Source organism: Chaetodon auriga, chromosome 13, assembly GCF_051107435.1.
Source record: "Chaetodon auriga isolate fChaAug3 chromosome 13, fChaAug3.hap1, whole genome shotgun sequence".
NCBI lineage: Eukaryota > Metazoa > Chordata > Actinopteri > Chaetodontiformes > Chaetodontidae > Chaetodon > Chaetodon auriga.
In genome coordinates, this window is record NC_135086.1 from 6,589,315 (window position 1) to 6,728,124 (window position 138,810).

A 138,810-nucleotide genomic window follows, 5' to 3' on the forward strand; every position below is an offset into this window, starting at 1 on the left:
CTGTGTGTGTGTTTGTAGGATACAGTAGGGAATCTAGGCCTGTTTGAAAGCAGTGAGAATCTGTGTGTATTAAACACAAAGAGCAAGAGTCACTGGCAGAAATTGAGATGTGTGTGTGTGTGTGTGTGTGTGTGTGTGTGTGTGTGTGTGTGTGTGTGTGTGGGTGTGTGGGTGTCTGACGGGCAGACAGCTTGACAGAGCTCATCTGTGGCAGTCGCCCTCCTGTGTGTTATCAACAACGCCCAAACGGGCGCTGCCAATCATCCCACATGCCGACGGGACCACACATCTACCCACCATAGCCATACCAGACAGACACACACACACCAACATACACACACACACACACAAACACAGAAACACCTGGCACCAAGTCTGCAGGAGTGTCTATGTGCACACACTAGAATACACACACGTACCAGTAGGTGATGTGTGATGTTGCGTGCTCGTTCCCGTCACTGTCATCTCTCTCACACACACACACTGGGAGCAGGTGTCACTCACACACACACACACACACACACACACAGCATTCTAACTGTACCCCCTTTAAAATACTCAGCAGCTCCTCCTCAGGCGTTGGCTAATAAGCTCTCTCTCTGCTGCCCTGTCAGCTCCAATCATTAGCTGCAGCACACCTGGACTGATGTCACACTGTATCAAATTATGGCCGACAGATTTCCCCATTATCCCCCTGTTAGACCGTTTTCTTCAAACTGTGCCCACAACTTGAATAATTTCGGAGCCACATTAACATCTTGAAGTAATACAGGCGTAAACATGGAGAGTTTTAATCTGCAGCAAACAAGTGATTATGTAACCCACTGTTAGAATAACTGAACGGGATTTTAAGGTTGCAGCTAATGATTAATTTCACCCTCAGTTAATCTGTTGATTATTTGAATGATTTATCAATTATTGTATGATTTCTATGAAGAAATTCTATAGAATTCTAAATAATTAAATGAAAAATGTAACAGATGCCCTCAAATTGCAAATTGTTCAGGCCAAAGTCCAAAGATCTACAATGAAACTTAAAAAAAAAAAAAGGAGGAAGAATCCAGAACAAACACATTTTTGACTCATTTACTTGATGAATTATTCACACAACTCTGATTGATTTTTGTTGTTCTCTCTTGAAGCGTGTGTGCTTTTATCATAAGATCATGCGAATGTAATTGAAACTATTAAGATGTGAAACTTGGAAAATATTTGAAATGTTAATGAAGTATTTCATTAGAAACTGAACAACATGGGTTAAAAGTATTCTGTCCAGAAATCTGCATGAAGACTGAAAGCAGTTTGTTAAAAGGCTGCAGCGGCGGGTTTGACCAGGAAATAACAAACATCGACCAGCGACGTTAGAAAAGAACCTAAAAATGTCCGATTGTAATGAATAATGTTTAATGAAGGGAGTGACATGTTAGTTTCTTTGGGGCCAAAGAATCTGGCTTCATATTGACCTGAATTCAGTTTTAACCTGATCAAAGACCGAGCGTCTGCTGTGATTAATAAGCCAAAACATTTTGATTTTGTGTCAGCGGCGTAACCCAGAGCAGACTAACAAGCTCTTAGAATGGCCCTGAATATGTTGGCAGGGTCCAGGGGGTCACGTTCACACTGTTCACAAAAGAAAACAAAACTGCAGAGCGAAATGAAACCTGACCAGACGAAGCCCGAAACAATTAGGAGGAATCAGAGTCTGGCCCAAACCCGTCTGGCCCAATCAAATTTGGGCTGAGAATCAAAGGACAGAAGGAAGCACAGAAAGAGACAAAAACAGACAACGGCCGCAGCCAGTTTTCCCAAACTGCTTGTTGACCATCCATCATGGACTTTCTCCTGGTCGCTCGGCCCTGTAGGAAATGAAAGAACTCGTGTTAAGACCTTGAACTCTTCAGCTTGCTGACAGTCTCACAAGTCAGCAGTCACCAGGATGAATCACCGAGAACTCCTGGGTTCGTGCTCTGTCTGTTTAGAGCAGATGAATGGAGCTAAGATCTGGTTTGTGTCCACGTATCTCGGCTGAACTCGCTTCTTAGCTGAGGAAAAACTTTTATTATGGTTGAATTGTCACTGATTGCACTTGGGAATTACACGATTCGTGATATTTACCCTTATTTAGGTCTCTATCGCTAATCAGCTGGAATAATAATGCATATTTAAACATTCAGGCTGGCTTGCTGGCATTTCTAAATCCCTTTTCATTCTCTGGATGTGCTCATCCACTGTGTCCATTGTCAGGCTTTTGTGTTGTGCTCTTACTCCTCGTATTGTTCGGCTATCTATTTGCCAGCGTTCCTTCCAAATCCGCGCGTGTCCCTCGTGGTTTGCCGTATCCTGATCCGCCACAAACACATCTGTCGCACCAAACATCGTTTCCATGACAACCATTATCGAGATAGGCAAGTGCAGCCTGTGCAGAGCGTCAATTAACTGGAAAGGGAAAGATGCACGAGCCTATGGACACACATACTGCCCATGCAAATGTTGCATGCGCGCGCACACTCGTAAATACAGCCAATGACAGCATGGGTCACATTTGCTCAGCGGAGGATGTTATTTTTCCACCAATTCAAACAAAAAACAATGATCAGTTACTCATTAGGCTGTCATTTCATCACCGCTTTTTCTTCATCTCCATTTCTTTCTCTCTCTGTCACACACACACACACACACACACACACACACACACACACACTGACTGATAGCAGTGCATCACTTCCTGGTTAGAGTGTCAAGCTGCCTTATTCAAGTTAATTAGCAAAGTGTAATTCTGTTAGTCTGCAGGCCTAAATACAGAAGGGTCCCTCTCTGTGAATGTGCCATAGAGACGCCATCTGCTGAGACAACAGCAAAATATATTATTTATATTTTTCTGACTTGGTTTTATCTTAAAAAAATAACACTGACACGGAAACAGGGCGTAAGGGTTCATCGAACGGCAACAGCTCATTAAAAGACATTCAGGCGTTTGTTCACAGAAAGCATCAGTGGTTCAGATGGAAGTGTGATGACGAAGCGTGAAAATGAATGTGAATGAGCGCGGGGAAACAGACGACTCCTGCAGGTGTGTGAGCTTCAAGATGTGGTCAATTTGAGAGTAATTTCATCGGCATGTTTTTGGAAACAACCTGCAGAGAAGAGAGGAGGTAGAATTTGGTATGTTATGATTAAAAAAAAACAGGCATATTTTTCTATTTTTATGGACAATCCCCTGATATTTCATCTGTTAGCATCACTGGGTCCAAACTCAGAACTAAGTTAGCCTCAGCTGGAGTTTGTGCTTGGTGCTCGTAAATGTTTCTGATGAGTAAAGCTTCACCTCAGATCTGTTTTGTGCTAACATAACACATCTGGCTTTTATCCAGACACACAGGAGACAACAGGATTTTCATACATGTTAACGTTACAGATATAAAAGCCAGAACGAGTGCATGAGTGTTCTTAACTTGGGCAGTCGTGACAGCAGGAGTTTCATGCTAACAGAGCTTTGTCCTTTGTGATGTCTGTGTTAGAGTTATCACTGCCACTAGCTGCTGTTTCTCACTGGAATATGAGCCGTGTTTGCCAGCCAGGGCTGACAGATGTGTGTCAGAGTGTGGCAGCAGGTCAAAAGAAAAAGTTTTGGAAATCCAAAGTCGAGTTGCTGATTTAAAGCAAGTTACTTTATTTCTAAATACTGAAAACGGTGGGATGTAAGCTACATAGCTCCTACCAGCTGCTGCTCGCACATCCTTGACTGTCAGCTCTTTCATCAAAACTTGTTAAATTTCCCTAAAAGCTCCACACACACGGTCTGCTTGTATCGTTATTTAATGATTGTTTGACGACTGCTGTGACTGGCCGACGCTGTGGTAGCATTATCACAGCTAATAACTGCAGTTTTAACCAGTTTCAACAGCCAATTAAATAGTTTTGCTCTTACCAATTATTCACCAATGGCACAACAAATGACAGCTTTTTTTTTTAAAATTTGTGCAGGGATTTTGGTGTAATTTCCAGCGCAGCTCCATCCCACCTCCACCTGAGCAAAGGTCTAATCAACCCAAATAAGTGACACCTGTGTGGGTGTGCAGAAGGCCAATGGAAAAGTGGGAAAGCAAAGCAAAGGCTGAGTGTATGAAAATGCACTTTTGTGAGACACTGACTCTGAAAGAGACTAATATCGGAACAGGAAACGGAAGGTCGCTCGCTGGGGTAATTGTCCACTCATCCTTACGCAGAGTTCTGTAAACACACATGTTTGCATGGTCGCCAAACGTTTACGTATGCTGCATTTCAATGAAAACCTTCAGAGGCTTTCAGAGGACGAGGACACGAGGGGCAGAGGATGTTAATCATCAGATCCATAAAGGGACGTTCAGAGCGATGGAGGATGAGTCAGTCTGAACTTTAGTTTATTGTCATTTCAGTGCGTGCGAGTCGGCCCGAACTCAGGAAATAGAAGTGTTGTGCTTTGATGGTTCAGCACAAAGAGGAAGTGGATGTGTAGAGTTCGCTCGTTTGTTGAAGACACTGTTGTCGTCCTTGTCATGTGTTTGTTTTTGTGTTTAGATGCCCCAGTTAAAACTCAGCGCTTTGTTCCTCAAACTAATATGAGCCCACACGAGTCTCAAAACAACACTCGTACACGCAGATTTTACATATGCAAATGTGGTTGCCAACACAGCGTTAGTCAGGGATTTCAGAGTTCTTGTAATCACCAAGGGCGATGCATGCAGAGGAGTTTGGAGAGTGTGCGTGAGTGTACAGCTGAAAGAGTTTCAAAGCAGCAGAGAAAAGTCATCCTGTGGACAACCGACAGCGTCAGCTTAATGCTGCACGTTCCCTCCTCATAACGTCTCGTATAAATACATCATAAATGACACCTCACACGTGTTTTCCATTGCATGGTGCAGATCGATCCCAGACAGTCACATAAAGGTGAACAGTAAGTTTGGTGTTTGGTTACTTCATTTGATGTGATGCTTCTGTAGACTTGAGCAGCATTTCCTCCGCTGCACCGTCCATCTCTCAGCCAAGTTACAGCAGGACTTTAAGACTCTATAGTTGTCTAATCTAACACAGTTGCCGTCTTATGGTGCAGCCTGAACCCGGCGTTAACTGATGCACAGTGCTGGAGGATGATTGGCCCCCGATTTTCAGCATTGTTTTTGGCTTTTCACCATTATCAAATATCATAGAGGTTTTTCCGCCACCAGGCAGACATGAATACATTTTCTGTTCAGGTGCTTTGTCAGCTGCTTTGCTTTTGGATTTTGCTGCCAGTCTGATGACTTTGACCTGAAAACAACTATTTTATAATAGTATTTATTTTCTCTGCAAGGCGTAAATTCATAATATTGAGTGTCAACACTTTTCAAAGCATCCTGTCCCGCCATTCACACACATTAAGACAAAATAAAATGCAATTTCCGCTTGGCCGCAGCGCCAATACCATAAAACGACGACAACAACAAATAACCTTTAAAAACTTAAAGAAATTAAAACTCACTTGGCCTGTTGCTGTAATTTGATCACAGAAAATCCAAAATCCTTACAGCGCTAAGCTGCTGGGGAAAGCAAAAGTAATGCATTTCATCAAAACTGAAATTTCATTTCAAAGAAACACAGTATGATGCATATTATGATTTAACGTAACAGAAATTTGCAATGAAGTGTATTTTATCAGGAGTCCGAGCCGACTGTCAGACACATTAACAGAAAGATGAACAAAATGGACAAAAACACCAAGATAAACAAGCCCTCTGCAGGATGCAGACGTTATCTTTTTGCGTGAACTCTGACTGTGATGGGCCAGCCATAAAAAAGAACACTGAAATTGTCAAAAGTGAATAATCTTTTTAATTTAGTCAGTGTGTGTGTAATGGCGAGGAACACACTGAATAGGGCAGAATCAGTGGCATGAATAAAAATGATTGTCTTATTAGAAAAAAGCCAATGTGAGGGCAGTCACCACATTTCCACAAGCCCACACTGCCACATAATGGATCATATTTCACTGACATTCAAAACTATTACCATTACCAACTACTACCGCGTACATGCACGCACATGCATGTATAGCATCATTTTGCCAGTCATACCCAAGCTGATGAAACACATACAGAATAGAAAACAAGTCAGAGTAAAGGATCTGATTGGCAACATGCTGAAATAACACTTATAGTCGGTGACATCTTTAATTAAAAACACTATTTCCTTTATAGTGGATAAATAAAATAAAAACATTTCAGATGCAATAATGTTCGCCGTTTTGCATCATTAAGTAAAAACCAAAGACTGTTCTTAAAGCAATGCCTTCCCCCGTCGATCCTGTCATTCCTGTTACACCTTCACATCCGCAGACACTTTCTTAAAATAACACACTGAAGCTCTCTCTGCAAACAAAATCTGCTAATACGAGAAGGATCAACTGTTCTGCTTCGGCAAAGAGAGATAAACTCTTACTGACTTTTTAATCACGAGCAAAGTCAAACTGAACATTTGAACTCTCGATACATAATTAGAGTAAAAATACAGACTCAAAGTCCATTAGAATGTTGTTTTCATTATTTAGACTGAGGCCAAGAATAAGTTCTTTTGGATTTCTAGTCCATCTCTGCATGCCAGCGTGATCCAGACTGAAACATATTATATCAGATGGAAACAGACATTCGTGGACTCCAGTGGATGAATCCTAATTACTTTGATGATTAGTATGATACTTTATGAGCAAATACCCACAAAACTAATAACATTCCCATCAGCCTCAGGAGTGCAAATAAGCATGTTAGCATGCTGTCTTGCTAAATTTTGATAGTGACCATGATAAATATTATGCCTACTAAACATCAGCGTGTTAGCATTGTCATTATAAAGCACACAGAAAGCAGTTAGCGTGGCTATTGACTATTACTTTTGTTTTCTTATTTACTTCATATGTTTTGCAATTGTGCACAATATGTAATTCATATAATAATAGTAATAATATCCAAGATGGCCGCCGCCGATGGCCGCCTCAGTGCTGTGTTCTCTAGCTTTTATTGTTTTTATTTGTTGGTCGTGTTTTGATCTTATTGTTCAGCCTTTTCTATGTCTCCTTTCTTGTGCAAGTACACTGAGTTCAGTGTTTAAACCAGAGTCCAGTTCCTTGTTTGTGCACACATACTTCGCCAATAACGCCGTTTCCGATTCTAAATATCTCTTTAATCTCATCTCTATCTCTAGCGAGGGGAATAGAAATTTTATGTGTTTTGGGATGTTTGGCTGTTTACAAATGTGTTTTAATGAGACTGAGGTCACACATTTGCAATGGGTCACTAAACTAAACCCTTTAACTCTTCTTAACATGCACACACCCATACACACACACACACACACACACACACACGTCATTCACCTATTCATGCAGTCAGCTTTGTGAATAATATCAATTCTCCATGGGAAACTAATGAGCAGTGGACATGCCCACCGGCCACAGGGGACACAATCCATTCCTTCACACTGGGCGTCCGTCGGAGACTGTGTTGTGTCTGAGTGTGTGGAGCTGTTCGCTCAATGATCTGCCATATGGCCACTGTGTCAGACCCCTCCAGGATTTTTTTTTTTTTTTTTTTTTTTGGAGAGTCACCCTGTGGTCCTGACTCTCTCTGCCCAGACATGGCCCACTCATGCTGGGCCAAGACGGAGAGACAGTGAGCCCCCCGGATGGCAGAGGGAGGGTGGAAATAGAGGGAATGGTCTTTAAAGGAAATAAAGACATTTTAACATTTGGAGAGGATGAGAAACAGAGAATACGGGCTGAACAAGAAAGATGTAGAGATTATCTTTTGATGCCGAAAAAGGAAAAGTCAGTCGGAAAGAGAGGGAGGAGACGTGGATGTCAAAGGAGCCCATAGTGGAGATGGAGACGATGTCAGATGGAGAGAAGAGACAGATTGGGGAAGACACACAGAAGAGAGGGAACTATTCAGTTGCAAAAAAGGGGAGAGAGGAAGAGGAGGAGGAGGAGGAGGAGGAGGAGGGTAAGATGGCACAAACAGAGAAGAAAGAGAAATGACGAGAGAAGGGGAAAAAAGGAGTGAAAGAGAGGAAATGGAGTGAGAGAAAGTGAAGAGGCCAGGTGCAGTGGCAGAGCAGATGGAGGGAAGGAAAGAGGAGGGAGAGAAAGAGTGATGGCGGGGGGGAAAACAGAGAGCAGAGAAGTTAATGTCTCGACTGTTGTGTGATGGGGCGTGTCTGTTCCAATGCCAGGACGCTTTTCTACACATTTAAAGACCCTGTTTCTTTTTTTTTCTTCTTCTCCTCAGTCTTCTCCTCTTTCTCTTTTCAGGCTTCCTCTTTCTTCGCCCTTTGCTTCGATTCTTTGCTCTTTCTCTCGCAGATTCAGTTCACTTCGCTGGCATGACTGTACATCAGGAGAAGGCGCTCTGAACTGCTTACCGAAATGTAACTTTTGAACAAATTTTACATTTTAATATTAATAAATATAAAGAATAAAGAGTTTACACCTTGGGCTACTTCCTGGTTGGACGCAGAAACTTCCTGGTTTATCTGACTCTCAGCAAAGAAAGCAAATAAGTGTATTTAAAAAAAAAAAAAGTATTGTTTTAAGTAATAATCTTTCCATTATCTCAGTGTCCACACACACACACACACACACACACACACACACACGCAGGCATCAGTCCTGGAGACGGTTTGCCGTCACAGAAAGCAGGGTGGAAACAGCATGAACGCTCTCTCTTCTTTTCTGCCACAGGGTCACTGGAGCAGCACGGACATAAACATAATAATCCCTTTGAGCACCGCGGGGGGACAGGACGCCCATATATGGAAGCGAAGAGAAAGGGGGGCGTGGCGGGCGCTGCAGGGCCACGCTGGGGAACTTGACATGGCGGAACGGCTGAATTATACTGGAAGGCCTGAGAAACAGTCGAGCGTCCAGACTGTTGGAGTGGAGTGACTGTCTGTCTAAGGCTGGTACACACACACACACACACACACACACACACACACACACACACACACACACACAATCTGCTTCTCTGTCCCCTTTTCCTCTTCCCATTTCCCCCTCTCCACGCCTCTGTCCTTCACGCCTTTTCTCTCTAAAACACTTATTTTTTTTCAAACCCATCTGTCATCCACGGCCACTTTTACTTCCTTTTATTCTTCCTTTATATTTGACTTCTCTTCTCTCCCTCCAGTCCTCCCACCGTTTCCACCTCCGCGTCCCACACCTGTTAGCTTTCTGTGCCACGTCCAACGTTTTCCACCAGCGTCGGCTAAACACTGAACGAATCACATTTCTCCTGCAAAGACCACCTCCACTGCTATCAGCAGTGTGTTTCAGCCAAATCATAAAAACAAAAAAAAACAAACAAGTCCCAATAAAAACGAACACAGAAAGTGAATTCTTTGGATTATTCTGAGTAACTGTGATGTGAAACTTTTGACGCTTTGAGCAGCATCTGGAGGCTGTTCGACGTCTTCCAGGATCCATTTATTCATATCTGTTTCTCCATCCATTACATACACATCCATATGTGTTTGCACTCATCTGCCTCATGCTGTCATTCTGTTTCTCTGTATTATAAATGTACTGCGTTAGTTCTGGACCCCTCCCCTGTTGCTCTTTCACAGATTTCTTTCACTCTCTCTGTTTTTTCTTATCCGGTTGGAGGGCCTGTGGATAGTGGGTGTCATATGCTTGACACACTGTGAGGCCCGTTGAGGCAAATTTGTAATTTTGGGATATATAAATAAAACTGGCTTGACTCGGCTGAGAGGCCATTTATGAAATACTGAGGAGTGAACCTGTGCTTCCAGTGATAAATCCGCTCATGCAGTTCACGTGACGTTTCTGTCTGAGATGATTTACACATCACAGGTTAACATGCAGCAGTGTTCAACTATCCAGGAGTGGATTAATGGGCGTGTGAAGCCAGCAGAGGGTGTGGAGGGTTGTATGTTCTAAGCACAGAAACTCAGTCATTCTCATTATAGATTACTGCTGGAATAAGTACAGTTGGCTTTGATTAACGTGCCTTTTATCAGAATATCAATCTTCTCCTCTCACTCTTGGGGAAAAAATGGAAATATGTGTAACTTTTGGATTTTTTTTTTAATCAGAGGACAGTTTTCTGGTTAAAATGACTCCCCTTTAGGGAATTCTACCATATACATGTATACGTGCTAAGGTTTACGAATCAAATAATAGTCCAACGCTACTGATACGCTACGTACCTCAATTCATTAAGCAGCTCATCACCAAACTACCAGCTGGCTAGCCAGCTAGTTTATTTGCTAACCTGTGATGTTTTGGCGAGGTTTCCTCCCGAGCACCTTCTGAACACAGGCTTAGTTATGTCAGTGGATTCGCCATCGGTGTCGTCTCTGTAGGCAAAGTAGCCCCACAGTAGACGCCGGGAGCCCGTTTGTTAACGAGTACAGAGTGTGGAGGTATTTAAAGAAATCTCTGCTGTGTGAAGGGGTTTGTAGTTACTGTTAACTCATCTGACCACTGACTTCACAGTTCTCCCTGAGGAAGAACTCCATTCATCCTCCAACCATTTCACCAAAAACATGCTTTTACTGTAAGTCAGCGCAGTAAATATTGTGCAATAAATGGATTCCATGCTCAGTTTACCTTCAGCCTCTGGACTGTTGGATTAAGTTTTACAGTAGAGCAGCAGGACTGAAATCCTGACAGTGTCCTCATTATTTAAAGAACGATCTCGTGTTTCTCTTTAACTTCAAACTCAAATAATTTCTCAAATGGGATGTCTTCTATGGCAGCAGAGTTAGTTTAACTCCCTTACACTCTAAATAGCTTACACTGGCTTTGATCAGAGCCTTCCCTGCTCTGCACTGCAGTGAGTCATTAGCAAAATATAGCACTTAAAAAGCAAAGTCTGGCTGTATTGTTACATGTGGGACTGCCATCTTTTTTTCTGGTGAGGAGCGTGAACAGAGCTTGGAGAGGTGGGTGTGACGGCGGCGCTGCTGATGTGGATTCCTGCTTGTGTAGGATTAAATTTGATCATTAAGACCTTCTGCTCTCTCCATCCTTCTTTTCACTTCTTTTCACCATCACTCTCCTCCCTCTGCTCCTCTGTCCTGAAAGATTTTAAATGTTTAAACAGCGACTGTGGTCAGTCATCAATCACCCTGACACAGATGATTACTGAAGGCGCGCACACACACACACACACACACACACACACACACACACACACACACACACACACACAACCTCAGTCATTACTAAACACCTAATGGACACGCAGCCAGGCACTGGCCTTTAAGCACTATGTCTGTCATGTTCACACACACACACACACACACACACACGCACACACACAGTTATACTCTCCATCACTCAAGCTCATTAGCCTTCTCTTGTGCTTCATCTATCTTTCTCTCTGCTTATTTCTCCCCCTCTTCCATTCATTTCTCTTCCTTGCACAAAAAAACACCTTTTTCTACCTTTTTCCTTCTTCCTGATGACTGGTCTCCATATTTGCCCCCTCCCTCTCCCTTTTTGTCTGTCTCTCTCGCTCTCTTTCTGACACATTTGAGTCTTCATTTCTGTCCAACGGCATCTCCGTCTCCCCCCGCCTCTCCTCCCACCACACATGCAGGGCGTCGTCCTCTGTAATAAATCTTGTTTCCTGTCCGTTGAGGCTGATGCGGCCCGCAGCTCTATGCAGAGTGATAGATGATACAATATTGAGCCATTGTAAAGCTGCGACTGAGATCTAGGGTTCTCATAAGAAAAAGGCCTCCGTAGCCTGTAGGGAGAGAAAGACAGAGAGGAGAGGGAGAGAGGACAGAAGTACGCATGTGAGCAGAGGAAAAGGAGGAGCAGGCAAAAAGAAAATGAGTATTTATACAGAAGTAGAGAAAGGGGAAAAGCAAGGGTGACTGGAGAAAATGAGGCACATTGGTAAGTGTGTTATTATGAATTATTTAGGTGTTTGGCAAATAAAAGCCCCCTGATAATTTATTTCCACTACAAATAATAGACTAATAAATTATTGCAGAGGTAATGACATGCCCTATTGTAAAACTGGTGACGAAGCTTTAATTAAGCATTTGATGTATTTTTCCATTTGAATACATGCTGGCTTAGACCCACCTGACGTGTCACATGCTCGTGTTTTTCCTGAGCTTCGATCCATCCTGCATCTCACAGATGACAAGCAATCCCTGTGAGTTTGATCAGGCTGATAAATGGTGTTTTAAAAAAAGGACAAGACGTCTATACATTTGTGCACAAAGTGCTGCCAGTGTGTGTCACACTGTTTGCTGCAGTGTTTAGACTGATAAATAGAGCCACCTGTGGTTCTCTATTAGGGATAATGACACACACGCAGACACGCACAGGCGCTCGCAGTCCTCCAGAAGCATTTGGAAAAGCAGGGATGTACACACACAGGCTGTCCTCGGCGTAGAAACGACAGCGATGTTCAAATATTTATTATGACTTATGTTTATGCTTCCCTGAGACGCGATCTCTTGTGGTCATGATGTTGTTATTGTGCCGCACAGCCTCTCCGGGAGGAGGTCGGAGTGGATGTCTGGGCGTCTGACTTCGACAGCGTCTCAGCGTTGCTTTCTTTAAAGTACAAAAGCCACCTCACACACACACACACGCACATGCACACGCACACACGCACACACACACAGTAAGCTTTTGTCACCTGCAGCTTCAGTGTGTCCAGTGTTATCTTTTACAGTTTTTGCTTTTCACTTTGGCTAAATTTTAATCTGATGTGATGTAGACTCATTTTTTATCAGAGTAAGCAGGAGTTTTGCTTACCTTGGTGAAAATCAAAGTCTTCCTGTGGTTTGTCAGTGGAAAGCTTTTAATGTGAAGCAGTTTGCATCAGCTGCTCAACGGAGAAATTACAGCTTCGACAGGAAAAGAGAGAAAACAGAGTGACACCTCTTAGATGTTGATAGAAAGAGACTCCACACTGTAGAAGCTGCAGGATGAGGTTTGTAAAAGATGACTGGTTTCAGCCTTTAAGAATTGTGTATAGTCTTTCTCATCACATGCTCGACCACACGTGCTTAGCCAATCAGCTGAGTGTACTATCGCAGCGTGGCTTAGGGCAGACTCGGTCATTGCCCTGCTTCCTGCTCAAGAGTGCTGCACCAGTCCACTGAAAGAGCGGCAGAAATGGGTAATTATGTCTTATAATTCAAGTTCTGTGAACACAGATGAGCCCTCTGAGGCGAAGCCTGCATGCAGCGAGCTTGATAAACGAATAATCGCACGTCACAGACAAAATCCAGCTGAATAACAAACATCGTGTTCAAAACGCACAGCACCATGTCAGCGAAACACTTCCCTGCTGATGTTTCACAGTGAAAAGCCTTCCAGTGAGCCGAACTGTTTGTGCCTTTTGGGGACATGCTGACCACCTTCTGGCCAGTGACATGATTTTATATCATTGAACTGCTTAGGACAAGACGTACTGTACGTGAGGGTAAGTAATGGCTTTCTCTATGTGTTGCTGTTTCTCTTGTTCCCACCTTCCATACAGCCTCAAGAAATACACAAAAACATCAAACTGAACAGATACGTACATGAATCCACGACATACACCCACCACCAGCACATTCCCACGCTTCGTATGCACGAACACACAAACTGAGGCACGTTACAATCTGGATGTTGTACTTGTTGGGATTTTTCCCTGTTGTTGGTTAGTGGACAGGCAGGTGTGTGTGTGTGTGTGTGTGTGTGTGTGTGTGTGTGTGTGTGTGTGTGTGGGATGCATCCAGTCTAATTGTAGTCAGGTGCAACATAACGAGCCAGTAACTCTCCAGGTACATGGCTGCAGTTTTGGACAAGCCTCCCTGTGGTAATTATACTGTGTGTGTGTGTGTGTGTGTGTGTGTGTGTGTGTGTATTTATGAACTATCAATACCAATACACTTTAAGGCTGAATTGATTTACATAGAAAAATAACAAATCTGTCATGGTGACAGTTAGCAAACAGCGGAGTATTTACACATCTAGCAGACACGGAGCAACATGAGCTCTGGTTTCTGTCCACCTGATGAATGTAAGCTGCTGCTGTACTGAGATTCCACCAGGCGTGTCTCTCTGAGACGTCGTAGAGCATGTTGCCTGCCTAATTTGTTGGATATTTGTGCCTCTATCATGTAGTTAAATGCTTTCTTTCTCTTTTTTTGTCTGTTTTAATTGAGTCTGTTGTTGATGTACGATGGTGAGTCTGCACAGGGTGTTTTATTTTGAAGATTTACCAGATTCTCTACACTGTTCCTGCATCTGACTTCCTGTCTGGTTCAATCTGCTCTGTGCAGATTGGTTTAATTTCTGCCCCCTTCTACCTCTGTTTTGGTCTCCCGCAACTGAGGGAAATCTCTGGTTCTGTAGCGGCTAATTGCTCCACTATGTTCACCAGCTAGTTGCTAACTTTGTGTGCGTGCTGTCTGGTCCTGGACCGGTAGTCTGCAGTTGGTTTATCTGAGCTTTCTTGCTGCCCGTGGAGTAGAAGGCGGGACATAAGGTACGAGGGCCAAATTGGTTGAGAGCCACCGAATAAATCAGAATGAGCTTTTATTTACAGCAGCACACTGGGGTTCCTCAGGTTGGAACAGTTGTTGCTCAAAATCACCAGCTGTCACTCACAACTGCATGCTGAGAGGAGACTCGAGGACACACAAACACACATACATACAAGCACACTTGAAGAGGCACAAAATGCACACACACACACACACACACACGCACACACACACACACACACACACACCATGCTGTGCAGGAAGTGTTGGGAGTCCAGTAACCTTCTCTTAACTCAGCAGGAAATGGATGAACCTCCCCTAATCTTTCCCCTCTGTCTATCACCTGGGGATTTACTCTGTTTTAATGTATTTTCTTGCTTCTTTGTGGCTTTTCGCTTTTCAAATCGCCGACCACCAGAAGTGGGAAAAAAAGCTGTTTAGATCCACAATGTAAAAGATACTAAAATCTCCTGCATTCAAAGTAGTTTTCAGTAAAATATGCTTTACTATCAATAGTAAAAATACTCTTTAGTGCATCCTGAGTCCCAAGTGTGATTAGGTTGAACTAATAGAAGCACTTTGTTAGGAAAATATCACGTTTTTGGTTAAATGTTGATAACATGAACACGTCATTCCTCATGCGTCAAATCACTTTTACCTTTTTAGGTATTTAACCTAAATGACGAGCGTCTAAATATAGCCATGAACATGTTAATAATATGTTAATTATTAATGCTACCTCCTTCTCTTTCCCATCTCTTGCAGTGTTCATTCTGTCAGTGACAATCAGTATATATGCAACATGTTTAAATGTCATTTCTCAGGATTAAATTTAATGTTCGTACAGGTCAAAGTTCTCGATGGATTCAGGGCGCATTAGCGATTAGCTTCATTAACAAATTTTGAAATTTGACGGAGCTGAACCAACACTAACTCTATCAGCGAACATTTTGCATAATTCAGTGTTAATTTTAGCTTCATGTAAAGTGAATAAACATGATGCCTCCCAGATAACGCTCGTCTGCCTCAGCAACACATTTTCATATCTGCTCTTGTATTAAATCAGAGATCTACTGAGTGAAATATGACACAGAAGTCCGCAGACGACGTCAGTAATCCATAAAAAATCTGTTTTCTCAGGTAATAAACATTATAATAAACCAGACGGTGACTTCCTGTGATTCATCATGCGACGTGGTGACAGAGGGCCCCTCCACAGGCTGATAATCTGATTCCTGTAACATCTGTAACATCAGTAATGTCAGATGAGATTGTTTTGCACAGCCAAACATGCAGAGGCCATAAAAGATTGTTGTGTTATTGATTCATGCAGAAAATAAATACAACTTGTGGAGGAAATATGATTGCACTTTTTCTTAAAGCATGAAATTGTATATAATATGACAAAAAGAAAGAAAAAAAGACTAAAATATGACTTTAAACAAGCTGCAATTTTCAGTAAATGACATTCTTGCGCACACATAAAGAACAGACACACATATGAACATCTGCAACAAAAACACGTCTCTATATCACGTTAAACACTTTCTGCTTCTAATCCACGACATTTCAGAGGGAGCAGAACACATAAAAATGTACAGCTGAAACGATTACTCAGAAAATTAACTTTTCATGCAAAAACATTTCATGGTTTCAGCCTGCAGTCCTTTACAAAACAGCTCAAAATGAGCTCCATGCATGAGTAAAAATAATCTAGTGATTCAGTACGGCAGTCAATAAACTCTGTATTGAATAGTTTTAATACTTCAAATACATTTTCCTGATTACAGTGTGGTATTAGTACTTTGACTTCAGTAAAGGGCCTGAATACTGCTGGTCAATACACATGCATGGACCCACAAAGGGAGTCATCTGTCACTCTCCATCAGGTGATGAATAATACACCAGTCTGTCAACAATCCAATAAGCACACACTGCCCCGAGCCGCTGGTGAATGCACAACATGGTGAAACACAGAAACACACTCCCAGACACACACAGGACACCACACAAATAGGCACATACAACACACACACACACACACACACACACACACACACACACACACACACACTGAGCTGAGATTGATGTGTTGGAGCTCTGCTCACATGAAGCCATGAGGGCATTATTAGAAAATTAATGATAGAGGACTTCCATCCCTTTGAGAGGTAAAGAGTGCAACACACACACACACACACACACACACACATGAAAAGAGAGGCATTATTAGAAACCCCATGATGACAGACCTGGTTTACATCGTTACTTATTTCCTCACTGGAAGCCTGTTTTTGCCTCTGAAGAGCGTAAAATGTTAAAAAGAGAACAACTGTCACAACAAACATCTACAGACATGTATGCAGATCGACCACGATGCATCTTAGAGTTCATCAGGAGAGAGTTTCAATAATATTCAGGGTTCCCTCGAAGCATCCTCTCATACTGACGCCACGGCAACAAGATGTGTTTTTGGCTGCAGGGTTGCGCAATAAATCTTCAAAGCCACCTGCGAGTGTGTACAGTATGTGCTGAGGATGCGTCATGACTGGTGAATGTTTGTCAGGGTTTTGCATGTGTTTTTTTTTATAGTGTGCACGTATGGGATGTTGTAGCAAAATTGTCACTCAATCACCTGTAATTCTGGGAATTTGTCGTTCATTAGATGGTAGGATTTTAATACTGCTCTGTGGTATTATGTGAGATAAACTGTGTTGTACAGTGTGTGGGGTTAATGACAGCAGCTACAGTTTAGATCAGGCCGTTAAATTTTTTTGTCTGGTCATGTTCATTTTTATTAGCGAAGAATAATTTGCCGAACACTCATGGAGACAGCAGGTTGTTTCTTTTTTCAGACGTCGTCGCTTTTGCCGGCTGAAATGACAAAAACGTCACAGGTGGCAGATAGTATTAGCTGTAGCGGTTTGACATTAACGCCTAAGGTTACCCGCTGAAATGAATGCCGCGAATTGATGCAAAACATTCATCTGTGCGAGTTTAAAATGTTTCAACTTGAGCAAAACTTTCGCGTCACGTACTCTGAGGCTTTATCAATCCACTTCATGGACGCACAGAGATGAGAGGGAAGTGGAGAGAGAGCTGAGGGGAATAATAGACAGACTGGAGTTTATGCTGAGTGCACGGCTCCACTTCTCTTAAAATGCTGCATTTTACTCGATTTTATGCGTTCGATGTACTCTATTTATAGCTTCATTGTATCACTACTATTATCTTTTATTTTCAATCTTATGTTATTCTAAATTCATCCTTACTTTATTCCTTTATATGTTTCTTTATATTCCTTTAATCCTCATGCTGCAAAGCACTTCGAGCTGCAATTCTTCTCCTACTTCTTCTTCTTCTTCTTCTTCTTCTTCTTCAAGTAGAGTTCAGTGGCACTCCCACAGACAAGGTCGGTGCATCCAGTGCTAGCTAGCTTACAGCTAACATCCACAGTTAGCATATTAGCTGTGTGGGTCAAATAAACAGAAGCAGCACAAACCCTCCCAGAGTCAAATTCTCACAAAATGAAACCAGGTGAAAATTAGCTTTGCTTTCTCTCCAAACACACCTTCACATTATGCGGGACCGACAGGAGGCTGAACTCCCACTGGGGCTGAGCTCACCCTAGATACACTGTTGATATGCTTAGTAATTTTGAAAAAAAAAAAAAAAAAAGGACATCTTTAAAGTGTGATTTCACGTAACGCTGAACAGCTCATAGAGTGAGAGGTTGCTCAGTGGGCAGATCGGGTTTGATCCAACTCATATCGACAGGTACGTGTGGGCATGAGCCTTTGCACTACGGTAAAGTTGGCTGTGTGGGTGAAGACAGGGAGGACAGGGAGTACAAAACACAGGCGTCCTGCTACTGGTGCCAGCAGTAACTCCTGCAGCACACACACACACACACACACACACACACACACACACACACACACACACAGTTGTGCCACCTACCCAGATGAAAGCACTGGCTCTGTGGCAGACCACTCCGGCCCCCTTGGAGGCCCTGCAGAGGGCTATTGTTGCTATTTATAGGATAAGGAGTCAGCAGGAGGCCTGTGGGTGTGCACTGTACGCTGTGTTGTGTATGTTTTTGTGTTTGTGTGGCCGTCTATTTCTGAGGCACATATTTTGCAGGTGTTTATGTTTACTTATGTTCTATATCTGAAGAGAGAGTGTGTGTGTGTGTATAGTGCCTACTTGAGGGTTTTCAGTAAGAGCTACAGTCACACTGTTGCTTCGTAACTCAACACGCACACACACGCGCGCTCACTGAAGGGGAAAAACCGCAGCCTTGGATAGTTTAAGAGTCTTAATGTCAACAGCCACCACTGAAAGCACAAGTGTTTGTGGCTGAGCAGCCGCTTTAGATAAGCCAAAGGCTACTGAACGGAAAGACTGATATCATCATAACAGAATGTGCCGCGCTGTAAATGTGACGGATGAAATGTTTTACAAATGAAAATAATAAAACAGAAAGAAGCAGGCAAGGCGAACACTGATGATAAAATGTTTCATAAGAGAGGAAGATGAGATGTTTGGGATGATTTACAGAAAGAGGGAAGCAGGGGGCAGAAGAAATGTGGAATAAAGTAAAGGATTAATGGAGGAAATGAAGAACAGAGAAGGAGGGAGAACAGTAAATGATGAACAGGAACAGTCAGGATGGATAAGACACAGAGACAGGGAGGTACAACGTGCAAATAAAACATTAATTATACAAAACAAACAAAGTTTCTCAGGTGAGCCTCGCAGCTTTAGTGTAACTTTTTCATTTGGCAAACATTCAGGGACAGTTGCCAGCACCTGGCAAACATCCAAACAAATGAAAACCCAGAAATGAGAAAGCAATAAACCTTATAGTGTGATTAGATTTACAACAATCTTATTTGTACTGGTGTAGTGAGAAAAAAAAAGCTTTTGTCTGATGAAGTGTAATTTGATTTAGCAGCATGCAGCTAGTGAGTTCAGGACATTAGGAGAGCAGGGTGCTGGAAGCTGCCAAGACCATGAACAGCTCTCTCACCCAGACGCCCACCCAGGTGGTGGGAGATGGAAAAAAAAAAAAAAAGAAAAGAAAAGAAAAGACAAGAACATGTAATGGATTTTATACAGTCGCTAAAGGAGACATTTTGCACTTAGCTCACTTTATATTTCCACAAATTGAAAAATAAGATTCAGTAAGAAGCTGTGCAGCATGCAAATTGAATTTGCAGCTCATTATTTTAAAAATGCCTCTCAGTCCCGTCCCCTCTCTGCTCATGCTGCTGCTGCTCAAAATCATATTCAGATAACTAAAGTTGATCAGTAGATAATCCAAAGACAAAAGAGCAACAGGTGCAACGGCGGGGTGAAGAAGGCAGAAAGGGGAAAAGCTGCAAACAAGTAAAGGAAGGAAGGAAAGAAGGAAGGAAGAGAAGGAATTATGCTGTGTGCATCAGTTTGGTTCCAGTCGTTTCTAAGCTGAAGGCAATATATTTTATCTGCATCGCCTACGAGGTGGAAATAGTGCAGATAACCAAATCAGCTGTGCTTCTGTAAACTGAGCAGTGTGGGTTTGCTCACACATGAATGCAAACACACACACACACACACACACACGCACACACACACACACGCACACACACACACACGGAGAGGAAAATTCATTCCTCAGGACGTGTGGAACCTAAATGAAGCTCAGTGTTGGAAGTATTTAATGCAAATTTGGAGTTTTTCCTTATTAGATTTTGTCCATTAGGGCTGTTATGCATTATGCAAATGTAATATATATAGTTGACATGATATTAGGAGTAATGGTTCGTAATCGAGCATCTCAACGGTTAATGCCGTTGCCTAACAGCGAGAGGGCCTCGAATCCACCCGCTCTCAGCCTTTCTGCTGGAGTCTCGCACACACACACACAAACAGCCCAAGTCTCCTCTGCAGCTTGAACAGCTTTGTGCAGCACATAAGTATTACTGCCTTGCAATAAGTACCAGATTTACCACATTTATAAGGGGAATGCCAGTTGGTTTATGTGGGAGCTGTGTGTGTTATAAAAGACAGAGAGGCGGGAATGGAAAAAATATAAGCGAGGCTGAAGGAGTGATATAACAGACGGGTTAAATTTGCAAGGCTTCACCCTCTGATCAATGAGACTGTGCTTTATACTGTAGTGAAACGGTTAGGTTTGCTTTTCACTGAAAACACAAAGGCTAACATGCTAATTAGTCTAAAATAGATGTGTTTGAAATGATCAAACCAACAGATTATCACTATTTAATTGTTTCTCTTTTTTCCCCATTTTTTTTAGCCAAAGCTGTGAAATTCCCAAAATGTTAATATCTAATACTTTTCATTTTATGTGCTTCTGTGTGTGTGTGTGCGATCAGTTATTTTGTGCTACTAAGAGGAGAGTTAAAATCTGTGTTAGTAGGTTAGACTCTCAGCAAAGGCCAACCACTAGAGACCCGTCTGAAGTGTGTGTTTGCATCCACAGACCAGCAGCCACACTGGTATGCTTGAGTGTGTATGAGTCTGTGCTAAACTGCATTCAGGACGTGGAAAGATGAGAACATAAGAACATAAGACTGCTACTGCTACTTGGGCTGGCACGTTTTTATGTGAATGCAAATGAGGGATCAGCCTCGATCCTGAAACTCTGGGCTACTGAAAACATTTCCTCATCCCCAAGAGGAGGAGACACAGTCAACAGAGTGTTACGCAGAGCGAGCTGCAGTGGATTTATGCACTGAACACAACTGAACCACCCAGATTAAATGAGGGAATTTGTTTTCTGCGCATGTTCTGAGAAATTAATCCATTGTTTTGTATGCGATTGTTCTTTGATGTTTCCTAAAAAGTTTGATCGTTTCTATGTTTTTAGGATACATGCGGTGTCCATGCAGCATTGGCTAGATGTATTTAAATGCCTCTTATTACCCTGATGAGGACATGCTTTATGTCCAGAAGTTGGTTTCTTGAGCTTTGAGAGGGCTGATGCACGGAGACTTCTGTGTGCACAGACATTTTGATGCTGGTGCGTGTGTACAGTTAGGTGTGTGTTTTTATGTCGGTGGGAGCGTGAGAACCAGGTCAGTCTCCTGAGGAGAGGAGTAAGAGTGAGATAAAGGAGCCATGAATAAATGAGGGCAGGACTGATGAGAAAAAGAAGAAGAAGAAAGAGTTGAAGAAATGCTGATGCAGAGAAATTGCTGATAATGGCTCTCTAAGCTAATTAGCGGGCTAAATTAGCATTGTACTGTATACAGTTAGAGCCAATTAAGAGGGAAAGTGAGGCCGGTGGTCGGGGATGTGGGTCAGTCTGGAGTGAAGTTATTTCAGTTATTGCTTTAGATTTGAATCCTTGTTGTTGTGGTTTCACATGAGCTTCTGCTTTCCTGCCTTCTTCTTCACTCGTTCACGCAGTATGTGTCATGTCCAGCAGTCAGCTTGTCATCCCAAAATGTCATAATTTTTGTTCCATCATCGCATTAACTTTCTTTCTTTTAAGATAAATTAGCTGAATGGGCGACAGACGTCCTCTTTGTGATCTTGCAGCTAATCTCCAGCAGGCCGGGTGCTTCGGTTTGTGTGTTTTCATGGGTGCGTGTTAATTAGGAGCAAGCTTTCATGGCTCCATTAAGTGAAGAGAATCTTTGATCCTTCATGTTTTGGCCTCTCATGGGTACAAACAGCAGCACGCCCCTCAGACAGACCCAATTATAATTTTGGCCTGATGATGGTGCTGTGAAAAGTCCAGACATGGTGCCAGTGGTGGCTAATGTGGCTACAATTATGCTAATGTACAATACATGTTAAAGTAGTATTTTTTTTCTTTTTATATTTCAGTAGTTCACAAGTACTTGATATGTTTTTATGTAAAAATAGTTATAATAGCATATGTTTTTGTTTTGTATGTTGTAAAAATAAAGACAATCCCAGCTTTGAATATGAAAAAAATGCTGAAAATTTTAAAAATGTAATTTCTAATGGAAACACTCACTGTAGTTTAACCTCTAATCTAATGTCAACGCTACAAGAAGAGCTTGTGTCTTCATTCAATATGACACAAAACAACAAAAGTGAAGGTTGATTTCTTTTGTAAATGAAGCAACATAATGTAAATAACTTAATGTACATTAGCTAATGTGCTTATTTTAAGCCAAACAAGATCTTTACCTGAGCCTGACCAGGTAGTTTTTTGTGCCTAAATCTAACCAAAGTGAGGTTGTTTCACAATGTTAACCAAGTTTGTTATTGTTCTCAGCAAATTTTATTTTGAAAGTGTGACAGGACGTTGCTAACTGGAGTTTGTCCACATATTATGTTAGCTTGACCGCGACAAATAATACTGAATGGATGCCCAGCGTCTTAAAAAAAAAGGCGTCCTGACCAAATGCGAGTGAGAAAGTGCTGTAGTGACTCTTAAATATACAATAAACACTCATATGTAAAACACACACCCGTAACAACACAAACACCAGGAACCAAATCACTTGTTATTTAGCCTTTATTAAATAATAATAATAACATTAAAAAAGAAATTTTTCTGTACAAAGTCTACAAACAACAGTTTGAGTTATCTGGCCAGTGCCGTGTGTGTGTGTGTGTGTGTGTGTGTGTGTGTGTGTGTGCGCGCGCACGTGTGTGTGTCTGTCTTCATGTCGTGTGCATTTGCCCGTGTGTGACTGTGTGTTTGTCAGTGTGTATATGTGTGTATCCATCGAGACAGAAGAGGTAATACTATCTGGACTTCCAGAAGGAAAGAGTTAAAGTCAATCAGGAGAGAGAGCGACAAAAGGTGAGGCGCGTGTGTGTGTGTGTGTGTGTGTGTGTGTGTTTGTGTGTTTGTGTGTGTGTTTGTTTCTGTACTCACTGATCAGTTATTACTGTGTCATGTATGTGTGTGTGTGAGAGACAGAGAGAGAGATAGAGAGACATAATAAGAGAGCTCCAAGGCACTTGGAAAACAGTCCAATGAAAACACAGTTAGATGGACAGAAAACCCTCCGTCTCTCTCTCCGTCGTTCCCTCCCTCCATCTCTCCTCCTCTGACCATCTTTCAACACCTTTTTCCAATTCTCTTATTTTCTTTGTTTCATCTCAGCAGGCCTCCTGGTCGTATCCACGCACGGCCTCAGACAGGGAGAGAAGACAGAGAAAGACGAGAAGCGAGAGGACGGGGGCTCCAGGCGAAGATACAACAAGTGTTTCTTTCCTCTCTTTTGCTCTTTAAATTTACCCCCCAGAAGACAACAGGTTGACCTGGATATTTGACAGATTCAGAGAATAACAACGAGGACTTTCTGGGATTGACCTTCATCTGCTGCAGCCGAGCAGAGCGAGAGAGAACAGGTCTGATCCTCCAATTACATTTTTTAAGATTTCTGAGTGGCTGACTCGTCCTCCCCGTCTGCCTTCTGCTCCCTCGTCTCTTTGTTTTCACTTCTGTGTTGTGTCTCTCTCACCGTCCTCCTGTCCCGCTGACAGTCTCATGTCATGTTTTGTTGATCTCACTGGCTGCCTGTCCTCTCCACCTGTCAGCTGAGCATCTCATTGGATATGTTTACAAGCGGAGAACCACCTGCCGACGCGCTGCTGTTGTTCAGGTGAACCTTTTCATACGGATCTTTTTTAGACTTTGATTGACCGTGTTGACAAGTTAATTAAATGTTCCCGACCACAGCTCGAACAAGTCTGCGCGCTGCAGATCGTTGAGTTCAAATGCTTGGAAAAGAAATGTCAGGTTACTGTCTGCTGCCATGTTTTATGTTGCCTTTCAAAATGTACCCATAATGCATCAGGCTCTCATGATTTCTATTCATGTGCAGCTAGTTCGCTATTTTTTCATTTTCTTAACTACGACCGCAACCTCGCACAAACCTTTAAGCTGTCTAACCATAGCCATAAAAACTCAAATGATGCTTTAGTTGCCACAAGTGTACATATTTTAGAAAAAAAAAGCTGCAGATATGTTCAGCATTTTGACGATATGTTGATAAAAAAGCATTCTGGGGGGCATTAAAGGGACCCTGGAGTTTTCCTGTAAACATACAAAGTAATGTTTACATTCAGTGGTCCTCATTCAAACTCACTGTGTGCATCTTTGAAGTCCCAAATGTTTCCTTCCTCATAAAACAAAACCTCTTTTTCCTAATAATTTAAACTCCTCCACTGGGTGCCTTTAAGGTTCCACCGAAACGTATTTAGCTGAAACCAAAATGTGGCATGTGAATGTAACTCATATGAAACAGCTGCAAAAGCTGAGTATGTCTGTAGGTCCGGTCGCCTCACCAGGCTTTTCAGAGTGAGGTAGAAGCTAGTTTTAGTTTTGATGCTCGGACTTCTTCTTCTCCTGCGTGTAAACATAACCAGATTTTTTCTCGTCCTCTCTCTCTTTCTTCCTGTCTATCTTTCTGTGTGTGTGTGTGTGTGTGTGTGTGTGTGTGTGTGTGTGTGTGTGTGCGTGTGCGTGCATGCGTGTCTCCTCCCGTTCATCAGTCTCTCCAGCAGCACTGGCCCTCCTCGATGGCTGTCCTCCGATACAGCGTATACTGTAGTTAGCTTAAGGCTCGATTGTGTGTCCAAGAAAGTCGACGGTATGATTTCCGTTCTCCTCCTTTAGTCGTTCCTCCTCCTTCCGTTTTTGAGCGTCCCTCATTCAGGGGGCGACGCTAAGGCCGGTGGACAAGAGGCAGGAGGACGCATCGCTCGCTGTCCGTCCACCAACCGGCCTCTTTTAACACTTGTTCGGACCCCCTGTGCACATACGCAGCTCTTTGGCAATCCATAGGTTGCAATAAAACAATCACTGACATTTTGTTCACACAGTGTCTGTCCATCATTTGGGCACCATACAGTCTGAAAAGCAAAAAAATATAGATATATACCAAAGACAAACCCTAGAATATTGAATCTAAAGCACGACTCCATAACAGCATGTTAGATTTAGATAAACCTCTGATTTTCTGTCCTTCATCTTCCTTTAACTTTCCTCTACTCTTCGTAAAGACTGATAATCTGTAATGGAAAATGTGCCAAAATAGAAAAGGACTGAAGTAACAGTTAAGACCATGGAGTCCAACACAACGCTAAAGAAAGTCTAAAAATGGCGTAAGAGCTCTACAGGGCGGCTACGAACTGAAGCTGGCTTTTCTTTACCTTTTTTTTTTTTTTTTTCCCAAGTAGACACGAGTCTAAAACAAAACAAAAACAGTCACCATTACTCTTCTATGCCACTGGTTTCACAAAGCGCAGACCGAGGGCAGACAAAGGAGCGAGCGAGCGCCACATGGCGGGCTAATGGACGTCTGAAACTCACAGAACTCATACCTAAAACTTTCAGAACAAAAAGAAAAGGTCCTTTTTCATCCTCTTTTCCTTCATCGCCTTTAGAAATCTAGATTCATTTGAGTTGATATCTTTTTAAACTTCTTTAGGGGGGGGATAGGCATTCGCTTGATATGTGTTGATTTCAGTCAAAAGTACCCACGTTAAATGGTCCACTGGTGCTGAAGCCTTCACGAACAGTCAGAAGCCGAGACTTTTTCATTTCTGCATGCCGTCTCTATTGGCCACATTCAAATTCAAGTTAATGAGGACAAATGCCCTTCTGCGGAGTGCCAGTCATGGGTACATGTTAATGAAATTCTCCTCTTCATTAAGAATCCAAGATTTTAACCCAACACCCAAGACTGTGCTGTCATTTATGGTCCAAACGTCCAGATTGTCATGGGTGCTGTTGTCCGTCTCCTCTCTAGCTTCATTCCAGTGGCTGGTGGGTTATATTCTATGATAGATCTGTCATTCATATTCATTTATTCATTCCTTCATTCATTCACAGGCTTTTAGAATCGAGCAGGCTCTCTCCTGCAGGCGGAGGAGATATGGTACTGTGGGTAGGGGAGACTGGGGTCAGGTGTTCCCCCAGTTTAGGCCTCATAGCACGTAGGTGGGGAAACTCTGGGTTGAATGTTCCCCCTTTAGACATCAGAGCAGGATATTAGGTAGGGGACACTGGGGATTGAAATAACGGATAGTGCTTCGTGTTTTCTTTGTCCAAGCCGAGAACAAAATGACTGTAGCAGGGGATGGCGGGACGCGTCGCTCCCCATCGTTCTCCAGAGTCCTCCTCATGCCTCCGAGCAGCACCTCTGCTGGTTTATCTTCACTTTATGCTTAATCCCGTCGTACAGCTCAAAGTTGTAGTTCTCCAGCGTCGTGGAGGAGCGTGACGAAAGCCCGCTGTAGGAGCACGTGCAGTAGAGGAGCAGTCCTGCACAAACCGCCCCCAGCAGGACGCCCAGAGAGCTCATCACGATGATGGTCAGCAGGATGGGGTCCAGCGTGTACAGCCAGGCGTTGTCCTTGTCTTTCTCTGACACCAGGGTGACGGACGGGGGGTCCACATCAGAGGAGGACGGGGTGGAGAAGGAGGACGGCCACCCTGGGAAGACATACCCTGGTGAGAAAAGAGGAATTTTTTTTTTTTTTAAGTTTTATATGTAATTACAGAATGCTCCTGTTAAAGAACCATCCAATACCAGTGGCCTATTTTGCTATAGCAATATGCAGTAAGCTAACATTAGCCAAAATAAGCCCGTGGCCATATGTTTGAGTATATTGATCTGGGCAAAGGTGCATTTTATTTGCTTACAGATTTAGTTTTTCATGCAAAGAGAAGAAATGTATTCTCGGCTCTTTCAAAACTCACAGTCTCCTGTTAGGGAAATTCATTTAACTGCATCAGAGGCAAACGTGCCACATTATGGCTAATTCTGTTAACCACAGCCCCAGTTGTTATTGACTTCAAAAATGGGAAAACTTCATGAAATGAAATTACTTTAAAGGTGCTCTCCAGTGTGCTTTGTGTGTGCTGTGAAAGAGCTGAAGTGTGCACATCTAGTTGGCACAAGCAATCATGCTAATACACTTAATGAATGTATACACATGAACAAGCCAATCCTCAATTAAGTACTGCATTTAGAGTGTTTAATGGAAGAGCACACACACACACACACACACACACACACACACACAGGGAAGAAGTAAACAGACTTGTTTAGTGAGGAAAAGGCTGAGTACTCTTCTTGTATCTGTCAAGGGGCTGGGATAAACAAGGGATAGTAGCACATGCATGTGGCCACACATTCATACTGTTCACACACACACACACACACACACACACGCACACACACACACACACACACACACACACACACACACACAGGAAGCAAACCGTGATTGTAACAGACAGATGTTTTCTAAGTGCCCAGGAGGAAGCTGTCTGTCTCACTTTGTCTGCCACAGAATATGAAAGAGGAGGAGAGGAAACACACACTTCCATGCCCGCATGCACACACTGACACACACACTTTTGAAAGCTCTCACACACACTCTGCCCCTGTCTATACACACCACACACACACACACACACCAGAGATTGTCTGTCACTGTTGCCACAGGCTTTCTTCTTGTGGAACCACAAGTAAAACGAAGAGCCACAAGCATGCCTCTGCTTAAAGAGCTATTTCACTACTCTTTTGGGGGAGACTTGTAAAACAGCCAGTATAGCCTCAGGCGGAGAGGAGAGGAGAGCCAAAGAGGAGGATTCAAACCTCACCTCCATCGATGGGTGGCTTGTGGTTGAAAACAGGATCTTTTCCGAAATCCATGGGCCTGGGCTCTGTTAGGACGACAGAGAGAACAACAGTATAAATCTCAGCCGCCCGGTCCTCGACACGCTGCGATAGCATCACTCCATCTCTTGTGTTGTCAGCACACAAGCTGCATTTGTAGATGGAAATCAAACTACACAAACAGCTCGAAGAGTGATTGTGTTTAAACTTTCTGAAGAGATCAGGCGACAGATCTTCGATTTAACGGGGATTTAACCTCCGTTTTGTTGTGTGCTCAGTCTATCAAGAGACAATAGCATCCGGGGTTCCTAAACGATTCACCCAGACTGCCTGCATAAAGCCAGCAGTTTCATTATGTGATAAGCATCATCTGCTTAGAAATGAAAACAGAGATTCAAGAGATGTGAGAATGAGAAGACAGACAGAGAGGAGAGAGTCAGAGAAGGGGAACTGTGGGAAAAAAAAGACACACAAAACAGTTTCATAGAAAAATATCACTTTTATTACCTTCACATTCCCCACAATATATTTTCTTTTTATTCCAAGACCATGAAATTCAACAAGCTAAAATACCACATTATATTTCTGAGGCAGGCCGAAGTGCAAGGCTTTGAAGGGTTTGGAAGCTCAATTCTGCTTCAGTTCAGTTTTATTCAAGGAAATTGATATTACAGTCCTCAGAAAAAAAGAGCAATATCTGGGCAGCTGATAATCATTTATTGCTGAGGCAAAGGAACCAAAAACACATTATGAAGTGAAACTGGATTAGATATTCAAAAGACAAGAGGTGAAAAACTAATTTAGTAGATATGAAAAAAGATACAGAGCCTCATTTCCTCAGTTAGATAAGGTCATTTTTCTATGAGACAATTTTAACATCCAGGTTATACCTTCTAAAATCAGCCTTTACGAACTTCCAACACTCTTCGGTCTGTAAATAGCAGTGAGAGATTAAAAGTCTTAAATAAATCCTGGCTGTCTGCGACACAGAGGTATATGCACGCGGATGAAATATGAGGTCACTTCCTTGAAATTAAAGACTCGTCAAATGTTTTGTTTAAAACTGACCCAAAATTGACTTCCAAACCCCATCAAAGAACAAACAAGAGAAATGAACTCAACTCAGTTTCAATTCAAATATTTCATCGACCTACAAGTCAGATGCTGAATGGAGTGAGCTCCACTGTGCAGAATTCGCTTATTTAATTATTTGATTGCGAGTATCGGTGCCTCTGTTGGCTTTGCATGTTTCTCTGTTGTTCAATACTTAATTTGCTTGAAGTGCATGACAGTGACATCCAGCGCAAGTCAAAAAAGACAATCATAAAGTCGAGGGTCTTTCCTTCACAGAGGCAGAGAAAGTGCACAGTAAATAAAACAGCGGTGTGGCTGAAGCCAGGGATGAACGTTTAAGCTAAGTTTCCCACCTCAAGGCTGCTTTTGTTCAGTCTAAACTAGTCACAGTTTGATTTAAAGGTCATTCAGATTCATCCCTTGCTTCGGCCGCGTTTCAGAAGGATCAGGAAAGAAAATCCTTCTGATTAATAAAAAGAATGAAAGTATTAAAGAGATCAAACAACAACAACAACAACAACAACAACAACAACAGCGCTTTGATAAAAACGACATCATCAAAGTAGATTTTCCATAAACTCAACATGTGGTTGTACTTTACCCCTAAAACGTGTGATTTGACATCACTGAAAACTGAGGGCGAAAAGTGAAAAGTGGGAGCAAACAGGTGAAAATATCTGACCGACCAGACAGACATCCCAAAGCATGCAAACTCCAGAGTGAGGCTGCAGAAGTCTTACCCATCCTACAAAACAAAACAACAGCAGGCAGTAAGACCTGAAACAATGGATACCTAAACATGGCTGATCCCAGTAGTCACACTGTAAATTCAACATTTTTTCCTGAAACGTACCCTTCATGTAAGACTATCATACATGCACATGAAAGCATCTAATCAGTCGTCCCTTCTGTCTGCTGATTGTGTAAATGTACGATCTCACAACAGACCCTCCAGACTCTACAGTCTCCTTTCTCACAGTCAACTGAAACCACCAAAGGCCTCGACAAAACATTAAATCACTAACGCAGAGACGGCAAAAGAAGCATGATGAAAAAACTCGGACGCTCTTTGGACGACTGTTGAACACTTTCTAATGATCCTGGCTTAACGCCCTCAGGCTAGGATCCTGAGAAGAATCATCATGCGGATCTGAAAGGAGATTAAAACTCCCCGTAGCCCCATTTTATCTCCACTGTCCAATTAGCAAAGAGAAGAATAAAAAGGGGCTTTTTTCATACAGGCAAAGACATGGATGGCTCTTTGGCACCATACGCTGTTCCACTGGGGGCCTGAGGACCTGTTAGAGTGCTTTCACTCGTAATATTTCTCCAGGAAACAGAGGAGGAGGCAGAAAGAAAAAAAAACAGAGATGGCCTGAGGGCTAGAAGTGCTTACTGCAGGGTTTTATGAATCCAATCAGCTCCATTAACTAATTAGAAATATTAAAGGGCTTCAAAGTAGTCTGTGATGGAGAAGGGAGCGGGAAGTGAGGGAAGGTTGATTTAAAAGCGCCGCATGAAAAGACGCCAGCACATTTTCCAAATCTTGCAGAAAGTTTGACAGAGTGGGAGAAGGAAAAAAGAAAAGTGCACTGGCAGCACAACATAAATACAGTCATATATCATTCCTCTATTTGAATTTCGGACCCGCATTGATTGGGTTACAGCACGAGGCTGCTACAATGCGTCATATAATGTGTAAATCATACATGAGTCGATTGAAATGGAAGGGAGAGGGGATGGATACGCGAGCACGGAAAAGTAGAATACTTGTTGACTAAAGCACAAAACCGCACTTTACGAGCCGCAGTTTGGTGAAATAAGTCAGGCTGCAGAGTGGATTTTAAACATGCATGAAACAATGATTTAAATGGCTGAATTCGTTGGAAATCCGGACTCTTTGCTAACACGGGTTTGTGTTTGTTAGACAGCGAGCGCCCTGCTTGTAATGTGTGTCTCCATCACACTGTCTATTCTGCCAAAAGACTTCTTTCATCTGCTTTTGTGTTTGAAACAACCTGCCCTCCTCCTTCACTTCTCTCCCTCCTTCAATCCAAACCCCAACCTGCCTCCCTGTTAGCCCTCCTCTTGGAGTAAGAGAAAAATCTATCTTTAGAAAGTATAGAGAGCAGTTTTTTTTTTCCCTCTTCTTTCATCTTTCTCCATCTCTGGGCGCATTCTTTGGAGGGAAAGGGGCCTCGCTTAATGGGCCCTTCTCCTCTGAGAGATTTTGCTCTCCTCCATTTCTGCCTCTCATTTTCTCTCCTGTGTTTTTTACTGGAAGGATTTGTGATGAAGGGAAGGAGTAGAATAGGAACAAGCAGGTTTTGATAAAAAGGCTGGGGGGATTTGGGCATGAACAAAATGATGTGGGGGGGTAGCACACAACACGAGAAGCATCACGGTGGTGCGCCCAATCTCACAGGCGTGGATCTGAATAGAAGCTCAATCTGGGCTTCTCATAGCGAAACCAGGCAAATTAATAGATATTCTTTTGTTTTTACATCATCTGAATAATTTTCTCATGACATATTGATTTGCTTTCGCATCCCTGTCTGATTGAAGCTTGAAGCTGGATGCTTAAATGAGACATTTGCTGTTGCAAAATGGCTTCAAAAAGTCAAGAAAAGTGATTAAGATCATCTCAGTGAACACGATCAGCATGACTGCTGCCTTCAAACAACAGTCAGTGAGTATCAAAAATAAACACCGTGTAACTATTATACATCTAAAGCACATGTAGGCCCACTGTAACATGAGATCACAAAGAAAAAAATGGCATTTAATTCACAACCAGTACATTGCTCAACTTATTTTTATATTAAGATTCACAGTAGATGTAAGAGATGATCAGAAAATCATCAGAGCCTTCAATAAATGATTGTTAAGAAGCAGAAAAGTGCAAATGTTACTCTCAACATTGCAAAATAACGCGTAACCCCACTTCAAAAATGCATCATGTCACACCCATCTGGTAAATTTCTATGCAAACTCATCTGAACTCATGAGAAAATATGAAAAGAAGTGAATACTAACACACATACAGTTAAACAGGCGAGTAGGAAACCACCAAGACAGCTGTGTGACAGTAATGCTGCACTGGAATCAGTCGTATCTGACAGGTCACGCTGACTGACATGATCAAAGGGACTGACCGGTGATCCTGGATCAGCGGTTTTCTAAAAGGCCTCATACGTAAGACGCTCTTTCTCACAGCATATGTTTGGTCTCACCTGTCAAATAGAAGCAAAACTGACAATTCTCATAGCCAGAGGGCCACGTTTTCAGGTTCCCAGGCTGATACGCAAAACATTCTGTCATCATTCAACACATGAAAAGGTTCAGCAGATGTAAAGATTTTAACTTGCACAGACTTCAAAGAAAAGTACAACTGCAGCTTTAGTAAATACATATGTTTTTAGATTGGTTTCATTCACCCAGTCTAACGTGTGCAGGTCATACAAAGATGTTTAGCTTGAACATTAACAGACACAGGCATTGGATTATCCATGAGATCCAGGCAAAGAAACATCTGTAGAGTCCATTCATACTCTAACTTGACACTGAGGCACTACCTCGTTCCGGAGGTGAAGAGGTAATCGTTTTAAAGCACATTTTCAAAAAGGCATATCAGGATGTAATGAAAAAAAAAATAAAAAATCAGAGTAACACGTGAGACTCAATTATCGGCCGGTGAAAAGTTTCCGTGCATGTGCGTGTGAGACTTTTGAGCCTTTGTGTGTTTTGATGCCGGGAGTGTGTTTGCTTCTCCGTCTGCAGGATGCCATGTGAGCTGTCTCATCCTATCTTTCCCTCGTGTAAACCCGACAGCAAACAGCACAACGCTGATTCCTCCCCAGTTCACAGACCAAAGGAGCCAGCCACGGCGGCCGGGTAGCTGTCTATCTGTCACGGCTGGACGGGCAGCACTAATTCTTCCTACGCCTCTTCCTTTTCTGTTCTTAATCTGTCTCTGTCACTCTCGGTCTCTCAAAGGCTAGTGGACAAGTAAACAGCAGCTTCATTCAGACCCAAAGAAATAGCCTTCTCTTCTTTATGCAGCACAGATTGCGACTTCTATCTCCCTGTACCTGTGTGTAAATCCCCTCTCTGTCAGATGGGGTATTTGGAGGCAGGCAGTGTCCAAGCTGCAGATCAGAGCAGGGCACACAGACATATCCTTACAGGGGAGGAAAATATGCACTTCTTCTCCGGCTCGCGTCAGCCATCAGAATTGGCAAAAAGTTCTTTCATCTGCTCTCCCCGCTGAGGGGAGTAAAGTTTAATGTCAGGAGTTCGCTCTGCCACTTCCAGCCAACGAGGAAGTTTAGCAAAGGTGCATCCTGATCAGTTAATTAGATCAGTCATCAGCAGCAGGCAGTGTCTCTTCCATGTAGATTCTCATCAGTGAAGAGTGGCGATTATGCTGCTGTTGATCATTCATTTCAGGGAGTTTTCACGCCCCTTTGATCACTGTATTTGAACAAAGCATTCTAATGAAATCATATCATTCACACGTAGTCCGGCTGTTCTCAACACTGGGAGTCATAGCTGTCGTCTTTCTCCAGTCTGATGGTGAGCATGGGTTCGAGGCTCTGCCCAGTACCTGGGTACAGGTGGTTTTGGTTGGGGCTGTGCATCAGATTATAGCTGAGGTTTTGGTTCTGGTAGCAGTTTTGGTGACCTTGCTGATTTGGATGCTGGCTGTTGTGGTACATCACTGAATGATGATGATGACTACCGCTGGTCTTCTTGGTCGCCCAGTGGTACCGATGGCAGCAAAGTATCACCGCCACGGTCACAGTGACCAGCAGCAAGAGGGCACCAGCTCCTGCCAACACATAGTACCAGTAGGTAGGGACAGGCGGCACCGCCACTGTGTCTACTGTGGGCTCCATCCCAGACATGGCACCCCCTGGAGGGCAGGAGGACACATTACTGGTTGGCACGATGGACGAGGAAGGCAGGCATGCAGACCGCATTGGACAGCTGTTAATTTTCTAATTGACCATTTCCTAAACCCGTCCCCCAAACAGTCATCATCAAATCATAGCAAAGCAGCTGTAACCAGGCGTCGTCTGCCAAGCTTTGGATTTCTCCACATGCTGCATCGTTTGTGGGGCTGTAGTAAGAGCCATAAGCATTTAGTGTGGAGGCTGTTGTCTTTGTGTCCCTTCCAACACCAAAAACGCTGAAGCTAATGTGGAAGGATCAAGTTTATCTGCTCAAATGTAAGCTGCAATCATTAGCATGTCCAGCTAACCAGCGTTACTTACGGGCACATCATTAACTAGCTAGCTTGAACTAAACTAGGCCTGCTAACTTAATTTCAGGGGTTACAAACAAATACGTAAGCGTCTGTTTTTTTGTTTTTTTTTTTGCAAAACATTATATATGTAGTCATCAAGTGCACGTTTAAGGCCACCTTTACAGACTTCTCATTTCAAAACGTGTAAGCTGCAGCTGGGGATGGTGTTTTCAACCAACTCATGGAGCTAGGCTAACACTAGCTTATATAGCTATCGAGAAACTGTTGATAAAATCTGCCATTTCAGGTGGCAAAAGCTGGATTTGTCTACCTCAATCAATGATCTATTTTTTCCCAAAGTATTTTATTGTCATCGATGTAAACTGCAGACATGCCGAGCGAGAGCGGAAAACTTGACAGTACCAGTAACTAACGGGGTCGGGACTTAGCGAATGGTCAATTACTGCAGCAGTGCGTTGAAATGTTGCCTTGCTGGGTTTCAACAAGACATAATATGTAAGATCAACAGCAGGCAAAAAACAGGCTGTCTAGATTTAGCTCACTTTCCCAATGTTTAAGCATCCATTTGCATGTAACATCTTCATTCTTCAGAAAAAAATGCTGATGCATATTTATGCTCCGATTGTGCTGATTTTACTCAGTATTTCTGGTTGATGCAAATGTCACAAGCATTAGCTGCACATTGACACGCAAAGGCTCATGCCATGCGCTCAGATTCAACCAGAAAATGCAAAGCCCTGATTATGCAGTGACTGGCTGATTTGGACAAAAGGTGGGGGAGTGTTAAGTGGTTGTATTTGGTGGGATGCAGCTGCTTTTATCAGGGCAAGATCACGTTGAAAGGAGTCGAGTGGAGGGAGAAAGAGATGGAGAGGGAAAGATGGGAAATCAGAGAGAAATTGCAGGGGTAGAGAAAGGATAAGAGAGAAGGCATTATTGGGAGAAAGAATGGAGTGAAATAGAGAGGGGTGGTAGAAAATGAGGAGAGAGAGGGAGTGGGAGGGAGGGGAAGTGAAGGGAGAGAGCTAATCCTTCCATGATATCTTTAATCCTGCATTAGAGGGTTTGTCTGAAACTTCAATACTCTGTCAACTCACGGTGAAAGAAAGCCGCTGAGAGGGAGGCTGCGGAAGAAAGAGAGAATGTGAGCGAGAAAGAAAGGAAGAAAGACGGAGGAAATAGAGCCGGGGCAAGAGAGACGGAGGCGAGAGGAGGGAGAAATAATGAAAGGACAGAGGAAGGAGAGGTGCACAGGAAGACGCAGAACCTCAAGGAAAGCAGTGAGCTTAATTTTGTCTCTTTTTTAAGTTCACACATATAGTCTTTCAGGGTTTGAAATTGGCTTTGATTGTAAAGCTGTGCTCCGAGCAGCCTGCACAGAGAGACTTCCCACCAGTGGATTAAGACACGGATGATTTCTAGAGCTGCAAAAATTGACCCTTATTTTACTGCTTTTTTTTTTTTAATCTGAAGGGGAAAGAGCAGCGTTCCTAAATTGAGCTAAGAAGCGGGGCTTTCAAGGAACTTCAGTTACCCGAGTTCACTGAATTTGGGTCTTTCTCATTCCAGGTCTTACGCTTCAGTAATCTTGCCTTTATCTCAATGAGATACTTTTAAAAAGTCCGGTTGAAGGTGTTAGCTCTCTCTCTACAGTCAAACTGAAGCCAGAATTATCCTCTCCTCTGTGTGTGTGTGTGTGTGTGTGTGTGATCGGTCAGTGTGTAGCCAGCCCTCTCTTGCCAGAAGCCAAATGCCTCCTTGGTTGCCATGGATACAAAAGCCCGACAGTGTGGCTCACATCACACCACAGTGATGCTGCCCATCTACTGTTAACGAAGGACCATGTTATCGGGCTATAATTAAGGGGAAACATTATAATTTTATCTCCAGCTCTCCTTAATTTTCTCCCCGTAATGATTTTGTGTCACTTCTGTGTCACCACATTAATTTTTTTAAATATATTTTATTAGCCTTTCTCCACTGAGCACTTTTATAGATAGAACAAGCTTATTATCTTCACTCTCATCGCACCGAGTCAGTCGCTGTATTCCCTCTCACGCTCCCTCACATGGGATGAGGTCACTTTGACTTTTTCTTATTCTCTTGCAGTTCATTTTCTGTTTCTGTCTTAATCAACTGAAAACCAATTTCAACATCCGTTTCACCTGCAGGATGTCTGCAGAAACCACAGTTTTTGACAAGCGATGAAGAGGTCATTATACATGTCTTAATCATAGATGATAGTGGATTTGAAAGTTTAAAAAAACACAACTTACACACTAACTCTTCAATTCACGTCAAAACACGCTAGAATAAATGACAGCTGAGGCATTTATTTACAGTATATTTGTTCTCAGTGTTGCAACTTTTTGGCAAAAACTAGTACACTGATGCATTATTTTTCAAATCAACTAAATTACTGTGACTAAAGGGCTCGTTACTGCTCGATTTTTTATGCAACTAGGTGAACTAATGAATTTTGGCTGGCTGCAGAGATGTGTCGTCTACACTTCCTGTTTATGCTCAAAAACTGATCGGATCCCACGCATGGATTCATGACGGACGGGTTAGATTTCCTCACACGGAGAGACTCTCCTCACTTTATTGATCAGAAAGACAAGAATATTTTTGTAAAACATAACTTGTGCCACGACTCAAAGGTTCTCTCCACTGTGAAAGACAGTCGTTCTGACCCTTTGAAGCACCTGGATGAGCAACATGCCCGCATGAAGCTAACAGCTAAAGACCCAAGCACATCCGAATTCATTCAAGGCACTCCACCCAAACAACCGAGGCTGGATTTTAATTGTTTGGCTCCGACTCCTGTGACCCAGCAACAACTTAACAAACAAACTAATAGCACGGCATGTTGTGGAAAATGTGCATCCCGTCTCTAGAGACGCCCACATTAAGGCAACTGGTTCGTAAGACACCTTCTCCAGCTACCTGGACTGCACATGTGCAAAAAGCAGACATTCAAAAAGTAACTAAAAAGTTATTTATGGCAGAAACAAACTGCTTTTATTGGCAATCAGTGACGTCTGTGTCAGTGCAACTACTATTTTTCAATAACTAGCTCAACACTGTTTGTAACACATGCAGTAAGTCTTGAAAAGGGTTGAACTTGCTCACACAAAGAGAAACACTTCAGGTCTTAGCTCAATTTTCAACAGGCGCCCCTCAGGAGAAACTGAAGCCTTCTTTCCGGGGCTCTGTCTCATGAAAACACACGTATGTTCGACCTGACACTGCTGTCGTGCTGCGAGTCACATGATATCACGATCCGATAATCTAAGAAACTTGCCAGCATTAGGTCAAATCCTCGGCATGAGAGTCAGGTGACGAGAGTTTTCTGGGTTTGACTCTGGGCTTTTACTATTTTTGGGAATGGTAGCTCTGTGTCTCTGAATTGAAATGTGCTGAACAAAACCAAGTGCTGCTCAAGTATCTGACAGTATTCAAAGAATGTTTTTGATCTATTCACACACTAGAAACACAACCACACACACGCACACACACACACACACACACAGTCACATACTGACTAAATTAAGCGCACTTCATCATTTAGCCCCTAGCTTTAAAAACACGAGTCCTTGCACCTGCAGTAATAAAAAGTAATTAAAGAAATAAATATGTGTTCCAGTTTTAACCTGATCTCAGACAATTATGATCCATGTGGACACCAATCACCAAATGCACAAAACATCTACTCTGCTGTGAGGAAGTTCAGTGTCACTGAGGCCAAGGCGAATATCAGTGTTTGTATTTTGTGGATCTCTAAACAAAAGCAGTTTCAGGTCCCGCCCCAGACTTTGAAAGCAAGAGATCCAGCATAATCTGTCCAAGTGCTTTCTATCTGCTTTAAGACTGGCCTGTTTGAGGAGGAAGGAGAGAAAACGACAAGAGAGAAAAGGGAAGTTGGATGGCGATCAGCTCTGCATTTCATTCAGGTGGGATCAGCAGTTTGCCGCGCAGAGTAATCGAGTGAGAAATGAAGGAGAAGGAGGGGGAGAGGAGAGGAGAGGAGCAGAGAGGAAGGAAAACTGAAAACAAATGCAGGGAGGGGAATGAAAAAGAATAGTTGAGGTGAAGCAGAGAGGAGGAGGGAGGAGTGGAAGAGAGCAAGGAGAAGAGTAAAGAGAGGGAAGAAGAGAGGCTCCTTGTATGGTGTTGAATGCAGAGAGGGAGCTTACATGGATGAGGAGCGACTGTGCTGCTCTCTACAATTAGAAAGCAGTGAGGGTAAAAGCTGAAGACAGGAGGAGAAAGTTGTGCTCAGTTCTTTTCATTTCACTGAGAACCAGTGAAGAAGACCAGAAGGAGACTGTTTCAACCAAGATTTTAACGTTCGCCCGTGTCGTCCTTTAAGCTCTTTACCATACGGGTAATTCACAGTAATTCACTGTGCGTCTGTGCACCATCATGCACTGCGACTAGTTGCACACATGTACGCCAGTGATAGATCGCACACAACATGGTGCACACCATTAGTCAGTCTGTGGAATGTGCAAATACACCCCGATGTTACTCTGCTGCAAATGCACATGTTTGCTATTGCAGTCTGCCAGTGTCGCTATTGTAGTAAATAGTCTTTGTAGCGGACAATGTAATTTCCTCACTGAGGAACAAACCAAACTACATAACCAAGAGTATCAGCAGCATGCAGGGAGTCATGCTGGAACAATGCAGTGGATCCATTCCATCAGGCTGCAATGCCGTCGCCATCGTTTTCTTAAATGTGGATGAAGTCCACCTAAAATATACACCCTGACTAACTAAGACTTACTGTTTTAGAAGACGTAAATGCATAGTTATCCGGATATATTGTACCAAGTCCTGAATATGTAAGAAACCACAGTTTGTTTGGAAATGATGTGATGGCTCATTTGAAGTGTGGTTTATGTCTGTTCAGCTGTATGTAACGTATGCTGAGGACCATCAGGGTTACTCAGGGCCAGTGCAGTGCTGCGAGCTGAGCTTAGCAACAAGCAGAAAGCACAGACATTTGGCACATGAAGTAGAAATGGAACAGGAGGTGGAACTTACTGGTTATGCCAGGAGTTAAGGCAGGGAAAGGCTCTGCAAAAGAGACAGAGAAAAAAGAAATGTTATTGATGATGGTTAGTAACTGGTATGTATGATAAAGCGATGGCGGGATGAAGGGCCGCTCTGATAAGAGCGCTGATAGAAGCACAGAGATATAAATCTCCTCTGGTGATTGAAGCTCAGATGACTCATACTGGGTGTGAGATTCAATCTTCTGCTCAATCATCTGCTGCCGGACAGCACTTTGGATTTCAGCATCCAAGTTTTCTACTTTCACTTTTAAGGCAGACTTTCTTCATTCCTAATGTGGTGATTAGTCAATCACTTTCATCTGAAGAGTGTTTCATTATAGAGCACATGAGAGCAGAGTACATCCAGGCTCACACTCGGTGAACTGTGGCATATTGTCGTGATTAAATTTACATGCACGGTACAACTGCATTGTTGATGATTGTTAACAGAAGTGCATTTTAATCTGGCCGAATCGCAAAACTGCAGGACGCGGCACTTTTTGCTGAAGGCACTTGTTACCCCTTTTTGAGAAAATCAATAAAGATTTGTCGAGTTCCGAGATGGTGCAGGAGTCTAAAGGCCCATAAATCTTCCTGGATGACAGTCATTTTTACAAAATGGAGAGAAAATAGAGAGGAAGACAAGAGTGTGGGCTGACAGGGTCGGGAGAGAGGAAGTGTGTCCTCCCTGAATCTCTCTATCTCTCCGTGTGTCTGTCATTTCTGAATTGCTCTCACTTTGGTCTTTTTGCTTTGTCATTCTGTGTCTCTCCTTCCTGTGATTGCTCTCTGATTCTCCTTTCCAAAGGTGAGACACAAGCTGTTCACAGCAGCAGATATGTTGGGTGGAGAAGGAGAAAGAAGGGGATGGATGGGAGATGGGGGTGAAAAGAGTGAGGGAAGGGTGACGAGAAGGGAAACAGAGGAATGGGAAGGAAGGGTGGAGGTAAGCGAAGGGGTCATAGGAACAGGGAGTGAAATTTACTGCTGTTTATTATTTGCTGGAGGATACGACATCTATTATGAAAGCGAGAGGGGGAGAGAAGATGGGAAAAAAAGAGAGAAAAACAGAGGGAAAACAAGGCAGATGGAAGGAAGTTGCAACAGATGAAAGAAAAAATGAAAAGGTGAAAGAATAATAAGAAAAAATACGAGCAGAAAATAGTGGAAACAGATTGGCAGAAGAGGTTAGCGTGAACATGCTGACCCAGACGAGAGCCCTCTCCATCAGTCAGTAAATCAGAGTCTTGTTCTGGTTTGTGATTGAAGCATCTCGCCTATGATCAGTGTAATATTAACACAGCTGTGTGCAAAAGTGAGGAGCGTCATTTACAAAATTTGCTAAAGAAAACCTGGTGTTGATGCCTCATGTGTGACCCACTGAGAGTTACAGCATTGGAAATGCCAGACCACACAAAGTTAGTGTTGTGCCAAACATGAAATATTGAAAATATTCTATAAAACAACAGAAATATGGAGAACATTGAGGGCAAAACACCACTTAATTTAAAGATTATTAAAGGGGTACGCCAGCAATTTAGTATTGCACTTCTATAAAGTAAGTGGACTTCTAAGAGAGATCCTACTGTTCCCATAATGCACCTCTGTGACTGATCCCTGATGGCATCATCAGTGTTATTTTTAAAATGTATGAATTTTCTGAAGCTCCTCCAGAGCCACAGACAGACTTCATACAGCAGTTTTCACAGGCTAAAGCTGATATTTATGTGTAAAATCGATGGAAATCCCATTGAACAATCTGCATTCATTTAAATTTAGGTCTCATTGAAACACCCATCAGCCCATGACGTGACCAAAAGGACCACTGGAGGCCTCACCATGGTTTTATTGTGGTGGATAAGAATTTAAATGGAAAAGAAGTTGGACAGAGATGAGTTGAGAGATGAGTTCAAAGCAAAGCAGCGCTCCACTGAGAAGCCCGTTTACAAGAGTGTGTGTGTGTGTGTGTGTGTGTGTGTGTGTGTGTTTTCATGTATCATGGTTACTAATATAAAACAACTTTGATGGTTTTTACATGTCACGATACATGAGTGTCAATGTACAGTATGTGCTATCACTGTGCTTCACCACATTAAATGATAACAATATTATCAGATGGGAACAAACTCTGTGTGTGTGTGTGTGTGTGTGTGTGTGTGTGTGTGTGTGTGTGTGTTTGGGTGGAAATTATGTTTTTCAAGGATTTCAAACTTAATCCTGCGTCTAGTCTGTGTATTTCAACTAAGTCTGCAGCTTTCTGTTACAGTAATAGCAAAGCGGCCATAATTGAAGGCCGTACTTATTAATAGTAGCCTCAGTGGCCGGCTTGTGTGTCTGTGTGTGTGTGTGCGTGTGCGTAAGAGAGACAAAACAGGCATTTTCATCACAGTGTAGCTCCATGTTGCTCTCTCATGTAATCGTGCACATTTGTCATTTATTTCTTTATTTTGGCGCTGCATGGCTGAGCGACAGCCCCGACTGAATGGAAGACAAGACTGGAGAGAACGAGGGGAACCATGAAACGGTGGGGTGGGCTGGTAAAGGAAAAGACTGAGGGAGATGGAGAGAGGGAGATATGAAAGATAGATTAGAATCCATGCCCAAAGGCCGTTTGTGGCCTACTTTCTTTTTTTTATATATATATATTTTTTCCTTTTTCATATGTGTGTGTGTTTCTATGTGTGTAAACCGGAAACATTATGAGTTTTTTTTTTTCCCCTCTCTCTCTCTGGTCTCTGGTGAAAACATAAACGGTCTGGCGTGAAGGCATGAGACAACCAGACAGACTGAATGGACAGACAGGCAGGCAGGCAGGCGGACAGACAAGCAGTGGGACTTACGTGTACACTGCTCCAGCTCGATGCTGCTGCTCATGTGGATGTTATCTATCCTGATGTGGCCTCTGGTCGGGTGATCAAAAAACCCCTCGAACACCACCTGGATGACAGAAGAGGAGAGAGATATTACAATATTACAATCTTTAGTGAACACAGCTAATGCACAGTTATATTTTCATGGTGTTCTTTAGTGTGTATTTGTGTGCAGAAAAGCTCAGTGATGGCACATAAACGACTGTTTCCCTGCAGTCCAGTGGTGGAGGAAGTATTCAGATCCTCATCAATAACACGCTGTAAAAGTACTCTGTTATGAGTAAAAGTCCTGCATTGACTGCATTTATTTTGCATAAGTAAAAGTATGTAAGTATAAGAAGGAAATGACTTAAAAGTAAAGTAAAGTAAGCCAAAGAAGTGGTAAACAATTCTTAGAAATTAATTAAAATGACAAAAATATCCAAATACTCACATTTGAGAAGTGGGAACCATGACAATTTTGGCATGAAGCAAAGACTAAAATGATCAGAACTGACTAATTGATTAATCGATTAATCATTTCAGCTGTACTTGTATATTCTCTTGGGTAGTTTAATTCATAACATTATATTTTATACCCTCTGATTATGTTTTGTGTGCCAAAAAAGTAAAGTCGGACATAACAAGAAAAGCCTCAAATAAAGTACAAGTACCTTAAATTAGTGCTTAACTACAGCCCTTGAGTAACTGTACTCAGTTACACTCCACCTCTGCTGCAGACAGTTCATAAACAGCACTTGCCTGGTACTCCTTGGGGCTTTGGGGCAGGATGGTGCGGCCCTCCCTCCAGTGAGACCCCTGGTCTCCTTTCAGAGCCCAGAGCAGCGTCTCCTCCTGGTCACTGTCCCTCAGCAGGACCCTCAGGCTCCCCTGCGCCTCCCCCTGGAGCTGGTAGTAGAAGACGAGGCAGAGCGGGCCTTGCTCCGGCCCCACCTCGGGGCTCAGCAGCCGGGCTCGCTTGCGCTGTGTGTGGGTGCCTGCGTCCAGGTGGAGGTAGTTCCCTGAGAAGTCTGGTGGAAAGGTACAGATGCTTCTTTATTATAAGACCACTGATGTGTTTTAGATTAATGAGTTGAAACAATTGATAAATTAGTGGCCTTTAAACTGATACATCAGCACTCTTTTTAGCGCATGGCTGTAAATTTGAAGCGACGTTTGAGCTTTTCTCTCTGCGATTTGCATTTTTTTCATTTAATGAGTCCCATAATGAATTTTATGATTTGTGAAGGCAGCAGGACCAACATACAGCAGGATGTGGTAATGCAGTGGGATGTGGTTGCTCGGAGTTTAAAGCATTATCGCCATCATTCTGTGGTATGAGGCTTAACCGCAAATGAGACTACCATTTCATCATGGCCGCTAATGGCCATAGATACACACACGTATACACACACAAACACGCACACACAACCCTGCTAAACAGCCCTAATCATTCTGAATGCTGACACCTCGTTCTGTTGTGCTCCGCGTTTTTGCTACTTAGTCAGCACAGCCATCATACCAATACACACACAACACACGTGTAGTGCATTTCCGTGCGTGTGTGTGCATATGCGTCGTCCACACACACACACACACACACACACTACATCAGTTTTTTTTATCTGATTGACTTCTTTTCTCTCCTCTCAGCTCAAAGAATTGAGAGGAAAGGAGGCAGGCCTAAAGGGAAGGAGGGAGTGAGTGAGAGAGCGAGCAAACATGATGAGAGAGAGAGAGAGAGAGAGAGAGACGGTGTTGTTGTGTTTTCCCTTCCCCAAACAGGATCATAATCATTAGCTTGCTGCTGTGTTTGGCTGTTTGTCTAGTTTCTCTATTATGGCTGCAGAGTAAAAGCTTCGCTGGAGCTGCAAATAGTGTTTTTTTAACGACATACAGACACGGTGTGTGACATCTCATAAGAGCAGATATACAGAGAGAAGCTGAAGAGACTAAATATCCACCTGTCTGTCTATCTATGTGTCTGTCTGTCTGTCTGTCTGTCTGTCTGTCTACAGCCTTGTTTTCCCTCCCTCAGTTGAGACGGAGAAGAAAACATTCGACAGATTTTGCAGCACATCACACTTAATGAATAATGGATTTGGGTTGAGGTAACTCTGTTTCTGCACTGGGAGGCAATGAAAAAAGGGACCTAAATTACCGTTGCTCATTAAGTACAGTTAGAGAAAGTTGCAGTGTTTTTCTGTCTCTCCGCGTTTGATCTTGGCGAACGTACAAAGGGAGGGAATTAATTAACAACTCTCCATGGGAGGGATAGGCAGGGATGTGGAATTGGCTCTGAGGGAGGGAGGGAAATGTGTGCAAGCGTGTGTGTCGGTGTCTGTTTGCATGAGTGTTAGTTCATTTATGTTTCTATCTGTATGTGTGTGTGTGAGTTCATCTGTCAGTCATTGTGCGTGTGTGTACCTGAAAGTGCCTTGTGTGTAGTTTATTGTTTTGAATTTGTGTAGATCTGTGCAGAATGTATTCAAAGTGTAAGTGCAAAGATGCACCTTATGGCTGCAAAGGCAGAGGCGAGCATGTGCAAAGAAGAAGTGCAGAGGTAGTGCCTGGTCAGCTACGTACGAATAGCTTTCTGCGCTGTGTCCAGCATTTCTGCAGCTTCTTCTCGCATGCCTGCCGGTTATGGTCTCTACACCTGCACGCTGTGATTGGCTGGGGGCTGCACACCTCCCCAAAGGTTTATGCCCCGAGAACACCCGACCACAGGAACATTAGAGGACAATAAGAAAATACATGCAGAGGGAAGGGCCTCTGCAGAAAAATACACCTCTGCAGACTTCCAGTTGGTTATGAGTGATGACTGAGAGAGATCACTTTTGTATGAATTAAAGAATGTTTTGGGGAAAATCCTGCACAGTAAACCTTTGTCTGACTGGGCCTTTTCTTTTAATACGACACATTTACATCATAATCATTGCAAAAAAGCAAGTAGCATCAAGTAGTTTCAGTGAAGCTGTTTACATGAACTGAGCTGCCTTCATGGTCATGTTGCATTCAATGACATTCTGAAAATGCAACCTTCCTCAAAAGGATCAACCCCGTCTCCTGAACAGAACTGCTGCTTGGATTATTATGTTCACTGCATAAGACTTTAACATTGCAGACATGGGAAATTGGTGGTTTGGGTTAAATATAGAAAAAAACATGATCTTTCCCTATTAAACATAATCATTAAATGAGATAAGATTTTATTGATCCCACACTGGGGAAATTTAGTCATTACAGCCAGCAAGTATTACAAAGATGCAAATTATGCTTAAGTTGTTATGAGCAGAAAACAAATGAAATAATGTTTTGCAACTTTTCCAATATCTTAATTAAAACATCTTTAAAAATCTGGGCCCCATTTTTCTCTAAACACATTTGCAGTTGCAAATTTGTTGCATTTAAATGTAATTGTAAGAGAAATGCTTCTTGTATTCCTGTATCCCAGCTCATCAATACACCTTCTGGACCAGCTCGCTGTTTGGTCAAGTCATGAAAATACATGCACTCACGCAAATACGTGTCTCCATGTTCCCAAATGATCATATATAATTACATGCAGATTGCTCAAGAGATTTATTCATTGATAGTTCCAACGATCAGTAGATGAATTATTGAATTCTTCTGATCCTGATTGGTCTGATCCGCATTCACACCACAGACTTTACTTGGAAACAGATGATGGAGATACACCTTTCCTGTTTGAAGACCGCGTTCACTGCAGCTCAAATGAACCAAATCACAAGCAAACAAATTTTTTGAGCCAGCTAGGTGTGAAGGCACCTTTAAATTGCGTCAGAATAATTATCAATTCATCCTGATCCCAGCCATTGAGGGGCTGTCAAAGACTGAAAACAGGCAGGAGCTTTGGGGTCGGGTCGTCAAGAACAGATGACAGAAAGAGCTGGTTGGTTGGTTTATATTTTGGATCTCAGTGCCACCTCTTGGATCACATCAAAACAACTCAAAGAGATCACATCATCAGACGATAGAAACTGATATTATGATGTCAGTTTTTAGTCCTTTTTCAACCCCCCCTTATTCTGGTTTCCTCTCTTATCAACTGCTAAACCACTTCCAACAACGAGCAGAGTGAAGGGTTTCTTTCGATGAAAACCTCCACGGGGTACAGAATTTCAGTCTTGCCCTATCTAAGATCAAAAGAATAACTTATCAGCTCTGTTCGGGTCGGATTTTCTCTTTTAAAACCCTAAAAGGGCTTTCAATGACAAGGGTTGGGGATTTGATTTGCATATGGAGACAGCTTCCAGACAGGGTGCCGCGCTAATGTTGCTGTAGAACAAGACTTAATGTCATGTTGCTGTCTAACGCGCAGACAGGGACGCCGCTATGTCAATTACACGCAAGCCGACACGCGCAGACTCACATGCGCGCACGCAACACACACAGCAGCTCAGTGTGATGTAGAGCCTCGCCTTATGTCACGGCCCTGTCTGTTTATGAAGGAGCTGCTCAGTCAACCATGAACTGGACGGCCTCAACAGATACAGAGAAAACCTTGGTGGATGGCAAGGTCGTGTGTGTGGGTGTGTGTGTGTGGGAAATAAAACCACACACCTTGAGTGTTTAATAGGCGGGCAGTCCCACCTTGAGCAGTTTGCGTAAGTGTGTGTGTGTGTGTGTGTGTGTGTGTGTGTGTGTAGCCTCGGGGGAGCTGGAGAGCCAAGGCAGCACTTCTGTCAAAGCCATCATCTGACTTACCCGACTGCTATGGGCAATGTGTGTGTGTCTTATGGGTGTGTAAGTACAGTATGTGTGTGTGCGCGCGTGTGTGTGTGTGTGAGAGAGAGAGATGTTGAGCGTACGTGAAGCAGTGAATGTGTGTGTGATGGATAAAACAGTCTTCGTTATCGTCCTGCTGTCTTATTAAAGATGGACAGATGTGGAAAAAGGCAAGTACCACTGAGGGAAATGGGAGAGAGGTCAGGGAGGAGAAAGCGAGGTGATCAGAGTGATGGAGTGAGAGGGCTGGAAGCAGAAAAACATATAAAAATATATAGAAATTTAATACTATGAGTTAGAAGTGAGGAAGGATGGAAGGAAAGGAAAAGAAGAGCCTGAAGTTCGGTAATTACGGTATTCCATAGGAGCAAGTGAAAGATGCAACAAGGGTGAATTAAATACAGAAATAAAGTGAGAAAGAAGAAAATGTGAGGAAAAGAAGACTACAACGAAGAAAGCTGTGGATTAAAAAATGAGGCTGAAAATAATAAAAAGAAGAAAAAAGCAACAAACTAGGTTAGGAAAAGTGAAACTGCTGAAACTCCAATTAAGTCGTCGTGCACACTTTCAGCAGATCAGAGTGAAATCCTTGCATCATAGTTGCTGTCAGTGGTTCCTTCCAGCACTGGGACGTATAATTCCACCACAGGACGACCGCCACGCTCTTAATTAGCTACAGAAGTCTTTGTGCTGAGGAAGGTCAAACAAGTCAACACGACGATGCTTTCTTCTCCGTGTTTACAAAATGAGAAATGTCTTGAAATGAGGAAAATCCAGAAAGATGAGAACTGAATGTGGTTCTTAATGGAAGTTTGCAGAGAGTTTGCATGTATCTGAATCAGCATGAGAAGAATTAAGGCCAAGTTTCTTAATACAAAAAACATGTAATATTTATTAACTTTAGCGTTCAATTGATCAGACATAACCTAGAATAGTTTGGTGTAAGCCTTGCTAGGCAAACCACCATGTATTCAAAGTTATGTATTTCATAATCATCCAAAACCTTGTTTTTTAAGTTAAGTCTTACAGGCTTCAGGTGGAAAACAGGTGGAGTGTAACTGCATGCGACTGAATCTGCGACGTGGCGTGCTATCAATGATGAACAAATCAGGACTCACTGTCAGATCCCAGCGCCAAATCCTGCCTCGTTCCATGTGTGCCGTGTCCGGTTGAACCGCTGCTGGCCGTGTGCAGGGACCAGCTCACACCTGACTGGGGATCAGCCGACCAGCCGCACAAGCTCTGCTCAAAGTCGCATACGGCCGACAGGGACGGCGTGGTGGCTGTGGGCCGTGAAAGAGACACGCAGATTGTGAATAAAGACGTTTGATGGTCTGCTTGCAGTAAATATAACTTATCACCAAGTCGCCTTTTTGCGACTTTTGCTTTTAGCACCATATCACATTTTAATGTTTCTTATCAGCCTTTTATGAGACTAAATGCCATAATGGCTGCCTCCTCTTTATATTTTATGCCGCTTTGAGCGAGATTCCCATTGTGTTAAGATGTTTTGGCAACAGTGCTCATGTAATATGACATCTCAATAAATCACGCTGAACACAAATATTAGAGCAAATGAGAGATTGTGAGAGAGCTGCACAGAAGAATCAGTGCGGAGGATAAAAAGTGAAAACAAGCTGAAAATGGACAGAAAGAAAGCAGTAAAAGGAGGTCTAGACACAAATCAAAGGGAGACACCTTTAAGAGAAAGCGTGAGAAATGACAATAAAGAACAGAGGAAGCAGAGCATTATGGGATGTACTTGATATTCCTGATGCTGCATTTACTTATGTAGCAACAACAAAGTTACCCCAGTAAGGCTACTGGCCTACAGCTGTGAAATCATATGCCCAGTAAGTGTGTGAGTGTGTGTGAGCTCCTCTGGATTTGCTCCTGCGGGACTCTTGAATCTAACGGGCTTCAAAGCCCAGGGGCCCCGCGGTGTATGATGACATCATGAGTTTGACCTTAAGAGCGTCGAGTGTGTGCAGACAGGAGACAGGGACAAAATGATTGCTCTGTGTGTGTGTGTGTGTGTGTGTGTGTTTACCAGGTCTCATTGCAGCAGTGGTCTGTTCCTCTCTGGGCAGGGTGGGGGTCATGGTGTCAGGCACAGTGGTGGTCTCTGCCAACAGGAATGAAAACACTAAAGGTCAGAAAAGAATGAAGTAGCAGAAGATATTAATACATATCCAAATACATGGCATTCCTATGGAAGCCCAGTATTCATGTTCATGTATATTCATGTTTGCCAACAGCTATCATTAGCTAACAGGAAGCTGCGCTAACAGCATGTCAAGCTAACTAGCATGTTGCTATCACCGGCATCATGCAACTCTAACCAGCCATTCTCAGCTACAGCATTAGCATGCTAATTAGCAATAACACATACTGTACATTACATCACACTTTGTCTTCAATGCGAGCATTAGCATTAGCTAATAAATAGAGAATAATATCAGGCCTACAATAGCCAAATCTAAGCTCTTCTTTTTAAGTATTCACAATTTGTTCTCCAGCTGCACGGCCGCACACCAGAGAGCAGTAATATTTTAACAGCCCCGCAGTGAAGTTTGAGCAAAGACAGATTCAGACATTATCCGGTAACTGATGATGTTTGTACACACTTCACTGGTGTTTTCCAGGGCTGTGTATTAAGGCTAAAGTTTGTCATGATCCGGGCAGTGACAGAGTGAGCCGAGGCAGTGAGCTGGCACTCAGCTGAAGACTGTGACACACCACACTCATTTTACCCACTGCAGGTTGGCACACACACACACACACACACACACACACACACACACAGAGACACAGACACACACACACCCACAACGCTATGATGATAGATGCTGCACTCAGGCTGACCTTGGTGCACAGCAGCATGCGACCAGTGTATGATAGATCAAACAGAGGCACACACACACACACACACACACACACACACACACACGCACGCACACACACACACACGTCAGCAGTGGGGTATGTCAGTGTAACCCCCAAGACCTTCTGGTCTTAATAAGCAGTTTTCTACTGTTGGTTAAGATTCCTTTACCAGCTCCTTCACTCTCTCTCACACACACACACACACACACACACACACACACACACACACACACACACGCTGGTGTTAGTAAGTCCTTACATTGACGTAAGGGAACAGAAGATTGTCTGACTTGTGTGGCACAGCGCTGACACCACAAACCTCTTGCCAAATTATTCTTAGAAATGACTTCTTTCGCTCTCTTATTTTCTGCCATTCATCATATGGTCTGTCTTTTTTTTTTTTTCTCCCCTTCATCTATCGTTGGGCTCGGCAAATCCCCTCCATCTTTTCCGCCGTCATCTGTCACAATAAATCTGACCAGTTTCAGTTCTGCTTTGCAAAACCACCATCGACACCACAAAAAGCTCTTTCTACGCACACACATTCTCTCTCTCGCTCACACACACACGCGTGAAGTGGATCTCTCTTTCCCTCTCCCCGGCACAGAAGTGAAACCCTATCTACTGTTGTTTCTGTTTCACCACAACCGCAATTTTCTTCTCCATAACTCTTTCTCTCGCTCTCTTTCTGTCATCTCTCCCTTCGGCATATTTTGATTGCCTCCTCGTCCTTTGCCGGCGGGTGTCTTTCTCTCTCCTTGTTAAGATTTCTTTCTTTTTGCTCTTTTTCTACGATCTGTCGTTCTCCTCTCAACCTCTCTCGGCGCTTCTCTCCGTGCGGTAACTCTGCCTGGTGTTATTTTATGTCGGCTCTAACCACCAGCACAGTAAATCTGAGACCACTGTTGATTTACTGCTTGTTTGGTTGTTCTAGATGTTTCCATGACTCACTTGGTGATCTATATGCTTGTGTGTGTCTTGTTTAGTGTGAACTCTCGACCTTTGCTAGCCTATGCTAATAGCTTTGAGTTCACTGTAGGTTCATTCATTCCTCTGGTATTGTGTGTGCATAACTTTATTGAGTTGTTAACGCAGTCTGCTCGCAGTGAAAATATGCAGGATTATTATGTAAGCCCAAACAGAGTGGTCTAACACACACACACACACAAACACACACACACACACACACACACACACACACACACACACACGTTCACACACGGAATTAGATATTAGCGTTGGATAAGTAGCTCCCAGCTGCTGACATTAAGCTGTTTTAATTTGGTGCCCTTTACCACTGTAATTAGCCCCCCATATGGACGGGAGAGAGGGAGGAATGGAGATGAGAGAGGCAGAGATACATAGAGACAAACGGACAGAAAGAGAGAGAGAGAGACATGGAGAAGGGAACATAACCCTTTCCACCTCTCACCACCATTTTCCTAATTAGTGACCACACACAGCTCCTGTCAGCCTCCCATTTCTAACTCCATCTCCACTCCCCTCGTCTAATCCAATTTTGCTCCCCGTCTGTCGTCTCCTCTCCTGTTATTTCTCCCTTTCCTCCTCCTCTTCATCATCCTCCTTCCCCCCTTTAATTTCCATCCATCAGGGCCCACTCTGGAGCTACTGTAAAGGTCAGTAAAATAATTTGAATGAATTACTTTATAATTAAATTCATTCCAACTTATAATTTTCAACTTGCTTCTGCAGGAAGTTTTTCTTTTTCTTTTTTTTCTTTTTTGCTGCTGAACTCAATCTGACAGACAGAAACAGTGTGTTTAGTCACCTGCGTGGGAAAAGTGAGGATGATAACACGGTCGGCCATGTTTTAAACATAAGGATTCAAACGGGGATGTAACCGAAACACCAATCATCTGGATCCTGCAAACGGGTCATCCCGAACACCTGGGAGCTCCAGTCACCTGCCACGAGTCTCCGTCTCTGTCTCTCACACACACCTCAAACTAAGAAGCTGAAAAGGCGTTCGGTTCGGCTAACCACACACACACACACACACACACACACACACATAGGCACACGCGCTGTCATAAGCCCTGGGGCTCATTGTAAAGCTGCTGACTGAGCAGGGCGAGGCGGAAACAGAGAGACGAAAACTGTTCAATTATGGAAAGAGCTCTGGGTATAAATCTACCTCTGTCAGCCTAAATAATGACTACTGACACAGTATGTGAGTGCGTGAGTGAGTGTGAGTGTGAGTGTGTGTGTGTGTGTGTGTGTGTGTGTGTGTGGACTTGGAGAAGAGAGAGAAATGTCGTCCTTACTCAAATTATTGGTGACATACTGCATGTGTGGGGGGGTTTCCTTTAGTTAATGACTATGTGATTGACTGACTGACTCAATGGCAGACACTGTGTGTGTGTGTGTGTGTGTGTGTGTGTGTGGCTGGAAACAGGAAGCTCCAGTGATCTTTAACAACTATTAGCTATGATACCACTGGCTAACATGTCTGCTGCAGGTATCCGTTCACTGTAAGTGGAATTTCCTTTTAAAAAGACATTGAATGTGTTTTGCACATATAGCTGCTAAAAACATTATTCCTACAAATGACTTCCATCCAAATATGAGAAACAAACAATACTACATCTTTATACGCAATTCTGCAACTGTACGCAACTGTAAGGTGTAGAAATGAGCTCTTAGAGAAATGAAACTTTGAAACTAGAAAGTGAAATTTTACAGCGCGACTAAGAATGAGCTTGTTAAATATTCAGGTATGAAATCAAATGAGGAGTGACGGTGGGAAAGTGCTTTTGGATAAAAAGTCGTTGCCAGTGATCTGAATGGCAAATCAGACGACTGTACTTAAAAACCAAGAGTACAGGTCTGATTTGTTCGTCGCGGCTTAAAGTGCTGGACTAATTACGACTGCCTCTTCTGTCGATGAGTGGGTGGGAAAATGAGTTCTTTACAGCAGGAAACTCTTTCGAGACTAAACGCCTAATTAGCTCATTGTACTGCGAGCTACCAACAATATCTAGTTTTACGATAAGTGCTGCACTGGACCACAAGTTTTAATGTCTGGTGGATGAATAAGGAGAGTTTCTGTAACCCAGTAAAACGCACCGGCGGTATAAGATTAAGCATATGATTGTAGTTAAAAAGCAACCAATATCAGAGCTTGAAGGGCGGCTGAAAAAGCAGAGCTGTGCACGACACAGTGGAGACACTCAAAGTAAAGAAGCACTTCATGTCAGTCAGCTACAGACAGTGAATTGCTCATTAGCCGACTGCAACAAAGCACCATAAGGTATGTGATTGTAATTGTAGCCTTAAGTGTGAAGCTAAGTACGACAACAACAGCTTAGATGATAAAAAAGAAGCCGCTGGCGATGAATTGCTAACTACATCAGCGAACAGTAGTTGGCTACAAAGGAAACGAGTTGAAGTGTGACGAAAACCATTAAGCTAAGTGCGCCGTTAACTGCTCTGGAGAAAAGAAAGACAGCTTTCCAGATCGCCAAGCAGTTAGGATACAGTTTAAACAGTTTCCGAGGTCTAATCAGCACCTTTTGGCCATTTTAATTTAGGTAGATCGACAGACTGTATGTAAATTCTGTTGTATTGCGTGTTTCTTTGAACGTCACTGAAAATATGAGCCTGTTTTATCCCTGTGGTTTCAAACATCACAGAAGCCAAACAACATCAGAAACACAGACAGCTTGTCTACTAGTCTGTGCATTATAGTAAAAGACTCGACTTGAGGGTGATTGCAGGTTCTTACTCTGTGTTTTGAGTTTTAGCCGATGGCCTGCGCACTAAATTTAAATCACAGAAGACTTTTTAACACTTAAATGTCAGTGAGAGGAGGAAACAGCAGTGGATTTATGACTCTGCAGTTGAATTTTTTGCACATGCTATCAAAACTGGATGTATAAACGATAAGGAAGTAGAGAAGAAAGAGGCAAGAATATCTGGAAAATACTGCAAGAGGTGCTGAGCCAAACTTAGTACACTGGAAAAACACACACAGGCATGCACCCACAATGAACCAGTGCCCACTCGTAAGTGTTGCCATGTGTGATATCTCAAGAAGGAGGAGATAAACTTTACTGTCCTGAGGAGAACAGAGCATGACTGTTTATCCTTTAAAATAACTGCAGAACGTCTTTGGGTGTGTGCTTGACTTTAAGGCACATCGTCATGCAGCTCATTGTGTTTGTTGGAACGTACAAAGTCAGGAGCCGCCAGGCTTTGAACCCCTCTTCAGGGGCGGCCAAGTGATTTTTGAGTCGCTCAAGCGCCCCAGTGTTTTGCCTCGACAGCCACATGGAAACATACTGCTGGTGTCACGTACAAAAATTTTTAAAAACCAGCGTCAGTTTTCATTTTTACGCCCATGTGTTTGGAAACTGTGCAATACCTGATCTGTGGTTTGGCCTGGCTGTGGAGTCATGAAACATTTACTGCCTGTGGGAGATAATATTAGCTTTCAAAAACTATAAAGCAAAGGTAGCACCGGCAGCAGGTTTGCTTTACGTTGAAGTCACAAGGCCATGACGGGTGAGGGATAAAATAGGAAAAAAAGAAAGATGGATCTGTAGAAACGATGTGAGAGCAAGAAGAGGAGAGGGAAACTAATGTGTGTGTGTGTGTGTGTGTGTGTGTGGAGCAAAATGTTGGATCCCAGATTGTACATCATTAAATTTTAGGGTGAAGACTTGGCATAAGGTTAGGGTTATGCTACAAGAAATAAATGTAAGTCTATGTAATGTCCTCACAAGTGATGGAAACAAACCTGTGTGTGTGTGTGGTGGTGGGGGGGCTGTTACAGGAGCCTTGGCAGGAGGCGGGAGTGATTAAATTCTTCTGATGGGGAGGGAGTCGGAGGGGTGGAGACGCAGCGGGTGCTGCAGAAGCCACAAACATTTGCACACTCGGCCTCCCCCTCACATTATTTTCCATTCCTTCTAATGTGTTTCTACCTGTTGGTGTCACGGAGCAGGGTCCGGTCCGTGTTATCTTTTTTATCTGTAGCATTAATGTGGAAAGAAAAAATTATGATTCAATAATATTTCGAAATGTAAAACCTAATGTGGTCGAATACAACATTTCAGTGAAGTCGGCCTTTGCAAAGGTAATAATGTCAGAGAGGTATTCATTTAACTACATGTTTACTATTAAGACTATGTTTTATTGAGAGGTGTTTCTAATATTTTGGCCACCTCATATATATACATGAGAGGGGCAGAATATTAGAAATACCTTTCAATCTAACACAATAAACATAAAGTAGAATTATGAGTTATAAGCTGTAAAAGTAGAAATCATGCGTCATTGCTTTTTAAAAACATTGTGCAGTCTGGTTGTTGTCATTATTGGTAAATGTAGTATTACTACTGTGATCTGTGTGGTGAGAGGAGGAGGAGGAGGAGGAGGAGGAGGAGGAGCAGAGGAGAGAGAGATGAGTGGGTGTAAGTAAGGACACATCCTACCAATCACGTGAAAGTATCTGGAGCGGAGCCGCGGCTCACATGTGAAAGTGATCAGTAATGTTGGACTCGGAAAACACACACACACACACACACACACACACACACACACACACACACACACACACACACACACACACACACACTCACTTGGCTAAACCTGAATGATTGGCTGAAACACCTCTAGAATGTTCTAGAACAAGAACTCTAAACAACATTTCCTCCCGGGTGCTACTTTAACTTGATGTGTGTGTGTGTGTGTGTGTGTGTGTGTGTGTTTGTGTGTGTGTGTGTGTGTGTATGTCCAACATCATCAATGTGTCAAAGACAGACACAGTGAATGTTCTTGGCTATCAGTCGCGCTGCATAAGTTGCAAACTTCCCATTATTTTAACCTTTGTTTAGACTCGTTAAATGGAAATTTGCTCCATCTCTCTGTCTCCCATCACCTCTTTCGGAGGACGGATCCCTGACGAGTCGTTGAGGTATTTCCTCAGGTCATCCAGAGATTCAAACTGACACACTGCCAGTCCCAGGGCCAGCCTCTTTGCTATATCTGGCCCGGCTTCACACTTGCACACAAATCTTTTAGTGAGAGGCGACTGAAAGAAGCCATCAGCCATGAATGATGTAGCCTACCAAATGTAGCGCCCCCATTGAGCTAATCACTGTGATTCTGCTGGAACGCAGATGTAAGAAGCATAATTTCTGTCAGAATCTGGCTGGCAGTGTCGAAGGTTTCGTGACAAGTGAAGATCCGCGATGCAGAGAGCAGCAATGGGAGCAGATGAATGAAGACAAAGAGGTTATTAACCACTCTGAGACACTGGACAAAAAGCTGCTTTCTCTCCCTCTGTCTGTGTTTTTCTCTCTGTTATTTTCCCAAAGTACTCCACCCATAACACCGCCATTTTCAACCAGACATGAGAACCTAAGCATGTATTTACACAACTAAGAACAAACCTTTGTCTTGATGCCAAGCAGGTGGTGTGTGTGTGTACATGCGCGCATGCGTGTGTGTGTGTGTGTACATATGCGCCTGCCCGCCTGCCAACAACTAGGTGTGGAGTGAAAGAGATGAGAGCGTAGCAGATGTTCTGATAGCTCAGTCATTTAAAACATGAACAAAACTGGCAGCTTGGCAGCTCTCACTTCACATCCAATAGTCGGGGGTTACAAGACCTAAATTACATGTTGCCTCCATAGCTAGCGTGAACGATCAGAATGAGTCCTGCAATAATATTCTGGCTTTTGTTTCTGTTTTCACACCAGGGGTTTAGCGCAGTAATGAGATGCTAAACTACATTATTGTGTGCCCCCTAAGAACCCTGAATCCGTAATTTCAGATTTCTTCATAGTAATTGGGTGCCCAGATTGTCTCTCCCATGTGAGGAAATTGTTTTACAGCCCTGAAGCCAGGTCAGTGCGCTTCATTGTAAAAATATGAAAACAATGCAGGGGCAGTAATGGAAAAGCAATTTCTTTGCGAGCTTGTTAAAGCTGGTGTTTAGAGGATATGAGGTTTGTGATTGACATTGCATCATATTGTCTTTGCCTCTGCGTTTGAACAATGAATAAACCATCCTCGCAGCAAAACAGCGTGCTGCTCGCACACACATAGAAGGGGTGATACTTTGGGAAACTGCGAACGAGAGGACGCTTCCTATGGACGACAGCAGATCTTGTCACGCTCCATATGGATGTTAATGATGTTAATGTCATGATGTCAAACACTTGAAACGGGTCCAGGTTTGTTGTTTACGTCGAGAGAGGTGTGACGCTAACTGCTGAATAATACAAAGGCCATTCTGAATGCCGCATCCACTGCAGGCTGGCCTGTGTGTGTGTGTGTGTGTGTTTGTAAGTGTGTCAGTGAACATGTGATTGCCTTACACTGCTGATGTCTCCTTTTATTTATTCATCACTTCATTAATTCGCTCTTTTACTTCCTGAGCTGCGCGGAGACAGGCGGGGTTGTGCCTCGACTGTACGTCTGAGAAGGAAAAGGGGAACTCCTTCGATTCATATTTCTTAAAGGGAGGAAGGGTGTCCCCGTTAAGGTGGGGTAACTTCACAGACGTCATAATTGCTGAAGGGAAAAGTTGGGATTTGAACCATTTTGAATGCTTGAAATGGAAAATGCTAGATAGAGGACGAAAGACATCGTCACAGGATTTAATCTGAGCCGAGATGGAAAGGTGCTGTTTGGGCTTTTCCTGTGTGACTTTACATCCTATCTGTAGCCTTATGTGTGTGTATGTGTGTGCATGTGTGTGTGTATGTGAATTTATAGTAGAGGTCCACTAGAGTTGAACGTGTGTGTTTTTGCATGCTTGTGACTTATGTGTAAACAGCTGTGTTCAGTGGACTGAAGCTGATGCACTCTGTTGAATATTTTATCTCCCGTTACACTGGTGAGCACACGTGCACGCACATGTGCACGCACGCACGCACACACGCACACACAGAGTGAGAAGAGAAACAAAGTCTATGTTGTTTTCAGTCAGATGTGCTTTTCCGTTTTATTGTTTTCATTTATAGCACCAGCAAAACGAGTGTGACGGCATGACTGGTGAGATCATGTGTTTTTCAGCATTATTACCCTCACGTCACTTAGCGCGGAGACAATTAAAAACCAGGCGATGGCAAATTTAGCAAAATCAACTTGCTCTAAGCCTCTAAGATGCAGAATTATCATAGCGTGTGGCTGTGTGTGGTGTTTAGGATGGTAGCCGGAGCAGTTGTTGTGGTGCTCATGCAGAGTGGGAATGAACTGTTATCACGTCTAATGCACGGATTACATCCAGAAGGCAAACATCTGGCATGCAGACACAGGCTGCGAGAACAGCAGACAATCACTGGAACTGCGCAATAGCCAAGAGGTTGATCCGCACTGTGATCGTGGAGATGGTGGCTGCGGATACGGGCTGCGTGATGCCATCGCGGCGCAGTAAGGAACAGCGTGTACGGACAGAATCAAACACTGCCAATGCATTGACAAAGGAGACGTGTATCTCCATTAGAAAGAGGTCATTTGCTGCCACTCATGATATACAACACGCTCAAGGTTTCACCGTTACTGGGTTTTTACATCAGCGTGTTCAGATTTTACACTCCGCTCTCTACCAGTCGCCTGAAACTGAACATTAAGGATGCTGTTAATTGGTGAGTAGTTAAATTAGAGCCGAGTTTAGACAAACTTTTTCCTCTGAGTGCTTTATCTTTCTTGTATTATAACAGAAAATCCTCCACGTTATCTCAATGGCAATCGCAGCACTCTCGACTCGTACAAAGCAGAATCGTTCCCTGAGATAAACTGTTGATTTAAATCAGACCTTTTTATCGATGCTATATCTGTACTATGCCTGAATTTTATTTTTTAACATGGTAACCTGTTAAAACCTGTTAAAACAGAAGAGGATGCCCCCTCTCTCTCCATCATCACCAACCTCTTGGCTAGTCCTGACACATCTAGGATATATTGTTCCCTTTGGGCTCTCTCTAACTCTGTCTGTCTCTCACACACACAAACACACACACACACGCACACACAGAGTTCAGAGATAGAGAATTGTAGCAGTGGGCCATCGGCTGTAGCCAACAGCCCACTTCATGTCCACCGGGAGCAGGTATGTGTCATTTCCTGTTCTTGTCTTCACCTCTAACGTGTCACAACCTGACCAAAGCAGTAAGATCTGATGGCACACGAAGGAGGAAGAGGAGAGGAGAGGAGGTTGGACTACATCTGATGTCTTCATAACATAAGACAGGGTGAAGAAAAATATCATCACCAACTTTATTGAAGTCTATACTGCTGCCGAATTCATGAGGCACATTATTGCTCAAGTTAAGTAATAAATGTGGGAGATTTGTACAAAGACCTGCTTTATTATTGAAGTTATCGTGCAGCTGAGAATAATTTGCTGGCCACGGATAACAAGCTCCACACAACAGGAACGCATTGTGAGAAATGGTACTTACGCAGCTCAATGGAGAAACTTATAGACTAATGGTCTGCATTCACCGCTCTTTGCATTAAATCATCACTCTGTTTACACAAACCTTGAGTAGGAACGTATATCAAACCGAACATATTTAGAAAGTGAAGCCATTATTTTTTACAGAATAGATCAGGAGCTGACCATGAATAGTGAAATTCAGCAGACCATGCGCTGCACCTACTTCCAGCTACACACTAGCAACATGTTATTAAAATAATAGGCTGTGAAGACAACAACTACACAGCTGGCCACTATTAGTAAAAGTCCCATGACCTAGACATGTTAATCCCTGTCCAGACATGCTGCAATACCTCCTATAGAGCAGGATTAATAACTCTAACCACTATGCAGAATGCATGTTAAGTAAGAGTATGTACACACGCACTCCAGTACACTTACATACACAGAAATCAGAATGCATATACACAAAGAAAGCTCACACACATGTGAAATGCTCATGAAGCATGGACACAAACACACACTAATTACAGCTGTCCAAGAGATTAATGGTGTGATTTACACAGCGCATTTCAGTCACTGGTGTTATGTTTGTAATTAAGTTTATGGATCATGTAGTACACATGTGTATGCAGAGCTTTCATAATGATTAAGGTGATATATGTCTGATTTGATAAAGATCGGCCTTATCACATTTGGATAATTTGCCTAAATTGTATTTTTCTAATGCTGTGTGGTGTTTTATGTGTGGGTTATAAGCAAAGGAGGGCACTTCCTCTGTGAATTAGTGCGTTTATGTATTAAACTGTGTGCATTTGTATGTGATTGCACACATGTACATTCCTGCAGGCTCACAGCATACCGTGTGTGCGTTGCATGTGTACGATTCAGCCATCTGTTATCTTACGCGTGCACATGTGCGTTCTTACCGGGCAGGTCGCAGCCGAGGACCTCCATCCTCATGCCGATCCCAGCAGGCGACCACCTCTCCGGAAACACTCTGATGTACTGGGCCACTATCTCATCAAACCTCCGCACCTCTGGAGTATCGTAGTGGCTGTTTCCCTCGAAAATCTAAGAGCAGATGTTGATAGTGGTGTTATTGGTGTTTAGAGACTTTCCTGTTTTCATTTCTCAACGAGGAAAAATAAGGATGAAACATTTCCTCCCCAGTATAAAGGACGTGTTCCTGCCAATTTTGACATTCCTAAGATCAGCTTGTGCTCTCGACAGGAAAATATGCTCCACTGATGACAGCTGTTTTTTGACTGCACAGTAAGATCCTGCTGCATCCTCCCAGTGCTGATTCAAAGGAAAAAGTGCAACAAGTATCACTGCTTATGCTAGAGTTGGTCTTCAAAACGAAGCTGTGTCTAACAGGGTTGGGCAACTAGACGGATATATTGGCCATTGGCGACTGGCTGAGCACACTGCCAGCTGTTTTTTCTGGGTGATTTTTGTCATTTTATTGTACAAATTTATGGTCTGCCAGTGAGAGCCGCTGCAGCAAGCTGACCCGGTGGCACAAAGAGGCCAGCAGAGAGAGGCAGCGGGGAAAACAGCATGTAGAGCCAGAATGTGTGCACATACGAGGAATATGACTGTGGTTTAGACACTGCACTCAAAGTACTTGTGCCTTGTACCAACATGGTTCTGGTGGCCAGCAGGAAAATTTAAACATATCACCCAAATCTAGTGTCTGAGATTCAAAACGATGATTGATAAGCTTTGCTCCATGTTTGTTTGAGGTGCGTGACATCTGTCAGTGTGGGTGCACTGATGCATTGTTCTGTGGTGAAGGCAGAATTGAGGATGAGTATCCTGAAACAACGGAGGAAGACATTAAAAGCTGCAGAGGTAGTTTAATTTGTCATTTCAACACTCCACTGTTCACAATAGCAAAATGGTGAGCCTGTCTCTCCAAAGTCATATAACACTCCTAATCAGCATTGTTCCCAAGCACGGTATGACATGTGTCATGGAAATAACAACAAAGACCGTGTTTCCTCTGATTTTCATGTTTTTTTTTCTTCTTTTTTTCTGAGGTGGCTTGCAGCAGCCTCCGGCAAGATTTCTTACAAGCTGAACACTGACTAGACCGCACCATTCCTCTCAAAATGTGGGCTGAGAAAGTTGTAATATTGGTTTCATTAATTGAATTGTATCTTCTGTCTTCCCCATTTCTGGAATTAAATAATAATAATAAAAAAACATATGATGAATTTCCCAGGATGCTCGTTTAAAAAGACAGGCAGATGAGAGAGAACAGGATTTTAGCATCAGGAGGAAAGCCGGGCACTCAGTAGTACTATTAAAGTGTTTTAAGACAGAGTCTCAGAAAGGAGAACAGAGTTTAAAGTGCTCTGTCTCACAGTGCGTTAGACTGCCAGCAGTGCTGAGTGGTGATGCAGGAAAGACATTTTTAATTAACACCCATGAGAGACAAATAGAGGATGAGCGAACGAGAGGATGAGACAGAAAAAAACAGAGAGAGAGAGTACGGAGGACTTAGAGAGAGGAAGACAGTAGCAGGGAGAATGAGGAGTGAGGTGATTAAATTGAATTATTATCAGAGCTGAGGCTGTAATAAAAAGTTTTTTTTTTCCTGAAAATGACAAGACTGAGAGGGAGAGCAGAGGAAGAGAGAGATGGAGGGAGAGAGAGGGAGAGCGAAGAAGGATAGAGAGACAGACAGCTATAAATAAACTACAAATGAGGGAGAACTGACAGCGACAATCAGAGAGACTACATATGTGTGTGTGTGTGTGTGTGCGTGTGTGCGTGTTCCCCGCCTTTACCTTAGCAAACCCAGTCTTGCTGTCAGTGATGTAAGTCCAGTCTTTGCCGGTCAAGCTGTGCGCCAGTTTGTACTTCCTGACAAACGCCCTGTTCTCAGCGCTGGTGCTGCCCTCCAGCCCTCTTGCACCCTGGGTAATAATGCCGCGCACCATCTTGGGCACGCCGAGGTCCGCCTGTAAACACCATTCTTATTGTTAGCTCACTCTCTGCACCACAGAAGCCGATCACTTTCCAGATCCCCCGCCTATTGTGGGAAGTCTGACTTTTTCCGGGCCTCAGAGTCGAGTCTCAGCTTCCTTGCGTTTCATTTCGTGAAGCTGGCAAGTCTGCGGCTCAAAATGGTGTCCACTGTGCAAATGGCTTTGTTGTTTTGCACTTTGCTGGTTACATTTTAATCCCTGTATCATGTTGTTTCATTTTCTTAATCTTGCCTCCTCACTGTTTTGCCATAGGCTTTATTCCCAGCTTTCCTTAAAGGTGTAATATCTTCTGGTGCAGCTTTTGTTTCTCCCAGCCAATTCCAGCACCCATCAACACCATTTGCCCTGCGTGCATTCGCCAGTGATTTTGTTTAGTTCAACAGTTGTTGTCATTGCAGATTCTGTAATAAATGATGGTTATTGTTTTGCATTTGTTCTATTAGTCTTTGTTTTGGTGAGATAACACATTTCTGACACAATTCAGTCTCTAAATTTTATTACATTTTGTTCCTGTGGTGGAAAAGGAGGGCTGAAATACAAAAAGGCTCCAAGCAGCAACATTTAATCTCTGATGCAGGAAAATGAACCCCACCTGGGGCCCCTCAGCTCCAGCTCCAGTCTGTAATGCGCTGTAATGTAAAAACATCGCTCATCGGGGTGAGGTAACGTACCTGTAGCCACTCTTCTCCAGCTATGGGTTGTGTCGGGTTGGGAAACCAGCCTGACCGACTGGCCACCAGCCTGGCTGCCCCCATGGAGCCGTGGATGTCTCTCATGGAGGATGCAGAGATCTGGGAGTCTGGAAGCAGCCCAGACAGCATGCCTTGCAGCTCTGAGCAGGGCGCATCTGAACAGGAGACCAGAGTAAGAGTACGTCATGTCACTGCAGGGTGTCTTCTAAAGCATGAAACAAACTTTCTGATTGTTTTCTTAAGTTACAGGTGGAAACGGTGATTTTATAAAAAGCTTGCAAACAGGGAGCGTTGACGCCTTTAGTCCTGCAGTTCAAAGCAGAGCTTGAAAAATGCTCCTCTGCTCTCTCTTTTTGTTTCAAAGACCAGTACAGCATCCATGATTTGACAATCTGCTGCCAAAAAAAAACACTGTATTCATGAGCTGAAAACTAAACCCACAGGACAGACAATGAGAGACATGAACTGATGTGAAAAGGATACTGTGAATTGGTTATCTTTGCATTAAAAGGTTGATGCTGGAGCTTTATTGAATGAACCAACGTGACATGAAATTAGAGGCTGTCAGGAAGGTAGATATTCTTTGATGGAAAGTAAGTAACACAGTATGCAGCACATGTTATTAGTATCCTGTAAAGGCTTTGACTAAATGTGAGGAAACCAAACTAAGTCGCTGCTTTGCTAAACATCTTACAACTCAAAACTCTTAATGAATGAATGTGACTTTCGGGTCAGGAATAATTTGGCGTCATTGTTTGATGTAATCTTGGAGCAAAACTCTTGTGTGATTGTGACATGCATTGTTAAAACTACGACTGGTGTGCCGCACTCCGCTGCTTTCCATCAACCCGTTTCATTATTTTTCCTTCCTGCGGCTGCAAAGTTGATGCATAACTTTAACCAAGCTACCAAAGGGGATTCTTCATGGGGAATTGAGCCAGAGAACTCCCAAATGGAAGAACTAAATGAAAGCGTGTTGCAGATCAAAGGGATACTGTTTATTACACTGACAAATGTGCTTTAGTCTAACAAGCATCAGAATATGTAATTGCCATGAATAATGAAAAAAAAACAAAGGGAACAAAACAAAGTGACCATTTCTATTTGAAAATGGAGCAGGTGAAAAAGAGTGATGGGATAAAAGAGGAGATGAAAAGGGGAGAAAAAGAGGAAGGGTAGGATAAAAGGTGAGGAAGGGGAGGTAAAGGACAAGGAGGAGATAGAAAGATAGACAAAAGGTCAAACGGAAAGATGGACTGTGCACAGAGCGAGTGAATAGAAAGCGTGAGAAAGATAAAGGGAGGAAAGAAAGAGAGAGAGCGGATTGACAGCGAAGGGTGACGGTGATTGATGGTGACATTCTTCGGGTCCACATGGAGATGAATGTTTAATGCCGTGACGTCTGCAGCCGCGCCTCACTATGGTAAATAATGAATCAACAACAAACAACAACAGCTAAGCAATGCTAGATGAGCTCCCTCAAGCTCTACGTTAGGCACAAAAGCTGATTAGCCAGAAGAAAATTCTATTATTATACTGTTTATTCTATGATTCTTATTTTTGCATCCATCTTGTTAAGCAGCTGCACTCCAGCAGGGTTTTTTAATGCAGAGGTGCAGTGGGAGTCGATGAGAATATCATCTCTGGAGATCACAGTAGCGGAAAATAGATAGATATCACACACCAGCCTGAGAGCCCTTAAAGCTCACACACACATATATACATAGACACACACACACACACACCGAAAGCAATACATGCACCAACACGGAGAAGTGCAATAGTCAAGGTCTCACTTCCACACTTCCATGATGTTTAGCCCACACATGGGCTCCCACTGTGCTTTTCCTGATAACAGGGTCTTCCAAACGCTGTAAAGTACACCAGCGAGGCTCCACCAAGCCGTGCACGTGCACACACGCACGCCAACGCATACACAAGCCGGGCGAGAGGAAAAAAAAAAACTGATAAAGGTGCTAAAAATAAGTGATTGATAGATGCTGCAGGGCTAAAATAAAATGAGATTAAGGAAGGAGGGATGGAGGAATGAAGAGCTGAATGAGGCAGGGACAGGGAAGATTTAAGGGAAGGGACGGGGAGGAGAAAATGAGAGACAGTGAGAGGAAAGTGGGAATGGAAGCTGTCAGCAAAGGCAATAGAAGGACGGAGGAAAAAGTAGAGTGAGGAGGAAGAAAAAACAGAGCGACATTGAAGAGCGATAGGCGGAGAGTGAGAAAAAAGTAGAGAGCCAGAGAGACATAAAAGTGTGATTTAAGTTAATGACATGTCACTGACTGACTGCTTTATGTCCGCCTTTATAGGCCAGTGTAGGGCATTATCACTTTCCCCCTGGTGGTGTGTTCGGGTGTGTGCTTGTCAATATGTGTATGTGCAGGGAAAGTAAAAGAAGAGATACTGCAGAGCTATTAGCAGGTAATTTTTGGTTCTAAAGCTTTCTCTGCACGTTACGGACGTATCCCACCGAAGCTGAGGTTTGTTTTCTCTCCGCTCACATCCAAAGTTACAAACTCTCTCATCCTTCCCAACAAAAGGCTCAACCTGAGTCCGGAACCTGCAGAGATTTTGCATAAAAAGTCACTTTTCCTCAAGCCTGTGATGGATTGCAGACATTACAAGGCAGCAGAGACGGACAACACACGGGGAGACGTGGATGGTCAAAATACGCGTTGAGTTGGAGCTCACCGCCGAGAGCATGGTGAGAAAAGTCGGGTGATATATATCGCAATTTCAGGTGTTAAAATGGGGTGAAAAATAGGCAATTGGTAGACAAGAACACAGACAGATACCTTACATATACCACATCCCTGCCTCTCTATATCACACTCACACACCTACACACACACACAAGCAGTATCATATTGTTTTGGTGTGACTGTGATTTGTGTGGGTGCTGAAATAGCCCTCCTAGATAAGAGCATATCTGTCCCTCTCAATGGCCACTACGATGGCAGCAGAGAGAGGCCCTAACCTAATAATGATATGGTGGAGCTGGGAAACACACACACATACACACGCACACACGCACACTGAAATGGATTGAAACTCTCTTTTACCATTTCTGCAACGCACAGACAGACACACAAACACAGACAGTCTAATTAAGTTTTATCTATTTATAGTATTGAGCTGATTATGCTGGTTGAAATCGTGTTTGTTTGCCAGGGCTGCAGATGAAAGCTGAGAGCCTGTTACTCTCTGATGTTATCACCCACACATCACACTCTAGTATTATTCTATTACGACTGAGTGTGTTTTTTTTGTGTGTGTGTGTGTGTGTGTGTGTGTGTGTGTGTGTGTGTGTGAGTGAGTGAGTGGGAGACAGAGAGGGAGGATATGTATATGAAAGAGCGAGGGCAAGAGTGTGAGTGCACATGAGAGTGGGTGTGTTGTGTGCATGTGAACGAAAGAGAGACAGATGAGAGAAAGGAGGAGAGGGTATGAATAGAAACACTGGTGGACTGATGGGTGGATGGGTTCTTTTAAAGGAAATGTTTTCTACCAGAGTTATTTATGCAGCGGTGTGACCCAGCCTCTGACCCGGTGTAAAAGCCAGTATATCAGTGGTATAAAATTTGGCAAGACCACTACCGTGTTTTCACGAGAGGGAGTCCCATGAGGAGACGGGCCAGGAAAAGTCTGAGAAACTCTACAGAGGAAGACGCTGCATCTTTCTTACCCGTGATCTGACAGCCGTAGAGCTCGAACCGCAGCGCGATGCCGTTCTTCCACGTCTGAGGTCGGATTCGTACGAAACGGGCCAGAACGGGCTGCGGGATCCGATTGAGGACCACCTCAGTGGCATCGGCATTGGCATGGAAGACCTACACATAGAGGGAGAACGAGACAGGAGATACCATATCAATATCAATAATGACAATTAGTGATCTGAGGAGGGGTGACACGGCTGACCCAAACATAAACAGTCAACAGCTGTAACAGTCTAAATCAGTAAACAGGAAATAGACTTTTAAAAAAGGTATCAATGGCAACTATATGTATGGTTCACACTGTCCTGTTTTGAAAAACATCATTTATCATGAGGTCAAATTGCAACAGATAAATCTTCTATGTCCTTATAAAAGATTCCTCTGTGCACACACACACACACATGAAGACACACACACAGTGAACACACTGTTTCTGTTCATGAGGGAAGAAACGAGTGCACACGATTTGAGGGCATGCAGTGTGTCATAAATCAAAGTGCGCAAGTCTGTGGGAGAGCATCCTCTTCTCACGTCCTCTTGACTTAAGCACACACACACACACGCAAAGACACACACAGGAAGACATGATCTTTACTCCTTCATGCACAGAGAGCGAAGAAAAACAGGCTGTCACCCCTCAGCGCGCGCACACACACACACACAGTACACACACTGCCTTACAAAGTGCCCTCTGAGCTCCCACACTCCCACCGTGTGCACACGCAACACACACACACACACAAAATGATTTCCTCTGAAAACACACACAAATGCAGATAAAAAGGAAATTGAATGCAGGCGCACATGGCCAGAAGCACTCTTTTTGTCTCTTGACACCGAGACTTTACATCTCTGTCTCTCTGACAGAGTGTCATGTCTCTCTCTCTCTCCGTCTCCACAGGAAAACACAGCTGGGCTTCTGCTCTTCTCCTCTTCCTTTCCAACATCTCTATCTGTGCCCCCCCCCCCCCCCCCCATCCCTTCCTCACTGCCATGACGATACTCTGCTGTAAATTAAAAAAAATCTACGCCGTTGTTTCATTAGAGAACCTCAAAGGCTGTTTTCCCTCGCGCCTCTAACATGCTTTCTGTTATATTACATCAGTCCTGAAAACACAACATAGTGTGTTTATTACAGAGAGAAGTAAACCTCATTCAGCAGAGCCAAAGGCTTTGCAATTACTTGCTTGGGTACTCATTTATAGATGTTCGCTTTGTTTTAGGAATGTGTGTGCGTGCGTGTCTCTGCGTGTGTGTGTGTGTAAATTCACTATTTTCCTCCTGTTCCCAATCAATTAAACAGCAGGCTTCGTCAGGGGTGACAAAATATGGATGAAAGGGGTTTCTGACTCGGAGGAACAGTAGCAGCTACTGGGCCAGCTGGGAATTGAACTCGTGACCCACTGGGTGTAGATACAAAGGCAGACCCAGTGAACTCATGCCCTTACAGTGGCCTTAATACCAGAAGCTGTGACCAGTTAAATGATGGAAAAATGCCGAAAGGCCCCAAAAGACTTAATGGGATTGTGGTAGTGGACTGTAATTACAAGTGTGTGTGCGTGTGTGTGTGTGTGTGTGTAAAAGTGTAATTATGAAGTCTCACTCTAAGGAGTCGGGGGCTTGCGGGTGCTTTCTGATTTCCCTTGGTGCACACTGAAACATTTCCTCAGCAAATGTGCGCACACACTGGCACACTCACACACACTTAGTGAAGCATGTGCTTTCATGTACGTGGACACAACACTGTGCATAGCCTATGAGTCTTTATGTGTGTGTGTGTGTGTGTGTGTGTGTGTGTGTGTGTGAATGTCTAATATCGTGCGAGCTCTTTGAATTGGTAAATGTGTACTTGTGTATGTAGCGGGCGCTTCTGTATACATACTGCTCATGGACACGACTCTAGAGTTTTTTCCTCTTGTAGCAGCTTTGTTCAGGGTCACCAAACAGAGACGCAGCTCTGTTTCACTGTCACGACTGCTCTTTTACAATCCCCTCAGTAAACCGAAATCCCTTTAGCAGCAACTGAAAACATAAGAAAAATGCTGTCGATGTCAGAGCTCACCACCACGCACTGATTATCTTTACGAGGACTTTAAAAAGTTGTGTCTTAAATATTCTAAATCAATGCTAAGCTGACCCCGCTGTCAAAATTTTAATGTGTTTTTCTGCATTTTTATCTTCGGTTTTAAATTCCCTGCTTGGTCTTATCAACCCACGTTAGAGCGATCGTTCACAGCAAGTGCAATGTGTGGAACTTATTATTTGTTCAAGTAAACCTACCAAAGCTCAGGCTCAGGTTTGCCTACATTTGCAGAATATTGCTTGCTAATGATGCACTTCATAGCGTCCATCATAGTAAGAACATATTTTCTGTTATGATATATTCAGCAGAAGCTTCCCCTGCAGGTTGTGTATCTGCAGCATGAGCCCACACTGAGGAGGTGTAAGGGGATACGTAGCATCTCCAAGGTCTTAAACTAAATTCACAGTTAACAGTCTCTTTCTAAAAGGCTTCTGCAACAATCAGCTAATGGACTGCACCCGCAGCCCATCTCAGGTTATTGTGTGTGTGTGCGTGTGTGTGTGTGTGTGTGTGTGTGTGTGTGAGAGAGAGAGAGAGAGAGAGAGAGAGAGGAGGTGTAAAGTCAAGCATCCGTTCACCCAAGTGTTCCTGGTGTCAGCTTGCCTTGTCTCTTAACGCAGGTGGAAATATCAGCCCATTAACAAACCACCACAAAACACACACAGACAGACTCACACACACACACACACACACACACACACACACACACACACACAAACACAGAGAGGCCTAAACAAACAAACAGAAATGTTGTTTAACACCAACGCCACAAGAACAATTCCAAGCAAGAGAAATCTTCCCGATTCAAATGGTGCTTTCATCGCTCTGCGACAGTCAAAGGTGATAGACACGGACTGAATACCGTTTTCTCCTTCATTTACACACAGAGTCTCCGCTGAATAACAATTGCGTGCAGGGCAGAAGGACACATATTGTGTAGCTGCTTCTGGTTTGTAGTCAGAAGGCAGCGGCTAACCAAGTCGAACGTGTAACTACGAAAAGAAAGAGAGGAAAATCCCATGGGAAAGAAAAGAACAGGTGTGTGTGTCTGTGTGTGTGTGTGTGTGTGTGTGTGTGTGTGTGTGTGTGTGTGTGTGTCTCGTGTGCCTGCAGGGCCACAGTCAGCCAGCCAGCGAGGACCAGCGCAGACACATTGAATTATTCAAATGTCCGTGCTGCGTGTGTTTGGTGTGTATGTGTGTGGATAGAGTTATAAAATAGTAAAACACCTGCCCCCCCCATCTCCTCTAATTCCATCACACACACACACACAGACACACACACACACACACAAACACAGACTTCAGGGGGTAACCTGTCTCTGACAGCTGAATCTTGGTAGGTGTGACAGTTCAGTCCACAAATCTCACAAACCAAATGATGCATGGCACCCTCATCATATCCCCCTTTGTCCCTTTTCTCACAGATTTTCTTTCTTCATTTGTCACAAACTCTTTTCTCCCTCTCCCCTTTGACCTCACCCTCCCTCCTGCCTTTCCCTCACCTCGCCTCGCCCCTCCCTCTTCCGACTACGCCGTCGTTTTATTTAATTTCCCCTCTCCTGACATCCTTCCAGGCTGTGTTGCTGAGACCTCTGATCTATCCAGAGGGATTTGTGGTCAACACCCTTGTCTGCTATTCTCATTATTCCTCCTCTCCTCCGCGCCTCCGTTCATCCATCCATCCCTCTTTCCTTTGCTCCGTGGTTCCCCTGCGAACACTTCGTCCCCCCTCCTTCTGCCTCCTTCCTTCACTCACTTGCTCCCCTATGAACCTCGCTTTTCTCCCTCCGGTCTCCACCTCTCTTCCTCCCTCTGCACAGCTCAGTTTCTCCTCTCTCTATCAGTTTGACGCTTGGCCGGTTGATGATTTGCTTGCGTTTTCGACTTCCCAAAACTTTCCTCTCATCACGATCCCTCTCACTCCACCCACGTCCCCCTCCTCCATCCTCCCTCCCACAGATTAAGGTGGGAATAGGAGGTTTTGGTCTTGGCCGAGGTCCAGCGTTGTAATGGCCACAGACAGCTCTGCCTGCAGCAATTGGGGAGGGCTACGTAATGACATTTGTACCACGTTGATCTTAAGTGTACCTCTCGCAGCGAAAGGTCTCAGACTCCTCCAGACGAAGACTCAAACTGAGACAACATGATTTCTCAACCGGAGACCTCGGGTCACTGAAAATCGCTGCTTTTCTCTCGTCATGTGGGCAACCTCCCGTAACCAGGCCCGCGGCCAGTTTTCTGCACTGAATCACAGAATAGCTGAAGTTGTACTGATAGCGCCATTATTTTATTTTTCTGTTTCTGTATAATGCAAGTGCACATGAGCAGTCAAATGATCTGACACGACCTGATGATCAAGAGGGGATTTGAAACCTGGCTGCTGCACAACACAAGCAGGAACAGAGGAATGCAGAAACATTCACGGACACAAAGACGGAGAAAACAAAGAAAGCTCGAAACACGATTCCAGTAGAGAAACAGCACAGAGAACTGGTTCTGCAAAGATGATTTCCAATATAATCTTCTTCGCCCGGTGTTCCCCCCTGAGTCGTACACTTGACCCATCTGTCTGCCGCTTCCTCTGCTGCACGTCTTGAGTGAGTATCTGTCATTTGTGAGCCTGTCAGTACGATGTAGGAAGAAACGCTGTATGAATGCGACTTCTCTCTAAAACGGTTCTGCAAGCTAACACATATTCCATATGTGCCATCTGGTTCACAACAGGCCTTTAATGACATTATCAAATACATTACAGATCACACAAATCATCAGGATGCTGTGTGACAGTGGCGCCGCCCCTATGGGCTGACTCCCAGATGTTTCAAACCACAGTGTGTGAGTGTGTGCGCACGGTGGCTGCGTTATTAAGAGTTACTCATCTGAGACAAGTGCTACCATACAAGAAAGAGGCTGTAAACATACATCTGTCCACATGCATGTATGTTTCTGTGTGTGTCTTTGCTGTTTTGTGGATACGTCATTGTGTGTGTTCCCATGAGCACAGACCGTACGCTTTTCTTTTCCTTCTGTCCATGTGGCTCCCATTACTTTTTGTCCTCCTTTAATGCCTCCCGCTCATAAAACACTAATTCAATAATTCTTCCAGATTAACACACACCAAACCATCACTGTAGCCAAGCACAAAAAGTCATTTGTTCGAGCAGCATAAACTCGTCTGTCTAAACCATGATGACTTTCTCAGAAACATATGGGCGGATGGAGGACGAATGATGGAGTGTCGAGGGAGGCGAAAGGGGAGAGATGGAAAAGACTGGTCGGATAAGGTGAATGAAGATGTGAGGAGAGTGAGTGCGCAGACAAGGAGGGGGGAGGAGGAGGATGGATGAAGAGATTTTGGGAGAACTTGTGAAGAGGTGAGTGAATGAAAATGTCAAGCGAGAGATGAATGGATAAACGGACAGTTCAGAGCAAGTTCAGGTTCAAGTTAAGCAGAAAGTTGAACTGGTGGAAAAGCTACTTAATCTGGAAAAAAAACATAAATATTCTTTCTTTTAAAAACCATTGTTCATTCGGGGGCTTTCACTCACTTGCAGGAAGACCCTGATCCCATTCACACAGTTACACGTTCACACCTGGAAGCCGCTCAGTGCAACCACAGTCTGCTCCGAGCAGCTCCACTGGAGCAGCTGAGGCTAAGGGCCTTGCTCAAGGGCATTTATCCTGCGGGTCTGGGAGACAGAACCTGCAACCTTCTGGTCACAAGTTCGCTTCTCTAACCTTTATGTGGCTGAAAAAGAAGAAATATTACATGTTTACAACTGATCCTTGCATGAAATCCAAATCCAGGATCTGCTTTCAATTATAAAACAACTCTTCCTTGAATTATCCTGTGAATGCAGATGCAGCATTTTACACACCCAGACTATAAAACACTCTGCCAAAAGATCTTCTTGGCCATCGCTGCTGAGTTATTTATGTGTATCTAACATAAAACACACACTCTCACTTACAAACCAAAAGCTGGCTGATGGGATGGCGAGGCCGATGCGTGCCGCCCGCCTGAGGTGTGTCAGCTGAGTACAGACATCAGGCTCCAGGATGCTGCCACTATCGTTTCATCATCAGACGAATGACCGTCCCTCTCTCCGTCTCTCTTCATCTCTCTCTGCTCTAACTTCACTCTGCTTCCTCCTTCATGATTGATACACAGTGGTGGATCAAATGAAACGACAGATGACCCGGAGCTGAACCGTCAGATTACTGTGCAGACTGACTCACCAGGGGGGCGAGTGGCTCTAAAGACCCTTACCAGTTGGTTTGAGGTTATGCATGTGTTGGAGGACAAGGGAGGGATATTCTACCAGAAGCTGCTGCTGATTTATTCTAAACCCCTCCTCCTCAAAGACACACACACACATTCATATGCACATGCACGCACACACACCCCTCTGCGTCTCCCTAGGCGCTGAGCTCTGAAGCAGCTTTCCAGGGTTATGGGGGAATCAAGTGGGATTATGGGTGGTGACACCAACAACTAACCCCAAAACATCATCATTAATCCGTTTTGCATATTGGATTTTTGTTGTTTCATAGCCCGGCGTCAGTGGAATATAGCTATTTGACTGAAAACACTGACTGAATGGTGAACTGGCTGCACAACTTAAATAACCAAAATGATCATTTTTCCTTTCAACTTCAAAAAAAGCTGCAAACCTGATTAAAAAAACTTGCTTTTCCTTGTCCTCCTTCTATCATCCCTCAATTTATTTATTTATTTTCTTCCCAACTCTCTTTCTACACAACTGTTTTATCCATCAATCACTTATCTGTGAGTTAGCTACAGCTATAAGCCTTATGGGATCTGCAGTCTGCAGAGGAAGCCCAGATGGTTACACTGAATTTCCCTCTCCCAGCAAAGAAGCATTTGTATATATGCATCTGTGAGCGTGTGCACGCATTAGCGTTCATGAAGGAATAAGGGTTTACAGCACGAAGCTAGACGTGGCGTTAGACCGCAGGACAAACATATGTGACCACCATAGCAGGGAGAGACCGGCTGTGATGGAAAAAGCAGCCGCAACCACTGGAACGCTGCTCTGCTTTAATTGCAGTTGCAACCATTTTAAAGACCCTCGGTCCCGTCTGCTTCATTTCGAGCCGCCATCCCCAGACTGCGCCGCGCTCCCCGGTGATTCATCGTGCCTGAACACCTCTGAGAGAGACAGTTTAGAACCCCGTCCAACCAGGTTGACATTAGGCAGCACTCTGACCAGAAAGTAACAGAAACCAGATGGGATGTGAAAAGCAGACTGCGCAGTCTGAGTGTTCAGGGTTCGGTGATGTAAGGTATCGCTTGGAGCCTGGAGACGTGTGCTGATTCTGGCTCTGTCGTAAACCTCTAAATGAAGCCAACTGAGCGGCGGTGGAAAGGCTGTAATTGCAGACACGGCTTTCATTTCAGGCTTGTGGTCAACTCTTGCTGCATATATTCCATCTCATATTTTTCTCTCTGCGTGTGTGTGCATGTCGAGGCATGCGCGTCACATAAGAGCATCCAGACTTTCTCTGGTTGCCCCGCATACTTCGCAGTCCATCCCATGGTAGGATCACGTGTGTGTGTGTGTGTGTGTGTGTGCACGGGTCTGAGCCTACCTTATGGTTCTTGCCATGTCTGTAGACCATCCAGTCCTCGCCATTGGTGCTGACCTCCAGCTTGAAGGTGGTGACGTGGTAAGCCTTCTGGGTTTCCTTTGAAATGGCGCCCTGGGTGGCGATGCCTGTGAGCACCTTCAGAGTGTGGAGATCCACCTGTTGTGGAGGGATTAGGTTTTATTAAAAAATAAAAACATCATGAACAAAACATAACACACTGAAATCTCAATGAAATTCTCTCTCTGAATCTAATTTTGCTTCTAATCTTGGTCAAACATCTGACAAAACGCCACTAAAATTGGTTAAAAACACACAAATATACACCTGAACTTATCAGCATCCATCTCTCACCTTCACCGCTCTCCTCTCCTCTCCCCCTCATCCCCTTCTTTCTCTCTTTCTCTCTCCCAGCAGATCGATAGTAATGACCTGGGGCTCATTTTAATTTCCTCCCATACAATAGCCATAATCACCTCCCCATCCTGATTGTGGATGCTACGCTACGTGTCTGGCATGCTGCTTGCTGTGTTGCATTAAACGTGGATGCGGGCTTCGGACTCCCTCGTTTCAAGGTCCCTGAAGTAGACGCACGTTTGTTTTGCTCCACAGTGCCCAAAAACGAGTCGATCAAGCAGAACAATGTTGTCTCTCAAAATTATGAAAAAAACGTGAGGAAGAAGGTTTTTTTGAAAGATTCTCTGAACTTGTACGGGGGGCAAACTGCTGTTTTCCACATGCACACAAGGAATTACTGTATAATCAGCTTTGTTTGTAATTAAAAAACTGGACAAGGATGTTAATTTCCTGTAACTTTTTGCTGCTGTAAAGGAAAAAACACTAACTGCGCTTTAAATCACTGCTAATTGTAGACTACTTACATCTGGGGTCTAACATGATCTTGATGGCTGTAGCAGAAACATTTACAGTTCCTCAAAAGGTAGACCAAACACCTGCAACTGTTTTTAAACCCTTTTAGCGTTTTCATGATTTATGCTCTCTGCTGCGCTGGGACAGTGATTGGAGATCCAATGCTCTACTTTACAAAACAAGGTTTTATATAAAAGAGAAGAGGGAGTACAGACAAAGAGAGGCTGCAGGCAAATAAAGAGCAGAAGATGAGAAAGGTTCTACTGTAAGTTACAACATTTATTCTCCCCCATTGGAGCTCCTGAAACCTGTAGATTAATCAGAACTTCTTGTGTGTGTGTGTGTGTGTGTGTGTGTGTGCTCTGTGTGCGTGTGTGTGCTGTGCATCCCACTGGGGTATAGTACAAAACACTGGGGGAGGTAAAATGCTGCGTTTGTTATCTGTCAGAGAGACAGGTGTTTTAGATTACTTCCAACACACACACACACACACACACACACACACACACACACACACACACACACACACACACACACACACAAACACACCTCCACGCTTAGGGCCAGACAGAGATCCAGCAAGACAACTAATCGATAGTCCGGAACTGAGGAGAGGAATGGGTGAGGAGAGGGGGAGTGAGGAGTGAGGGAATAAGAGAGAGAGAGAGAGAGAGGAAGAAGAGAAGGAGGTGAAGAATGAATGAATATGAGAGGGGGGGATGCTAAGTGAGCCTTCTCAGGGAAGGTTTCTCATCAATCACAGAGTTGTTAGAATAACAGAGCCACCAGAACTCACATCATCAATCTGCACCACACCTCAACAGGCCTGACCAGACCAGAATAGAATAGAATAGAATAGAATAGAAATGAATAGAAATGAACAGAAAAGAATAGAAATGAATAGAAAAGAACAGAACAACATCTACATCGGGGAAAGTGCCCTACAAAGAGATTTAAACCACACACGTGGCTCTTGAGCCAACATAGGAACACACACACATGCCTGAGCTGCACGGGTACACATATCAGCAAACACAAACTCTGTCACACACACACACACACACACACACACACATGGACACACACACACTCCATTAGAGGAGACCACGGGGTGCAAGAAGCAAGAAGGAGAGGCATGTTGGCATTTATGACAGCTGCTTGTCAAGACAGGGGGTAGTGCACACACACACAGAAGCACATATATGTGCGCGCACACACACACACACACACACACACACACACACACACGCAGGGGCCTTTCTCTGTGCTAGGTGTTAACACAGGGGAACAGCTGACAGCCTCTGTGGAACGCGGAGCCCGACCGCAACACCAGAGAGAGACAGAGAGAAGATTCATTTTCAGCCATCCGTCAGGCCAATTTTATGCAAAGATCTGATGTGTCACGAACAATAAAATCCTAATCTGGAGTCTCTCCATCGGCTGAGGAGATTACACGGAGTCCTTCAAGTGATTCACCTTAAGCAAATTCTTTAGTCAGCTAATTCTGAGAGCGAGCCGGACAGAGTGAGCTGTCAGCTGCAGTTGAGGTGAGACAGGAAGGGAAGTGCGAGTCTGATGGGACCTTGGCCTCATGCTGCCTCTTGGCTAGGGGCCCTTCCTGTGTGCGCCAGCCCAGAGCGACAATCAGAACTGCTGCTCCTACCCCGCATCTGTCTGCGGCTATCTGCTGCCGTGTCATTCATAGGTGAGGAGCTCGCCTGGTTCTTGTCTGATCCCGAACTGGCTCCTCAACTGTTAGCTGAACAAACTTTTGATCATTTCTTTGGAGCAGCACATCTTAGGCTTTCTAATCACAGGATTTTAAGGGGATGGAACATGTGAGCTGTGCAAAGCAGGCTTTAATCACACAAGCTTTTTTTGCGGTAAGGTTTAAAACTGAGAATCAAACAACTCTAATCCTGACCAGTTGGCAAACTATGAGAAACAGTTCAGGCCATGATGTGACTTCCCGGCTCTCGAAACTTGCTCTTAAAGTTCTGCGTAATAATGAAAACTGCCTGTGATGCCGGATACAGGAAGAGTTCAGAGCATTAGCGCCTGTTTCAAAATAGCTTATTAGCAATGATAAAGCAAGACCTGTGGGCCGTCTTTGCAAGGCCACAGGAAGGTGACACCCAACAAGATAATGTGCTGTTTCCAGCAAGCATCTCACTGAAGAGTGCCTCGCGGGTTGGTTTGAATTCATTTCTCTCTCAGGGGTGAGTTAACCCCACCCACCCACCCACCTCTCCCCCCGACAGCCTCATAACTCAGGCACAGAGATGGCACAAAGTTGGCACTGTGATAGAATACAGGAAACAATGCCTTACCAAAGCATCTAGCTGCTAAACCTTGATATAGCCACACCTCCCACTCTGTCTCTGTCACACACACACATTCAGTGACACAAATATAGCTGTGGTGGAGTCATTATGTGTGACATGTCAACACAAGAGGGAAAAAAATGTGATTAAAAGACGAGTGCAGTCTGTTTTTAGTTGAGGCAGAGTAATAAGATTCTGTATTTCAGGATAAGGATCTGTGGGTTTGTGGCACAACCTGATGAAAAAAGAAAAGTTTTTGATGTTGTACTACGTGTACCCAAGGTTTGTACTGTATATCAATGAAGCGTTTTACCCAACGGTGACAAACAACAAAGTCCAGGAGTGCGACACTGGTTTGCATCCTGCGCTTAAGATTCAGCAACTTAAAATGCAAATTCAGATTTCGCTTCACTGATACATTCAGTATGAACACGTTGTGACTTGCCAGATATATTAACTAACGACATTTCCTCGTTTTGTTGACAGAAAATGTATCTGATGTTGCAAATTAATTGTATGTAAATGCATTTCTAGGGGATATATTGGGTGTGCCTCCTTTGAGCATCAGGTGTGAGATGAAACGTGGCGGTTCAGGTGTCTGAGGACAAGCTCGTACCTGTATGTACTCCCTGTTGCTGTCTTCGTTGGGCGTCCATCCATTGTCGTGGTAATTGAGCCGGGCCTGTCGCGGCAGCCAGTGCTCATCGTAGAAACTTGACGAGGCTGTGATCTGGTCGTCTGTGATCTTTCCTGACTCCATACCGAACGCATTGCTGCAGTGGAAAGCTGCAAGAGGAGATGAGGAGGAGGAGGAGGAGGAGGAGACTTAGACCAATACTCAAGCTTTTCCCTAAAATTTAAAATAAGAAAAAAAAAACCAACTTACTCTCACTGACTTCCTTGTGTGTCATGTTGTATCGAGCGGAGAAGCCATCTTTAGCCACGGCCATGTCAGTGTGGAAGGACAGAGAGAGAATCCCGGTCGATGATTGGATCTCAGGAGGCACCCTGGTCCCACAGTATCGACCAATCAGAGGGCCCACTGTTGATGAGAGAGGAACTATTGGATTGGCCATAAGTGTTTTAAAATGAATAATACTTTTTTGAAGCCGATGTGCTTCTTTTTACCCCACATTTATTTGACAGGTTTGCAGGATGAAGTGATTTCCAAACAAACTTTTGTTGCTCCTGTCCCAACTTGTTTGAAACATGTTGCTGCACTGAAGTCAGAATAAACAGATATTTCTAAAAATCAATGAAGTTGATGAGGAGGTCAAACATTAAATCTATTTTTCTTTGTGCTGTTTTCAGTTGACTATGTGCCAAAAAGGATTAGCAAATGATCACATTCTGTTCTGTTTTACAGAGCGTCCCACGTCCCACGTCCTCCCCCACTGGTTCTCATTTGCTGGTTTGACTCATGACTCCATACTCTAAACCGTGCTGGTTACACAAGACGTTACAAGGATCTCACTCGTCCGGGTGTCAGGATGGTTTATTACTTTTCATTCCTTTATCAATCCCTTAATCCTCACGTGTTTGTCTCTGTCCTTTATGACTTGCATTGCTTTTTCCTTTCTCCCATTATCTCTATCACTCACTCCGACACGGACATCTGCTCATCGCTCCGCCCTCTCATGTCATCACCTCTCTTCCCTTCATCTATCAACTTTATCTCCGGACTGGACACGACTTTACGGTGTGTACTATAAATAAAATATACAGTATGTGCATGTGTGCAAATGCAAGGATCTACAGTGATTCCTCCACTGTCTTCTTCTCTAAAACCACAACTTGTACATGTCAACACAAACAGATGAGTGTGATTTAGAGCCCTAGGGTGTGTGTGTGTGTGTGTGTGTGTGTGTGTGTGTGTGTGTGTGTGTGTGCGTGTGCGTGTATGTTTGTGTGTGTGTGTGTGTGTGTGTGTGTGTGTGTGAAGGGACGGGAGTAGAGATAGTAGATTCATCCTACTACTCCCTGACTCCTCTCTCACACTTACAGATGCACACACATAGAGGAGGCTTGTGGAGGAGGAGGAGGAGGAGGAGGAGGAGGAGGAGGTGGAAGATGAGAAAATAGCCGGCGATCGATCAGGGCTATTGATTTTTTCTTCCCTTTTGGAACGGGTGGATATTTGAAATAGGGCTCTTGAGCAAATAACGGTAATAAGTCTTTTCTTGATGGTTTTGAGGAAAATGGGGGAAAAGAGGAGAAGAGAATCTCAAACTCACAGAGATGATTTCTCTAAATAGTATTTGCATAAAATCCCGCTCAAGCAAATTTAATATTATTTTTTTTCCGATTTAATATTTCATGCTCACAGACTCTTCTTCTCTCTGTGTTTTTGAATTAATTTCAGCAGCGTGTAAAGTTGACAGAGGGCACATTTGTTCCTCGTCTGACGCCTGCAAACATACATGTGGTAACTCAGACACACAGTGACACCAATGTCATTGATTTCTATTTTAGGCCTGCTCTTCCTCTTCCTCTTCCTCTTCTCCTCCCTTCTTCCAACACGTGGTCTCTCTCTTTCTCCTTGTTTCTTGTCCTCTCTTCCTGCTCAGGACTCTTCACTTCTGTAAAGTCCTTCACCTCAGAATCTCATCCTGCACATTTCCTTCCCTTTCAACCTCCTCCCACTTCATTTCACCTCCCTTTCTTCCTTTCATCCCTCCATCCTCCTTCCATCACTCGGAGCAGGAACCTTTCATCCCTTCTTTCTCTTCCATCTCTCGCTTTCTGCCTTTCTGGTCGTCTTCATTTTCGACTTTCAACTTTGCTTAACTTCTCTCGTCTTCCATTTAATCCCCTGAAAAGAAGGAGCGAAGGTGTCGCGGCTTTTTTCCTGCTCTCCTTTTATCCGCCCTCTTGTCTTCACGCCATCTCTCTGACTTTTCTTCCCTCCTCAGGCTAAATTCATATTTATAGTAAAGTTATTCATAAGAACAAAAGCACCATTGTTTGCTCTCCTCTGCCACTGATGCTGTTCAGTCTTTGCCGGGTGATTTCTAAGTACGGTAAAAGATTTGGGAATAAAGCAATCAAAAATGTCTCCAGTCAATCTGTTCAATTTGTAAAACTGAAAACAATGGGTGGTATTTATTATACAAACAAAACTATCAAAAACTAGACTAAAATAGTACAAAATACAACAGCAAACATTTGTTTTCTGAGACAAATCTCCAGCTGCACCTGCTGAACTCCCTTCAAATGCTCCTATTTCTCTTTTCTCCCATTCCTCCTCTGGAAGGCGGACCAGAGGTCTCCTGGCCTTCATTTATTCATCTTCTTCTTTGTTCCAGTCTTCCCAGCAGAAAAGGAACTTTCACTGCCCTTCCAGTGCTCTTCTTTTTCTATCTACCTCTTCCATCTCTTGCAACTGGATCCAAGATCTTTGGGCTTTGGATTTGTCCTTCTAAACTCTTCCAGTCCTTCCAGCAGCAAGAACCAGAAATATCCCAGCCCTCTAACGTTCCTCCTCTCACCTCCCCTCTTTTCTCCCTCCTCCCAGCAACTCCTGTTTTATTTTCCCCTTGAAAAGTTATGCTGTTTCTCCGCAGCAGGTGCCAACATCCTGCCTGTAAGCTTAGCTTTCATCTACCAACGCATAGCTACTAAAATAGTTGCTGCTCCACCTCAGTCAATAATGATGTGGGCAGGGCAGAGTACGCACCATTTTAACTTAGCTCCGGGTACTGACTCATGAAGTGACTGAATTATTGCTCAACATCTCCATCAAGATCATCATCACCAACAAATTATCACCAAAAACATCATCCAAAAACACAACCTTCATCCCGGCGAGTGTCTCACCTCCTGGCAGCCCGTCCCACACTTCCAGCCAGTCGTACTTGCAGTCCCCGTCTCCGCCCGGCAGGGGGTCGTTCTCCAGGTCAAAGGTGAGGAAGGTGAGGGTGACATCCATGCTGGGCGGGACGATGATGATGAAGGAGCACTCCAGGTTGTGGGGGTATTTGTCGGGGAAGCCCGGGGACTCGATGAGACCCGAGGGACTGGTGAAGTTACGGGAGCAGTCTGAACCTGCGATGCAGACAAAATGCATGTTGAGACTTTTATTCAATAGAAAACAAATGTTCACAGCAGTTTGAGGCTGATGTAGCTCTGTGAAAAATGCTCGCACAACATTTATTTAGAAAAGGTCATGGACTTCAGATTATACTTCAAACTAAATACCCGAAGACACTCAGAGGTGCTTTCAAACTCACAGCAAACTGAATAATTCCCAGTACAGCGATCTCAGCTTTCTTGACCAGACAGAAGTCTAGCTATGTGAGATCAACCCTGAATCCACATAATGCACTTTAAAATGCAGTTAATGTGATTGTTGGGAACCATGTAGAAGATGAATATCCAGTATTTACAGCCCAGTTATGTCTGCTGAAGCCATAACTTGTGTGCTAAGCAACGGTAGTTTTATGTAGATGTGAATCTTGAGGGTAAACACCAAACCCGAGAGTGATGTAACTTCAAGATAGGCGTGCAGGGAGTGAGATTCATTTATATGCAGCTGATTCAGGCGAAGCGAAGAAGAGTAACACCACTTTTTGAAGTGGTAAACGTGTAATGAGTCATCTGTAAAGACAGATACAGCAGGAGCACGACCAAGAGAGTAAGACCACAGAGGACTGAGTGCCAGAAAGCCAGAGTTTAGGCGTTCACACAGACAAATGTATCTAAAGTGCACTTGAGCAAGACGCTGCATAAGTAGTAAGAGCTTGAGGAATGAGACAGAGGAAAACAAATAAAGACAGAGGAAGAGAAGAAGAAAGCCAGTGGGAAATAAAACTGAGCTGCAGGAGAGAGAGAGAGACGGCAACAAAGAGGAAAATGAAAACAAGTAAGTGAAAAAGAAAAACAGGAGTGAGACGGACAGACGTAGAATGTGTTGATGGTATCATGGTTGGGTGGTCTGGCAGTTATGAGAAGCTTTAGATATCATCATACATGCACACGCACCCACGCACACACACACACACACACATGCACACACACACACACACACACACAAATGATGTGGGGGTAATCTGGGGCTCTTCGTCTCTGAATAACTGTAATACCCTCTCGATTAATACTCACACACACACACACTATGGACGGTATGTGATGGTACCAACTGGACTATTATTCCAGTCCAGACAGCCATGTATGACCAAACACTCAGACACACACACACACACACACACACACACACACACACACACACACACACACACGCACACACTGTCTAAGCCTCTTATGGTAACCCATTTCTCTCCAGTCTGCTCGGGTGTCTGCCATTGTGTTTGCATGCTTGCATGAATAAATAAATAAAGAGAAAGTGAGTAAGAACACATTAAGAGAGAATATGTGTGTGTGTGTGTGTGTGTGTGTGTCCCCATGTACAGTTATGTGTGTGTTTTTAACAACCTGTCTCCATTTGATTGGTTTCAACCCCATTTTTCATCTGTCTCACGTGTGTCTGACACAAAAGATACGCATTGATTTTGATCAATACAGCCGTCCACATCGACTGCCACTTTGTAAACGGGAATATTGATGTTGGTTTTTTCTGTCTCGGCTCTTCCTTAAACTTAATCTGGAACTTCACTCATCCTGCAAGGCGGCAGTTTGAGGAAATGTTTGTCAAAATCTGACTGATTTAAGACGACAACAGTTACAATAGAGCTTTGACACACTGAAGAAATTGAAATACTCTTTCCCCATTCTATCTTGCTTACTGATCTATATAATCTATATCTTTGTCATCATCCCTTGTCTTCTATGATATATATTTTGTGTGTGTGTGTGTGTGTGTGTGTGTGTGTGTGTGTGTTACGACTGTCCGTTTGTCTTTATTTATCCTGTTCGTCTGTTTTTCTGTCCCACTTTCCAGCCTGATTTGGTTGTTATTTTAACATTCTCCCTCATGCAGTGACCTCAGATACAAACACACACACACACACACACACACACACACACACACACACACACACACACACACACACACACACACACATGCTGTCTCTCACGGGGTTTCCCTTGTGTCTGGCCCCCCTGCAGAGTCAGTTGCTGGGTACAGCGCAGGTCTGCGTGATGATGAGCATGTGTGTGTGTGAGTGTGTGTGTGTGTGTGTGTGTGTGTGTGTGTGTGTGTGTGTGTGTGTGTGCAGAGTGAACGCCTGACCAGTTCTGTTGCCGGCAGCGATTTCGCTCCCTTCTCATTACTTCATGTTCATGAACATCGCCAAAACACTCGTGCCCTCCTTTCTCCTGCCGTCCTCCTCATTCCCTCTCGTCTGTCTCCACCTTGTGCCTCTTCTTCTCCCTCTTTTCTATTTTCACGCATATTTCAACTCACTTTAACACATTCAAAAACGCTTGTACTAAATCTTTGTACATGTGTCTTTTTTTTTCTATGAATCCTCTTTTCTCTCTCCTCATTCGTCATTTTCTTTTCTGATCTTTCTTCCTCTCCACTCTCCTGCTGTTCTCTCTCCATCATCTTCCCATGCGTCTTTTCATCCTCCGCAGCTCCATCACTCCCTTCCCTCCCACTGTCTCATTTCCTATTCTTTTCTCCTCACTTCCCATCTGTTTGAATTGGATAAGTGTGAAAGAAACACGTGTTTCAATATGGGGTAATGTTAGAGGAAGTGTGTGTGTGTGTGTGCGTGTGTGTGTTGATCTGGTGCTGCTGCTTATGGCTCGCCGATCTCAGGGAGATAGTATAAGGTCTGTTTGTGTGTGTGTGTGTGTGTGTGTGTATGTGTGTGTGTGTGTGTGTGTGTGTTTGTATGGCTTGCATGCAAAGACTTTAATTCACCTTAATTGTCAGAGTATATTTCCTAAATAAATGTGTGTCTGTTTATGTGTGTGTGTGTGTGTGTGTGTGTGTGTGTGTGTGTGTGTGTGTGTGTGTGTGTGCGGTAAGCTGGCATGCAGACATCTACTTTCATTCAAACTGTCTTTCATGCCAATGGGCTATTAGTCAGGATCTAACCCACAATTATTCCCCCCTTCCCTCCACCAATCTCACACACACACATAAGTACACATGCAGAGGAGGCTTTAACATATACACACTGACACACACACACAAACACACACACAGCAGGCCCACACACAGCTCAACAGTTCCTGGGCGACCACAGCTTGGTTCTTCCATATGTATGGTGAGATCCCACCTCAGTGTCATTTGTTGGAGGCTGGTGGTCCCAAAACTCTGACATTACATTTCAGCCTCCGTCACTGAATCACAGCAGGAGTTTCCCTCCATAATAAACTCCCTATTCAACCAAATTACCGCTGATATATGAAATCAAACTGTCACAAGACAGCCACCCCTTCAGCTCTCCTAATGCAATTTGCTAAAAGCTCCAACCCAGCATTACTCTGCTGATGTCATCCAGGGAAATATTTCCAGATTTATTCTCCAGTTTGACATGTAGATGAATTTGAGGCACCCTGGAACATTTTCAGCGTGTGATAACTCAAAACACTGTCTGCTCTATTCTACTATTTACACACAGACCAGTGTAAACAAATATTTTCCACCAAACCGCATCTCCTCCAGAAAAAAATCAAAAATCTCCATCAGTAGGTGGCAGAGTGAAAAATGGCTTTCAGCCTTGTGAACAGCAATGTAAACAAAGCGGATCACTGAGTGAGCGTGTTTCAAGTTTAGGTCTGCTGTGTGTTTTGATGGAAATCACACCTCTGCTGTTTATCACATCGAGCTCTACCGAAGAGCACCTTTCGCTCCTCACTGGGTCAGATCTGGATCCACTTTCCTCAATGAAAGCCAGAGGAGGGAGGAGCGAGCGACGCGATTGGCCGGACCGTGTGATAAACTGACTTGATGGGTAGTCGGGCAGAGGCAGAGAGGAAGTGCCTAAAGGTATTTGGCAGAATGTAAACAACAGCAGTTATTGGAAGGATTGTCACGATAGCTTCCACATTACACCGCCTGAGGAGTTTGCGTGTGTGTGTGTGTGTAACTTGTGTTATTCTCACAGATATGTTCACACCGTTGCACTCTCATTTAGGTCAAAAGACACAAGGTAAACCATTCAAATCCAAGGTTAAGATTTGGTTTTTAAAGTTAAATATGGTCAAACACGTTATGTCAAATGTCCGGAGACTTAATGTAAGTCAATGAAACGTCCTCCTAAATGACAAAAATAAGGTGTGTGTGTGTGTAAGTGTGTGTGTAGGTGCGTTAACGTTTGCGTGCAGACATGCAAGCTGCCTTGCATTTGTGAGTAACCATCAAGCCTGCATCAGTGCATTCATATGTGTGTGTGTGTGTGTGTGTGGGGGGGGGGGGGGGGGGGGGGGATGTCTGGTGAGTTCTGGGTCACAATAACAGCTGGGGGCGCACGGCCTAGACGGTGAATCTTGATTGGTTGTCACGTCCCGGTGGCTGCGTTCCTATTGGCTGGAATTTTACTACAGTATCCATAGTAACAGAGCTGTAAACAAAAACAAAAAAAAGTGTGGCATGTGTTGTTCCTTCCTGTGTTTCAGTATTTTATGTGTTTGTTTAAGCCCTTAGTTTTGATGTGTGTTACTAGCATGCATGTACAAATCTTTGTTCATGTGTGTGTGTGTGTGTCAAAGCATCATACGTCTTTACGTGTCCTGCAAACGCGACTGCAAAATGGACAGAAAACACGCGCGCTTGTGTTTTAGGTCCGTGTTTTCTGTGTGTTATTGTATATGTATGTGTGCCGTTTCCAGACTGATTAGACTGTTAATCTTTGAGGGGTCCAGTAATTAGGACACGCGGCGAGAGGAAGACAATCTCCTCCTACACGCACGCACACGCAAACCTTCTCATCACTCAAAAACACAGACCCCCAGTAACAGCAAGGGATTGTGACAGAGACCCTCCCCTAAATGTTCAGTCAAGGGGATGAAGGAATCAAAAGGAGAAAAGCAAAATCATTATCAGGGCCAGCAATGGGATCCTGAAACGGACTGAATAAGACGACGTTCTTTGTTTTAAATTTAAAGGATTTTAACAGAAAAACAAGCCGGATTAGATTTTTTTTTTTTGTTTCTAAAGCAGATTGGTTTCCATTCATTTTGGGGATTAGGGTTAGGGGTGAGGGGTTAGGGTTAACTTCTGCATGTCTTTAAACATGTCTGCTGTCCAAAGAAAATGCTCTCAATCCAGCAAACAAGGTCTTCTTGCAGCAGCTCAGATAATGCTTTCAGGAGCAGAAAAAAATGATTTAACTACTGACTGGTTTCTATTAAAAAATCATTCGACAGCATTCAAAAAGAGACGCAGATAAATTTCAGAGGAAAAGAAGAAAAAAAAAATAAAATCAAAAACACTTCGAATTCTGAAAAAAGTTTTGAAAAAGACACAATCGCAAAAAGTACATCTGTGATTGAAACCTCTTCACTACAAGCGTCCCTGTCCTTGGTTTTACTCTCCTCTGTCTATGAGAGCATAACTCACTACAAATACACCAAATATATTTGCCCGAGTCCATGAAAACACACCAGAGGAGAGACTTTCTGTCTTCATTTGAGTAGAGCAGAATGTGCTGGGGTAGCACAGATAGATATTTAGACAGTTCACTGTGAAGCTATACAGCGTGTACAATATACAAACACACACACACACACACACACACACACACACACACACACACACAGACAAAATCTAGTCACCCACGCAACCAGACGTTCTGCTGCACCTTCCAGGATAACAAGATCGTGTTAGCAGTATGGCAACAGCTTGAATGTTCCAAATGGCTCCATCATTACTGCCAGGGAAGGCTGGACACACACACACACACACACACACACACACACACACACACACACACACACACACACTTACACACACAGTTAGACAAAGGCAAACTAGGGGAGGTCCTGTTTGCTGTTGTCGAGTTTATCGATTGAGGGATTTCGTTCATGTGTGTAGTTCGAGGTAAAACGAGAGAATCAGACGTTTCAACGCCTCAAAACCACATTTGTTTGCAACTTCAGACTAACACAAGAGATCGCTGCTCGTTTCCTGCTTAAAGCTCATGCTTTCTGTTTAGGAAGTCAAAAATCCAAAAAAATCAGTTCACTGATTCACAAATCGCTCTCTGTCTTTCTCTCTCGGGGGTGCTGGGGTGTGAACACTGACACCCTTGTTGTTTTAAAGTCATCAGGTGGACTGTGTCGAGGGCAAAAGACACACACACACACACACACACACACACACACACAGACACACAAGATTTCCCAACAGGCTGGTGCCAGCAAGTGAGAAACACCGACAACCGCACGTGTTGTGTTAGTAACCTCAGCCCTCTGCATGTGTGTGTGTGTGTGTGTGCATGTGCGTGCGTGTCCCAGGGGAACAGGGCTCAGGACTCAATTAAGCAGACATGTGTGGAATGCTTTCAGGGGGAACGGGACAAGATGGCTGTGGGGCCGACACTATGCGCCCCTCTGTCTCACTCGCCCTTGATCTCAATTGGTCTCGCTTTGGCTGACCCATGGCAGCGTGAAGGGGAGCCATGTGAGGCGTGCGCACACACACATGCATACACACACACACACACACACACACACACACAAAGTGCCTTGAAGGGGAGAGATGTCTCGCCTGGACAGTCTAAAGGGCTCTCGAGGGTCCTCCGCCGTGTCTCTCGTCTCTTTCTCTCTGTCTCCCGTGACACCCGGGAGATAAACGAGGCTCGGCCGCCTAATGAAGCGTGTTGGGTCCTCTATGAGTAGCTTGTAATGCAGCTACTAATATCTTATTTGTAAAGGCGCAAACCCTCTAAAATCCTGTTCACTTCTGTTAAGTCTGTCCATGTGTGAGGGACATTTATAGGGAACTCCCTGTGTGAGTCTTGGACTGTCAAAATATAGAATTTGGTTAGAAATAACTTTTCCAAGTCGCATAACAACATCACACTGGGACAGTCTGGAGTCCTGGGACCTCTGCTGTGTCAAATCCCTAATTTCTCTCTCCTTATTTTCTAACTCTCCGTCTGTCTACAGTTTGCAATAAAATGCAATTCCCCAAAACATGAGAGGAAATAACTGACAATGTGCTGAAGACGTACTGTTTATCTGTGCCTGCTTGTATCAGCGCCTCATTAATTCTACTGAGCGAAACATCCAAACCAAAAATGCCCTTTTTCAGCTGCACAACATGATCTGACAGACATTTCCTGCATGATAGAAAGCCCAGTATTTATTATCTTAGGAAGCTTTGGATTCGACAAAAAATATTTGGCTATGCAACATGTGTTTCGCACCCTGCAACAATATCAAAAGTCATGTTATTTGCAATTGAGAACAGTCGGGAACAACAGCCGCTTCCTCTTACCGGTTTTGAAGATCTCGTAGCGCAGCGAGAAGCCCGCCCCCTGGTGGGCGTAGTCCGATACGAACTTGATGTGGAGCGAGGGCCCTGACGATATGATTGGCGCAGGGGCAATGTTGCTGCAGTGCTTCCCGAGGAGGTCAGCCGACTCCGAGTTGCCGTCGTGGATCTCGACGTAGTCATACCTGCAGAGGACATGCAAACATTATGAAATACCTTCTCTCCGACATGTACCGTGATTAGCATTTAATTAAAACCCTACAGCATTTCATTACCGTCCTGAGATCTGCAGCTTGAGGAAACTTTGGCAGTAAATGCAATACCACAGGGACAGTATTAAATATCTGCAACTGTTCCTGCTTGATGTACAGACATTTAATTAATGCACTAATGAGGTATTTTGTGGAGGAGGGGAGCCTTTAATTTGATAAAGAGGAAATTGCTAAATCTTTCCAAGCTGCTTTGACTCTGATGTTACTACTCTTGGTTTTTTTTTTTTTTTTTTTCTTCCTTGGTTTTTTTCATCTGGCAAACATCACATTGGATTTGGCAACAAAATGGAAGCAATGAGCAAATTGTTTGCATCTATCAGTGGCTGGAGGAAAGCACAGTTAGCATCAGCAGAAGCGCGGGTGTCATTACGATTCAAATGAATGCAGCAGAAGCACTGGCAGTTCACAGATGGCGGAGGAGGAAAAGAACCACCTGCACGAGGCAAAATAGAAAGAGAAACCTTTTCAAAATTCTATAACTGCACTGTAATTGACTGATTACATACTTCAGCTGCTACGGGCCACAGAACACCATTTTATGGATTAGAACTATATTACAATACAAACAAAAAGAGAGTGGAAATGTACGATGATGCGCCGCATTTCAGAGATTCTGGAGAAAACTGATTTCTCACACAACTAACTTGCCTCATTTTCTCCTGGTTAGCCTCGAAGTAAATTGCGAGTTATGCAATATTTTTAAAGCGATGCAGTTGTTTCAAGTGAAATGAACAAGTCGTGTATAAAATGTACCTCACATGTCTTCTGTGACAGTGTGAGAGTGTGTGTGTTCAGGTTTTTTGAACTATGCATGAACCCTACAGCCTTTGATGCCAGGAGAGGATTAATGTGGAACAAATGGCTCCAGTTTACCTTTTCTTAGCTCTAATTCAATAATGTTTGTAACTGAGCCTGTGGGCCTGAGGTCCGCAGAGAAATTCACATTTTCTACTTTTTACAGTGGATTAAAGAGGCCTCATCGTTTTCCTGCTTCTCATTTCCTCAGAAATATCTCACACTTTTTGCTATTATACTGAAGGGGGCCTGTGCTGAATTAAAACTAATTATGTTGGTTGCTTTAATGGAGGGATTACGAGTAACGAGGATTTCTCATTATGGAAAGGCTAAACACAAATTAATGGGAATATCAACAACTGACATTAAAATGACAATTTCACATCAAGAGCTGCAACTTATTTATAGTTCTTTGTACTTTTCTCTCATGCACACCACTAAAATCAGAATTTACCTAAAAATACACACACATATGTTTTTGCTGCACATCAGCAGAGAGGGATTCAGTTTCATCCACAAAGGGAACGTTCTGACTTGAAATCTATTTTTATTCCCATTTCTTTCATGTTTTCTGACCGCAAATGTTGGGACCTGTCTCCAGACCCACAGCAGGAGTGTTGCCTCTGTGTCTGGATACCAAACACACACCTGCCTGGCTCTAAAATAGCTTCCTGGAGAGAAATTCCTTGAGCAACTTGCCATGAAAGAACACATATTTTAATTCTGAGTTAAGTCAATTCAGTTTCAATTACCGTTTTTTTTTTTTTAAATCTTACAGTAAAGTAAAACCGTGGCTGGATTCCATTTGCACATCTTCGTCCATCATATCGATCAGTTCTGACCGCAGGGCCTTTAATTGCTCCAATATTGAGCTTTCTACATTTCTCTAAAGTAATCACATGAATGCGCCTCGACCTCAAGAGAAGCCAAAGTACACAGTAAACAGTTTAAGATATATGCTTTAAGTGCATCATTGATTTACTTTTTCAAAATACCACAAGGCTCAAGGCCTTTGAGTGACTCAACAGATGAGGGCAAGTTTCGCGTACCAGGAGACGATAAAAGTACCACACATGGTGTTCTGTTGCTATAACACACACACATTCAATATACATGAATATAAAAGAGGTGCTAATCTTTTCACTATTTGTTAGCAGGCCGTCGCAGTTATGTGGACTATCATTCCTGAACCGAGAAGCCAAAACACACACACACACACACACACACACACACACACACACACACACACACACACACACACACACACTTGTGCAACTCACACAAAGCTTACACACACATAACACTGGTTTCAAGTGAGTTTATATGATTTTTATGCTGAGTTATATTGTAATCCTGTGTTACTACAGCTGTCAAAGACAGTTATCAAATGTGTGTGTGTGTGTGTATGTGTGTGTGTGTGTGTGTGTGTGTGTGTGTGCTTACTTGCTACAGAGTGACGACCTGAACAAGTTTATAACCAATAGAGTGAGAACATTCTTGCAAAGTGAGGACATTTTGGCTGGTTCAAAGAGTTTTTTGATGAGTAGACTCTGCTTTAAGGGTTAAGTTAGACTTAGGTTTAGGTTAGGCTTAGGTTGAGGGTGCCTCACAAGGATAGAAGCACGAGGTTGTGTGTCTCTGTGTGTGTGTGTGTGTGTGTGTGTGTGGATGTGTGCTTTCAGTGTTTTTCTGACAGGTGAGCAAGCACCTGACATTATGCGGGTCACCCACCTCACACTCTCCCATCATGCTTTGTGTCTGCTTTGCGTGGAACTAACACCGCAGTTACGACACAAGCTGTCACTGCACTGCGCGCGCGTGTGCATCTGTGTGTGTGTGTGCATGCATGTGTATGTGCGTCAGTGTGTGCGTACGTGCGGCAGATCTTGTGTCATATTTTCCCAAGAGAACGCCTCGTCCCAGTGACAGTTCCCTCCTCCTCTTTTCTGTAATGACAACTCTGTTTAACTCGTATCCTGACAACATCTCTCCTTCTCTCTCATCCTGGCTCACTCTTTCCCTAATTATTTTGCAGTGTTTCACTTTCTGGCACTTTCCTTTTTTTCTATCATTCTTTGTCTTCTTCATGTTCTCTCTCTGTCCCCTTTTCCTCTCTAGCTGTCTCTAATGCGCTGTCAGGCACATAACCGGTGGCCAAGAGCCAACGTGTGGGTGAGGCAGAGGAGGCAGAGACTGTGGAGAGAGAGAGGATATTAGAATTTGTGAATATTTGAATTTGAAACTACTCTTTATTAGCAATGCAGAGAGGGAAGATGTAGGTAGATAGAGAGATACGCAGACTGTCAAGTAATTTCCTTAAAGATCTGTCGAGTCTCTCCATCATCACCACTGCATTTTAATAGAGCCAGACTCTAGTTTTGTTGCTCTCATTTACATATTTTCCTGTGTATAAAAACCTGATTTGATCAAACGGTACCTGCTCCAGCTCTGGTGCTCTAATGTACTATTTCACGATGGTAAAATCAGACAAATCAACATAAAGATTCGGGCTAACCGCACGACTGTACAGTCACAAAGCCCTCCGACGCGACCGGCCTCGCATAATTGTTTTCCTCGTCCACACAGGAGGCTGAAGCACCAAAAAGAGGAGATCTGAAACCCGGCCAGCGCAGTGTGGACGTAGCCAGAGAGAGAACATGACACTGCATTCACCCTGCCAACTCCTCCCCTCAGACAGACAGAGACAGGTGTCCCGTCCTCCCTCCCCGCAGCTCAGCGCCTTCAGGAGAAAAGCAGTAAGACACACACAGCTTCTCCTTAGTCAGCACGCACACGGACGCTAGAGACCTGCACAAACACACCAACTATCTGTCCCACACACACACACACACACACACACACACAGCCCGTGGCCATGCTCTCAGATGGATCTATAGCAGGGTTTGAGGTTTCCTCCAATCTGTCTCTGTGTAGGAGGAACACAGCTTCTAACAAACTGTTTAATCCTATCATCGCTCGCTCTCTCTTCTCTCCCCCAATATATTTCACTGCAGCCAATCAGTGATTTTCTGGGACTTGCCAAAGGGAATGACAAGCAGTCTGAATTCGTTTCTCCCCCAGTTTTTCCCTGGAATTCGCTTGTTAACAAGCCGTGCACGAGACATGCTTTTGCCCTGTCAACAGGGAAATGAGGAAAAGACAAATGTTGGTTCCAAAACATGTAAGACAGGAGGTGAGCAGCACTCGTGATGCACTGAAAGCACAGAGTCGTGGAGGCAGACTTAAAACTGACTAAAAGATTTGACATTTTGAAAGATTTATGTGTGCTTGTGCTTGTGTTTTGGGGGTCGGGGCGTCTTATGAGCGAGAAAGCTTTCTAAAGCCTGTCTGACGTGAACCAAGGAAAAGGTTTGGATACAGACGCACTTCCACCCCCTCCACCCCTCCTCCGCTCCTCCTCCTCCTCCTCCTCCTCCTCCTCCTCCTCCTCCTCCCCTCTGCTTTGGTCTTAATTGCCTTTCACACGTTCTGTCTGTCTCTCTTTAGGTCAGGAGTCGTCTTCTTACACCTGCACATTTCTTTCAAACATCAGGGGTGCCCTTAGCAGTAGACAGAGCGTCTGCACCACACACACACACACACACACACACACACACACACACACACACACACACACACACACACGGACACACACAGCATAAAAAGAGCTGAAAACAGGCCAGACTTCTTGTGATGTGTGACAATGTTTTAACGATGTTGAAAAAAAAAAAGAAATGAAAAGAATGAAGTCCATTAAAACATTTCTGTGTTATAACTTGATGTTGATTGGTCCACAAACCAATTGGTTTGTGGACCAATCAACTTTCAGAATCAGCTCTCTAAGAACAAATAAGAATGTAAGGTAAAAGAAGTTCATTATGAAACTAACTGCAGTTACTGGGATCTGACATTAATGTATAAACTATCTATTTCCAACAAATAATGTTAGTTTTAAGGTAAGTTTTTACTTTGTTGTTGTTTCGTACTGTTTCGCTGAAAGAGAAGTGAAATCATCGGTGGCCCCATACAAACAGTTTTAGAGGAACTGAAACAGTCAGCTGTGAGTAGACTCATGCATACATCCACACGGACACTCGGTTAAAATAAATCCCTGAGATGTATTTCAAGAAGGTTCATATGGAAGCAAAACCGGACTCTCTGTCAGGACAGGAACAATTACGGAGGTGGTGCATTCAGCCGCGCCCTCTGACTGTTCACAGATGCCTCCAGCAGCTCTGATAATTCCCATAAGCCATGACAGGCCCTAGTTCAGCAGCTGCTACTGATGTTTTATTTTATTTTTTTACTTACTCCTACTTCTTATTCACATGAATGTACATCCCTGGAGATAAAGGATTTCAAACTCCACGCATTCATGAGCAACGATTACAGTGTGTTTGAAACATGGAGCTTCATGTTCACAGCGCTAAAACGCCAAATCTGAGCGAAGAGAGCATCTCGTATATCAATACTAAATCAATGCTGCAGACCTTTCCGATTGTGACACACTTAAAAGCATCACTTGGCTCTGATGGCGATATGGACACTTGTTGAAGCAGCAGTCCATCCATCACTGCCTCATCGATGAACTGGACTCCAAAACAACATTTAAAATGCACAAATTTTCTTTAAGAGTAATTTAATCATAGAAAATGGTTTGTTTTAGGATAAGATACCTGTGGATACGACCCACACACTCGCCCTCTATATTCATACACCTGTGTGGAGCAAAAGCAGCCGCACTCAGTCTGTCACTGAAGCAGTTAACAGAGAGTGAGGAGGACGACTGACTTCACTGTTATCAAGTAATAGGCCTATTACTGCAGACGGATGGACAGCGTGTGTGTCTATGTGTATATATATATATATGTGAGTGTGTGTGTGCGTGCGCATGTGTGCGTGTCTCTGTCCGGTAGTAGTCTCCAGGACAACCAATCGATTCCTCATTATGGCTTTAACACACATTGATCAGGGTCAGTCCTTCAAAGACACACACACACACACACACACACACACACACACACACACTCTCTCTCTCTCTCTCTCTCTCTCTACAGTAACAGACATTGATCAGGCAGACCTTCAGGGCATCAGGGAGTGTTAGTAAATCAGACTACTGATATTATCATCATTAGCTGCATAACCTGTGTGTGTGTGTGAGAGGGAGAGAGAGGGAGAGGATTTCCTAAAATCACCACCTTGGAGCTCAACAAATCTTCAAATTTTAGACCAGTAACTCCGGGATCGTGTCCAGGATCTCTTCAGTCTCACTCAGTCTCTTCACCTCTAACACACGCCTGGATGCCGAGGTCTTCTCTTGGCCCCTGTCTCCGAAGCTTTCTAATAACATCGTCTTTCGGGCTGGTGCTGGGATGCTTGTCTGGACGCGTGACTCTCCTGCTGGTAGAGTCACTGTGATGTTAATTCAAACATGCAGGCAGCTGCTAAATGCCAACAGCTGGTAAGTGAACATCCACGGCCACTCCACATGCCGTCCCTCTCACTTCCTCTCTCTGTCACATAGTCTCTTCATCCCGCGCTCCGACTTCCTCTCCTTCCCCATCTGCCCTAAGGCCAGTGTCACATCACATCACTCCACCTTTTTGCTCTGCTCTTGGTCACGTTCCCCCGGATTTTCTCCTGTCGGTCAGGCGTGTCTGTACGCTCACGTGATCGAACGTTCCAACATTTCTATCACGACGAATGCAGCTTAGAGGTTTCACAGGAGAAGGGTTGAGGACAGAGAACAGATTTAACCAGCATGAAGTTAAATGATTGATTGAGGCAGAGTACAAAGACAAGGTCTAAATCATTAGTGAAACCATTATCGTTGACTGCAGCTTCTCTGTCATATAAATCACTTCTTAACTCACTGCTTTACTCTGCATTTATTGTGTAAGCCACATAACCGTGACACTGCCTACGTGCGTGTCTGCCTGTTGTGCTTTCACTGTATATAAGTTCATTGGAAATGCTTGTATCTTTTGTTTATGCAAGTGTATGTGAGCCTTATACTGTAAGTTTGTGTTTCTCTCATATCAATATTACAGATAGCATCTGCCTTGAGTGTGATATGAGGTAAAGGAGGACTGGAGAGGGTGGAGAACGAGGAGAGGATGAGGATAAGAGACAGACATATAGAAAGGGGATTTATGTGATGGATAGGCACAGACTGGAGGATAAAAGAGGATGAAGACAGATATAGGCTGAGGAAAAGTCTATAAATGATAAAGAGAGAAGAATAGATGCATTTTAAAGAGCGAGACAAGGGAAGAGGAAGGAGATGAGAAAATAAGAGAGGAAGAGAGAGACGGGGAGAAAGGGAGGAGAGCGTGGCATTTGGCTCGCTGCCTGTGTTTTCTCATATGCAATGCTGAATAATGATTTGGCCTATAAAAGATTGGCACTCTGCAGAAGGATGAGGGCGAGGAGATGAGGAGTGGGGTAGGGAAGAGGAGGAAAGAAAGGGAGAAATCAGATGGAAGGAGAGGGGAGATTTAATACGAGGAAGGCAGCAGGAGAGGAGGGATGATGAAGAAAGAGGCATGCATGGAGGAGGAGGAGGGAGAAGAAGGTGGCACGAGGCGCGAGAGCAGACCAAAGATGATAGATGGCGTCTATTGGGCAGTGGTGAGGAGGCGGGAGGGGTGAGATGAATGGAGGGGAGAGGAGAGGGAGAGAGCCAAGAGGAAAGAGCAGAGGAGAGAGAGAGGAGGTAGCTGTCAGGATGATTTGAGCCTGCCCTCAACGGACCCTGACGCTGCACTTTTCCCTAAGCAGCTGTGTGTGTGTGTGTGTGTGTGTGTGTGTGTGTGTGTGTGTGTGTGTGTGTGTGTGTGTGTGTGTGTGTGTGGACGGGTGGGTGGGTGTGTATGCGTTCTTTCCAAACACTCCAAATAGAGATCTTTGCTTTCAGAGACAGAGCAGCGCAGTGAGCTCAGAGGAAACTGTGAAGCAGACTGACCACACTGCACACCGAAAAAAGGGTTTTATAGCTGTTCTTTGACCTTAACTATCTCGGTAGCTGCCACGTTGAGAATTTAATACCACTTTCTGTCATATTGATTTGCATTGAATACATTCATCATTTCAGAGGTCTAGTCTAGGAATACAAATTTAATCAAGACGAAGACTTTTTTTTACACACAGAAACCTATACATGCAATTCATATGTCAGGGTGATGGGTTGCTTGAGGGCTGGGTGCCTTGCTCGAGGGCACCTTTGCAGCTGGCACCTCTCCAGCGACCTCCATATCGATTGGTCCTTGCTGGACCTGAACGCACACACAACCACCCTCTTGCCTTTGAGCCAAGTCCTTTTGGACTGAGTGGCTTTGCTCGCCAAATATATTTATGGAAAACTCAACTTGTTGCTGTGTAAAGAAACGGGCTTAAAGTGTCGATGTGTTACTGTCATTAGCTGGACTAAAGCAATAGTTTGGTATTTTGGGCAAAACACTTACTCCAGGCAAATCTGGAGCATGTTTATTTCTGCTGTAAAGTTGGGCATTTTAATATGGGGGTCTATGGGGACTGACTCGCATTTGAAGGCAGCCTCAAGTGGCCATTCGAGGAACTGCACGTTTTTTGGCATTTTTTTCTGTTTGGCTATGTCTTCTTTGTTTCATCCCTGCACAAGCTGACTACGAGTTACGTGCCAGACTATTTCTTGGTGACTTCCAAGAGTCTCGACATCGTGAGACTAAGCTAACCATCGTCCCTGTCGTTTTATGTTTAATGTACCGATACGAGAGCGGTATGAATCCTCTAATCCAACTCCTGGCAAAAAGGCAAGTAAGTGTATTTCCCAAAATGTCAAACTACTCCTTCAAATATTCCCTCAAGTTGGTGATTTAACATCGTGCTGACAGCGACAGAGTGAAAGAACTGCCGAGAGGAGTTGTGACATTAAGTGAAAGACAGCGTCAACACTACAAAAATGATGTTGTTCTCCTGAGACGCTGAAGTCGGAGGCTGAAGTGTGCTTCACGTCAAACATGAGGCCTTTTCAGATTAAATAAAGCAGACATTGCTTTAACAATTTCACACCTTGCAAATCCATTACCTACAGACACAGCTGCTGGGTGATAACTGAATCCTGTCACCAGTGATGGACTAATGTGGTGCCATGGTCCCTGTCATACGACTGGAAACAGGAAGTCATGGTGCGTCATGACAGGCCATGGCTACGCTCGTCTTAGCAGGGGCACAAGGTGTTCATTGGTCTTCCTTATTCATCTCTCTCTCTCCCTCCAGGTGTCTCCTTGCACTTAAATTGCTACTGTATATGAATCTTAATGAAAACATCTCTCTCCGTCTGACCACCTCTCCATCGATTTTGCCCGCAGAGAAAGCAGAGTGCTTGACAAAATGTGATGCATTATAGATTACAGATTACCATCTTAAATTGCAATCAGGGGCATAATAGATTAGATTGCTGACATAATAAAACAACCCTCCTCTGACCGGGGCTTGCAGATTCATAACAGCGCCGTTTATGCGCGCGTGTGTGTCAATAAAGGTTTTTCTGTGAGCCAGATGCAACCGTATCATGAGTTTTTTATGTAATAAAGAGAGACAGAGAGGAACCATATTGCCTGTTCATAATGACGTCTTTGTCTACAAACACAGATGACGCCTTTGTCTCAACAAGACGAGTGTGTGTGCATATTCCCCTCTGCATAAACTGAGGATTAGCAGCAGTTTTCCTCAAAGCTGTAAGTTCCAAGCTTGAGAAAGGAAACATATGGACCATGTTAAGTGAATTTGATGGTGATGGAGAAAAACAATCACGAGACATAAAGAAAAAGAAGGTGAAATGTTTCAGAAAGAGACAACGTTTGACATCCAGGGTCAGGGCTGTTGCTGACACTTGGTGGCCAGGTATGTCTGCCCTCCTACAGACACACACACACACAAAAACACACACACCCCCGACTCTTCTCCTTGGCCTCTTTGCCCTCTGAACCTAACAGCTCAATTTCAGCCTACGCCTGAACACACACACACAAACACAGACACACATGCTCCTGATGTTGGGTGCCTGCAGACTTAAATAGCTCAGCGCTGTAGGACAGTTGTAAATAACAGCCTATTAGATTTGGGATTTTACCACCAATGCTGCAAATGTCTCACTCTCACTGACGTGGTTTAACATTTAATTTAAAGAAAAATGTGGCTTGTGATTAAAGGAAGCAAACTGAAACTAGGAACATGTTCAGATGCACCAAACATCTCACAACAAGCACAAATATATACACTGCATGCACACACGGTGATAAATAAATCAGAGCCTGTTGTTTTTAACAGTTCAATCAGATTTTTTCCACTGGGGAAACTGCTGGACTTTAAATGGATGTACAAAATTCAAAGAGGAAGAGGAAAAAGAAGGACAGGGGGGAGTGGAGGAGAGAGAGAGAGAGAGAGAGAGCATCGAATGCATCACACTGATCCGAGCATGAGAACAGGAGGGTAAAAGAGAAAAATGACGAGGACAGAGAGACAGATGGAGAAGTGTGTTTTTCATTTCCCCAGCACAGTGCGAAAGTAAAGCAAAACAGAGCAGAGCAAAGCGCAGCGCCTTCAACCTTTCAGCCATCCGACAAACAGCCAGCCGGTGAAATATTGATGCTTCAATTTCAACAAAGAAATGTCTGAATGATTTTGGTACATCTGAGTGGGGAAATTCGCCTATCTATAATTGATACGGCTGAAATGTTAATAACTGGATGGGAAAGCACCGGAACAGAGACATAACAGGAGAGGGGGGAAAAGTGTAAGAGTGTGTGTGTGTGTGTGTGTGTGTGTGTGTGTGTGTGTGTGTGTGTGTGTGTTTCTGCATTTGTGGGTTTGTATCTGTGGACCTTTACACTGATAGTGCCCATTAGATGCCTGAGAGGCAGCAGTCTCTCCTCTACTATGCGTGGGATGGTTCCATACGTGACGGTCCCGTGAAGATGAGGGAGGGTCATACGCAGAAGGGCGAATGGGAGAAGACTTCACAAGTTATGGTTTTAGAAATTCCTGCGTGTGTTTCTGTGTTCTGTGTGTGCGTCCCAGATCGTTGCACTGCCTGTAGAGTAAAAGCTGTCTGACAACTCTTTCTTCGATTAACTTGTTTAATTAGTTGCATTCACTTTGTTCCATTGTTGGTTTAATTGTCATTTTATGAGCTGCCTCTCCTACAGCACCTACAGCCATCTGTGGGAAGGCGATCTCTTTTTTGACAGCCTGTCCTTAAAATTTCTCACAATTTTTACGACGTGTTAACACTTCACCACTGCAGATGCTGGCCCAGAACTCCCAGTGAGGCTGTATGTAAAAATAAACATGACTTCACTTAAATTATTGGAAAAATCTGCAGATTCTCTCCACATTTTTTACTCCATGCCCCTTCTCATCTCATTTTTTATTGTTTTAGCCTTTACATCTAAAATGATTTGAGTATTATTAAGATTTAGTTTTTCCCCATGATTTCCCAGCATGCCTTTCTGTCTGCCTTTATCTCAGCGTGCTGCATCTTTATTTCATGCTGCAGAGCTGTCGGTCTTTCTTTCAGTCTCACTGTGCAACCAAAGCCAAACAGCCAAAAACAATGATGGACACCAAATCCTCTAATCTGTGTTAATTCTTCCTAAGTGTGAAAACCATCCTGGAACAGTAAATGTGTTGTAATTAGACTTTGATAATTAGAGGCAAGGGACAGAGGGAGGTCCCAGAGTGATTATTATGGGATAGCTAAAGCCAGAGAAACAGGAGGAGAGTGGGCTGAAGTTCGCCAAATGCACCCAACAACTATCACAGAAGACAGGCTGGTGGAGACAGAAATCAAAACCCCATCCTTCATTAGTTGCAGCCGAACCTCTCGAGCAAATCTTTTAATTCACTGTTGTTTAACTCCTCTAACACCCATCCATCCACCGTGCCTTTACCTGCAGTCCAGTTTCTCTATCTCGAAGTGCGGGTTGAAGTTGAGGACGATGCGTTGCGAGGGCTCAGGGGCTGTGATGACCCAGCGACAGTTCTGGTGAGGTGGGTACTCCAGCGGGTAGCCGGGGGTGGTGATGTAGCCGGCATCGCTGGCATCTAAATAGCCACCGCATGGCTCCGACGCTGGAAGAGGAGAGAGAGACAGACAGGGCGGTATGAAAGAGTGAAATCATCTCACTTACACATGTTAAGAAAAGTCAAGTGGAAGCAGAAACATGTTTATTTCTATGGATTTGCTCCTTCATATCGCCATGTGTATTATATGGAAATCTAGTTTTTCATAGGCTAATACACAAGTTTGCACACTGGAGTAAGGTCACTGATTAAAAGACGGGAATTTAACAAAGATCGGCTGAGCGGATAAACCTCCAGTAACACTCTGTAACTATACTAAGTCTGGAGCTCCATCGGGGGTCGATGGTGTTTGCTTATCATGAGTGACCAGGAGGACGCCAACATTCATGATTTCACACTGGGAAAAGGGGGGCAGAAGGGATAAAACGCGGATAAGAGTTGTGTTTGCAGAGACAGGACATGAGACACAAAGACGTGAGTGTGCGTGCGGATGTGGCGTCACAGGTCGCCTCAGCGTCACGACACACAGAGAGTCCATTCTGACCCATGAACACTGACACACACATGACACACACACACACACAGAGCGGACGAGCCCTCCAGATGCCACAGTCACTGTCACAGAGCGGATCCACTTGTCGACAGTCATACGTCTGCGTCGTGTCATACACAATGCGGCTCATTCTCTGCTGCAGATGTATCCTGACATTGATGGGTAGCTCATATATATCTGTGACACCCAACTGCATAACACACACAACTCCACTGTTTTACCTCTATGCCATCTATTGTGCACCATACTGGCTGCCCTGTTTGATGGATTGTGCAGACTTTCTACACAGGCTGAACTTCTTCTTTGTTCAAGATCTGCAAAACTTAAGTTAAACCATCACGGTGGATATTCTGACAGCCATCTTTGTTAAGTCAAAGCACTGACAATATAATGGGACAGTATGTGCCACAATCTGCCAGAAGGGACTCAAGAATCACGGCTCTGAGTTTGTTCATTTAACATTCCCAAAATAGCACTCCACCAATGTAATTGTATGAGATTTCTATATGGTATAAGTATATAATAAACATAATAATATAATGTCTGTCAGTGCTTGCAAAATATTTATTTTGGACAAGTAAGTATCTTAAGTGGAGTCTTAGTGGAGGCAGAAAAGTGCTCTCTGCTTGTTAAGTAGTCTATTATTTTGAAAGAACTACTTTTTTTTATCCAAGAGATAATTTCTGTGATTAGACTGCTCATTTGAACCGAAGCAGACTGATTTCAAACAAATATTTAGGCTAAAATGGGGGCCACAGCGGACCAGGTTATGCTAATAAAAACAGCATCTGTGAGTGTCGGCTGCTTACTGGGAAGTATTTGGCCAGTGAGCAACCCCTTAGATAATTTCCTGTTTATGAGAGGAAAAACAAACTCACAATCAAGCTCCTGACTGTGTGTATTACTGCTTCAATCAGTGCTAAATGAAAGCTGCGTCACAAAGAAAAACTGTGTGTTGTGTAACTTCTCGGTCTGTGCCACCGTCTGGCCCTCAGCGCAATGACGTTTTATTTATTGCCAGTGTGCTGAGTAGGGTGACATAGCCAAGTCAAACTACTCAGCAGAATACAACATATCTTAACGCTTTAAATAGACCGGCTACTGTAAACCTACTCTGGGAGAAGTCACACACGCAAACATTAACACACACACTCACGGCGTAAACACTTTATCGGACACCGTCTTCAAAATGAATTCAAACCTGCAGCGTCTAAAATCTCACTTTTTTTTTTTAAAACAAGGCTGCAAATATGCACACACATGGGCCGGTGCATACGTGCTCCAGGTCTGAGCACAGAGTGATTGATGCTTTGGCGTCTATGTGTGGTGTCTACCTCACGCTGTCTGCAAACAATCAGCGATCGCCCCTCTGTTACTCTCTTTGCCTCTGTCCGTGTCTCCTTCCTCCGTCACGCTGCGAGCCAGCAAGGCCTGTCTGTCTCCTCCTATCTGTTTCCAATCTCCCCGGTGACATACAGTAATACAGGAGTAGAGTTACAAGGCCTATGTAACCCGGCCAGACGCATTTCATCTCAGCACCACCTGGATTAGTGTTTAACCACTCTGGAATCTCACAGCACCATCGGCCAAACACCGCTTTTAGCACAGCGCTTAGCTAACTGTCTCTCACAAGAAATCTGGATAAGACAGAGGCGATGCAAGGGGGCAACAGATTGGGTGGTTAGAGAAATGAAACTGATTAATAACCTATTGCTCGGGACTCATAATGCATAAGAGTACAGATGTGTTTTCATTAGATTCAGTCCCAGTGAAGCTTTATTCTACTTCACTCTTCACTTTCAGGCGTCTCCTCTACCAACCAGTGCATATACAGTAGAGGGGGTGGACACAATAACATGAACAACCAAAAAGTCAATCCAGTGCAATAAAATATACTTTTATGAAGCTTAAGCTTGGCTTTTATTAAGACTATGTCAAAGATTTCTTATATTTTCTGTTGATGAAATGTGTTTTTTCTTTGTTTACCCATTTCTACTCAGACTAACCACCCTCCCCTCTCCTATCTTCACCTCTGGCGTGCAGCCGATCAAGACAGCGCCTCCAAGTGTCTGATGAATACGGCCTGTATTATGAAGAGGCAGGCGCTGCATGTGCGTCAAGTATTGTGTCTGCTCTGCTTTAAGGGTCTATTAATATCCGGACACAAACACACCAAAGTCATTCAACAATTATCACATCCAAACAGCGCAGGAAGTGACACACATGGAGTTGATGAGTGCACGGATGACATCATATCCTCCTGTATGAATTTGATTTTGTTTGGTTGTTGGATAGCGCACATACACATAAACACACATGCATTAAAGGCATGCTGAGGCTGAGCTCATCAGTCATTATAATGCAGAGCTCCTGCAGTGATAGATCAGTGTATTAGTATACTGGAGGGGTGAAGCATTTTTCTTTTAGGAGGGGGAGCCAGCGGCTAGCTTTATGTCTATTTACCAAGAAACTGTATGAACACAGCTTCCAAGAGTAAATCTATAGCAACGCTAATCTGTATTCCACACCACAGACCCCCTGACCTGCATGCTGGGAACAAAGTGTAATGTCTGTGTGTGCGTGTGTCAGAACAGAGGAGATGCTGAGTTGGGAAAAGCCTGAATTCATGATAAGAATCGACAAACAGGTAAAAGTGACGGAGAGAGACGGAGAGAGGGAGAGAAAAGGAGAAGAAGAGATTTGAGGCAACAAAGATGATGCTGTGGGTGTTGAGAGGAGGGGTATAATTTGTCCCATTAGAGTTCCTTTTCACAGATGCATTCCCACATCTCAGCTAATTGTCAGAGAGTTAAAGATGTTATCATGACCAGAAATAAGACTAAAATTCTAATAAACCAAAATCATCCTGTACTGGAGCGTCACACTGGACCCTAAACGTCTGTGATGAGCTGGTACTTAACGTTTTTGAGACGAGCTGAAACAGAAAGTGCCAAAACATCCCTATTTTCTCCGCCTCAGTTTGTCCCTCACAGAAGACACAAACACTTGACTGCAGTTGACCCCAGACTTCACACAAGACAGCTTCTCTCAACCACATCAGCATGTGAGAGCTTCAGGGAGAGCTTGTATTTAGACCACATGCTCACAACAAACGCATAAACACAAACTGCTGAACATCGCTTATGCCCCTCTGGTGCACGCACACACACACACACACACACACACACACACACACACACACACACACACACACACACACACACACACACACAATAAGCAGCAGTAAACGGTGCTAAGCTGTCAAGCAGGGATATAAGACAGGTCACTGCATTATTTATGGCTCTCCGCCACGTTTAGTATTGCATCCTGATAACACCTATTCAGCAACTTTTTTTCCACACACACACACACACACACACACACACACACACACACACACACACACAGATGCACCCATACAAACATGTAAGAAACATGCACACAGAGTGACACACAGATGTGTAGAAAAACACACATTTCCACATGGAGACGCTTTGCAAAATTGAACTAGATCCTTGTTTGTTGGCCCCAAATGCAAATTTTCTGACCTTGTTTCTTCGCTTTCTAACAGATTCATTTTCCCTCTGAGTGGGGAGCCTGGTTTGACTCTAAAGAGACACTTTTCAGCCTGTCGCAATCGATTTGCTAGAACTTTGCTCATGTGCAGGATCATAGTCCGCATTCATTTCCACTGCCCCGAGCCCGTAATGACAGCACTGGTGTACAGTGATTTAGTAAGTGTTTGTGTATGAAAGTGTGTTTCACGTAGCAAAACAGGGAGCTTGTTAAGAGCGACGGTATTATTTGGCAGATCAACTTATTATCCAGCAACATTGGCCCAAATGCTCAAAGTTTCACAGACTCATTATTGTGACCTTGTTGGAAACAGGTCCCTGAATTTAACAATCAATATACCCTGACCATCTGCATGAATGCCTGAGGGAATAAAATGCTAATTTTCCCATTGATTTCCATGTTTTCTTTTACTGTTTGCAATGCATTTTCAGTAAAATGGCTCGGTTCCAGAATCATGAAGCACTCACAAAACGCTTCGAGCACTGTTACCTTAAACGGCAGAAACACAGATACATGTGTAGTGAAAAGCTTTTGTGTGGCTCTGGGAATATCAGGAACACTGCAAATAACAGGCTGAAATGTCTTCTTTGGATCCAAACCAAGGGGCTTTTAGTCACCGAAACCTGGGAAACCTCAGGAACGACAGAAAGAGAGAGGGGAGAGAAAGAAAGGGAGGCAGGACCAAAGAAAGAAAGAGTAATGCCAGAACATCTGTCTCTCATCATCTGAAAAGAGAAAGTCAGCAGCTCAGAAAAGCTCACTGGACAGAAAATACAGGGCTCCTGCACGCACACACACACACACACACACATACACACAAACAGGTGGGGTTGTGCTTTTCTCCAGGTGCCCTGCATTAAGCCACAGTGGAAAACTACAGAGAGAAACGAGTGTGTGTGTTTGTATGTGTGTAACATAGAGGGAGGGATGGCGGAGAACTACAAAGGATCTGAGAAACAAAAAGAGTGATGGGAAAATATAGAGAAGAGAGACAAGGGCTCTTAAAAAAAAGAGAAAGGGATGAGTGTGTGATACAGAAAAAGAACTGACATGAGAACAAGCTTCTCAGCTCAGGAGCAAAGACACTTAACTGATCCGTGGGGCTTTAGAGAGAAGAGCGAGAATACGACGATGTAGAAAGGAAGATACAGTAAAAGATTTAAGATCAATAACGGAGAGCGGAGCTGAAAAGATGACTGAAGTGGAGCAGTATGACAAAGAGGAGAGCAGGTGGGAAAAAAAAGACAACAGTGTAGTAGGAAAAGGTAGATGTAAGATTCAAGAATGACGAGAGAGGAAGAGTTTCAGGTTAGAAAAACTGGTTTGGGACAAGTCGTGCTCGCAGCGTCCATGTCGTGTCATATCATGATAAATGATTTGAGGTGATCAGAATGAGACAATGCAGTCCTCCAAATTAAATCAAAGAGTTTTTGTCCACACCCTCCAGAGGGAGGGAGGACCAACCTGCTCAATGCGCCATGTGGGACACTTTCAAAAAATTCCTATCAGGTGATTGGATGAGCCATCTGTCGATCACCTTCTCCACTGAGAAAAGTCTTCGGTGTTGTTCTTTAGTCTCCTTTCACTTAATAAAGACTCTCCAGTCCTCATATCTATATTAGCATCTAAGCTAACCTCTTCAGGAGCCACGAATGAGCAGTCGCCTCTCTCCTCGCTGACGTCACACCAGCAAATCCAGCCGCCCTGCCAGGTAATGGCCGGACAGGCTCTCACTACCAACTATAATCACATGAGCCTTTAAAGGGCCCCTGCATTAGCTACCTGTTTCTGATGCCCTGTAGAGCAGGAGGGCCCCATGTTACTATCTGGCCCCATTAACTTCAATTGACATCATGTTTATGCATTCCTGTTCAAGTTTACCTTTAATCATACCATTGAACATGCGGTCAAGTGCTATGTGCTAAACCTGGAGATTACTCATATGATAGCAGGACCTTTTTGGATGTAGTTTACACCTCAGTTATAACAGGCCCATCGACGCTATATAAATAGAGGTTGAATAAACACAGGTACTGGTACAGAAGGTTCCCGGCAGCCTCATCTCAAGAAACACTTCAGATACCATGAAAACAAGCTCTGGCAACAGATATTCACAATGTTAAAAAGCCTAAGCAGAGGTTTTACTCTGAAAACCTTCATTAATTGTGTTTATTGCTCGTCTTTTAGTACCAAGATTCGCCTTCTCGTTCTGGAGTCTGTTACTGCTTATTGAAAATGCATTAAGAGTTGATTATGTGAAGCATTTGTGTTGATGAACTGAACCTGAATCTGGCGTATTCCTTTAAGCATCTGTTCAAAACGTAGTAAAAGAAGCCAACTTAATGCTCTGCATCAGCCGTTCAGGACTGAAGGCGCTCTAACAAGCCATGTGAATGGATTTCCAACTGTTGAGCTTTATTCTTGTCCGGGCAGAGAGAACAGGGATGAGAAAACATAGATTGACAGAAACAGAGAGAAAAAGTGGATGAAAGAGTAAAAAGATTTCCCACCGTGGAAAAGCAGGGCCAAAAGAAGGTGAGGGAGGTCTCTTAATCGGAGCGAGGGAAAACACTGACAGAGGGAGGTGTGGAGAAAGAGACAGAGAGTGCTATTAAAGGAGAGGTGAAGTGCCATGAAAAGAGGAAAACAACAGGATGATTCAGCGTGAAGGGAGAGAGAAAAAGGAAAACAACCTGTGGCCTCGCACGGCACCGCTCTGGAGGGACTACTGAGGACACACACACACACACACACACACACACACACACACACACACACACACACACACATTCTTCAGTGTGTGTGTGAGCGCTTTAAAAGAAGTGAGGACAGGCAAATGTTCTCATTTGAAGGATTTCCATGATCTCCTCTTCCCTCTGAGGACATTTGTACAAATACAAGCACACACAGGCTGATCTCCCCATCCTCTCTAATTACCCCAGTCATTACCAATGGCCAATGAAGACACTAGAATACTAACAGTTTACTAATGACATGATAACTGTAATTAGAACATCCTGCTGGACCCACTAATTGTCCTTTCCCTTTTAGAGACGAGAGAGAGGGGGAGAGACTGTGCCGAAGGTTAATTAGCTTAATGTTTATTCGCTCACTCCAAACTAGGTTGTTGATGTCAGTGGACCATGCTTCTGTTGCTAAATCACTATTATTCTAATGATGGGGAGGCTAATGTTCTAGTTTGATACATGCATTTCCTTTTTTAAGAAGCTGTGCGGCTCATTTGAATGTACTTTCTTGAGATTTGCGCTCTAAAAAGAGAAAAAAGGGAATAGAAAGACAGCAGTCTGAGCCACTGGATGACTGAGAAACACCTGTTACCTGCAGTATAATCAAAATGAAATCAGGTTTGGAAGAACTTCTCCCCAGTTTAATGGGAAATTTCATCACCTCTTTGAGAACAAACACTGTGGTTCGTCCTCTGTTTGAATCTGTTACATCCATCTGCTAAATCATCTCTTCAATCGCAACGTAATTTCAATCTTCTCAGGATAATTATTTAGAAAATCCTGTCTTGTCATATCTGTGCCATAATCAGAGTATCTATTGATAATATGCTTTAGCTCGGCCAGACCCTCCTGTGTTTGACAGAGGGGAGGAATAAATCTGGTTTGGTTTACTGCAGGTGGCTCCACTCAACTACTGCTTCCCACTCTGCTGCTTTCTTCTTATTTCGCTAAAGCCCCCTCGTGCTCTCTCCCTCTGCTTCTCCCTCTCCCCTCTCTTTTGCACCACCAAACGCTCCCTGCCATCTCCCTCTCTTGCTCTCAGTGCTTCTCTGTTTACAGCTTCATTGTTTCAGTGTGCTTCGCCGGGGTGAGAGTTCACAAGCACGTATTGTTAAAGCATTTCCAAGCCTTTTGTATACAAAATTAGAAGAAAACATGGGTAGAACGTGTATAGATGAGCTGATATCAGAGGCACTAATTGTCCTTTCTTTTTGTAGCAGCTGCAGATTATTTTGCTCCTGATATTGAACATTTATTCACTTCATGTTTTCACTCGCGCCATAATGCGCTGATGCATTCCCAGCCTTTCTAAAGTACGCTTGCCAATCTTCATATGCACTGAGCAATTATCTATGGAAACACAAAATTACAGTGAAAGGAACAAATGCAGTTAAATGCATATTTGTGGAAAATAATATCTGTAATATTTCAGGCTAACAACTGATCTTTTTCATCGCAAAGTAATTACACAGAGCGACCGTGTTAGTGGCAGCGAGTCAATTCATTACGTGCTGAGCTAAAACAGGGAATAACCCCATTGTGTGAACAAATGACATGGTTGGTTTGTTTTATTGATGCCCTGTTGGAGCTTACAAAGCATTATGACCCACACCAATGTAACATTTAATTATGACAAGCCTGCCCCAATGGGTAACAGCAGCAGGTTATGTGAGATGTGGGGCTAAAGCTTAAGGCTAGAAAATAACGAATGTCCTAAGAAGCCCAGTCACACTCAGGATGTACATAAACGTATCCATTGGCGAAAGTCTTTACATTCTGCAGTGCAATGACTTGTAACAAATACAACCAAAATGCAATCAATGGCAGAATTGGTGAACCTTAAAACTGTGTAAGAACTATCAATTTCTCTTTCTGTAGGCGGAGTTGTTGATTTTTTTTCCACCCCAAAAGTTAGACCAAGTTTCAGGCTTTTACAATCCCATTAGTTTGGCATGAGCCATCAACAACAGCCTCATAAACCTGCCCTTTGTGCATACCTGTGGGCAGTTCACCCCACTACTAGCTTACTTCTCAGACTGTGCACCGAGTGAGCCTGTTTCATCACGCGGCATATTTCAGCAGAGACACTATGGAAGCAGACAGCTGGTCTTGAGTGGCCAATTATGTCCGTTTATCTCCCTTCCAGGCACAGCTGTGATCAAACAGAATGAAGAAACAGGATCAAACAGCGAGGCTGAAAATCATTCTTCCGTTTCGTTCGCTTCTTTTTGCAGCTTCCCTCTGCCTGTTTCGGTCTCTGTCACTTCCTCCTCCCCATGCTTCCATCCCTCCCTCCTCTCTGTCTCTATATATACACTTCTTAGTCTCATCCTTACTCATCTCTCCGGAGACAACGGAGCAGAGGCATCTGTAAAAGTTTACTGCTGAGGAGGCTCCATCCTGCACAGCCTACTGCTGAGCATGTGTGTGAGGGCTCCGGTGGTTCTCGGGGTACCAGCAGGGAGGTCTCAAAGGGAGCTTGAGGGAGTCCCCACAAAAATGAAGGTCCATGTGTTGTCTTCTCAGCAAAATAACACTAGCTCTTCTATATAAAAACCAACACAAATTAGGGTTTTATAGTGGTAAGATAGGAAACTGCCGGTCATGGTTAAAAGGAGAACTGGTAATGGTTGGGGAAAGACTGCGGTTACAAAAAAACAATGGTGACTGGTGGAAGGAGACAGAAGAGCCATCCCGGTGTCTGGTGTCGAAATTTAACTCTACTCGCCACAACTTCCCTTTGAATTTCTGCTGTGCCACAGAACCTCACTCTATGCTTCCTGCTTTGTCAGTTAATATAAACTAAACAGGCCATCTTAAGCTGTTGTTCAGCTGTCTGGATAGGACTGTCTCAAAAACAGGCCCATAGTTTTTCCAAAGAGCGTCAGCAGTTCTCAATTATTGGTTAAAATCTAAACATTTAGAGGTGACATCACCCCAACCGGCTGTTCACAGTGGCCGGAGCCGACTTCCAGATTTCAGCTGAAGCCTCCACACATTGCAGTTTGTTCCGTGGCACATATCCTCTCACATCAGAGGAGAAATGTGATGTAAAGAATGCCTCCACTGTGCCCTCTGCTCACTGTTTTTCTCCAAAACAACATTTGGTAGGCGGGCCACTCAATCCAAGTCATGAGATCTGCAAAAGCCCTGGCTCGCCTCCTGAATAAGCCCTAAATCGATTAAATTTAGAATGCAACCAACTTCTCCACAGCTTCCCTCTCTCAAACCCCTCATTCACAAATTATGTGCACAAACAAATGTGTCTTAAAGCAGAAAGTTGGCCTTGAGGTGAAGATTTGAAAACACATTCTGATAGTTCTCTGTCTATTTTGCAGAGGCAGCTATGAGGAACCATTAGAGGCAATGAGAGCGTGTCTGTTTGTGGTGGAAAAACTAGTGACCAGACACGATTTAGGCCGTCAGTCTCTTTGACAGCAGACAAAAAATAAAAGTTTTTGCCTCAAAATGCATTATGGGAAGTTTTGTAAAATGTTCTGTAAACTCTTCCCCCTTTTTAAAGCTCATTTGGTTTATAAAACAAGTATTCTTATTGGCTGAGACACTTAAATTACCCATGAACGCACACCTGTGGCCGCTTAACTGCGAATTTAATTATTGATGCCTACACCTGGCGTCACCACCGCCAGGTTTGTTTAAACCACATCACCTAACATACTGATCAGAGAAGCTCAGTGCATAAAAAGAGTTTTGTAGTATGCGCCCTGTGCGTAAAGGCTGTATTAATGATTAAAACATACAAATGCCTACATTAAACGCATTAGACCTGCGCAATGAACGTGGCTTTTTGCCTTTCCGCCTTTGACTGAATGTAATTCGCAGAGTTTGTGCTGTTTCTCGCACCAGGGCATGTCCGTATGCACATAGGTAAACCTCTGATGGATTAGTGCATGCTTTAAACCCCGTCGTGCACACGGACCGGGGAAGTGACAGACCTCGCCAACTGGCCGCAGCCTCGATCGCTGGGGGCTGAGAGGAAAGGGAGCTCCGTGCGTCTGGCGCCGGTGCTGGCCTCCGATAGACGGAGACAGTAGCCCGGTCACTGTCACCGCCACCTCTTCGTTCTAACATTTATTAGGGGAGCCCTGTTGCACGCAGCTGCCAGCCTTGGGGTAAAAGTCTTTCAAGGAATGTTGTAAGACTAAATCATAGTGACACGATAAAGTCACTATAAACTCTACTGAGCAGCTTCCTCACGGACCTCTGGCGCTGACATTAGTCCCTAAAGGCATTTTATAGGAACATCATAGTGATTTTTCATTATTGAAGGGCCCTCCAGAGAACACTGATTGATAAAGCTGCAGTTTTAAATCACCGTTATATGGTTAAGATGTTTGTAAGGAGGACAGAAATCAATTTTGTCATCAAGCCAACGTCCTTCAGGACGGACTGAATCCGGCAGTGGAGTGGGACCATGGAAACGTTGTCGGTGCTGATGACACGAATCTGTGAAATCAGCTTGTTAGAAAGTTGCATTAACCCAAACGCAAATGTCTATCTGTGAATTAAATTTATGCGAGAAAAATAAGTGATTTTGTGTTCGCTGATGGCTCAGTACAAGTTGTTTACTCGCTTTCTTTCTCCCGTACCTTTCCAACGTCTGGTACCGACCGAGCGAGCTGGGTCAGCACTGCAAGACAGGACATCTGCAGCCAGGATCTCCCTCCTAATTGTGTTGGATGAATCAACGCCCATCGGCACTACAACGATAGCGCATTATTTGAAAGCGAGTGGTACTATTGACTGGTTCCCCTAAGATGTAATCATTTTACTCTCTTTACGCATTGTGGTTTGACGGGGAAACACCACATCTCTAATGCGTTTAACAGACTCCACACTTGTGTTGTGAATTAAGAAAATTTTCTCTAAAAAAGCGGGTTAATTTCCATTTAGCACCTACGTGTGACAGCGTGATTTGAGCGGGCAGCAAAAGTGTCAAACTTACCTCCTTCCTCTGCTTTGACCGCTGAAGGCAAGAGAAAAGCCAGTAAACATCCACAAAGCCACACAAATAAATCCATCTTTTCCCCGAGAAACGCGCCTCCTCTCCTCCTCAATGGTTTTATTCTTTGTATCTAAGACAAAGCTGCAGTCCAAAGTCCCCTTTTCTTCTCCTTTTCCACAGTTCTCTGTTTCTTTGAAGCGCAACTCAAGAAGTGCCCAAAATCCACCGCAAATGCCGGGTTGCGTTCACCTGGCTTTCCAAGAATATCGCGCTGGTTAAACGCTCTTTGTATGAGCTCTGTCAGCGTGTACTTCTTCTGCTGGGAAACCCAATCTGGGCCAATCGATCTCTAATCAGCACGATTCCTACTCTAAACACAAATTAAACCCTCAAAATCCATCGCGGTGCGCACAGACGGCAGCACTGTGTCCCCCTGTCAGTCACAACGCGCGTGGGAATATAAAGCTCGTCGACACGCTGGTTGACAGACAAAATCATAAATTTGAAACAAAGTGGAAATCACTGGCTGAAACCACCAGGGACTAACTGAAGCATCTGCCCACAAACATTAAGTTAATTAAAAGCTGAAAAAGTAACGCGAGCGTTTCCTCCTCGTCTCGATAAAATATCCCCAAATCTTTTGCTCCGTCTCTCTTTCCCGGTTGCGCATTTACTTCTGAGCCTCAAAGTACATGCGACTGAAAAAGAAATAATTTTCCCATCGATTTTCCTCTTGATACACTGTCCGGATAACAGTCCGTTCTTGCGCAAAAGATAACACGAGATCTCCTGGGAGAGGCAGCTCCGGCGTGCGTGCGTGCGTAAAACTGGTCGGGAGCAAAGAAACGTGCAGCCTCTCCGCTCTCCTCCTGCAAACTGTGCGTCTCTGCGCTGAAACGCGCTCTTCTATACCCTCTCCCGTTCACTCTCTCTCTCTCTCACTCTCTGTCTATCTCTCCTTCACGCTCTGTGAATGTCTCTCTCTCTCTCCCGGCAGCTCCGGCAGTGCGTTCCTTCCCCTCCGATCTCCGCCGGGTTTGTGGCAGCGAGCAGGACTGCTCACTCAGTCCCCTGTCTCGGTGTGCGTGCACGCCTCCCGCGCGCGCGCGTGTATCGGATTACAGTAGGCACCTCGGCCCGCCTCCGTATAGCCCCTCACTGATTAAAGAGCAGTTTCATCTCCCTCTCACTCCCTTCTCTCTCTCTCTCTTTTTTTTTTTGCCTCACCCTCTCTTACCTTCCCATGTCTTTCCCTTTCTCTGCCCCTGATGCATTTCCACCAAATTTCTTCCTTTTCCCATTTCCATTCATTTCCTCTCTCTTTCAAGATACTATCTCCATTCCTCTTTTAATTCCTTCCCATCTCCCCCCATTCTTCCTCCACCTTTCTCTCTGTCTCTAGTAGTCAAGAGAATAGCAGGAGGTGGAAAGAAGAAAGGTAGGAAACAGGGAGAGAAGAGGCCCACAGCAGAGCTTTATGAGCTTTGTAGTAGTGCTGAGAGCTTTAAAAGGAGCCTGGTGCTGGTTTACAGCAGGAAACGCTGCACATGTGCATGTAAAAACTAATAGAAATGGAATGGAATCTACTAAGTGACTTAATAATCAGTTACCAAACATGTCTTTTTCCTAATAATCTCTGACTTGAAGATTAACAGCAGAATTTTCTTTTAGAAAAACACAGATGTAGTTGTCATGCAGAGCAGCCATTGCGATAATAATGGTTTAGCTCCTGGATGCAAAAATGCAGGCCGGGACAAAAAGCTGTTCACCAAGGGCACATGGGTCAGTGACGAACAGAATCTAAACAAGGGGAGGAAGATACAGACAGCAATATGATGCTGCGGCACACACAGAGAAATGAGGCTGAATGGCAAACAACCAGGGGATAATTTCACATGGAGAAAAACACATTTGAGTTGACTGAACTTCTGCACACTTGCTGTCTGTCTCAGTCGCAGGATGCAGCCTGGATGTCAGTGGGAGGTGTGTTTTAGAGCCCGCAGCAACACCAAAGCCCGTGGTCTGAAAAACTAACCGAGTCTTGGCTCTCGTCATGGCTTCCCAGGACACACCCTGCACACATTCACACACAGATGCACACACATACAGCCCATAATGACACAGCTGAACTCACCATTGACCGCTCAGTAAAAATCAGGTTGTGCAATGAGTTATTACGTGGGAAGAAAATCCCTTCGAAACCTCGTCTTTTATGACAGAGGACGAAATCACACAATCGCTGTTGCCATGTGGCGCGTATTTATAGCCCCTTGAACTTTGGCACAAGCTTCTCTGAGAACAAGTACTCTCACAACTGTGACACATGCTAACTAATCTCACTGATCGGAGCCCTGTTTGTTCTCTGTTCCTGATCAGTTTTACTTTTACTGCGACTGGCCCGTGATTACCGGCGAGCAGGTGAATCACTGCTCTGAGTTCAGGACAGTGACATGTGACACACGCATGCGGGCGCACATACACACCATCAAACTGTCACTCAGATGGTTCCTAACATCTCTGGAGGTCTGAAGGTATTAAGTTCTTTTTCCATGACAGGTCTGTGTGTGTGTGTGTGTGTGTGTGTGTGTGTGTGTGTGTGTGTGTGTGAAAGAGAGAGAGAGAGAGAAAGAGCCACCCTTCTCATTCCTCGGGTCCCTCCAGTCGTACGACCCCTGTAACCTGTCCCTCTCTCCCCTCTTGCTCCCTCTGAAACTAAACCCACTGGAACCTGTCAAGAGATGAGCGCAAAGAGAAATCACATGTTAATATCAATGTAAGTTTGCAGTTTGTAGAAACATCTGAGTTTGATCAACAGAGAACAGGTAGTGCTGGTACGGTTAAATCCTTTAATCTTGAAAATGTCATCTTTTAAGGAATGAAAAACGGCTTCCTTTGACTTCAGGTGTTTTAAGATGAATATTTCTGCCTTATTTTAATCTGCACAGAGGAATTCAGTGCTTCCATTTAAGTGAAATAATGAAAGCAGTGTAAAATTGCAGCTTCAGTTTTGGTTTCACACGGGAACAGAGCATGCTGAATGCAGAAAGTACCTTAGATCTTATGTATCCACAAGTTGGCAGGGAGACCTTGGACAGGAAAGTAAGCAATAACCTCTGCGAATCATTCTGAATTCACACCAACTCACCACATGGACTCAAGCCTTCTGGACTTTCCCTTCACGCATTCTTCTGTATAACTTACAACAGTATGTTGTGAAACTAGGATATGCTAATCCATGACACCTTTTCTGCTTGCCAAGCAGTAGACTGGGTTTCCCAGAAGTCACCGCTGACATCACCGAGAATCCATTTTAGGGAAATGGACAGAAATGCTGCTGGTGCTCACAGACAGTCCAAGTGTTTCTACCTCACTGAGCAACTGGCAATGTTTGTATGTCGGAGCATGTTAAGACGAACACGTGGGGATACATTTATATGATGTCGCTCTCCTCAAATATCTAAACTTGGCATTACAGTGATGAAGTCCAGTTTGAGTCACATATCAGTGAGTCTGAAGATTTATCAGCCACCAACACGCTGCACAGCGGTTTATAATACTCAGAGCGAGAGACAGGATTTCACGGTGGAAGCTGTTTTATCTTTTATCACATCAGTCATGAGGTAAACAGTCGAAATCACAGAGTGATCGACCAGGCGTGAACTTGCACTGCGTTTTTTTTGCTGAATGATGACACTTCAGCCCACAGACTGTATAAAACATGGATGTGGTATCCATAGGTGGAGCATGGGCGGAGCTGAGTTGTGCCAAATGAAGCCCGGTTGCTCAAACCTAGCAGCTAGCTCTCACTCAAAGCAGCCATGCACATAAAAACCTTAATTTGGACCAGGTTGCTACCATCTTAATATGGGGGTCTATGGGGATTGACTCCCTTTTGGAGGCAGCCTCAAGAGGCCAGGCAAGGAACTGCAGTTTCTGACACTTGGGCGTTGCCGTTTTCATCCCCGGAGGTTGATGCTTGGTTCAGCTATTTCGCCGGATAACGCTGTGTTGTTTTACTGGAAGCCCCTGAGTTAGCAGCCCCATTGGGTCGTCATGCTGGTCTCAGTCAGGTATGCAGGACTTCAGGACCACCAATAGTGCTGAAATCCCTGAATTTGCTTGTAGATGCATTTGCAGTTAATACTTGGACCCTCACACACACATTTGTGTTCTATCATGGCTACCTATAGTGGCTTTTTAAGCTATTTTTAGTTTTTCTTTTTTACCTGAAACTTCTTTAACCCACTGTAACTAGTTGGACATGGTATGAATTTCATTTCTGACCAAAGCAAATGCACACTAAATTGGTGAACTATGGATGAAAACCGCCAAAAATGACATATTTGGTAGTTGTCACAGTTTTAATGGCCTCTCTGGCTGCTGCCCCTCTCCTCGCAGCAACCCTGACTGTGTCATATTTACCTTGGAAACAAGGGAGGTGTTAGATAGTCAGATAGCTTGGGAAACCCCCGACACCTTTCTGGCGTCGGATTGTGGGGCGCCGTGTCCGACCATTTCTGTAACTTTCCAAAAGCGACAATCTGACATCAGCGCCGGCTTCACGCTGTGATTGGCGAGCTGTGCGGAGGTGAGACAGGAGTCAGGGTTTGAATTTCTCTCTCTAGCTGTCTTTTCTTATTCTTGACACGACTATTTCTGTCACTCACCAGGTGAAGTTCGGCCCAAACGTCTGACAATCAATAAAAGATTTTGTTTAAATGACGATATTCAAGATTCTACTGGGTTTTTGTTTTAACTCAAGCGGCCGTCAATGCTGTTGTGTCACACTGTTCAAAGCTCATTTCAACACTGCACTCAGCACTGAGGTGTCTCTGCTCTCTCTAACTGCTGGATTGCATGACGCCCTGAGTGCCGAAGCTGGTCTTATTTATGCTGCTGTTTCTACTTCAGTCCTAACTTACGCTACTGGATTGACTGGAGAGAAGTGAAGCACACATGCATTTGTATAAAAACATTAAGAGTACGTGTGTGTGTTGCAACAGAGCTGTGAAGCCAGCCGAGGGTAAGGTGATCCTCGCTCTGCGTCAGGGGAAGAACTTGTCTGCTGGCCTGTCGACAAGCACTACTGGCCCTGTCCACACCTTGCCAACACACTGCATCCTCTAGCGCTCGACTCTCGCTCGACTCTCGTTCAGCTAATTTGATGAATGATTTTTAATTTCAGTGTTTTCTAAATTATTTTTTTCTCTGATCTCTATTGTCTATCTCTCGTTCTTACCACCAGGTCATGCTTTATTTCTCTATTTTTTTCTTTCTTTTATTTATTCGTCCGTCTGTTTTATTGCATTTCATCTCGTCTTTTCCCTTCCCTTCCTCTCTTCTCTCCACACATCGCCTCCTCCGCCCTCTTTTCCCCCTTTCTGTCCCTCCGGTGGCCGAGCGGGATTCACTTTCGGGAGTTAAGCGATGCAGACCAACTGCCTTGAGACCCCCCACGCATGAAGCAACAATATGAGCAGCTCTCTTAAGAGCCCCCGAAGGTCAGTCCTGGTCATTGGAAACAACCCACAAACCAAAAAAAGGCCTCTATTTGACCCAAAACAACATGTTTCAGCTTCCACTGCTGCTGTAGAAACTTAAAAAACTTCTCTGAACTCAGAGATAACCTCAAATCTTGAAAAAGAGAAGCTCTTTGCGGCCAGTTTCCAAGGATTCCTGCCATTTATAATGAGAGTAATATGAAACAATTTCTCAGCAGTGCCATAATTACCATATTTGCAGCTCAAGCTTCCTTCTGCAAACTTTTCAGTTTTTTCATTGACCATTTTGGAACACCTTTATAACATTACTGAATATCATCAAAACACTTAGCATGGGTGTGTGTGTCTATGTGTGCACGCATACCTTTACGAGTTCAGGCTGCAATGGCGCCCAGTAATGCTAGCAAAGTAATCCAAAATGCTACCGGCCCGCTGTGATTACCATTCCACCACCGCTTCCCTCCCTCCATCCATCTTTGAGCTTAATGGCACATGGAGAACGTGGAGATCTCCGAGGGACCAGCAGCTCTGCATCCATCAACCTCTCCTCACTCCCGCGCATGTGTGCCTGTGAATAAATGTTTGCGTACGTGTCCGTATGTCCGTCTGAGTGCAGAGCTGGTAGCTTTCTTCAGTGCATCAGATATTTTTCTTACCTGTGTGTGAGTGTGTGTAGTCACCTCCAGGCTCCAGGGACGCTGCGGCGGCTGTGTTTTTGTCCAGTTTTTCACCACTGTTCAATTTCCTGTTCCAAGATCTCTCCCAGCTCAGCGATCATGTTTCCTCCTCTGTTCTGTTCTTAAAACAGCAATGTTATAAAATCAGAGCAACAAAGATATTCAACGTAATATTCGCCCGACCCACAGCCATCAAAGTGTCTCACAAACAGACACGCACGGAGAGCAAATATTTACATGTGCATACATCACCCATGGACTGACCATATTTATCTGTAGTGCGGCAGATATTTCATCTCCGGTGTGGGTACACAAGCACTGAAAACACTCAGCAATGCAAACACACACACACACACACACACACACACACACACACACTCCCTGCGGCCTCATCAATAAGCCATATTACTGAGCAGGTCTTACGGGAAGCCACAGTAAATTAGTGTGTCAACAGTTAACATGGGCTGCACTGACATACTCATTTACTGCTGGAGCAGAGCTGAGACATGCTATGAGGACACACACACACACACACATAACAGGGTACAGATATAGACACACAGATCTGTGAAGATTTACACGCATGCAGAGATGCACACTTGCACGGACACACGGCCTCGTCGATGAATGTGTAAAGAGAGGCACACGTGCAGCTGACAAGTACAAGAACCAACATACGTACACTTCCTGACATTCTGGAAATATACTCATATGTGCGCATATGTGTATTTTGTGCGTATGTGTGTGTGCAAGTGTGGACATTTGTGTCTGTCATACCATGCCCAAGTGCATGCGTGCGCTTCCGTGTGGGTGCACAACTGAGGGGTGATAATCACAGTACAGCCTGTGGAGCCTGCAGGGAGTCCACTCAGCTATTAGCAAGGACACAGAGGTGATAGAGGAAGACACACTCACACACACACACACACACACATACATAGACACATACCAACAAGCAGCGTCCAGGGATCACAGTGGGCTGTCAGAGCTGAGCAGAGTCTGTGAAAAATGTCTGCTCTTTCTAATAACTTTATTGTCCAGCTTTCTCTTCCGGCTTTCTTCCGTCTGTCTCTTCTCCCCCTTTGTCCTCTCTATCATTTAACTTTTTTTTTCACCTTCTCTTTGCTCTTCATTTTCCTCTCTTTTACAATTACTCTGCTTTCTTTCTGCCTTTTCTCTCTCTGCCTCTTTCATCCCGTACCGTTTCCTTGTCTCCCCTCTGTGTCGGACTTTCTCATTTGCTGCTCTCTCTCTCTTCCCATAATGCTTCCCTTGCTTCGCCCTTCTCTGTTTCTTCTCCCTCTTTCTGTGGTTGTAGATAAGGACGTCCTCGCTGGATGTTTGACTCAGCCGGTAGCGCGGCAGCAGCAGTTAGCACCTTAGCGTTCCTCAGTGGGGAAATGAGAAGCACTGCCGAGATGTCAAACTGACTTTGAGTCTTGTAATTGAAATGCTGCCTCACTTTTGGAGGAGGTATCAAATTGGTATCAAAGTATTTTCCAAACGGACTGCAGTTAAATAGGCGAAAGCATGGATCACAACAATCATGGGCTCATAACTTAAGTGTTAATTATGTTTCAGACTAGATGTGGTATTTAATGTATGCTCACAGCTGTCGTTTGACAGAGAGCCCTGCATAAACACACTCTCAGCTGAACTGTAATTATACTGTAAGTCTATAAGATGAGTTGCCATTGAGCTTCATTGTGAGGTTGTCTAAATTAACTTTTCCAAGAGTTGTAGCTGGAATTTACTCTGCTTGTATATCTAGTTACTGTGTTTTTGGCACTACCAAGAGATCATTTTCAGTTTGTGCGACTATGATTCACTACTACTGCATCCTTGACGATAAAGTTTAAGCATAAAGATACGACATATTATGATCTATATATACTTAAGAAGAGCTTCTTCCACTGTTCAAACAGGGGGTTTCACTTTCCAACAGTCAGCAAAGCGCCTGCTTCTGTCAGCCACTGGCCAGGTGTGCAGAGGTGTGAAAATGGACAGAGCTCCAAATGCAAATTCCTCTCCACTTTAATCATATTTCATCTGTTACTTTCAACATGAACCACTGAACCGCACTGATTGCCTCTGTTTTGGCTGCAATTAGAGGCATTGTGCTTTCCAGGGAGAGATGGGAGTATAATTGAAATCAGGATCAGGTTCTGAACAACATTTGGAACCGATAAACGCAGATGGACGGGCTCTGTCTACATCAGTACACGTGTGCTGTAAATGGAATATTTTATTTTCTTCTCCTTTCAAGACTTCTTCCATTTATTAAAGCCCTCCTCCTCCTTTCCCCTCAACCTGTTCTAAAGTAGTATGTACAACTTTTGTTGTACATATAGTTTGTGATCACCTTAAACTCAGTGCGCCTAGAATGGAAAACTGCAAACAAGCAAAAAAAAAAAAAAAAAAAGTGTTGACTGATTGATGGCTTTCATGGACTGGGCACAGCTTTAACTTTTTAAGGTTTTTATGATCCTCGCAGCACAAAAAATCCTCATGCACGTTGGAAACAAAGACACTGAGTCGGAGCGTCAGTCTTATTTCAGGGATTTGTGTTCCCTGTTCCTGTTAAGTTGACATTTTACAGTTACATGATTTTGGTGTGACAGCTGGGGTACCGCGTTTAGCACCATCCATCACTGTCTGACAAGAAAAGCCTGAAAGAGAAAACCCCCTTTACAGCCCTCCCGTCACACCCTTCCAGCTCTCTCCCTCTTTCGTGCCCCTCTATTGTCTTCCTCACTCTTTTATTATTACAACTTCAGATCAGTTCATTAGTCGCCCCATTCTTCTCTGTTTAAGGCACCACCAATAGAATTCCAGTAATTGGGACTAACTGTACTTTAGTGTATGGGAAACACACACACACACACACACACACACACACACACACGCACGCACGCACGCACACACACACACACAGTTTTCACAATCCACTACCTTCCCTTTGCAGACAGTACAGTCATATGTATGCTGGTATTGTTAAAGAGAAACAAAAGACAGACCTGTTTATGAGCAAGTCACTCAACTGTAACACTGAGAGTACAGAGGAGTATGGGTCACTGGTCACGAGTATGTAGTACACACACACACACACACACACACACACACACACACACACACACTCTTTCAGCACAGGATACACTGCACATCCTCCCCTGTCTAATGACAGTATCAATAATAACAGCCTTTGGGATATTTGTGTGTGTGTCTGAATGTTTGAGGGGTGGATCTCTTAGCGGAGCACAGTAAGAGTGTCTTCTCCGTGGGGGTAAACCCCTTGTTGTCTTAGCTCACACTAACTGATAGGATTATCAGCAACAGCTTAATCACACACACGCACGGCGTCAACACTCAAACAAACACAGAGACAGAGTGGTGTCTGATCATTGATAAGACGATGGGTCAGGAACCCAACACTGATAAAATGGCCTCTAAGCCTGAGAGGGCTGATTACACAGACTGCGTCAGTGTGTGGGAGTGTGTTACAGCATAAAGCTTCCCCCTCTTTCTCCACTTGTCTTCACTCCCTTCCATCACCCTCTGCATCCACTTTTCTGACTCTCCCTCTCTCCACTTTCTTACAGGAGTCACTTCTTACATCACACTACTTCCTCTTTCCTCCTCCTCAGATACCCCCTAACTCCAGTCATCCCCTCCTTCCTTATCTCCCACATTCATTCATTTGAAAGAGACAGCTCATGTTCCCCTTCCTCAATAGCCTCTGTATGCGAATGTTGACTGTAAACACCTTGAAGTGATCTGGCTGTCGTCTAAACTTGTAATTAAGGGAAACAATACTCAATTACACACCAGCAAATACACAGAGTCGGGTGTACCGCACAGTGGGTTTAACACAGATAATTCAGTACTCTTTAAAGCTTGTTTTATTCACCCAGGGAGGTTTATAGTTGCAAATATCATGTTTGGATTAGGGTGGACACACACACACACACACACACACACACACACACACACACACACACACACACACTCCCAATGAGTCTGCACTGTTCACACAGCTCATTTCCAAGCTTTTCTAAAGCTCATATACTGTACGGGTGACATTTCCGTCTCCTATAGGGGACTGAAATGGAAAATATTTTGACCTTTATGCGACCATACTTATAGGATTGGAGGGAAGGATTGACGGTGGGAGGAGTGAGATGGGATGGAGGGTCGGCGGGACCAAGGGATGAGGAAATGACTTGGCTTTTGGCTTCGCTGTATCTGCACGGGAAAATTTGAGGCGGGCAGAGGAGGCGGTGCAGGAGTAAAGGAGATTGAGAGGAATATTGGATTCAGCCACGTTAAGACTGAAAATAATTTTGTGGGGAGGTCCAGTTGCGTAGTACGTCCATGAGGTTAAAGGTTTAACAGAAGCCAAAACAGCGCAGCACTTTCTAATACTACAAGATACTATTTTACAACTCAGGCAAGGTTTTCACATCTACAATCATTTAGTCCTTCATAGCACATGTCGCAATGTAAACAGTATTATATGTTCTACTGGGTATTTCTGCTAGCAGGTCAACTTGAGAGGCAGCAAAAATTGAGCCACATTCAAGTTGTTTGTGGCTGAATTCAAGTCATACAGCCGATCAGAGATTGTGTTCACACACACTGTAGTAACCACCCATATACAGCTCATGTGTCGGCCTCAATTCTGGTATTGCAGAGGTTTGAGTGCGTGCACAGGTCTGCAGAGCCCGCCACAGGAGGCATGAAATGGCCTTTAGTCTGTCCTGACTTGCCTGAGAGGCCAGAGCAGAGCTTTTCCTCAAAGCACCAAAGTGTCTGAATCTTACAAACAGCCAAACATTCAGTGGTGGAAGCAGACTTATTTAGACTTCTAGAGGTTTTGTTGTACTTAAGATGGAATTACCTTAAATATGAGAATGCATGTCTGCATGTAAAGATATCTTCTTTCATCCACCTGCTGTGCAGCAACTCTCTCCCTGTCTAAAGCCTTTGTCCTTGTACATGCGCACTAGAAAAAGCTCCTTCTAGCTCAGGACATCTTCTCTAATCCCCTACCTCTATTACCAGAAACCAGATGTCTTTAAGAAATCAGCTCGCTGGAGAAAGACAGTTTACTTGCTCAAGTAACCTGGTTATGTAAGTGCATGTAAACGCACTAAGCACAGTTCTACTGTTGGTCTGAACATGACCTATGAGGAGTGAAAGTAGAAAACAGGCCGAGCGAAGGGAAGCAATCATGGACTGTTGGAAGCTGGCATGTGTTGAGTTCATCAGTGAATATTTACATGATTGAAAGTCCATAGTCTTCATTCATTGTGGTTCAAGACAATGGTGATCCACCCTGCGGCATACAGGAAGTTGTTTGCTCGGAATAGCGCGAGCTGTAATTTCAGATGTCGAGAAAAGCTCCACCTACAGAAACCAAACCTTAAAAATGACAAACTCGAGGATTACCACTTTGATGATGTGAATTAAGGAGGGAGTTACCAGGAAACAAATATACAGTTGTCGTTAGGCATCTATTTATAGGAAAGAGGGAGGAAGGGGGAGCGAGGACCAGAAGGGAGGCGAGGGGGTGATATAATAATTGGAGTTACTTCCAGGGAAAATCCTATTTTTGCAGTCTGGCAGAGATAGAGGAACATGTGAATGGATGGAGGATTGAGGGAAAGGGAGGAATACACAGTTGCTTTCTGGAGAAAATCCTATTTTCTCAGTCTGGTTCTGAGGAAGGGATAGACAGATGGATCTCTGGGTAGTTGGATGGGTGGAAGGATGGATGAATGGAAGGAAGGATGGAGGGATGGATGCACCAAACTGTGATATGGGCTGGGCTGCTGAACACAAATAAAGTGAATAAACAGAAGACAGTGACGTTGAAAGGGTGTGTAAAGACACAAAATCCCTGGATGGATGGATGGATGGACGGATGGGTGGATGGATGGATGGATGGATGGATGGAATTGCTTCCAGTAAAATCCTATTTCCTGCAGCTGGTAGATTTAGCACCTGGAGCCTTCAGATTACCATAATAATCTACCATGAGGAAATAAACAGATTCTGGACTCTGGTGCTGTGTGTGTGTGTGTGTGTGTGTGTGTGTGAACGTGTCTGCACATTGTATTTCCTCATTCAACATGTGTACTGTGGTTCTGTATGTTTGCGTGTGTGTGTCTGTACCGAGCAAGGAAAGACGAGAAAGGGAAATGAGGGGTCGCTTCCCTGGCCCACAAATTTGATTTGGAGCTGCCGCTTCGATGAGATGGTTGACCGCATCCAGCACCACCCCCTCCTCACACACACACACTCACACACACACACACACACACACACACACACAGATATTAGCAGACACTAATTGATTGAGGAGCGCTGGCTGATGGACAGCGTCTGAGATGGGTGGAAGAGATGAGGGGGTCAACAGCTGTTTCATTTCCCAGACCTACCAGAGTGTGTTAACAGACAGCACACACACACACACAGTGACACGCACGCACACACAAACACGAGTGTGTAATGTTGTAATGTGGCATTGAATGGCTTGATGACACGGAAAGAGGACAGACACACACACACACACACGGTCACTCTTATGGTGTTATAATGCTATCACACAAGCTTGACTGAGCACATTAAAGAGAACACGTGCGCCGTCTCTGAGGGCATTCAGAAAGCACACACTCACACACATATGGGCGACCATGGGAGCGTAACATGCGCTGGTGTCAGGTCACCTTTAGATCGCTAACAGGGAGACGTGAGTGATCACGTCCGATCATTAATCCGTCAAGCTGAAATCTGGGTCAAAGACCCAAAGATCATCAAATACTGCTGACAGGCTGCAGGCGCCATGGGCGAACAATAAAAACATGCACGAACAACAACACTGTTGTCTTGAAGTTGTGTTTATTTTTAAGATTTATGAGCTGAAGCACAGGCCAAAGGCTGAATTAGCCCACTGTCAATAACCCGAATGATTGACTGTCTTTCATTAAGTATGCCACAATAAAGTTATTTCTCTGTCTGCAAGAGCAGGAATGGTTCCACGAGTCAAGGCACGCTGTTTTGTCAAAATACAAAAAAAAAAAAATAAAAAAAACCTAAAAGCTTTTATTGACATGACTGCCTGATGACAAACAAGACCATTATCTATTGACCGCAAAGTTGTTCATTTGTCACTGAAGTTGAAGTGTTGATGGCTTTCTTTTATTCTAACAGCAGCTATGATAATTGAGTTTTGATTAAAGTACATATTGTTATGTCTGAGCGTGTTTGTGGAAAAAAACAACAATACGTCAACGTCTTTTGCTAAATGGCCAATACCTATAATCTCTCTCTCACACACACACGCACACACACACACACACACACACACATGTGCTTGCACACATATCCTCTCTAGCTGCTCCTCGATCCCTCTCCTTCCTTTTGATCACCGCCCTTTATGTTTCTGCTCTTTTTATAATCATCCCTCTTCCCTCTCGCTGTCTTTTCATCCGCCTGTCATTCTCCTCCTTTACCGCTTCCTCTCCGCTGCGTCTCCCCATGTTCTCCCTCTCACCTCTTATTTTTGTGTTCCCTTTCACCCTCCTGTCCCTCTCTCGGATATAACGGCACAGCGTCTCCATGCTTTAAACATCTTTCATCCTCTTTCACTCCCTAATTGGTCTATTATGAAGAGTTCAGCCAGGACGGAGCAGGGATAAAGAATTAAAAGAGTAATACTAGAACCCCGTGCAGCTGGTGTGTGTGTGTGTGTGTGTGTGTGTGTGTGTGTGTCAGTGTTTCCGAACACTCTCTGTGAGAAGCCATCCTGCATGCATCCCAGTGCAAAAATTAGAAATGTGCACTGCTCATTAACAGATGAAGGGAAGTTAACCAAGTAGACACGTTGAAAACATTTCCAATAAAGCAAAAATCAGAGTTTTTTTGTTTGCCCAAAGGGCTGTAATTGGCTCATTGCTGCCCCTTGTGGCCAGTGGAGGAATAATCACAGTGGTGATGGAGCCAACCATCGACAACAAGGTGCAGCAAACGCTACGCTTTTGCTAGAGAGGAGGTTTTATTAGTGAGAACTAACTTCTGGATTCTTGATTTTTGAGACTTTTTTTTCATTACTATGTCCTGAACTTGTGTTTTAGGTCATTTATCCAAAAACTGAACAAAACAGGGAGAATTTTGGATGTAACACAGCGAATGCAAAGCCTTCAAACGATACACGAGGAGCATAAAAAAGCTAACGAGACAATGGTCTACTCGTTAGGTGGGCCTGTTTTAATTAGAGATGGGATGTACTGTCTTTGTCACATGGTCAGTTTCACCATCTGCTTAACTGCTTCAAATTGAAATGTTATTAAAAGTATTCAGACCTCTAATTTTTGCATTATACTTTAACTGTGGATAATTTTATGCATTTCCGAAGGTTTTCGTTGACCTGTGTTTCTCTCTCAGGCTTCTTTGCTCGGCTTCTCTCTTAATTCTCTGATGCTCTCCCTCCCACTCCCAAACCTCTTTTCTTTTAGCGTTTTCTGTGTCTAACAAGCAATGTTATGTTTTCTGAGCTGAGGGTAGATTTTGCAGATTTATCGACAGGGGAAGGGAGCGGAGATGGGGAGGCGAAGATGGAGAGAGTCGATGAGAATGGAAAAGACCACTGTAGCTCAATCTTTTATGTTTTCTTCTTTCCCATCTGCCTGCCTCTCTCTCTCTCTTCTTTATAGCTCTGGATGGCCTTAGAACAAGGCACAGGATGAAATACAAAGGATTTAATGAAGCATCACACACACACACACACACACACACACACACACACAGAGCTTCTCTATTTACAGCTCCATCTCTTTAGGGTTCTTCTCTCACTCCACAGTTTTATGGTGCTGTAATAAAACAGACAAAAGACAAATGGTCAGTGAAGGATTGCTTCTGCGAGGGGCGTTTAGTAGTCACTTAGTCATTCAGCTGGTCAGTTAGCCAGTCAATAAGTCGACCATACGGTCAAACAGTGCAGTGACCGAACCTGTCGGCCGGGTCCCCACAGCTGTAATTCAGTCCGGCGAGTGATCCACTTAAATAGCAAGTCCAGCTAACCAGTCACAAACAGGCAAAAAAGAAAAAAATATTCGGAAATACTTCAAAAAATCTGATGTTTTTGTAACTTTTGAGAGTCCGTTGAGGAGTTTTACCAGAGCGTAAAGGACTCACAAACATATACAGCCATGTGGGGAAGTCTTCTCTCCTGCTAAAACAATGCCCAGCCCTAACAAACACAGTTGGTCTCTTGGTGTGACCCCCTACTGCTGCCCCACTCCATCAAGACTAATGGGTTGTGACTCTTAAGCACACACACACACACACACACACACACACACACACACACACAAAAGCATGCCATTGCAGTACAAAAATAACTAAAACACTGAGCCTATCTATCTGTCTCAACCATCTCTGTGACCTCTATTAAGTTACCCTTACATTTGGGTGAGCGGTGGTGGAGACAATGAAACTCAGAAGCAGAACTTATATAAGGAGAAAAGCCTATTTATCTATCCACCCATTCTTCTATCTCGCCATTTGTCTGAGTCATGTTTGCAGGGGCAACATGGGATGCATCCTTGCAACCTCTTCACCCCTGCACCTATAGCAGCCCACTGACCCTCCTCGGCAAGCTACGGCACATGGACCCTCCACCAAGTCCTGGTTTTATACCCAGACATGTTCTCTCTGTCATTCATGCTGCTAAGCCTCCAAAATAGAGGATCTTTGAGCTCCTCTTCATGTAGTGAACGGTCTCAATGTCTCTATAAAATAAATTAAGCTTGTTACTGTAACTGGGTGCAAACAGCCTAAAGAAAACAGAACCAGAACTAAGGCTGCATTGACTGTGTTTCGGGTACAGCCCTCATATTACCCACAGATACTTGAATCCTTCTACTCAGCATTAATATGAACAGAAAGGCTGCTACAGAGACACTGCTGAGGCAGAGAAAGACAGACTCACCAATGACAAGCCCTGATGAAATGTGTGTGTATGAGTGATAATGAGCTGTATGTTTTCATACTCATATCTTTAACAGCATGGTCACTGGTGAAGGTGACCGCGGCTAAGATTTATTTTCTTTCGTCTGGACTAACACGAGTTTTAAAGCAATGATGGCGGTGATCAATAAGTGTTTGGTGTGGCTCATTTAATCGAATCTGAATCAAATTCGGGGTTTATTGCCGAGAAAGTTTTCACGTCCAAGGACTTTGCCTCGGTGTTGAGTTGCATAACAGCAGAGAAAATAAACACTGCAGAAGTCAAGAAACACAAATAGAAAAAAAAAATGTTGAAAAATGTATGTGGAAGATGTTTGTTTTTAAATGAAAGGGCTGAACAGTTTGTGCAGGAATATGCAAGAGTTCCCAGAGATAAGGATCAAAACGATGCGTGTTATATGCAATGCACTGTGAGATGTTTAGACTGTGCATTCATGTGTCTGCAGGGAGGATCTAAGTCAGTGCCAGTGTGGGTTTCAGGTCTTGGGTAACGGTGCAGGGTGTGGGGTTACTGGTCCGGTCCAGTGAGGCTCCCACCTGTTCCAAAGTGGAGCCTTTACTTCAGTCTGACAAGAAGCCAAACACTCCTTTTCCCCCCGCCCTGGCTAACCAGGACCCAGCCCCTTTAAAGAACCTCGCCCTGCAACCCGCAGACTTCTAATCTTCCAGCGTGTAAACCCATCCCTCAGAAATTAGTGCGCAATCATGGTATGCTCGGCAGGGTAGGGACCTGTAATGTAGACCGAGTGCCTCACCCCTGAGCGGGGTGTGGACTGAGCGCTGCCCCTTTTACACTTTCCCAATCGGCCACAAAGTTTTCTTTCACTTTCTCTAATGAGCCTTCATTACTCCAATCTGAGGACTACAGTTTCTCTGTCACGGCAGGTTTTTGAAACTGGCCAGCAGTTACACTAAGGGACCAGTGTGTTGGATTTAGTGGCATCCAGCAGTGAGGTTGCAGATGGTAACCAACTGAATGCAACACCTCTTCCTTTCCAAGTGTGAGATTCACCTGAGGCTGCCTCCAGAAGCGAGTCAGTCCCCATAGACCCCCATATTAAAATGCCCAACTTTAAAGCATTAAAGAATTTTTCTACCACTCGCTCATTTAAATTATATTGAGGCTTAAAGTCATGCATAATTATGAGCATGGCCACTTTGAGTGACAGCTCAGCTCCACCCATGCTCCACCTCGCCCGTGCTTGGATTAGTCAGGAGCTTGGTGGAGTCAGGCGCTGCCCATATGGCGACGGCCAGAGCCACGGAAACCAGTGGGTGATGTCCATGTTTTACAGTCTGTGGGTTACAGGTTACAACTGCAGTAGCAGAGAAAACCCAACACACACTAAAGCAAATTGATGAAATCTAAAAATATTGTCTTTTAATCATGTTCTCTTGCTGTTTTGTCAACACAGTAAAATTCATTCAGTCCGGCACACCGAACCGAAATGTACTTAGCGTAATTGAATTGGTTTGAACGGAACTGAATTTAAATTAATTGAAATGAAATGACTGAATTGGGAGCGAGAGGGAAACAAGCCCTCAACAGGTGATGAAGAGCGAGTGTGTGTGTCAGTCAGTGTATTGTTAGGCTAATTTCCCAGCAGCCTCCTGCAGAGACACATTGCTTCATTTCAATATCAAACGGCTTTGAAGGAAAGCTTTTTAAATGGCACGCTAATTGTTCTAATGGTCTGTTCCTCAGCACCTCTCCTGCGCTCGCTCTCTCTCTCCCCGCTCCCCTTTTACAACCTCTCTCTTCTCCTTTCACACTGTATTATAATGACCCGCTTCCATCTTTCTTTCTTTCTCTTGCGCGACGCACACATGAACGCAGATTTGTGAGTGACAGTTTAATGAGAAGTGCTTTTCCATTAAACAGACAAAAGGAGAGAATGCATCAATTAACACCCACTTACAAACAACACACACACATTTCTAGATGGCTAAGATTTTTGTGTGCTTGTTGCAGACACACACACACACACACACACAGCAGAGACTGATGTATAGAGACAACAATTATGTGTGTCACAAGTAACCAATGCAATCATCCCACTCTTACACTTTATGTGGATGAATGAATCTCTATTTCTCTCGCGCTCTCTTTCAAACACATACAGCTGCTATAGAAACAAACGCCTGTTATTCTTTTGTCTTTTTGTCTCGTCTCTTTGCGCACAAACCACACACACCACGTACGTGTGGATTGTAAGAAACTGACAGGCGAAAAGTCAGAACTCAGCTAAATCGCTACATTAGTGATTGTCACAGTAAAAGCAACCACAATAAAGTTTATACTCAGGAAAGAAACACCAATTTCTGCCTGTTGTCACTCAGTATTTAGTGTGTTTTTTAATGCTGATCTTTACTTTTCATTTCATTTTTTGAAGCTGTTCCACCTCCTCTGGGGCATTTGAGGAGGAATTGGACCAAACCGCTACTTTTCCACATATAAACTGTAATCACTGTGTTTATCTATGGAGCACAGCTCAGTACATTGCCAGGCAACTACAGGGTTGCAGCAGTGTCAGTTACCTATAGGTGCTGGAGTTGTGTAACCTGGCAGAGTGGGGGTATGCATAAATGTATGCATGTATGTATGTGTGTATGGGGGTGTGTGAGTGATTGTCATTAAAACAAAAGAAATGCACCGATTATAGTCAAGCTACAACTTTGGTGGTGTTGACACGAGTTGGTGCAGAACATATCTGTCAGGCTGCAGCACAAAAGTTTGGACGCTATTTAAAATATAAATAAACAGAATGTGATAACTTGCTAATCCTTTCTGACAAATACTCGACTGAAAACAGCACAGAGACGATATATTCAGTGTTTGACCTCATCAGCTTGATTGATTTTTTGTAAATATCTGCTTATTCTGAATTTGATTCCAGCAACATGTTTCAAACAAGTTGAACAGGAGCAACAAAAGACTAAGAAAAACATGCAACGCTCCAGAAACACCTGTTTGGAACATTCCACAGGTAAACAGGTTGATTGGTAACAGGTGATAGTGTCATGATTGGGTATGAAAGGGGCGTCCTGGAAAGGCTCAGTCGTTCATAAGCGAGGATGGAGCGAGGGTCGCCACTTTGTGAACACATGATTGGATGAAGGAGATTAACACATGGGCTCAGGAACACTTTGTGAAACTGTTGTCGGTAAACACAGTTTGTTTGACAGTGATTCTGTTTTATTTACATTGCACACATCAGCTTCATGAGTTCCGTAAATAAATAAATTAAGGAACGTAAGGTCTGAAGGAATTCCATTACACAACTCCACAGACAGACTCGTCAATGTGCAGACGATCTGCAGGGCCGAGAGGTTGAAACCTCCAGAACTCAATTTTAAGTTGGTGTGTTACCAAATGTGTCAGTCTGACAAAAAGATGACACGCCATGGCAGGAACTGGAGATGTTACTGACACACGGCAGACATGCCAGACCGCTGGCCCACCAGGACGCCAGAAAAGATGCAGCCATAAAAGGTTTAAGGCTTTTGGAAAAGCTGCAGGCTGCCAAGGTTGTATGTGCATGTTCATGTGAATGAGGGTGTATGCATATGTGCACTTGTGGTGAATAAAAAGACAGACAGCAGAGGCAGAAGGAAAGAAGGCAGGACTATTAAATAAAGTTTCAAAGTTCATTTCCTGTGTTCTCATACGTCCACATGCACACACACACCGATACAGGCAGCAGCAGAGGGATGATTGGACTGCATCAACGGTTTACATCTCAATAAATGAATATAAACAAACAAATGAGCACCGGAGGTCTTCGCTCATGAACTCCGTGTTTTTTTTCCTGGATGAGAAGAGAATGAGGAAGCAAAAAGAGAAAGCAGAGAGGGAGAGTGTGTGTGTGAGACAGAGGGAGAGAATAATCAGAGATAGAAAACATCGAAAGAAGGCAGGAAGAAATCAAAGGAGAGAAAACCGGAGGAGAAAAGGGGGACTGGTAAAGGATTGGTTCACGTTTTCAAGTCTGTCATGACACAGTACTCACATGCCTGCATTAACACATTTCTTCTGTGACTACAGAACAAAGGTCATTTGGTCGAATTGAATGTGCAGCTTGCAGAGTTTTCTATTCATATCTCTAATTTGCAGCTCAGCAATCAACTCAAAATGGGACTTTTGCACTGAAAACACTAACTTTGGAGGTGATTTGAGTTTTAAATGCTGCCTGCAGGCCGAGGCTGGGGTTAATTCCTGGTCACCGCTCTCGTGACCTGACAGCATAATGTGAGACTGTAACTATACAGCAACTCAAAATAAGTGATTACAAGTAAAAAGTGAGGGCAAAGACCTACAGCCTGAAAGCCAACCAGAGCGGGTCATCTGGTGGCAGTCACTATCAAGTTAATATTAGATTGAAAAAGTCAAAGAATTTAAGTTTTTGTTTTTGTGTCGACTGAAAACTTTTAATGATCTGAAAACACGACGGTCCAGAAAACTTTCACAGCATCGGCTTTCCTTTCAACTGTCTCCACATTAGTGTGCCGCGGCCCCAGTCTGGATCCCAGACAGAAGCGACAGAAAATGAACCACTTTCCCCTCGTTTCTCCTCTTCCTCGCCTTCATTTTCAATTATTCTCATATCCTCTTCCTGGTTTGGTTTTGGCCGCCGCGCAGGTCTGCATCAAAAGCAGCTAATTCACCTGTAGTCGGCTTAATGAACAAACACACGCAACCACGGCAGATAAAAGCAATTTCCATGACAACACATCAAAGTGTGAAACAGAAGAGAGCGTACCAGCAGCGGTGCATGTTCTGCCGAATCTGTTCACACAGGCGCTAACAGTGTCAGCATGTTAAAGCTCTGTTCAGCCCCCCCCCCGCTCCCTGTGATCACCTGTGCTGTGTTTTCAAACAGCCAAATGCGATTGAGTTGCTCTCATTTGCATAGTTTTCCGTTGCTGTCTGAAAATGTGCCTCAAAATATTGATTTAATCTCAGCTCATAAATATTACATGCTAACGAGAGGTGGCTCCCAAGCTGCTGTGGTGCAGTGATAAAACACTTATTTATGATTGTGATAATGATAACAGAGAACATTAGGCGTTAAGACACCTAGCTGGCATTTTAAGACTCATCCGCTCTGCAGACCGTGGCTGTGGAAAAGCTCGGGCGGGCTTTTAGGTGAGAAAGACATTGTCTGAGTGAGGACGGAGGGTAGGAAGGGAAAGACAAACGCTACATACGCACACACTGACGGCAGCGGCATAATAACACATCAGCTCACAAGCGCTAACAGTCTGAAAGAGCGTCCTAAAAATCAAGAGATAATGACGCACCACACGATCAGAGCTGACAGTGAGTCACCTTGAATCCACTTGAGCGTTAGACACATTGACACAGACCTGAGACCTGCAGCCACAGAACAGGATCCAACCCAGTTAGCATGAGCAGAATCTCAACTTGGCCCAACTTCACCTCGTTTAAGCTGCATAATACAGCTCCGCTCAGCTCGAGTGCGCTCGGTTCAATCTGTTATTTTGTGGTTTTCCACTGGCCAAAGCTGTGGTACCTGGTTCAGTTTGTGTTATCTCTTCAGCGGAGGGTCCGAGCAAGCTGAGCTGACGCTAAAAGGTGAAAACACTGCAGACCACTGATTAACCTCCATCTACTCCGCATACACCTAACAGCGCACACCGCTGAAGTCTTCCTCTGAGCTGCTGTTCGGGGGCTTACAGAGATGTTTTGTTTAGCTATCGTCTGTGGTTTTGTAATTAGATCTGCTAAGTTTTGGATACAAGTTGAAGGTGTTTGAAGTTAGATTTAGGAGAGACAGGCACAGTTTGGGTTTCACTTCAGCTGTATTTATAACAAAGTCAATGCACATAAATCTAAACCCTCCTAAGTCAGGCCAAGTCATACGGGTTAAAAAATACCTTCAGTATAAATTCTTTAAGTTCCCACATCACCATGTGTCTCCTGGTAGAAATGATTACACTGTAAACTGGGATGACTTTCTCTGTGTGTTTCGGGCTGTAATCTGAAGCATTACCACAGTTTCATTTCCTCAATTTAGCTTCACACACAGACAGTTTGTGTGCACGCACTGCGCTACTGTTAGGGTCCTTTCATTAGACCACTTCACAGAACAGCCGGCCCATGTCGGTGGATGGAGTGTGTAACCGCGACGGGAAGAATAAGCCTGTGTGTGTGTGTGTGTGTGTGTGTGTGTGTGTGTGTGTGTGTGTGTGTGTGTGTCTGTCAGGAGGGTGAATGACTCTGAAAGACGACATTCAGACTTTGAGGCAGTTCAGTGCTCTGTGTGTTGAGGGGAAGCGAGATAAGAGGCGCCACCAAAAGCTTCCTTACTCTCACGCACTGTTGCTTGTTTATTAAACAGGGTCAGTTTTTCTTTTTTCTTTTTTTTTTTTTGCCGTTTGTGGCGTGCGTGTGCGTGCAGTTCGAGCGTATGACATCCTGAAACAGAGTGGGAGGACAGACAGGGAGTGAGGGGAGCGATGGAGATCGGAGGCGTAGAAGTCACTCGGGTGTCAGAGTGACAGAAGGGAGGACGAGGACGGGAAGAGAGAGCAGCAGATGAAAAGGGAGATGAGCAAAGGTCAAGTATTTGAAAGAAGGAGGAAGTGTGTGAGACAAACAATCCCTGATCTCTCCCTTTATTTCCCAACTTCTCTCAGAAAGCGTTTGTTTTCTTTCCTCTGTCATGTTGACTGCTGGAACAGTCCCCGCTCGCCCGGCCCTCTGACCCAACCTCTTTATTTGACTTGGAAACAAAGACACACACACAACAACCAGCTGAACCAGGATAAAGGAGGAAGTACCTTAATGGCACAAAACCAAGATAAAACATTTATTTACTGTCGAGCTTCAGCTCTGACATTTAAAAGGAAGGAAAGAGCAGCGAGGGAAGTGAGGACGGAGGAAGAAAATGCACCTGGCCCCTGTGCGTTTGCAGTGTTCGACATATTTTTATGCAGAATTTGAAGTGAAAATCTAAGATCAGCTGTTTAAGACATTAAACAATAAGCCGCTCCAGCTTCGACACAAGGTACGGTTTGCAGAAACAGACGCTGGCTGAACTTCACAGCCGCAGCTGCTGGTTTCGTTTTTTTTTTTTTTACATTTTGGCTTCTTTCAAAGTGCGTTTACAGGCTTTGGCAGAAAACCAAACAGATAGGCAGCGGGGTCAATAAAAGAACACTTTTCATTCAACTACTATTTTCCTTCCAAGACACACACACTCTTAAGAGCACTGTTAAATTGCTATTTTCGCCAGTGTTGGGCCGATTGAAACACTGTAAACAGTGTGAGTGCTGCTTCACTGGCTTTTGTCAGAACTGTCCAAATGACTTTTATTGACTTCCATTTTACCACTGCTGAAGAAAACAGCATGTACCTCACATTTCTGTCCGTGTGGAGCAGCCCAAAGGATGACCCGGGCAGACGCTGTGCGTACACACCGTACGTCCAGTGAGCGAGTGAGGAGAGCAGGAAACCAATGCAGTCCCAACCTATTTAACCACAGTGAAGAGAAAAAGGATCAAACATGTTCTCTAATATGGCATTGTGGGAAATATAGGAAATCACAAGCTGGATCATGAGAGGAAATTGCAGGTTAAGGAAATTGGGAACAACAGGAAGTTAAAATTCAGAGGGTGACGCAGTGATTCGCTGACCAAAAGGAGCGTCACTCACGGTTTACTGTTTGTTCCTCTGACGCTCGTTCTACAGTCATACAGCCAAGAGTCCAAAAAGTCAGGACACTGTCAAACAAACTCACTGGCAACGGTTTCACAAAACGTTCATGTAGTGATCTCCCTTGTACAATCATACATTCATAAAGTTTTCATGAAGCTCAAACATTAAATTTATTGTCTTTGTGCTCTTTTCAGTTGAGTGTTTGTCAAAAAGGATTAACAAGTGATCACATTGTCTTATTGATACTTTAAACAGAGTTTCAACTTTTTGGACTCTGGCTCGTAAATCAGTTATTTTTGTCAGACTGACACATTTGGTAACACACCAACTTAAAATTGAGTTCTGGAGGTTTCAACCACTCGGCCCTGCAGATCGTCTGCACATTGACGAGTCTGTCTGTGGAGTTGTGCAATGGAATTCCTTCAGACCTTACGTTCCTTAATTTATTTATTTATGGAACTCATGAAGCTGATGTGTACAATGTAAATAAAACAGAATCACTGTCAAACAAACTGTGTTTACCGACATCAGTTTCACAAAGTGTTCCTGAGCCCATGTGTTAATCTCCTTCATCCAATCATGTGTTCACAAAGTGGTGAACCTCGCTCCATCCTCGCTTATGAACGACTGAGCCTTTCCAGGACGCCCCTTTCATAACCAACCATGACACTATCACCTGTTACCAATCAACCTGTTTACCTGTGGAATGATCCAAACAGGTGTTTCTGGAGCGTTCCTCATCTTTCCCAGTTCCCAAATCAATTAAGCTGATGAATTAAAACATTAAATATATCGTCTTTGTGCTGTTTTCAGTTGAGTATATGTTAAAAAGGTTCAGCAGTTTATCACATTGTTTTATTTCTGTTTTACACAGCGTCCAAACCCTTTTCGAATCAGGATTGTTGATTGTATATCGCTCACCAAACATCATGTTGTCTGCTGTTCTGAACTCCTGAAGAGCCTCTTGACCAAAACCAACCTGGCTAATATCATCTTTTTCAGTTCAAATGAAGGTCCTTTAAACGGGCACTCCAGCAATTCAGTGTCGCGCTTCATAAAAACAAGGACTTGCTAAAAACACATAAAATCAACACCGGAATGAAATCAGCAGAGGCCAACACATCCTGACTGTCCTCTGACGTGTTGACAGACCACAGAGGAAATCAAAAGTCCTTCCAGCAACACTGGAGGGTCGAGTGAAAAGACAGAGGAGAGGAGATATAGTTTAATTTGGGAATAAGACATTTTGTCTCTGTTTCAAACAGATTTCACGTGAAAAGTGACTGAAATACTCTGCAAAAACAAGGAAAAAACGCAATAATAATCAAAACGATCTGCAAACAGAATGGGAAAATATGTAGACACAAAGAACGTCGTTATCTTAAAAGTAGAGCAGCCAGACAAAAAAGAAAAAACAAGACATTTGCCTTAAATCAAGAAATCCTGACTTCAAGGAAGCCGTTTTGTACTCGTCAGCGTCGATCAAACAGCTTTACAATTCTGGAAACTCTGGTTTGAAGCATTAAGTTTCTCAGAACCAGCAACGAAACCTCAGCAACAGTTTAAAAGATCTTATCAAGATAATTAAAAGACAAAAAGCTTGACGCAAATGAAACGCTCCACAAAAACTGCCTGATAAGAAGATACAAAAACAAGCACACGAGTTGAGATTTGCAGAGCTGCTGTGGAGGGCTGAGGAGGCTGTGAAGGTTGGATTATCGGTTTCAGGAAGTTAAAGAAGTAATCGAACCCCATAATCCAACGTCAAACAGGTGAGGAGGAGGAACTTCTGCCGGCGTATAAAAGAAGTTTAACTAAATTCAATGCTGCAT

The 138,810-nt window shown here is 43.8% G+C and overlaps 1 protein-coding gene across 4 annotated transcripts; it reads right to left on the reverse strand.

Annotated features, from left to right (window-relative positions):
• Positions 1 to 25,698: 25,698 nt before the first annotated feature.
• Positions 25,699 to 114,134, reverse strand: LOC143330182 (neuropilin-2-like). Of its 4 annotated transcripts, none has more exons than XM_076746493.1 (18): positions 113,091 to 114,134; positions 101,116 to 101,296; positions 89,121 to 89,302; positions 81,584 to 81,811; positions 78,654 to 78,809; positions 78,384 to 78,553; positions 74,577 to 74,732; positions 66,848 to 66,992; positions 63,130 to 63,305; positions 62,258 to 62,431; positions 60,389 to 60,533; positions 49,212 to 49,286; positions 48,280 to 48,444; positions 43,172 to 43,440; positions 42,401 to 42,497; positions 39,550 to 39,582; positions 28,142 to 28,204; positions 25,699 to 26,980 (listed from the first exon to the last, which is right to left on the reverse strand). In XM_076746493.1, exons 1-18 carry the CDS (start codon positions 113,164 to 113,166, stop codon positions 26,652 to 26,654), a joined length of 2,820 nt encoding a protein of 939 aa, XP_076602608.1. In that variant the 5' UTR covers positions 113,167 to 114,134; the 3' UTR covers positions 25,699 to 26,651. The 4 variants fall into 4 exon arrangements, with proteins under 4 accessions (XP_076602608.1, XP_076602612.1, XP_076602611.1 ...); XM_076746496.1 differs by having other exon boundaries at positions 25,705 to 26,965; positions 113,091 to 113,970; XM_076746497.1 differs by lacking the exon at positions 39,550 to 39,582 and having other exon boundaries at positions 113,091 to 113,970.
• Between the last annotated feature and the right edge of the window lie 24,676 nt (positions 114,135 to 138,810).

Bases quoted from the DNA above. Each gene is read 5' to 3' on its own strand.
- LOC143330182 (XM_076746493.1), bottom strand. From the start codon at position 113,166: ATGGATTTATTTGTGTGGCTTTGTGGATGTTTACTGGCTTTTCTCTTG. The intron at 49,287-60,388 runs GTAAGAACGCAC...TCCTGTTGGCAG, and splicing joins CCTCGGCTGCGACCTGCCCG to AGACCACCACTGTGCCTGAC. The intron at 39,583-42,400 runs GTAAGTCCCACT...TCTCTTTTGCAG, and splicing joins CGAGCTGGAGCAGTGTACAC to AGCCTTTCCCTGCCTTAACT.